The sequence below is a fragment of the Spermophilus citellus genome (genome assembly GCF_964194105.1).
Source record: "Spermophilus citellus genome assembly, chromosome: 11".
Taxonomy (NCBI): Eukaryota; Metazoa; Chordata; class Mammalia; order Rodentia; family Sciuridae; genus Spermophilus; species Spermophilus citellus.
In genome coordinates this window covers 83,703,982-83,848,160 of record NC_138192.1, presented here as the reverse complement: position 1 = coordinate 83,848,160, position 144,179 = coordinate 83,703,982, and the positions used below count along the sequence as shown (strand labels likewise).

Below are 144,179 nucleotides of genomic sequence, written 5' to 3'. Positions count from 1 at the left end.
CACGATAGAGGCTATGATAAGAGATATAAGAACAAGTGAATAGGCAAATATAAGAATAACTGGCTCACAGGAGCAGAGACATTTTAGATATCTGAATTTGATACTTTTTCTGGTGTGGAAAGCACAGTATAATTTACTTAGGAAATACTCCTAGACACACAAAATCTTTTCAGAACTACATAAAGCATTAGAAATCATTCACTGTCACTGCTCCCTTTAAATGATAAAGCTGAAGTGGATTAACTGACTTACCCCATGTCCCACGGCCAACTGAACAATTAGCTTTCATTGTTAAAAAGTAAAGGAGAGAGCGTTATTGTATGTATTCACTAATAGTCCATGACCCTAATACCTGTATTTAAATGGCAGAGCTAAAGCTGATTATCAATCCAGTTACAAAGGGAAGAAGCTATGTAAATTATGGTCTTCATCTTATTCGATGGTTGCATCACTCTTACATGGCATATGGACCTGGTTTTGACATCAAGTTTCTAACTCTCATTCCTTTATAATAATAATTATTTTTTAAGACGTTAACATTGCTTGGATACTATATACATATGCAAATGCACAGAAAACATTAGCATCAAAATTTCTCCTGAACTTTGTAAGAAGTATCATCATAATATAAAAAATCTACAGGACTAGAACATAGCTTAAAGTTTATTTAATTAATAATACAAGAGTGACAAAAACACTGAACATCTATAAAGCATGTTATCACTATTTCCATAACCCAATTTGATCTTCAAATAGAATAACATAATGTAGAAAAGATTTTCTAATTCTTTTGGAGGTAAGAAACAAATGCAGAGAGGACTTGCCTAAAGTCACACAGCTAACAAACATCAAAGAGAAATAAAACCCAGGCTTCTCATCCCAATCTTTATGCATTTTTACTAAAACATCTACCTCTCCATAAACATGTATAACAGAGTTTCTGGGTACTTCACATAGTGCCAAGATCCAGGGAAGCTATGAAGGAAGAAAGAAGTCCTTTGCCTATTACAAGTTCATAGTAAAAATTTATCACTCATGCACATGTGTGTGCATACACCCACAGATCAGTTTATTTGAAGAATGAAAGAAATAATCTCCCCCAGCAGTCAGGTCTTTCTGCACATTATCTCATTTACAAACATCTCTCTCTTAAAGATGTCCCATTAGAACATTCTGAGGCTTCTATCTGGCTAACTTGTCTTCTTGCTTTCTAAGAATACACCAAAGAAGAATACATCAAAGAAGCACATGGGAGTAGTTTTAACAGGTTAATCTGCATCCACCATTAAAAACCTAAATACAGTATATTTAAAGGACCATGTACAAACAGAGGCAATATGAGACAGAGAAGTGCCCCAGGCATCAAAACAACCGGAAATTTGTCCTACTCTGCTAAAGAAACCCACTACTGAGAGATAGATTATCCTATCCATCTGGATGGATTATCCCATATAGCCAATGTTGCTATTATGTGAATCCAGCTCAGTATAACATTCCTAAATACAGAGAAGTTTGCCTTGGGATCACCAACTCCTTGTTCAGGGACTTGTATATAAAGCTCTAACACAGCCCATTAAATCAGGTGGTTCAGAGGCATTTCACAATTCTGACTTCAAGAACAAGCATAGATAATTAAAAAGGCTGACAGACCCCATTATTTTTACACTCAAGTGCATCACATTGAATTAACAGACAAAGGCCACATGATGTGTGACATTTTTTTCCACTGATAATCATTTATGTGGTGCCACTTTTGCTACCATATTCTTCTTGTCCATGGGCTAGACTCCAATAGACAGTCACTAAGCAGTCATTCAATCAGCTCTCAGTATTTTATTTGTTTTTCTCTAACTGGGAAAGCTATTTTGAGACATTCTCACTGATGGTAATCTGATGTGGTGGGAAAGAAGCTTAAATGTAAATAAGATATTAGTAGAAAGAGAGAAAAAATATATAACTGATACTACTTGAGTCTAGAGTTGTCCAATGTATTGAGAAAAAAATATATGACCTTGAATTTTTTTTTTGTGGCCACACAGGTTAGACACTGCTGTTTAATGACAAAAACCCATCACACATATCTCAAGATAAGAGTCTAGGATACACACACATGATTACACATGATTCCCCATAAGGGTGGACATTTGCAGTGTTCAAACTTCACAGACACTGAAGGAGCTAGAAAGTTCCATTTAGTGGTTGGTCACTAAAAGTCCATTGTCCTTGACTGACAGCCCTTTGGAGGAACTAAAGCCTTAGAAGAGAAGGCTGCCCTCACTGTGGACCCTCCCATCCATACCTGAGCCAGAGAAGGATACACCAAATGCATTTGGGGCAAGTGGCAAGGAACTGTTTGCAGGGAACAAAGAAGCATAATCTGGTCCTATCTAAGTAAACTCTCTCCACAAACAGCCTGCCTTGCCCCCAGGCCCTGTCTCTTATGAAGGGACTAGCCCCCTCCCCCAGGCTTGGCCATTCCTGAAACCCTCCTGGCAGCCATTCTAAAACAGAGAAGGCTAAACCTTCCTCCAGATCAGCTGGGCCAGCCTTTCTGAGATGGGTCTGTGAAGTCCATATCTCAGCCCTGGACTGGACATTGGTTAGGTTCAGGAATCCTGAACAGTTTCCTTTGCCTATTCTCACCCAAGAAGGGGGATGGAGTGAGGTTACTGCCATTGTTGAGCTGAAAGTTTTTTTTTTTTTTTTTAAGCAATCCTGAAATGGGCTACTTCATCCAGGAATCTACAAAGCTAAGAAAACACATACACACACATGAACATACATGCACACATGTGTGTGTGCGCGCGCGCGCACCTACACACACGCACACACACACAGACCCTCAGAGCTCAAGGATCCACAAGCCCAGCAGGTTGTAGGAGCCAGGACCTGAAGCCCGTCCGCATCTGGAAAGGATACTGGGTTTCCAGGGACAGCCATGGCAGCTCTTGCCCATAGAAGTGAGGAGGTGTAAGCTGCTAGTCCCCGGCGGCTGTGCTGCTTCCCAGAAGACCTACAGGGCCATGGAGGCACAGGGAAATTGGGCCAGGGTGTAGGATACAGAGGGGATAGGTGCCAGCACCTTCCCAGGTAGACTACAGTGGGCACCATGTGGTCCAGGAAGAAGATGAGGAAGTACATCCAGGCAATAAAAGGATCAGGCCCCAGGAAAGTGTAGATGAGGCCAAGAAAGACATAGATGGTTTCCATGTAATTCTGGTAGGCTCTGAGACAATGCTCCATGTCAGCGTCATTCCAACAATACTGAGGCCCATGTCTCAGGGCATCTTCAGGGCTGGCAAAAGCCTTCTTCTGCAGTCTCACTGGCCTGTGATAACTACCACCTTGTCCATCTTGATGACCAGCAGTGTGATGCAGAGAAGGAAGGCTGGGAGCAACTGTCCATTCACTGTTGCCAGGCTAGGGGAGGCATCATGGCCAGCTGGCGGGAGCTCCAACTTGGCACAGCATGACTGTAGGTATGAACATCCCCAATATAACCTTGATTTTAAGGTCAGAAAAATAATTTTTGATTTTACCTTCATATTTTCATAAATGGTATTTTCGACCCTAATGAATATGGTCATAAAACACAACTATCCTTCGAGAAATAAAGGAAAATATTCCTACCTGATCTCTCCCTACTTTCTAATTATTTGATTTGATGTTTTATAAATTCTCAATTTCATATATGGAAAAAAAATTACACTTACAATTTCTACTATCAGTAATGTTATAATTGTATATACATTGTGGTTTTCATTACTGAAATAATGATTGAAAAGTGACAGCTTAGATTAAGTAATTCATAAGCATGAGATCTGACTGCAGAACAATGAAACCTATTAGGGACAAGCATACTAGAACCTGCATATTCAAATATTTGCTGCCAACACAGAATTCTTTTAGAAGGAGTCAAAAAGCAAATGCTATTGGCATTTGGAATTTAAAGAGAGAATTTCAATTTATAAATGAGTAAAAATTGTCCTTATTTCATCCTTAAATGGTCTTTCCTTCCTTCAATATATTCTTCTTTCCATCTTTTTTTGACACAAAACAGTATGTCCAGAAATTGACCATTTGATTAATTTACCATACATGACTCCAGATAAATCTGGAAATCTACCTTTAAATGTTGAAAATTTGCCATCAGTGAAAAGTCACCTACCTCGGATACAAAAACACATCAAAAAAATTGTGCACCATGATCAAGTAGGATTCATCCCTGGGATGCAAGGATGGTTCAATATATGGAAATCAATAAATGTTATTCACCACATCAATAGACTTAAAGATAAGAACCATATGATCATCTCGATAGACGCAGAAAAAGCATTCGACAAAGTACAGCATCCCTTTATGTTCAAAACATTAGAAAAACTAGGGATAACAGGAACTTACCTCAACATTGTAAAAGCTATCTATGCTAAGCCTCAGGCTAGCATCATTCTGAATGGAGAAAAATTGAAGGCATTCCCTCTAAAATCTGGAACAAGACACGGATTCCCTCTATCACCACTTCTATTCAATATAGTTCTCGAAACACTGGCCAGAGCAATTAGACGAAAGAAATTAAAGGCATAAAAATAGGAAAAGAAGAACTTAAATTATCACTATTTGCAAAGGACATGATTCTATACCTAGCAGACCCAAAAGGGTCTACAAAGAAGCTATTAGAGCTAATAAATGAATTCAGCAAAGTGGCAGGATATAAAATCAACACGCATAAATCAAAGGCATTTCTGTATATCAGCAACAAAACTTCTGAAACGGAAATGAGGAAAAACACCCCATTCAAAATATACTCAAAAAAAAAAATACTTGGGAGTCAACCTAACAAAAGAGGTGAAAGATTTATACAATGAAAACTACAGAACCCTAAAGAGAGAAATAGAAGAAGATCTTAGAAGATGGAAAAATATACCCTGTTCATGGACAGGCAGAACTAACACCATCAAAATGGCGATATTACCAAAAGTTCTCTATAGGTTTAATGCAATGCCAATCAAAATCCCAATGGCATTTCTTGTAGAAATAGACAAAGCAATCATGAAATCCATATGGCAAAACAAAAGACCCAGAATAGCAAAAGCAACTCTAAGCAGGAAGTGTGAATCAGGCAGTATAGTGATACCAGACCTCAAACTATACTACAGAGCAATAGTAACAAAACCAGCATGGTACTGGTACCAAAACAGGCGGATGGACCAATGGTACAGAATAGAGGACACAGAGACTAATCCACAAAGTTACAACTACCATATATTTGATAAGGGGCTAAAAGCATGCAATGGAGGAAGGATAGTATCTTCAACAAATGGTGTTGGTAAAACTGGAAATCCATATGCAACAAAATGAAACTGAATCCCCTTCTCTCGCCATGCACAAAAGTTAACTCAAAATGGATCAAGGAACTTGATATCAAATCAGAGACTCTGCGTCTGATAGAAGAAAAAGTTGGCTCTGATCTACATATTGTGGGGTCGGGCTCCAAATTCCTTAATAGGACACCCATAGCACAACAGTTAATAACAAGAATCAACAAATGGGACTTACTTAAACTAAAAAGTTTTTTTCTCAGCAAGAGAAACAATAAGAGAGGTAAATAGGGAGCCTACATCCTGGGAACAAATTTTTACTCCTCACACTTCAGATAGAGCCCTAATATCCAGAGTATACAAAGAACTCAAAAAATTGAACAATAAGATAACAAATAACCCAATCAACAAATGGGCCAAGGACCTGAACAGACACTTCTCAGAGGAGGACATACAATCAATCAACAAGTACATGAAAAAATGCTCACCATCTCTAGTAGTCAGAGAAATGCAAATCAAAACCACCCTAAGATACCATCTCACTCCAGTAAGATTGGCAGCCATTATGAAATCAAACAACAACAAGTGCTGGCAAGGATGTGGAGAAAAGGGTACTCTTGTACATTGCTGGTGGGACTGCAAATTGGTGTGGCCAATTTGGAAAGCAGTATGGAGATTCCTGGGAAAGCTGGGAATGGAACCACCATTTGACCCAGCTATTGCCCTTCTCGGACTATTCCCTGAAGACCTTAAAAGAGCATACTACAGGGATACTGCCACATCGATGTTCATAGCAGCACAATTCACAATAGCTAGACTGTGGAACCAACCCAGATGCCCTTCAATAGATGAATGGATAATAAAAATGTGGCATTTATACACCATGGAGTATTACTCTGCACTAAAAAATGACAAAATCATGGAATTTGCAGGGAAATGGATGGCATTATAGCAGATAATGCTAAGTGAAGCTAGCCAATCCCTAAAAAACAAATGCCAAATGTCTTCTTTGATATAATGAGAGCAACTAAGAACAGAGCAGGGAGGAAGAGCAGGAGGAAAAGATTAACATTAAACAGAGACATGAGTTGGGAGGGAAAGGGAGAGAAAAGGGAAATTGCATGGAAATGGAAGGAGACCCTCATTGTTATACAAAATTACATATAAGAGGTTGTGAGGGGAAAGGGAAAAAACAAGGAGAGAAATGAATTATAGTAGATGGGGTAGAGAGAGAAGATGGGAGGGGAGGGGAGGGGGGATAGTAGAGGATAGGAAAGGTAGCAGAATACAACAGTGACTAATATGGCATTATGTAAAAATGTGGATGTGTAACCGATGTGATTGTGCAATCTGTATTTGGGGTAAAAATGGGAGTTCATAACCCACTTGAATCTAATGTATGAAATATGATGTCAAGAGCTTTGTAATGTTTTGAACAACCAATAAAAAAAAGGAAAAGAAAATTAACTATCAAAAAAAAAAGTCACCTACCACATGACTCACCTGTAATGCAACACCTTTTCCTACAGAACTCAAAATAGAGAAGGGTATTATCCTTTAAACACTGTACATTAACTAATGTCTAATACAAGTATTAATTCATTTCATGAGAGGACATTTCTGTGGCAACATAGAAAAGGTATATCCCAAATATGGTCTGTCTACATTACAACAAAAAAATTTAGTTTTGAAAATACCATCCAACTTTTTAGATTAATTAGCCCTCTATGTCTGTTACAAAGCTTTCACCTACAGATCCTATTTCCAGCTTGAAAACTGTTCTCACAAACCCCTAGAGCCCCACTTACTTATCCAGCTACCTTATACCTAATGACAAAGAAAATTAAATCCTAGATTTATCAAATACCTTATGTCAAAACACTCTATTCAGAAAAAAGAATAACATCCCACTATTATGTTGATATATTTGAAATAGCAAATTGAAATTTTCTGATGGTGTTGTGGGATCTTTGTGAGATGGACTTTTTCCAAGACACTGCTCTAGGCTCTATGTCTTACTGATTAACTCTGTCATTTAGTGCAGGCTGCAGGCTTCTCCCTGTCAGCTCAGGTTTGTGTGCAGATAAGTCATGTGCTTAAAGTGCACTGAAAACCACCCTAACAGATGTCCATAAAACTTAAGATATGGATGTCATTTTTAAAGCATCTCAGAGATGAAATCGTTTGCTGAGGCAGTCTTGAGGGCCTAGTAAGCAAACAAAAATGTCTTACGACTGTCACAGGCTGCCTGGGATACACAGAATTGACTTCCAAATTCTTTCAAACCTGCGAGTGGAGATATCCCTACGTAAAGAATTGACTTCACAAGAGGACAGAAACCACTTGACCTAGTCATTCAAAAAGGGACACCTAAGAAGGCCACCAGTTGACCAACATTACCCTTATGGACTTAAGACACAATGGTGTCTTTAGCGAAAACTGCAGAGGATGATAGGAAAGGAGCTGGGATATGAAGGTGCCTCAGGTGAGCCTCACATCCTCAAAGTCTTATGGGGACCTTCCGTGACAATAGACACCACTCTGTCGGTATGGATGTGAGCATCCTTTTCTCCCCAAATAACATTCTCTATTAATTTGAAGCAAGATTACTGGTGCAGATTACCTGATAACTCCTGTCTTATCATATCTAAGGTCTAATAAATTTGATGTGTTAGGAAAATTTGGTGAATCACATTATACCCCAATTGGCACTTATTAACTTGTTGACATTCACTATCATTTTAGAATTCAAATATTATGTCCTGAAATGTTATAGTTACTTGGAGACTATGTTTTATCTCCACATGCCTGGTGTAAGAAACTCTGGTCTCCAATTGCTATACCACCAATGGCATCCCATCCTGTCACAGCTTTTAGTCTAGTATCTAGACCCTTCTCTTTCTTCCCAGCTTTGAATTTGTATTAACATATTTAATCAACTACTAGTCCTCCCTGTGGAGCATCAACCATATTTCCAAATGTTTTCTCATCCTGTTTTTGAGGAATCATTTCCAACTGGCTTCCAAAACTTCATATCCTGAATCAGATTTCAGATTACATCCAATTCCCTCTTTAACCTGCCTAAATTGCCTTTCTTCTCTCTTACGAAAACTTAATGAGGCCAGGCACAGTGGTGCATGCCTGTAATCCCAGCAGCTTTGTAGGCTGAGGCAGGAAGATTGCAAGTTCAAAGCCAGCAAAAGCAATTCTAAGCAGGAAGTGTGAAGCAGGCGGGATAGCAATACCAGATTTCAAACTATATTACAGAGCAATAGTGACAAAACCAGCATGGTACTGGTACCAAAACAGGCGGGTGGACCAATGGTACAGAATAGAGGACACAGTAACCAATACACAAAACTACAACTATCTTATATTTGATAAAGGGGCTAAAAGCATGCAATGGAGGAAGGATAGCATCTTCAACAAATGGTGTTGGGAAAACTGGAAATCCATATGCAAAAAAATGAAACTGAATCCCCTTCTCTCACCATGCACAAAAGTTAACTCAAAATGGATCAAGGAACTTGATATCAAATCGAGACTCTGCATCTGATAGAAGAAAACAGTTGGCTCTGATCTACATATTGTGGGGTCGGGCTCCAAATTCCTTAATAGGACACCCATAGCACAACAGTTAATAACAAGAATCAACAAATGGGACTTACTTAAACTAAAAAGTTTTTTTCTCAGCAAGAGAAACAATAAGAGAGGTAAATAGGGAGCCTACATCCTGGGAACAAATTTTTACTCCTCACACTTCAGATAGAGCCCTAATATCCAGAGTATACAAAGAACTCAAAAAATTGAACAATAAGATAACAAATAACCCAATCAACAAATGGGCCAAGGACCTGAACAGACACTTCTCAGAGGAGGATATACAATCAATCAACAAGTATATGAAAAAATGCTCTCCATCTCTAGCAGTCAGAGAAATGCAAATCAAAACCACCCTAAGATACCATCTCACTCCAGTAAGATTGGCAGCCACTATGAAGTCAAACAACAACAAGTGCTGGTGAGGATGTGGAGAAAAGGGTACACTTGTACATTGCTGGTGGGACTGCAAATTGGTGCGGCCAATTTGGAAAACAGTTTGGAGATTCCTGGGAAAGCTGGGAATGGAACCACCATTTGACCCTGCTATTGCCCTTCTCGGACTATTCCCTGAAGACCTTAAAAGAGCATGCTACAGGGATACTGCCACATCAATGTTCATAGCAGCACAATTCACAATAGCTAGACTGTGGAACCAACCTAGATGCCCTTCAATAGATGAATGGATAAAAAAAATGTGGCATTTATACACCATGGAATATTACTCTGCACTAAAAAATGACAAAATCATGGAATTTGCAGGGAAATGGATGGCACTAGAGCAGATTATGCTTAGTGAAGCTAGCCAATCCCTAAAAAACAAATACCAAATGTCTTCTTTGATATAATGAGAGCAACTATGAACAGAGTAGGGAGAAAGAGCAGGAAGAAAAGATTAACTTTAAACAGAGACATGAGATGGGAGGGAAAGAGAGAGAAAAGGGAAATTGCATGGAAATGAAGGGAGACCCTCATTACTATACAAAATTACATATAAGAGGTTGTGAGGGGAATGGGAAAATAAACAAGGAGAGAAATGAATTACAGTAGATGGGGTAGAGAGAGAAGATGTGAGGGAAGGGGAGGGGGGATAGTAGGGGATAGGAAAGGTAGCAGAATACAACAGTTACTAATAGGGTATTATGTAAAATTGTGGATGTGTAACCGACATGATTCTGCAATCTGCATTTGGGGTAAAATTGGGAGTTCATAACCCACTTCAATCCAATGTATGAAATATGATATGTCAAGAGCTTTGTAATGTTGTGAACAACCAATAAAAAAAAAATTTAAAAAAAAAGCCAGCCTCAGCAACAGTGAGATGCGAAGCAACTCAGTGAGACCCTGTCTCTAAATAAAAATACAAAATAGAGCTAGGGGTGTGACTTAGTGGTCAAGTGTCCTGAGTTCAATCCCTAGTACCAGAAAAAAAAAAAAACATCAAAACTTAATGATCCCTATTTATTTCTTCCATAAAGCATTCCATGGTTCTTCTAGCCCAATATTTTTCAAACTTACTTTGCATCACTCTGGTATGTTGTTGAAATGCAGTTTCTGATTCAGGAGATCTGGATGGGACCTGAAATCAACATGATACTCACGTTATTGGTCCTTAGATGCACTTTGAGTAACAAGATTCTAGCCTACCATAGTTTCTACTTCCTCTAAATCATCTAGAACAGGCACTATGCATGATTTATTCATGTTTATATCTTCAGTGATCCACAGAGTGCTTGACATATCAAAACACTCAACAAATGTTTGCTGGATAAATGATTAAATTAATAAATGTGTCACATTCACCCTGGCACTTAGAAAATTCTATTTAAAATAGAATATTTTTATATACACTTTTTTCTTTAACTGAAATCTAGTTGAGGGCAGGTATCAAATTCTATATTTGTCTCTTTAAAGAGTTATATGTGTCCACTGTGTCCTCAGAAAACAGGCACTTGGTATAAATTCTGATTGAACAGTTACCTAAAAGGGTTGATTGAATAAGTCACTGGAAGAGGAAGGGTATCATGTTTAGCTTACACATCAGGTATTAGAAGATAAGAGTCATTAACAAGCTGGCATACTTGTAGATAGAAAGCCTCAAGTCCTGCAAAGGCACACAGAGGGCAGAAATATTAAAATCAGTAACCAGGAAAATAGGCCTTTTGTAGACACAGGCGCACTCTAATGAGAAAAGTGCTTCAGTTCGTTGAAATGCCAAGCCAGTGGTTGATATGCTTGGGAATAAAACCAAGCATTATTACAGGGGTAGGCAGATGGCACATTTTTTTTTCTTAATTCAAAGCTTCACTTTTGTAAATAACAATGGAAATTGAACAACTGGCACATACCAAGTTTTGCAGACTCTATTAAGAGTTTTCAAAAATGAATTTCCTCAAGAATTTCTGCCTTTAGAGTATTTAAATATATACTGATTTGCAGTATTATTTACTCAATATTTCACACCTGCATTATCTTCTCAACCAGACTATAGCCAGAGATAGGGACTTTGTCTATATGAGATGGTGGGCACATGGCGATGTTTTTTAAATAAACATAATATTTAGAAGAACCTGGATGACCCACAATTACAGACATGGATCTGCTATCAAGTAGAAAAGGATGGCCAGTAAAAAGGTGAGGTGTATAATGAGTGGATTCCCAGGCTAAAGAGGGAAACTCCACATATAGTGGATATGTATTTGTATTTCATTCTCTCTTTCTCTTTCTCTTGCTATCTCTTTATTTCTCATAACCATAACAGATAAACTAGCCTTGAATTCTGCCAATGACTGGATCTTTGAAAATATCACGTCATGTAAATAGATGAAAACCATGGTGCCCCTGAAGCTTTCAGAATCACTTCATCAAACATTGACTTTGCTATCAGATTACAAGTAAGCCAGATGCAAATAACTTATCAGTAGGGGAAATAAGCTATTATCTTCTGACTACATTGTATTTGTCAGAGAAGTAACGTATTGATTCTCAGAAAGACAGGCATATATATATATATATATATATATATACACACACACACACACACACACACACACACACACACACACATACATAACACATATATGGGTTCATACCTGTGTGGTTCAAAGTGAACCTATGATACATCTGGTTCGTGTTTTAATCTATTAGCTATTATATATTTACTTAGACAATTATACTTTGATTCTGTTCAAAAGAATGATTTTTGCAAGAACATAGGAGCTTCTTATGCACAAAGTATTTAAAATAGAACAAAATTAGCAATCTGTAACTGAAAATTATACATAACATTTAGCTTCATTTAAAATTAGAGCACTAGAAGCAGCAGATTTCCATGGCATTTTCATTATGCAGAGAGGTAAACAACAAATAAATAAGCCATACATGAATATGAAATTAACAGCGCGATAATTGCTTTACTCCGACAGTGTGTGTAATATTAAATCCTCAAATAAACACTCACTTAACCTCATTCTCACATATGCCTATTGCTTTTATCAAAAGCAATGTACCTGGAACACTCAAGCTAAGACAACTTCCAAAAGGAGGCACAAAGTCTAAGGAAATCACTGCCATTTCCTGGAAATTCAGAGTGACTTCTTTACAAGTTTTAGTATTAGCAGTATGTCTTGAGAGCCAGGGGACACGAGAGGAAATCTGGAAACCAAGAAAACATGCATTTCACATGGGATCGTTTTGCACATTACATCATATTTAACTCATTCTCGAAGAGCCTCCTCATCTAGCTCCTCAGCACAGCCATTCCAGGGGACTGCTACCTTCCTGCACAATCTCTGCTGACTTGTTTACCACGTTTATGCAGGAAACAAATTCCTGATGCATTGTTCCTTTTCTGCAGAAGGCAGATATTCTTTTTGTATTTTTCTTATGGCTCCAAACAATGGCTACCTTCTGTTTTAGGCTCTGGGGCCCAAGTCTGCCCTGAATTTAACCCCAAGTAATGGTTTCTCTATCTTACTCACAGTCTGAAACTGACTCATTTATGGAGAGGCTGCCAGTATGACTGGAGTTTTCCAGTAGGTAAGGGTTCAAAGGTCAGTAATAATGTCATCTCTATCTTTAGGAGTACACCAGTGGTAGAATTCAGTTATTTGGAGATAACCTGTCAAAACTGTATCATCATTTCCTGCTATATTCTCAACAGTAAGGTTTAGAAGGGATGTACAGTTTGTGTATGGGAGAAAACATCTTTCCTTGGAGGAGACATCAACCACTTCATCAGAAGTCAGTGACCACAGAATGGAATCATTCAATTAAAAATTTTTAAAATAGAAATAAAATAATTATGAGGTCCAAAGGAAGGAAAACTTCATCATCCCAAGTAAGCACCTTTAAAATTATCAAGTCTTATTGTCTTTCTGATGAAATTGCTATGTCTTTTTTGATCTCAACTTAAATTTGACTCAATGGGTAAATTTAAGCCTGAGGCTTTTATGCCATTATCAGAGGCTCTGTCAGTGAGTGCTTTAACCTAATTACATTTGATGCAGCAAATCAACAAAACCACTGCTGGTTATGACCTCTGCCAAGAGCACTAGTGAGCTAGACAAATGGAGCTTAAGATGTTATTAGTTGTTCTGTTGCAAAGTTCCAGATACAGCCCGACAGGAGGCTGCTGCCTGACTTGGGCGTGCACCCTCCAGATGGCATTCTGCATTGGCTTGTGGCAAAGCTCACAGGGATACTGGCACATTTTCTCCGTCAAAATGAAAGTTTTCCAATTACAAGGAGATAATGTGAGGAGATGCAAACTTAATCTCTTGAACAAAAGGTTGCAAGCTGTGTAATAGCCATTGCAGGGAGAGATTTCACTATAGTTCAATTGATTTAAACGTTGCAGATCACAAAATGGGCTATCTTTCCTAATAAAACCAAGAAATCAGTTGCAGTTGATTCTATTTTCTCGGACAGTTGTTGCAATGGGATGCTTCTTTTAACTTGGTTTTCTTCCACTGAACTGAAGTTAGTGATTATTTTTTCCTAATGTGTGAACAGATACAAAGAAGCTATTTTCCTTTTAGTTAAAATAGAAAATGCCTTAAATAAAGACTTTGGGTGTAGTATTTGGATGTCAGAGCACAGAGTTTCATTAGGACATGTGAAATGGTAAGAAAGCCCTTTTACCATCAAAACTTGTAACACAATGTCACTAAAATGCTAGTACTCTTCATTTTCTAACTCAGGCAATCCTAGTACAAATGAGGTGGACAGCTATCAATAGCTATGGAAATGAGGTGACTTGCCTCAACACTTCTCCCAAAATAACTGACTCATCAGAGCAAGACAGCAGGTATTTCATTGTAAGATTACTTCTCAGGAAGCTATGCATTTGCCACTTGACATGAACATGTGACAAATCAGGAAAGCCACTGTATATCCATTTCCAAAAATCCAACAGGGACACTGAGTAAGATGAGAATGTGTGTGTGCCAGCTCTGAGCAGAATGTTTTACAGAGTAACTATAACCATAGCCCTTACTAAAATGCACAAAATAGCATTTTAGCAGAGTTTAAATGCGGAAATGATCTACAGTTCTAATATAAGCAAAGATCTTTCAATATTAGTGCTAAGTGCCTTTTGTGATTTAAGGAAAATTAACTGATCCAAAATTTCTAGGCACAGATTCAGAATTTTAAGAGATACAATGTATAGTTCCAACAGTTAATTACGGTAATTCACATACAGAAAAAAAATAATTCTACATCAAATTCCAAAACATTTTTAAAAATGTATTAAAGCCATTTAGATGAAGATCAATGTTGCAGATTTGTGCAAAACACTTAATTGCAGTTGATGGAGTAAAAACCAGAGATAACAGATGCCTTTTGTCGTTTCTATAGGAAATAGCTAGGAAACTGTCCTTTCTTTACTGAAAATTCAGTCAGCTAAGTAAAGCAGGATTATAAATTCTAAGTAGTCACAACTGCAACATTGTAAGATCTGTAAATCCGTCAGAAATATAAGCAAGCCCTTCAAATCACTCAGAAAACATAACAGATTCCTACTGAAGACTTACCATTTTCAAGCAATGAACATTTTTAAAAAGTCTCAACATCAACATAAAGTGGTCTATAACAGCTGCTGTAAAGCTCAACATCAATTTTATGTTGGCTCAACTACTAAACAGCAATCACAATGACATCCCTTAGGAGGCATTTAAGGGCCCAAGCGAATAGCAATTTAAAAACTGAGCAGGAAATCAAAACTAATTCCTCCTCTGTTTACGAAAACACTTCTCCCTGTGTTCTTGTACCACCACCTAGTGGTTATATAGCTCTCAATCTGACCATCAGTAGAAACCAGATAGAGAAGAGGGAAGGAAGAGAGGGAGGAAGAGGGAAGAACAGAAGGAAGAGAGAGAGAGAGAGAGAGGGACGGAGGGACGGAGGGAGGGGGAGGGAGGAGAAAGTAAAACAAAACAAAAACACAAACAATTTCCAGGTCTTAAGACCTATGCAATAAAACTCAATACTATGTTATTGATTTTGAAACTAAAAGTTATTTAAAGTGATTTTGCTTTGTGCATTTACAAGGACACGGAGATTCTATAGTTGATACAAAAATACCTGTTTTAAAATTTGTGGTTGAATTTCTAGGGATTTATTCTACTCCGTAGAACCTATATATATATATTGCTAGTGTGTGAACTGATATGAGTACAAGATTCTACCATTATTTGAAATAGCTTCAATGTTATCAGTTGAGTTGCTTTCGTAAGTTAGGGGACATCCATAAAATAAAGAATGAAGTCTATCTTCATGTCTTGTTATGGAACATTGCCTAAAATATTTAGTTAATATTTAGCTGGTGTAGGGGCGGGTAAAGAACAATGTGTTTTGTTCTTTATCACTTGTATTAAAATATCTTTCTTTTATATGCGTACAGTATTTCTCTGGAAGAGAAAAGACGCTGGAAACATTGCCTCCACTGAGGAGAACAGGATGATTGGAAGCCAGGTGGGAAGGGCATTTTGTAGTTTAAGTGAATGTATTACCTCCTCAAAGCCAAATAAATTAAATCTAAAAGTAGCACCTGACTCAATAAACCATTACCGGTGGCTTTTTCAAATCCACAAAACCTCCCCTGATGTTTTCCATTTGAAGAAAAACTTGTCATATTTAATGTGAATGTGAATTTATTGTAAATGTGACAGACATTGAAGCTTTGCTTTTTTGCTATGAAGAGACATATAATAGTCCAAAGAGAGAGAAAAAAATGGTTTGTAAAAGGCATGAAGGTAAAGTGAAGAAATTCTAAAACCACTTACACTATCACATGCTCAGCAGAACTGGGTGGGGAAAGACCCTTGTCAGGAAAGACATAGTGTCTTATGCCCTCCATGCTCTGGGCTGAACTGCTCAGAACTGCAAAGAAAGGACACTGGAAACAGCACTAGTTGCTAAGATAATCAAGTACCTTAAAGTGGAAAAGTTGAGACTATTAGAAAATGAAAAGAAGTAGGAAGGTGGAAAGGGTGGCTTCAATGGAAGAGGAATGAGATCAAGACCATCTGGATCCAGATTCAACCTTCACATGGGACCCTCAGCCACCGTTTCCCAAAGGCTACTGCACCCATTGCCACAGAAACACGGATCAGACTGGCAGCACAATAAGGACCACTGCAGATTTTTGTGTTAAAATGTTTGTTTTCACTTAGTAACATAAACCATTATTTTTGTACTCCTAATTTTAGCCCATCTTTATTTATTATTAATCTGGGAGCCTCACAAAATGAGTGTCTATGGAAAGTCCTAGAGAAGTCCCTGAGCCTTCAGGCAAGGCTGGAGAGTAAGTGTGCTAAGGAGAAGTCTCAACAGTTTGGGTTCCGAGGATCTGGGAAAATCAGTGTAATGGGACTGGAGAGGGCTCATGGGAACACCAAAGGGAGAAAGCCCCCGCGTGGGAGGCACGTCAGGCACTTCTCAGCTCCGTAATAAAAGAGAATGCATGGGAAGGCCTTGGTTTTATCCCATTACCTTGTACAAACTTTCTGCCACTGATGTGGATATTCTTCTTTTGCTGATATTCACACTCATACTATTCCCTATATTTTAAAGGTCAGTATAAACCACATGCTTTCTCAGATGCTAAATTCTACTAAAATATTCTCAGGTTAAGTAAATATGTAAAATATTTCCTTACAAACTACAAAAAGAAAGTTGTTGGGAACTTGGCATGAAATCAATAGCATATCCTATAAAAGTTAAAAGATATCCTTAATTAACATGTGCTATGAACTTAATATTGAAAAATAAATTGTGCAAGGCAGGTTTTCACCGTGTTGCCAAGGCTGGCCTTAAACTCCAGGGCTCAAGTGATCCTCCTGACTCAGCCTCTCAAGTACTAGTTGGGACTACAAGTGTGTAACATCATACCCAGCTCAATATTTGAAATATTAAAAAACATTATTGAACACTTTTGAATATACAATAATCAAAAGTGAGTGGGTTTTCCTTGGGCAGAGACGTGGGGAAGAACACATGACCAAGAAGCAATGAAACAAAGTGAGATAGACCCATGGTGAAAAGGGGCTAGTGTCAGCTTTTACATAAAACAGCACAAAATCTCTCTAGTATAAGTATTGACACTTGAAAACATTATAACAAACATTTCTGCATTAAACTTACATTCTATTTTCAATAATATTTTAAAGATTCTTTTCAATTGGCCTTTTGTATTTTGAGATAATTGCATATTAACATGCAGTTATTAAGAAATGATAGAGAGAGGCTAGAATTGTGGCTCAGTGGTAGAGCACTTGCCTGGCATGTATGAGGCCCTGGATTAAAATCTCAGCATCTCATATAAATAAATAAAATAAAGGTCCATTGACAACTAAAAATACAAAAAAAAAATTTTTAACGTAAATGATACAGAGAGATGCTGTGTATCCTTTACCCAGTTTCTCTTAAAAATAACAACTTATAAAAAAATAGTAGAATTTTTAAAAACTTAAAAATTATACTGTAATATCACAACCAGGACATTGACCTACAGACAGGATACAGAAGGTTTTCATCATCATAAGTGTCACTCAAGTTGATAGCCACATCTAATACTCTCTCTCTTCCCTCCTGTTACCTAACCACTAATCTGCTCTCTATTACTATAATTTTATCATTTCAGGAGTTTTATATAAATGTCATCATTAGTGTGTAACCTTTGGGATTGGCTTTTAACTCAACATAAGCATAATTCTCTGGAGAGTCTTTCTCAAGCTACTGTCTGTACCAATGATTCATTCCTTTTTACTAAGAAGTAATAATACTTTGCCATCATATGAAGCATATGTATGTATCACACTTTGTTTCCCTACTTTCTTGTTGCAGGATCTCTAGGTAGCTTCAATTTTGGAGTTATTACTAGTAAAACAGCTATAAGTATTTAGGACAGGTATTTGTAACTCTTCATTTTTCAGGAATAAATTCACAAGGGTTCAATTGATAAATTTATAGAACAGTTGCATGATGTTTTGCTTTTTCCAGAATGCAATATAGTTGAGATCATATAGTTTGGAGCCTTTTCATATTGGCATCTTCCACTTAGCAATATGCATATAAGTTTCCTCCATGTCTTCTCATGGTTAACAGCTCATTTATTTTTTAGGACTGGATAATATTCCATTGTCTGGATATACCACAGTTTATTCATCCTTTCACCTACTGAATGACATTTTTGTTGCTTCCAAGATTTGATGAATATGAATAAAGTTGTATAAACATCCACATGTGGGTTTTTGTGTAGACATTAAATTTTAAGCTCATTTGAGTAAATATCAAGAAGTGCAATTGCTAGAACATAGGGTAAGAGTATGTTTAGTCTTTCAAGAATCTGCCAAACTGTTTTCCATAGAGACTATACCATTTACTATTTTTCCACAGGCAATGTGTTAATAATTCAGTTTCTCTGAATCCATCATTTGGTACCGTTACTATTTTTTAAATATTAGCTGTTCTAACTAATATACAGTAATATCTTTGGTCTTAATTTGCATTTTCTAAATGGCTAGAGTCTTGAATATCCTTTAATGTGCTGATTTGTTATCAGTATATCCTCTTCAGTGAAATGCCTCCTCATATCTTTTTTCCATTTTCTTATTTTTAATACTGATTTTGAGGGTTCTTCACATAGTCTACATATAAGTTCTTTGTCAGATCTTTGCAGATACTTTATCCAAATCTGTAACTTTTTAACAGCTTGTGTTCTTATTCTAGCTTATTAATATAGCTGACTACATTTAATGATTCCAATATTGGAGCTGCCTTGCATACCTGGAATGAAGCCCATTTGATAATGATGAATTTCTTTTCCATACTGCTGACTTCTAATTGTTAATATTTTGTTCAGTATTTTGGGGTCAACATTCAAGAGGGATATTTGTCTGCACTTTTTTATATCCTATCACTGGTTATTACTAGCTTTATATAAATAAATGAAGTACTATCTCATCTCTTTTCTAGAAGAGATTATGAAGAATTGGTGTTAACTCTTTTTTTTTTTTTTTTTACATTTTTGGTAGAGTTTTCTTGTGAAACTACCTGTATCTAAAGATTTCTCTTTTGGAAGGATTTTAATTATGAATTAATTTTCTTAATAGTCTGTAGAGTCTGTAGTGATATCTCTTGCTTCATTCCTGGTATGAATATGTGTATCTTCTGTTTTTCTGCTTTGTCAGTATTGCTAAACATTTGTAAATGATACTGAATGTTTTAGGAAAGCAGCTCTTTTTTTAAAAAAATTTCTCTATCATTGTCTGTTTTCAATGTTATTAGTTTCTGCTTTTAATTTTATTATTTCCTCCTTTCTCCTTGCTTAGGGTTAATTTTACTTTGATTTTTCTAGTTTTTTAGGTGAAAGTTTAGATTATTGACTTGAGATTTTTCTTTCTTCTAGTATATTCTAATATAAATGTTTGTACTATAAACTTTCCTTTTTGCCTCACTTTAGCAGTATACTCAATTTTCTGTTATATTTCATGTTTAAGTCCATTAAAGTTTTCTCCTAAGATTTCCTCTTTGACTCCATGATTCATTTAGAACTTTGTGTTTACTTTCCACATATTTGGAAATGTTCTTGTTATCTCTGATATTGGTTTCTAGTTTGATAGTATTGTGACCATAGAATATGGACTATATGATTTCAATTTTTAAAAATTTAAAAATTTTTAAAAGTTTGCTGTATAGTTTGAGTTTGCAGAGGATATAGTTTACTTTGGTATATAATTCATATGTCCTGTGGACACTTGAAACAACATGTACTTTGATGCTATTGGGTGGGGTGTTCTACAACATTTGATTACATCCCATTTGTATACACTGTTAACTTCCCCCATATTTTTGATAATCTTCTATCCAGTTATATCAGTTAGTAAGAGGGAGTTTAGTCCCCAACTCTGTGGATTTATTTATTTCTCCCTTTAGCTTTATCAACTTTTGCTTCACATACTTTGCATATATCTCTTTTGGTGTATGCATATTTACAGTTTTTACTCTTTTTTTAATGGAACTGACACTTTTATTCATTAAACAGTATCCCTTTCTGTCTCTGGTTATTTTCTTCACTCCAGGTTGATTTATCCAATATTTTTATAATCACATCTACTTTTTTGTGCTGTTGAGATTAGCCCAATATGGATTCTTCCATTCTTTTTCTCTCATCTTGCCTATATCATTGCATTTTAAGTGAGTTTCCTTTAGGCAGTAAATAGTTGAATCATATTTTTAGTGTGCTCTATCAATGTTTATCTTTTACTTGGTGTGTTTGGAACCAATATTTAGTGTAATCATTGAATATATTAATCCATAAGTATGCCATTTGATTTTTGATTTCTTTTCATTTCTTTATTTTCCTTTTCTTGCCTGCCTGAGGATTACTTGAACATTTTTTAGAATTACATTTTGATTCATCTGTAGTATTTCTGAGGGTATCTCTCTGCATGTGTTTGTAGTGGTTGCTTTAAGAATTACATGCTATTTATACACAGGACTAATCAGTCCTGTGTTGAACTTTTGCCAGTTCAAGCCTTATCTCCTTTAGATCTCTGTATCTGCCTCTATATAAAATGTAATTATCTTAAACATTTCCTCTACATGCATTTAAGACTACATCAGTCAATATTCTGTGTATCAAATGTCAAACATAATTTAGGATATTTGGGAAGTAAATCCTATTACTTATATTTTTGCCTATGGGCAATTCCAGAACTGAAACTACACTACCCGTTGCTGCTAAAGCCAGGAGTAGGTCATGGGCATGGGCTTCTAGATCTCCCACCACACCCTGCAAAACTTTCCATCATTTCCCATCTTATAGTTGTCACAGGAATGACAGCTAAGAAATGGTGAGACATCTATGAAAAATGTATTAAACAATTATTATTCCTGCAAAATAGCAGGAATATTCATGCCTTCCCCTCTCCTTATATTCTGTTCTCAAATTTTGGCAAGTAAGATTTTATTCTCAGGCTGAAAACTGAAGAATCTTCTGGTTACTAAACTAAACCTGAAAAAAAATTCCTCTATGATCCTATACACACAGAACCTCCAATCAGCCTTTTAGGGACTGACTCTGAAACCAAGGGCCTTCTGGCACTGAAAGAAAGCTTCTGATGGGAAAGAAAGAAACCAAGGAAAACACATAGAAAAATTAAAATGTTAGAAAAATCTGGGACAACACACTAAAGTGAAGAGAAAGTAAAAGAGAAGACGCTGCATTCAGGAAGGAAGAGTACGATACCCTAAAAAGGGAACATTCAAAGAATAAGAAAGAGTTCTTGAAAATTAAAAACAAGACAAATAAAAGTCTTAATAACAAGTTGGGAGGTCAGGTTGCAGATGTTTCTTAGAAAGCAAACAAACAAAAACAGATACAGCATAAAAACAGGAGAAGAAAAAAGAAAAGGAGAAAACCAAATCAGAAGTTCCAACATCCATTAGTAAGAGTTCCAAAAAGCTATAGTATATGCTGAGGGCCATTGCCAAGTAGGAATGACGCATCGAAATTTCCTTGCCAGCGTACCCCATGTTAAATGGACTTGCCTTAGAATTTCGCTGTTGACATTGCATGTAAGGTGACCTTGCTCAAGGACCAGGGCGGATCCGGGGTTTAGATCTGATCAGGTTTGAGGAAGTATCCCGCTCCTTGAGTTTAGAGCGTTCTCGGTTTAAGACAATAGAGGTTTCAGGGAAGTTGAAGGTTGAAGATTATTGCTGCTGGGATTAGGGTGTTCCTGCTGCCTGAGCTCCCGTTGTGTTCTTGTGAGATTCAGAAAGTATTGGAAAAGAAAGCCTCGTGGAGTAGTTGAATTGGGCAGTGGCAGAACGGGATTGCCCCAGAACGTGTGTGGAGGCGGGTGTGAGTTCGGGAATAAAGAATTGCTGTTTGAATCTACAAAGCTGTGTGGTGGCTCGTGATTCTGTGCCCAGCCAAGACATTGGCAAGTATATAAAAAAAAGAGAAGAAATTATTAAATAATAGAGCATGATTCAGGACAGGGCCCTGGAGGAGAAAGAAACTGACAGATTACCTATGTGCTCAGCTCTATAATAGGAGTTTTAGAGATCTAGCAAACAGTTTGGAAACAAGTTAAAAATGAGAACATAGAAAACAAGTTCACAAACAAAATTAGGCAACTTTTGGAGGGGAAAGTTGTATAAGAAAGAAAACGTAAATATGCTACAGTATACGATTTACTGTGGAAGACTTTTGTGCTGTCATAATAATATAGCACTGAATATATTTTTTAACCCAAATGTGACATGATTTGAGGGGAATGGAGTGAGGGAAAGTGGAAGATGGTATAGGCTGGGGTATAAACTTCCATCCTCTAGAGCTGAATCTCTTTATCAACAGATAATGCCACAAATTATAAAAACAAGAAATAGCAGTATAAATTTGTTATTAGAAATATAGAATTAAAAAATCAGAAAATAATATATAAAGAGCCAAAATAATTGAGATACCTAAAGGAAAAGGAGTCAGAGTATGGGAGAGGTGAACAGAGGCCAGTCTCATGAACTCAGGAGTACTATTTTAATTTAAATGCTGTTGTTATTTTACTTAAAAACTAATTTGAAAATACAAGTAACAGTGATAACAATGTATAGTGAGGGCATGTGAGCAATACAGAGAAATACGAAAACAATTAAGATTTAACCATAGTCTAGGGTGACATATTCCTATCTACAAAGATTCTAGTGTGTAACTTCCAGACATTTTTCTTTGAACCCAAAACAGACATAAAAGAAAAAGCAGTAGCTCAGCACTAAGTAGCTGTGATTGGTTAATTTTAAGGTCAAATTGGCTAGGCCAAGGTAGCCCATTTGGTTAAATACTATGTTAGATATTTCTGTGAAGCTATTTTTGGGATGCCATTAACATTTTAATCAGCAGACTGTGAATAAAGCAGAGTGCCCTATACAGTTTTTCCATTGCTGTGACAAAATGATGAAAAAATTAACTTAAAGAAGGAAAGATTTGCTTTGGCTCATGGTTTCAATTCATAATTACCTGGCATCATCACTGTGGGCCTGGGTGAGGCAAAATATCATGGACCACATGGTAGAGCAAAACTCCTCACATTATGATGATCAAGAAGCTGAAAGGGAGGGGAGAGGGTAAGGGAAAGGTCCACAATCAACACATATCCTTCAAAGACACACCTCCACTGACCCTCTTCCAAGTAGGCTTCACTTTCTAAAGTTTCTACCACCTCCCAATAACGTGACCACCTGGGAACCAAGTGAGGCATGAGGCTTTGGAGGACATTCCAGATCCAATTATAAAGCCCAACATATATGCATGAGCCTCATTCAATCACTTGAAGGCCTTAAGAGTAGATAAACCGAGGTGCTCCCAAGAGAAACAGAATTCTTTCTCTAAACTATCTTCAAATTCCAAGGGTAACTCTTCTTTGAGTCTGCAGCCAGTCAGCTTATGCTGCAGATTTTGGACCTGCCTATTCCCATAATCATGTATGTCAATTCTGTAAAAGCTGTCTCTCTCTTCATTTGGTATGATTCTTTCTGGAATAGTGTTTAAGTAGTAGTGTTTAAAGACACACAAAAATTGGACTTGACTGAGAGAAATGAGTTTGAACTAAGTAATATGGAATATTCTCTAAATGGGAAGATTAACTGGTTAGGTGGTTTCTATGACTGAAGCGCACAGAGAAAGGCATAACAAGCCTCATTAATATGAGACATATTAGTAGAGAGATTTAAATTTTACTACTTTAAGAGATGAAATTCTGCTGGTAATTCTCACTTTAATATAGCTGCAATTCTTTTAGTCAAGCCAAAGACTAAGGAAAATTTTTGAAAAAGTAGTAACAAGTAGAAAGGCATAAGACTGACTCACTTTCAAATCCCTGAAGGTAGAGTTGGTTTCAATTCCCCACTGTCTTGAATTTGCTGTATTGTACTGGACAGGTTATTTCATTTTCTAATCTTGTGTTCCCACATCTATCAAAATAGGGATAATTATACCTCTCATATGGCTATGAAGATAATTAAATAAGAGGATGTATGTGAATATAAAATCCACATTATGTTGGACAAGAAGTCGTTAAAGAATAATGAATATTAGTTGCTTCTAGGGAGCAGTTTAAAGGACATCAGTTCTTAAAATGACTCTTCCTGACAAAGAGAGTTTAATCTCTCTCTTTCTTTCTCTCTCTCTCAATCACAGGGGAGGGAGAGGGTAGAAAGGAGAGAAGATGGGGAAGAAAGAGCACTAATCACCCAAAAACCAAATAACAAACAAGGAGAAAGAGAATGTAGGTGGAATATTCTCAATGGGGAGGCACAGAACTCCAGCTACAAGAACAAGAAAGGAGAAACTAAAACATTGTTGTCTGTCCTTGTATAGGTGACCCAGGTTTAAATATTAGGATTTTAATGCACCAGAATTTTTCTTAGGTATAGAACTGTCTTTTTGTTCAGGAAAATACCTTGATTGGTCATTTTTTTCCCAACGTGATGCATACTACAGGTATTAGCAGGAAATAAAACTATCATTGGAGGCTCTGCAGAAGGGAGAGTCTTCTCATTTGCTTGTTTTTTCCTCTTTGGATAAAAGGAGAGGAAATGAGTAAAGGTCAGAGAAAAGGAGGAAAGGAGAAGCCAGCAAGATAAGAAAAACACCTATGGGGAGGTAAGATGAAGAATAAGTGAGCCTTCAGGTAGGAGAGTAGACAAAGAACATGAAACCTAGTGTGCTGAGCTTTGTAAGCTGAAGAAGCTAATGGATGCTAAAGGTTCTCATCTGTTCATTGGCATGTTTATCCTCAGGAACACACATTTTGAAGTTCCTAGCATGCAAGGTGTTGTCTGAATCCTCTAAGTCCCAAGGAACCCACGGGGTTTCCAATGAATTACTCTTCCAAACTTATTTCTTGTCAACACACATATTTTCCTACAACTATTTTTAAGCACCTCATCAACCAAATGCACTCTTCCATTATCATCAGAAGTATTTCTACTATCTTGCCCTATCTTCTGTTCCTTAATTAAATCCTATATAAGGTTCAGTTCAATGGCCTCTTCTTTCAGGAAGTCTTCTTAATTACTGCAGCCCAGAGCTACTTTCCTATCCAACCCCCAAATTTTAATGGCTTTAGGATATAGTATGTCCTTAATTTGATAACACTTTCAGATGCATGAGTTTTATCTATAAAAAACACTCTTTAAACTACTTCAGGGAAGTGGCTGGCATATTTAGTAAAAGTTACTGAAAACATCAGAGTGTCACAACTTAATGTTATAGAGACAAATGACAAGGAGGCTGCCTGAGTTTTTCAACTTTTTGGCTCTATGTTTTAAACAGCTATGTTTCATAATGTGCAATTTGGTTATCACATCTTTGAAAATTTATACTAATGTTGGGGCACAATGGCTAGTAAGTATTTATTATTAATTAATTTTCATCATAAGCTACAAAATATTTAATTTTGGAAGACCAGGACTCAAGCTGACCAGTAAGTAAAGCACATCTGTTGTGCTTACTTTTCAAAAGCTTTATAAATTCTTTAAAGAATTCCCTATTAGCACTGTGTCCTGGGCACAACACATTTTTGACAGAAGTCTCCAATCAACAATGGAATAAAATTATTTTGTTGGTCTCTATAAATGTAAAAACAACAGAATTTTGGACCCACCAAGTCATGTCCAGAAACATTTTGCTCTGCTTTTTCTTGGCCAGTTCTTGTTTCATATAATATGTGTAAGAAATCAAGTTGATTTGGGAAAAATATGCTCCCTATAGAACATATTTTGGCTCCCTGTTTCACTGAAGAGGATTGTGCTGGGGCAACACTGCCCAGCACTCCCAGCATTACTTGGGAGAAAAATATTTCTAACTCCATAAAGAGAAAAATAAAAATAAACCACTCAAGATTGTCACTACATAATAATAATAATAACAATAATAATAATTCTTCCATAAAAATTGAGCCTCAGCATTTTGTGACACATGAAGTACCCTTCTCAACTTCTAACCAGCAAAAGCATCCTTTTAGCGGGCTGTCCCTTTAATACAGGTGTTAAATGCAACACTAATGCTTAGCAAATAAAAATGATGACTTTCTTCTTTCTGTGCCCCATCTCAAAATACACAGAAGAAAACGAACAACAAATGGTTGTAGAGAAACTATTTCTAGGGACCTGTTTTTGCCTATTATCCTGGGAGAAATCCCTCTGCTGTTGAATAGCACCTTATTTTAACAATGGGCTGTCTATATCTTGACTAGTCATTTTAAATGCTATTGTGTATGAAAATCACATTGTATGTTTCTCAAAATGCAGATATTTGGACTGCTATGCAATAATTTGTGTCATAGATTTGAAGCAATGCTCAAGCACCTATGTATTAACATGATGAGTTTCTGGATCTTGTACTATGTAGGTTCTATGTTCTTTATAATAGGAAATGGGAATAATGCTGAAGTGAATCTCCTCCAGTACTGTTTAGGACTTGTGCCAATTTGGGCATTAAGGAAGTTAATCATGTCTGAAGCTGCATATTGAACTAGGTTACAAAAAAGAAAAGTTCTAATACAAAAATTACAAGGAAGATTCAGTATAGGAAAGTCTGATACTCAGTTTCAAGGTCTGTGGTCAAATTAATAATTATAAAAATAGCATCTGAGCGTGGTGGTGCACATCTGTAATCCCAGTAGCTTAAGAGTCTGAGGCAGGAGGATCCCAAGTTCAAAGCCAGCCTCAGCAACTAAACGAGACCCTAAGCAACTTAGACCCTATCTCAAAATAAAAAATAAAAAGGTCTGGGGATGTGGCTGAATGGTTAGGCACTCTTGGGTTCAATCCCTGGTACTAAAAAAAAAAAAAAAAAAAAAAAGGAAAAAAGAAAGAAAGAAAGAAAAAACCAGCAAAACACTTCAGGGGTGTTTTTGTGTATTTTCAGGGAATTGTGTACCCGAATTGTGTACTCGTTCCTCTTTAAATATTCAATGTTTGATGCAAATGAGAAAATACAACTCAGTTGGTTGTTGCAGACAGAGTCCTGGCCATGATTATTGATTTAGATATAATATATGTACATTCAGTAGATTTACTTTTACCCAGTTGGAGAAGAGCACTAGCAGCATAAGCAGAGGCCTTATTAAGAGTGTGGCTTGGGGCTAGGGATGTGGCTCAAGCGGTAGCGCGCTCGCCTCGCATGCGTGTGGCCCGGGTTCGAACCTCAGCACCACATACAAACAAAGATGTTGTGTCCGCCGAGAACTAAAAAAAAAAATAAATATTAAAAATTCTCTTAAAAAAAAAAAAGAGTGTGGCTTATATACATTTTCACTACGATGTTGTAATAAAAGGAGTTGCAGTTAGATATTCCTATACGCGAATCCTGTTCCATGGCTTTATTTGATAACGTCAGGAAAATTAGTCACAATAAAAAATCTCCTATATTAGGATTTTTAAAAAGGAATCAAAGAAACCACATCCAGGGCTGGCTGGCACAGTAATAGTTCAGTTCTCTTTCCTGCTCTCCCTCCCTTTCCAGTAATCCTTCCTTTCTTGAGTGCTGTACAAGTCACCTGAACTAGAAGATTAAGGGTCATTTTTAAAAATCCCACCCTCCTCTCCTCTTTACTGCTTATCTAAATAGTCATGGGATCTGTCTGCTCTGCTCCTAAAACTGTCTTGACTGCCATCCACCATGTCAGGTCTCTACTTAATCCACCCTTCCATTAGAATGTCACTCCCCCTCTATTTCCCCACAGACCAGACAGAAATATCTCCTGCTTTCACAATATCACAAAGCCTCTGATTACTCAAAGCGTCACAGGCTTCTCCAGGGTTATAAGGCAGCTGAGTGACACACAGTGCTAGGCAAGACTGTGACCCTGTGCTTCTTGGTTACTCCCTGTGGCTGTGTTCCTTTCTCCCAGGACCACTGAGGGAAGGAGTATAATCAATACCCAGCCCTGCCCTCTCAGATGCCCACTAAAGCCATCTGTACAAAAGAAAAAAAACTAGAAAGCCCACTGCCAGCTCATCCCTCAGGAAAGATAAATAATCAACCTTTCACAGATATTATAGACCAGATAAAGTAAATTCATTGTTTTAGTCTGTTTAAGGGAATCAAGATGTAAATGATTTGAAATGTAACTTAATAAGAAATGAGGATGCCTAGAAAAACAGAACCAAAGACAATTTCATAGAAAAAAAAATTCTCTAAAACAGAAAATAATTCAAGTATTTATTTAAGGATGAGTTAACATTTCAAATGATTTACCTTAAAGAGTAGCCACTCTACTTTCTTACGTTGGTTAATCCAAATAATTTCTGAAAGCTCAACAAGGACTATGTACTATGAAACTAGTAACATTCATTAAATGAATGACTTTCAGAAATCAGTATGCATGTTGTGATGGACCTATATATTAAAGAGCACAATTAGACAAACTATAAAGTGATGATCAAAAATCAAGGAAAAAATTGCCACCTTCTTCTTGATGCTGCCAATTCCAAGAACTAAGAGTTGAAGCTTTGATGTTGACTATTGAGAGTGCAGTTATAAAGTTCACAGTGGCAAACACAGAACTAGTGGCAAAGGAAAAGCAAAGTGCTGAGGCCCAGAAACAGGATCCCTGCATATGGTCCAAACCCTGTCCTCAGAAGTATTAAACACAGTTAGGACTTATGAGTGATTAACAGATTTATTCGGACATGTACCAAATACAAGGTAGTTTCATGAGGTTATTAAAAAACATGCTCTGGGATTTACACAGAGCCATGGTTCTAAATAACAAGGTTTTTCATGATGCACATTTCCTGACTGCTTGACTCTTTCATCTTCCATAGCGTTTTGCTTATATTGATCTATAGTTAGAAATGCTTATGCCAAATAAAGAAATAAGCCAGTGGTGATGAGCTGAGAGAGTTTCAGTTAATCATGAGATTTCAGCAAGAAAAAGAACTAGTCAGATTGTTAAAGAGGGTTCCTTTTCTGAAAATAGAGGCTTTAAGTAGCTGTTTAAAATTATGTTTTTATAACCATTATCCCATTTGATTTTTAAAACCACCACATAAGTATTATTTTTATATGCATTCTACAGATGAAATATTTAATCCTCAGAAAAGTTAAGCCATGAACCTAAGCTTAAACAATCAGACGTGAATGGAGAGCTCATGCTGTTAACAACCACCCTATATGCCAAAACTTACAATTGCAGCTTCACTTAAGCAAAAGTTGTCTACTTCTCACAAACTGGAACAAATAAAATCTTAAAAGGTAGAAGATAACTATCAGATCATTCTTCTCTCTATTTAAATAAAACTAAAGAATGAATCCAGTTAAGTGGATTACACTGAAAAAATATATCATACGAATTAGATAAAAAACACAATGGGGAAGAACAGTGTTCTTAAGATCTAAAATAAAGTTGTACTTTTTAAAACCAATAAGACTGAAACTGTTCAGATGGTTCAATATGAATATAAGACCTGGCTAACATTATCTTTTTACTTTAAATTTACAAACTGTTAGTTTTATATCTACAACCCCCCCCCCCCCCGCAAATAGTAACACTAAATGTAGAAATGAATTTGATGACAAATATTTGTTATATATACCCTCAATGTCACATTTTCAGATATGAATTAATCCTTATGTAGTCAAAAATTCCCCTTCCTGCTCCCACAGGAAATGCTATTGGGGAGTGACAGACACCAAGTTAACCAGCAGAGGATACAAACATGGTGAGGTAGCACCAGGGGAGACAGAATCCTGAGGCTGGGCTGGGAACAGGAAGAAACAGCTGGAGGACACTTTCAGAAGCAGCAGGAACAGTGGGTCTAGATGACCCCTTTGTGATGGGCTCTGTGGGGTTCAAGTTTACTAGAAGGAATGAAACTGAAAATCTCGAACTCCTGGCACAGAAACAAAAGCAACCTTGTGTCTGAGGAACCTACTTGGGATCCAGGATAAGAGGCACTCTAGCTGGCCACCCTAGCTGGGGTGGGGGTTACAAACTTGCAGGGAAGAAAGCAGAAAGTGTGGTTCCTGTGAAGATCTATCTAATGGTGCATGGGTGGGGCTCTGGGTGTGTGGCAATCTCTTCACCTGCTTCTGAAGTTGAGTTCTCAAGGCTACTGATGGGAAGTCAGACATTGTAAAGTGAGGAAGATGGTAACTGGGAGATTTCTAAGCAATCATCCTTCCTTTATTTAAATAAGGGGGAGAAATTTTGAGGAACTTTGGCACAAAATAACTTTTAATGCACTTTCTGACTGGATCCCAAAGCTGACAGCCTAGGAAAATACTACCTATTACATGAGTGTAGAAAATCCTTAATAGCAAATAACTAATAAACATTTATTGAGGTACTACGAAGTTATACCATACATGGGGCTCTAGGGACGTAATAAAAAGTAAAAAGCCTTGGTTCTTGCACTTATGTGCTTCAGAAATCCAGGCAGGGAAAAAAATGCAATCAAATAGTCACACAAATGAGGAAATAGTAAGATACAGACCCAGGTGACTTCTACTAGGGAGTCTGATTATAGAAAAGAACTTGGCCAAAGTGGGTTGGGGGGAGGGCATGGAGGAGATTTCCCATTTAGAATTCTTTCACATGGTGACAGTCTGACTCGTAACTGAACTATCAAAATTGAAAGTAGTAACTAAAGAGGTTTCTATAGGAGAAAAGAGAGATGCTTTAGATAGATCTGTTGAGAATAGTACTGCTTAAGTAGACCAGCCACTCACAAGCAACATTTGGTGAATCTTACTGTAGTTTTTGTGTAGCACATATTCTTATACTGTTATGAACCTGTGGTTGCTGAGTTATTGCCATTTCTAATACCCAGCTGTGGCATGGGGGTACTTTATTAGTTGTTTCTCACGTCTCCAATGAGGGAAGCTAATTTTCTTAAATGCATACCTACTGAGAGAAATTTTACAAATCACAGAATACTACAGCTCAAATGGGATGGCTATATATTATAATGAAAGGCATAAAATTGCTTTTTAAAATGAACAAATATGTAATCTCCACACTTAATGTGTTAAAATATATCTGCAAACAAAATATTCTACATAATTAATCTTCAAGACAAATTTAATTTTGTTAATCCATAAACCAAAGTGATTATCATACTACTACCTGAAGGTCAAGAAAATGTAACCATATTTTTTTTCCTCCAAGTAACAGTAATAACAACAATACATTCAAAGACATTAAGGAAGAGAAAGAACTGATTACTATAGAAACGAAACCTGGAGATAAAATTCTAAGTTTAGTATTTTAAGCTATTATAAAAATAAGACTGAAAATTTCTTTTCATGCTAACTTATTTGACAATAAAATATTTACATATTTAGCCCCATCTTTATCATTTAACTTAACAAAAATGAAATAAGCATTGCTCTGAAGAGATAAGAACTTTTAAGACATTTCTCCTAGTTGCTTTTAGATGCTTTTTCAATACACTTCCAGGTTATCAAAATATTTCTAAGTTTTTAAAAGAGTCTTTTAAGAAAAGCCTGCAACATTTGAAACAGTATCACTATCATCTTTCACTGAATGCCCTTATGCAAGTTGTGGATTTTAAACAATTTAACCCACCACAGTCGGAAACTGATTTAAATAATTTTGAAGCCCAGAGCCTATTGAAGATCTTTTCTTTCTCCTCCTGGTAGGAGAGCCACCAGTACATCTTGATTTCCTTCATGTGGCTAAGCTTACAAAGACAAGAAAGACAACATCATGACAGCTTGAATGAGTTGTCCTATTATTTCTAGCAAAATAAAAATGCTGGCTCACTTCTCAAACAGTAGCTGGGGTATTTGAGATTTCTATTTACTCTCCTTCAAAATCACCACTTACTCAACAATTTGCTTCTAACAGGGTATAGGTATTTTTTATGAGCTAAATTACAGTCACTGATAAAACTCAGTGTTATTGATTCTTGTAATCAACATTAAAAAGATTTTCTGGAGATGACTGTATTTTAAGCCAAAGAATGAATCTCTAATGGTAAAATTCTAAGGGGAGTGAGAATCTAGAAAACAAAGGTTTTGTTGGGCTGTAGTATTGAATACTTTACAAATCATATATGAATTAGGCTGGTTTGGTCTTGGTTTTTCCATCTGAATTCTTTCCCTTAGTTTTAACAAGAATTGAACAAAGAATTCAAAGCCACTAACCTACCATTTAGATTTGCTTCAATGATGTAACTCCAGACTAGTGTGAGCTCAGTATTTTAGGGGTTTTAGCCAAGTAACATTTTAGTAGCTCTGGGTATCTAAGGGTTAACTTTTGAGTCTTTGCCTGGTGGTGGTTGGTTGATTTGGAGGATTATATATGCACCAGTCAGTCCTATATCTACTTTAGAGCACCCTGAAAACTCCTGGAATTATAGAACTCTTATTAATCTCCTCCATCCACCCCTCATGAGTCTGGAAGTCCATATTCTCAAATATGATCACATGATGGAGACAGTGGCAGGGAACACACATGATTTAAAAAAAATATCTATACAATTTTTAACCCACATGCCTGACTTCCCCAGCTGGTAATCACTAATCAGGTGAACAAGTTTTATTGCTTATTAAATTTGCACACATAAAATCCAACAGTGGCTATATTGTCATTATTTGAATGAAAAATATCATAAAAGTACAAGTTTTGTTTTATACACAGAAAACTTTGATTTTATAACTCAATTCAATTCATGCATAATTTGCCATACACATTTCAAATTAAAACATAGATCTAATCATCCAAAAGTCAAGTTACTATAATTTTGATAATCCCTTTAACTTTGCTGGTAATTCAAACTTAACACCATTTAAAATAACATAAAATGAGGACAGTTACATTTTAAACACTTCAACATTAACTTCACACCAACAATGTACCAAATGCTATATAGCAAATAGCCTTCTTGGATTAAGATAATAATTTATTTCATTTAAAACTTAAAGTTTGAAAATCTGATTCTGACCCTGTGCTTCTGCTAGATTAGCCTTGATCTTTATGATTTAACTGAAACACTGGTAAACAAAACAACCATTAAATTCATCTTCTTGAGTTACAGTTGTTTTCAACATACTGAATAAAAATAATCCCTTCTAAAACTGAGATTTGTGGCAAATTTTCACAATGGGGACAGTAAAAAAGAAAATATTGTTTCTTTTACAATATTGCTGTATCAAGGAGAAAATAAATTTACCCATAATTCCATACCTTAATTTCTTGTCTGTATTTTTTAAAAAATTTTATCAACATACACTTTTTACATTGTTATAACATTTGCATACAATTTAGGGCAAAATCACTACTTAAATCCTAATATACAGAATTATATATAAACTTCTGAGACTATAGTGCAAAATCTGCAACATGTGATATATACCATAATCCCCATATATCTAAGAATTTCAAACTTCCATACCAAATCACAATTTCCTTTCCTTCTCCCCTTGACTAAATAAACAAAGATGGGGCTCATGTGAATCTGATTTCACCACCTACAAAGCAATACACACAGAAAATTGTAATTGTCTTGGTCGTTTAGCAGTCTCTGTGCAATCATTGTAAAATTAAAGTCCCCACCCCCTTTGGTATAAATATCCCCATATCAACAACCAATTATCTCAAAGGTTCTTAATTATATCTACTCTTATTGAACTTGTTTTGTAGGAAAGGTAGGTAGTTCAAATGACAGACTTCTCCAAAAGGGAAAATGCACCTAAATATACTACAGCTACCAAAGGATGAGGGTAGAATATCTTGTACTTATAGAAATATAAATCTTCATGCTACTACAGTAAGCTTGGGCCAGTCACTGTGTCTCTGCAATTCTGATTACTGTAATATGAATATCATATTTATATTCTCTCTTTGGGGGATATTATAACAAAAAAACTAGATTATATGTAATAATTTTGAAATCTTCAGATAAATAGTACTATATTTTTAAAAAATATTCATTTCTAATATCCTTTAGGACAAATAGCACTTATTACTAACCAGCACCACTGGTTAGAAATTGATAATAAATTTACCTTTCCAACAGGTTTGAAGAACAGTTCTGGAGAGCATACTGAACTGGTTTCATTTAGTAACACACTGACATCTAGTGGAGATTTATAGTGTGCTATGGATTACCTTACACCCCAAACCAACCACAGTTCTGATGCGGGCAGAAAAAAAAATAAAAGCACCTTTTGGTCTTTATGCAAAGCATAAAGAACAAGATACAAAACAAACAAACAAACAACAACAACAAACAAACAAACAAAAAAGAAGAAGCTTAAGTTTTTCTTGTTTAACTAGAAACACTGGACAATTCACCAGACATAATCAAAATGGGGTGGTAGAGGTGGGAAAGGTGAAGCATTACTTAGTGTTATGATTCAAGTGGTCCCCCAAACTCAGAATTTTAAGGAACCAATATATAACTATGTGCTTACCTGTTCTTGTACTTGAATGCAAGCAAAGGTAGGGGGTAGGGAGAAGGAAAGGAGGAATACTGAGAAGGGGCAGTGGGAAGTAAGTCTTACAGAGTTCCCACTACATCCCTTGAATTCATTTCTATATCTCTTTGAGGTTAGAATTTTGTCAATTCCAGAAGAAAAGTTCCTTTAAGCAATGACTGTATAAGCTTTTTGGCATGTCACTAAGCATTTATCTAAACCTACTTATTTAATACACAGCATTTCCTCTGGAATAAGTATGTTCCTCTGTAAATAGTATGTTTCCACTGCCCTTTACCCTGAGCTTCCAAAATGTCTAGCACCATCAGTGAAAACATGACTTCTTTCTATCCCACCCAAAGGTTACAAGAAATAAATAACTAACTGGCCCCAGGAAGAAGGCAACTTAACACTTATATACCAAATATTTATTAAGACTGTTACAATCATGATATCTGCTACAGTTCAAATTAAACCATGCTCCCTCCTCCCCCTGTAGTGAACCTGACAAGAACTCAAGAGTGAGATGATCTATTTGATCTACATACCAGCCTAGCCTACTTCCTTATTTTCTACTGAGCTTCTTTACACCACTGTGTAATAGCTTCATCATTCCATTGAACAGGAAAGGGTGAGGAGAAGAAGTTCTGGAGTTGAAATAAAGAATTTTTTTTTTTTAATATGTACATACAGCCGTGTGCGTTAGTCTCTGGTTCTGGCAGACCCTTTTCTACCACCTCTCTTCTGAGGGGGCAAAAAAAAAAAAAAAAAAGGAAGAAAGAAAAAAAAAGAGAAGTGAAAACACCTTACTGTTGGTCTCCAAGAAACATGGAACAAAAAGAAATCCTCAAAGATTAGGAATGTGCGATTTTTCTCATGAAGAATGTATGAGTTTGTTCCCAGCACATCCACAATGCTTCTAATTTTTAACTCCTTCACTCTTTCATTGATGTCTGGGAATCAGAAGAATCACCTAGAAATGATTGGGCCAGACCAATTCCCAAGCTCAAAGTCCTAGAGGAATCTTAAAAGACAGCCACATTGCTTAGTTACAAACAAAACATGCTTAACACAGCCTTAAATAAATATGTATACATTGTTGGTGCTGTTAAGCTTTAAAAGAGAAATATACTTTGTTCTTCTTGGGAATTAATAGTAAACTTCAATCTTCAGAGCCCAGAGACAAAAACGGACAAACAAAACAACAACAAAAAGATGGGACACAACCTATTAGCAAAAGCAAAAACAATGTTCTAACAGTGAAGTTTCACGCTGCACTCACTCAAATGTATTATTATCCATATTTATTGTATTTTACTGCTTAAAAAGCCTTTCCAAATATTTTATGCTGCCTGCTTTGCCACTAAATAATTCCCTCACTAAATTTCACTGTTCACTGCTTTTAGTTCAATGATATAACTGAGAAAATTCAAGCCTAGAAGTATAAAAATAATTCCTAGTTGCAAAAAAAGCAAATGAGATTTGAAAGCTTACTCTATTGTACGATGCTGATTAAATTAAATAATTTGACACTAGAGTTTAGCATACTGAAGATCAAAAAGCCACAATTGAAATACCAGTTACATATAGTTTATTTATAAGTAAATCAATGATCCCTAAATATTCTAAAAATACAAATGAAATTTAAAACTTATCCCCTGTTTAACAGGAAGTATCAAAAAAAAAAAAAAGACAAGGCAACCCTTGGTAATTAGTTTTCACACATATATATCTTATTGAAGATGTTATAAAATAAAAGTTAGGGATTCATGGGAAGGCCCTCAATTTTGGCACTAAGGCTACTATCCCTACTGTGAAAAATAAGCAAATTTTTTACAGAGCAGTCGTCAGTCATTTTGGAGAGTGTGTGTGCGTGTAACGTGTTGTACTAAATCAGCCTTCTAGTTTCATTCTCCCAGGATGTGCAGCTATGTTTTAGACAGGAACTGAATTTTCCAGGCATGTTCATAACTGCGGATGCTAAAGAAGAGGTGCCTCTTAAAATATCAACCATGATACACTATATAAAATGAATCCAGAGATGTGGTCAGAGTGCTTGTGTACAATGTTTAATCTCAAAAAGAGAATTTACAATAACACCACAGAATCAATACCAAAATTTCTACAACCAGAATCCACTGCTTCCTATGCTCTTGGCTTCCCTGGAATGTTAAGAAAATAGAAACAAGATCAACTTACAGAATCTGGGTAAACTTTATTGATCTCTTTATCCTTTCAACATTACGAGAGCAAGCAAGACAATATTTTTAATGCAGGTTCAAAGGAGTAAATCTTTTTCCATACAGTATAATCTTCTCCCACGAATCAACCCTCCTCCTCCATCACTTTAACAACCACAACTCAAGAGTACAGAATAAGAAGAACTTTGGCTGTTTCTCTTCAGGAGTTCTCACTGGAGTGTCTTGTCTTCTTGTGGCTTTTGGCATCCTATATTTAATACTCAGTGTTCCCAAAATGATAACCAGAATTATAAAAGCCTACTTGGAAAATAAATGAAGAGAAAAAAATACATTTCTAGTTAATCACTGAGGGTTCTAACAAGCTCTCAGTAAAAATGAATACAAAACAATTTCTAATTTTAGTTAATAAAATATTTAAGAGATGCTAAAGGACTTTAGAGATGCTGTTCTCTAGATACCATTTGAGATACTAGTCTTGTAATCTTTGTCAGCTTTAAATAAGGAAATGCTATTCAAGCAAAGTGCCTGAGAAGAGGTATTAACCAAGGGAATGAAATGACCATTGTGTGATTTACAATCCTCCGTTCCTTTAAATTCACTTCAGTTTGAAAGAACTCCCTTTTGAGCTTAGCTAACAATCAACTTTAAATTCAGATTGTTTTATGCCCATGTTTAAACATGGCCGAATACTTATCAGTCTTAATGGAAACATCACTACAATGAAAATAATTTAGCTTAACATTAACTATACCAAAGCACCTTCATAAAATGGTACTACAGGCATAGACATGTATGTTTTGAAACATACATGTCTATGCCTATACATACATGTCTATGCCTGTAGTACCATTTTATGAAGGTGCTTTGGTATAGTTAAAGTTAAGCTAAAAAACATCTCCAAATACTCAAATCCAGGGGAAAAAAATCAAAGTATAAAGTTGCCCACTCATCACTGAATTATTCTGGACTGAACAGAAGGCTCAATTTCAGCATTGCCAAATGCTCTTAGGCATAGAAGCAATGCACCATCTGTCTTGAAGCACAAGAGCCTTGGTTCACATTTAAAATACTGGTGTGCCTAGCAAAGTATCTTAAGCAATCCATTTTCTGATACTTGACTACATGGCCAGCAATAAGGTTACAAGAACCAATATTTTGAACTATTGGTAGTAAAATAAATTATAAAAATGCTGGTGCATCAGAGACTTGTAGTCCTATGAGCACAAAGCCTTAAAGAAGTCAGTGGTTTAAGGAGTGTTTGTGAGTCACTATTGCTATTTTTCTGAGGAAATATTTTTAAGTGATAGATGCAACTGCTGCCATTGGCAGAGTGACTCTAGTATGTCACTACAAAACAAGTGTATCTGAAATTGCGATTTTCATAGATGTTGCTTCGTCATGCAGCACACTACAGTGATGTAGTGAAAGAAAGCCAGGTTTTTAAGAAATCAGGACTTGAATTTGGTAAAGAATGGGCAACCACTGACGTCTGTGAGCAGACTGTCCTGACAGAGCTTACTCTGGGGAGATGAATGTGATAGTAGTGTGAAGAATGGGTTTTAAACAGTTCCTGAAGATAAGGGATGTCCAAGCACCTGGATAAAATTGCAGGAGTGGAAGAAAACAAAATAAAGACCCTGATGCCCTTTACAAATAAGGCAAAATTAAAGCAACTACCACCTGTCACTGTGTGAAATATTCTGAAGAATACTGTAATGATCAATTTAACTTAGGAAAGAAGAGCCATATTCTGTAAGTTGAGGGAAAAATGTTTAGAGTCTACTTGGGCTTACATGTGCAATAATCACAGAAAAATACTGTCTCAAATTTCTTTCCTTCAGTGCCATCTCCAATCAAGCTTGGATCTCATCACTCCCCCAAAAAGTGTGCTTATACAAGTCCCCAACTATCACTCCTAAACTGCTAAGTAACATGGTTATTCAGGCCCTCATCTTATTTACCAGTAGCACTAGATGCAGATTATTCCTACTTCCTTGAAACTTTTCACTTCCATCCCAGGTCCTCACACTCCTGGCTTTTCTTTTACTTTTTCACTGTTTTTTCCTGGGGTTCTTTGCGGATTTCCTCCTCTCCCCAGTATGGCAGTGCTAAGACCTCTTTCTTTTCTAGAGGCATTCATTCCCCTGATGAGCCTATATACTCTCAAAGCTATACATCTGTTTACTTGAGTCCCAAATTTACAGAACTTATTCCTGAATCAGATTTGTATGTTCATTGTCCTGACACCTCCATTTCCAGGTCTAATAGGCATAAAAAACCAAACCTATCTTCTCCCAATCCTATTGCACTCCCAAGTTTCTCAGCTTATGAAAACTATACCCTTCAATTTGCTCAAGTCCTACATGCTTCATTCCTTTTCATGCCCACCCCCCACCCCCACCCCAAAGTCAAACTATCACCAAATCTTGTTAGCTCTATCTTTAACTGCAACTTTATCATTTCGTATTATCTATATCACTGCCACCCAGATTGAAATCATCATTCTCTCTTCCCAGGATTACTGCATTAGTCCCGTGATTGCCTTATTCCTAATTCCCTACCTTAATACCAACCCAAGTCTCTTCCCTAACAGTAATCTAATTTCAAGTACACCTAAGTCATATCCTGTCACTTTTTGGCTAAAAACACCTTCTGGTGGTTTCCCATCTTATTTTGAATACCAGCCATATGCCTTACAATGTAAGACCCTACATGATGGCATCTACAGCCATCCTGCCCTAGCCTTCTACTCCTGTCCTTGTTGCTTACCTTTTTCTTTTTGGAATGTGTTAAGCTTGTTCTTCCTATGGAATGCAGCCTTTTCACTTGCTATTCCCTCTGCCTGGAATACTCTTCCCCTATTTGGTATATCCTTTACCCTTAATTAGTTCTTGACTACCCTTTTTTATAAGTGAATAGCAACCTCCCCTTTCTCTCACCCAGCACATATTCCATGTTTCTATTTCCCATCCCTGCATTAGTTTTCTCAATACCATCTAACACACACATACATAAAATTTAACAACTTTTTTTGGGTAGTCTGTCTGTACTTGAAAGTAAACTCTTCAAGAGCAGGGATTTTTGTGAGCTCTATTCATTGCTAATCCTGTAAAATAATATTTGCCAGAGTATACAACTAGTAACTTGTTTAATGAAATGAACTGATCCCTTTTTCCTAGGACTCATGACAAATTAAGGAGATTATACACATAAAAAATACTTTTAAAAAATGTGTCATTTGTCATTTTTAAAAACTGAGAGAAGAAAAAGTGCCTCACATACATATATGTAAAATGACCTTCATATTCCAATGGACTTGAGTTTGCTTAGCTGGTTTTAACATGAGTGAGAAAAGAGACTAGTTAGAATTATACTTTTGGTACCAGAGAGCTCTTACCCAGTCACCTTTCAACTATATCTACTGGCACAAGGAAGACATTAGGTAACACAAAAGTGACCCTTTAATTTTTTTGTCTTATTCCATTTCCCTTTCATTTCAGAAGCTAGTAGTGGAGTGGGGGACTCGGATGATAGTTTAATAAATGACTTTCAACACTTAAGGACAGCCCTCTCCATCTATCATATAATATGCTAGTTTTCTCTTCCCCTAAAGAATTTCTTAGAATTTCCTCAATTTTCATTTTTCCTGTTGCCCTAAAAGCGTACCATAAGCAGATAGGGTCATGTGCTGCTTAACAATCGGGATACATTCTAAGAAAAGTGTTGCTCATCAATTTCATTGTGATGAAAACATCAGAGTGTACTTGCACAAAGAGGGCCACACTAGGCAATGTAATCTGATGGGAACATAGTGATCTATGTGGTCCACTGATCAAAATGTCATTATGCAGTGTGTGAACATACATATATTTTCTTTTTACCAACAAATGGGAATAGGAGACATGGATCAATTAAGAGGATACTAATAATAATGGGAAATTATGTCAACTTTGTAGAACAGGAGCATTCTGGTGTATTTACAGACTTTTAAATAAATTATAAGATTCATTTTCCATTTTAAATAAGCAGATATTAAGTAGGTTATATGAATAAACTATTGCTAATTTTCCATATTTCAGTTTAGCAGGAATATAAGCAACACTGACCACATACAGAGCACTCAATCAGGATGATGGGCAATTAAAAAGGCATGTCTGATAAGCTTCACATAGTGTCTGGATAGCCTTAAAAAGGCTTATTCCCATGATTTAATAAACATTTAGCAAATACACAACATATTAGACACAGGGGTAGGTACTGAAATACAGAAATGAAAAGTATAGGTATTACCTTACCAAAGCTCATTATCCAGAAATAGTGAAAAGGTGCTAAAATGAATATAATAGTATGTTAAATGCAAGCTAGAGACATTGGGTACTAAAAGTAATTTGAAAGACAGAGTAATTATTTCAAAAGCGTCAACTAGTGTTAAGCATGTTTAGTATTATAATGATTGGGTAAACTTACCAAACATTATACTAATATTTTCATTGCTAAATCAGCAAGGGCATATGTTCAATTTATTATTCAACATCCATTTGTAATGGATACACATTAGCAAAGATGTGTTCTCTTCTGCTAGGAAGAGGGAAAAATCTATCAGGACAGAAAAATGATGAACTAAAAGAATGTGAAAATGTACTCATATTTGTACAAACCATACTGCTTGAAAAAAATCTTTCAATTTGCACTTAAAATTTGTAGAATAAACTCACAATAAAGATCAGTTACGGGATTATGCAGAATAAATGCAGTAGAACCCCCTTCTATTCTCCTACTACTTCCCTGAGAAAGAGGAAGGGAGGGAGGGAGGGAGGGAGGGAAAGAGATGGAAGGAGGAGGGAAGGAAGGAAGACAATTGATTCTTGGCTTTAGAGCAAACATTATCAAGGAGGGCAATTGGCTTGTTGCTGGTACTGGGAAATATGCACATACTTGCTTGATTTCTTTTTAATATTTCTGATGTTTATGTAGGTGGCATCTTAGAAAAGACGGACAAACTAAAATGTAAATGAGAGCAGAACAAGAGGAAAGAAGGTATCATTTTGGAAGCAACCTTGAGATAAATCTTAGGGATCTGTGGCAAAAACACAGCTTTTAGAGACCTGTTACGTAGATTTGCATAATGGCTTTAGCTTTACCAGATTCAATAAGATAACCTATAGAATTAGAAAATCTAAAGTGAATTTAAATTTATCTAAATACAAATTACTGACTAGAATAACTAGACTTGTCAATCCCTTTTATTATGTCATAGTTGTTTCTTTCAGAATAAATCTGAACTAGCACGCTGTCCCGTTTCTGCTTCCTAATCATAAGTAATTATTTATGTGTATTTACATCAGCGACAAAAACTAATAAAGAATGCTTTAAACTGTCTTTGGGCCTGAATATGGGTCACCAACTACTTAAAAACTTTCTCCTTCAAAGCTTGGTGTCTGTCAACGCCCCCACCCTGCCTCTTTCCCCAATATGTTGGACATATCATTTTAAATCTTCCAGTCTCCTGAACTACTGGATACACACACAGTTGGCAGCACAAAAGGTGGCAAACCAAAGAAGAGAATGCTAGAATTCCAGAATAAATACAGAAGAGAGAAACAGAAAACAGCAAAGTGAGGGTGGTATCCATTTGCCTTAGTTAGATATGAATAGACAGACCTTAGAGCATCATCCCTCAATTCTCATTTTAACAAGGTTGATGCTGTCTGACAATGATCAAGGCTTTAACATGATTCATTACTGTTGACAATACAGTTATATAAACCACTCTCAGCAATTCATTTTATGACTATCAGTCAACTGTGTAGAAACAGTCCATTACACACTGGATGGATACACATTTAAATCATCGAAGAACCTTATAAGAAAAAGCTGATAAAGTAGTTATTAGGGAAAAAAAATCTACGTTTCATTTCAAAAAATGTGTATCTACTAAAATGTAATTATAAAAGCTTATTTACTTGCTTAGGTATAAAAAAAGGAATTTGTATATTTACTTAAAATAAGAAAAATTAACTAAAATATAATCCAATAATGGAGTTACTATACAATCACTCAAGTCTTTTAAAAAAACGTTTAATGGTTTGAGAAAAATAACAGATGTCTCAGGTCATGTTATAAGTTTGCCCAAAGAACAAAATATAAATGGTGACTAAAACTGTGTAAATGTACTGCACTAACGAGACTATAACAGGTTAGGATCTGAAATCATGGGGCTGAAATTGATTTAAAATTTTACCACATATTCTTGTACTGTTTTAAGAATATACTTATTAGTATTCTTATAAGATAGTGGGTTGATTCCAATTTCTTTAAATAAGCATCAGAAAACAACACCTCAGAGTTCTTGTTAGAAAAGGTAGTACATAGACAGGTGAAACTGTAATATGTACTGAATTTTACCTTTTTTAGTTAACACTACCTTGTTCTTAAAAAGCCAATATCTAGATAACTAAAACACCTTGTGGCGTTGAAAAATGCTTGATATATTTACCAATAAGTTTCCTGATGTGATTACACGTGATATGTGGTTAATTTGCCTCGTTTTCAAATTCAAAAAAAAAAAGGAGGCGAAATTAGTAATATTATATCTATGACAAATGTCTAAGGGAAAATATTAACAATCCTACCTCATGTTCACAGGAAACAAGTTTGTTAAGCTTCCATCTGAGATTAAAATAACGATATAGTAAAATGTAAACTGTACTTCACTTTGTAAACTTCAGTTATAATTAATTAATCTATGAATGTCCACTTTTGCAGGAAAGTGATAACTTGTGTATGTGTATTCAACAGTAAGCTATAATGTTATAAAAGACTCTTAGCCTAGTGGTAGAACATGGGAACTGCATCTCTTAATTGGATTGGCTACATAATGTTAAGCAAGTTATTTAACCTGTCTGTATATCAGTTCCAACTCTGTTGAATGAGGACCATCAGTGTCTACTCTCCTAAAGCTCTTTAAGAGTATTAAACAAGATATAGCACATCAGCCTCTACAGCCTATAATTTGCATGCAGTAGTACATTACTGCCAAACTACTCCAAGGGCACGTGGTCACAGTGTGAACACTCCAAGTTCAACAGGATGCCTGGTGTCACTGTCTTTCTCAAGCACTTATAAAATTATATTTGGTCTTGTAAATTACAAATTTTGATTTTAATGGGCAAGAAAAAGTCTGGGTTTTGTTTGAAATATCACAATTTACATATAGAGCAAATCTCATGAAGAAAATAATTCCTATGATAACCTATGTAATTACGAAGGAGATCTACAGTTTTTTTAGAAATAGAGAATGAGAAAAAAATCGAAACTTTGAGGTGACCTATGATAGGAAACCAAATGAAGTTTATTATTTCTTGAAAATATATCCTTTTGATTATCTTCTCTCAAACTTAGAAGAATATACTCTCATTTTATAGGTAGGCTGACTCATAACACCTAGATACTATTAGCACCCATATAAAAATGTTGACAGTTCCCTGAAAAGAGAAAGCAGAACAAGCAGAAGAAAAATTTATAAGATTAGAATTACTGAGTTTGAGAGATAATAGAAAACAGGGAAATTAATTCAACTCTTATATTTCATATATGAATAAATGAAAACTCAAAGAAAGAAGTATCCTATTCAAGGCAACAAAGGGAGTTTGTGGGAGAGATGCAAATATTTTAAGTAACCAATTCCCTCAACTTTGTCCCAGGCCAACAAAGCAAAATAGGTTGGTGGTATTCATTAGATATATAGTAAGACCAGAAAATCCAATCATGGCGTCTATCTCCAAATATCCTATTATTTGGCATAATGAAAGATTTTCTAGCATCAAGAAAATATTTACTACTGTAGGACACAGAATGAACAATTTTGGTAATACGGAAAAACTACTTTCTAAAACTCCCCCAGTCTGATAAAAAATATTTTTGTTTACATAAAAGGTCTCCACTCTCACCGCACTGACATGGACTCTATTAGATGTATTAGATTTTGCTTAAAATAGTCAAAGCTCAGAGGTTTTCACAGACATAAGCCTCAAAATAGTACCATTTTGTTTGTTGTTTCTTTGTAATAGGATAATTTGGGGGTATGGGTACTTAACTGAAAAACAGATACATAAGTTTCATTTTACTCTAAGACTTCTATGACAAATACTCAAGTAGGAGTCCACTATTCATAGTGATGAAAATGCAACTATAATCATGTTTTGCTTTATTATCTTATAGCAATGTATTTTTTAAGCTAATGATTCAACTCTAAAATTTTATTTTAAGATGGTACTCTATTACCATATTAAGGACTAAAGAAGATACTTGCTCCATATACCACAACCTTGATTACATGACCAAAGATAATTATACCATCATGGGGAATGGGAGGAGCACATTAATCTGTTTACATACTCCAATAAGAAAAGCTTGATAATTATTATAATTAATAATTATGGCTAGAAATAAATTAAGTTAAAACTGAGAAATAATACTATGTCTGCACAGTAACACAGTTCTTTTCTACCTTCAGGGCAGACAAGGGTTTTGTGTTCAACTCTGCTTCTGGCTATATTGGTTGGCCAAGTGTCACAGTAAGAAGGGTAAATGAATCATAAAAATTCAAGACCAGGATTAAAAGGAAAAGACACCACACAATAGCTATCAGATCAAAGTTATTATTTGACAATATTGCCCAATGCTGGAAAGAAATCACCAATTTAGAAGCAAAATGTTCTAAATAAGATATTTCCAGACACCTAAGTTGAGTCATGGTTTTATTTTCTTTAGCTCAAATACCATATTATCAACATAAAACTTCATGGTTTAAAATTCAGTTTTGTATATTTAATTTCATTTTATTTTCTCATTAAGATTTAAAGGAAAAATCCTATACTTCAAGATTTTAAATGCTTTCAATTGAATAATTCATTCATTTGCACTAGTCCTTAGTAGCCCATCTTCATATTCACATCTTTATTTCATCAACAATCATCTCAGACACACCTTCTGACAAGACTGACTTCAAACATTACGACAGGAAACTATGCCTTCAGGAGCATGTTTATTGTGTTTGAGATGATACATCAGTGCTCTCTGAGCTACAAAGGGTAAAAGGAAATCCTCTCATTACAAACTGACAAAGGTAAAAGGTAAAACATTTTCACAACAGCATGAACCACATACTCAGAAATAGATCTGGGTTTAATACAAATGACATAATTCCTAGTCATCTACGGCTACTTTTATAACTTCATACAGATAATGAATTAGGCTAAAATGCACTATAATATTTGGTAGACTTCAGGACCAGTATCCTTAGTACATCACAAAATACATTTTGATATCCCAAAGAAGCAAGACTTGCAAGTAGGCGTTTTAAACATAACTAATCTACAGCTACAAAGTTCTACTCTTGATAGCATTTACCTTTTTGGGGAGTCTCCCAGTCTCCAAAGGATAAAAGCAGAGAGTAGAATCAGTATAACATATACACAGAAGTCCGTATTGTAAAGGCTATAAAGATTTGCAGCACAGTGAGAAGATGCCTTCTGCTCCTTCACACTGCATACAAATTATGTGAATTATGTTGCGTATCTCTTGGTCCACTGTCTGGCTATCCTGTCATGTTCTGCTCTGTTGGTCAAATACTGAGTGGCTATGCTTCCAACCAGAGGATCCGCTAGAAAAGTAGAAAAAACATTAAGATATTATGTGGGGTCTTAATGGTACAAGTCTAACATTATTTTAAAGTAAAACATTTCAGCAGTATCTTTACATATCTTTATATATAATAGATTGATTTTTGAAAGAAAAATGCTTAAAGTAATATGTCCATCTGAATATATTAATATTCAAATTAAGTATTCACTAAAAAATGAATGTTGAGTTAATGGATAGGATTTCTATAAAAGACATGCCTTTAGTATGCAAAAATTATTTTGTAGTCTTCACATTTTATTGAACAATACAAATGCAGTAGGTGGTGTATTTCTGGTTTATTATAGATATTAAAAAATCACTTACATGGAACCCTGATCTAAGAATACAATGCTATTCAGAATGAAATTTTCCTTCATTCTATACAATATGACTCTAATCACTATGTATGTCTCCATTTAAAAACATATTTGCCATTTTATTTTAAATAGAATTTTGAAATAGTTGTATCTACGATGTAAACTTTTAACTGATGGTTTGAATTACTTTTTAAAGTATACATAATATTTGAAGTGATCCAAATGATAGTAAAGAAAGTTTTAAAAACTGCCTTCCTGACTCCAACTACTCCAACTTCTCTCTCTCTGGCAAACAATTGTTACTCACTTAAAATATTTCTTTGCAGAGCTTTTATATGTATTCAACAAGCATCTTATCTATTGTTAGTTTACATAGAGGCGCTTGATTATTTTTAATAGCTGCATTCTTTATTAATGGACACTCAGCTTATTTCTGTCTTTTGATTTAATAATGATATAAAAACTTCCATCTATTTATCCATCATATATATCTAACTGTTGAGCTTAAGGTAACAATAATAGCTGTTAGTGAATTATAAAATATTTAGAAAGAGTTAGCAATTTCTTTAAACATAACTAAATAGTAAGATAACATGTGAAAATCCAGATCTGTTTACCTTGGTAAACAAGTCAGTCACCCAGTTAGATATTTCTGAAAAAGTTACAAATTACATACTAATGATGCCAGAGTTTAAATAATCAAAATCTAGTACAGCTCTCATATCAGCTATCATTTTAATGTCCATTACTACTATATTTACTATAACTAACTTTAATCCAAAAAGGGAGAGAGAAGCCCTTCATTACTGAGTAGTTAAAACTCATAGAAGCAGGCAGCAGAGGAAAGAATGCACCAGAGTCAAAGACACTGCTTCCTTCCTGGCAGAAATGCACTCTATAGCTACATGTTTTAGAAAGAAGAGATTCTAAGAATGATAGTGAAAAATATAATTGTAGAGTGGCATTCATAATTTCCTCACAAAATGTTTTATACTCATTTTTCTACACACAGCATCTATTTCTTTATGAACACTTAAGCTAACCAAGAAAATGCACTAGTTTTTGTTTATGCTTATAAAGATTGCTTACCAGGGTTGCAGTCTGTCAAAAGCGAACAAATAGACAGCAAAACCTTTGAAATAGTCAAAGCAGGACTCCAGTTGTCTTTAAGGATGTCCAGACAGATGACTCCCTGACTGTTGATGTTGCAGTGATAGATTCTCGTGCGGAAAGTAACCTAAATAGAGTAACATTAAAAACAAAGACAATGAATGCACCATTATCAACTAATATTCCATGCTTCATTGTCAACTAAAATTCTCACCAGTAACACACCATGAATGATACTAAACAGCAAATAATTTAACTATAGGTAATCTTGGATTAAAACAATAACAAAGTTAAATAGTTTTGATTCATTTGAATATCTTTGTTTTCACCTGATATAAAAACAACTACATTGATTTTAAAAGAAAGTAACTGATCAATTAAATCTAAATGAATGATATGGGAATTCTATAAATGTATGCACATATAGAAAGTAAGGGAGAACATGTTTGGGTGCCAAACTGTGAGAATCTGAAGAAGACTTTTCCTTAGCATAAAAGTTACATTAATTTCTTAGTAGAAAGAATCACTATCCCACACATCAGAAAATAATGGAGAAGAACTGAGGGGAAGGTTGATAAAACCATCTATATTACTGGACTTTCTATTTTTCAGCCTTTGATTTTCACAATGGTTTATAGTCTATAGGGCAAGGGGGAGGGAGGGAAAAAAAAGGGAGAGAATTGAACAACAGCAGGGGAGGTAGAGAGGGAAGATGGGAGGGGAGGGGAGGGGAGGGGAGGGGAGGGGAGGGGAGGGGAGGGGAGGGGGGATAGTAGGGGATAGGAAAGGTAGCAGAATACAACAGTCACTAATATGGCATTATGTAAAAATGTGAATATGTAACAGATGTGATTCTGCAATCTGTATTTGGGGTGAAAATGGGAGTTCAAAACACAATTTGAGTCAAATGTATGAAAGATGATATATCATGAGCTATGTAATGCTTTAAATAATCAATAAAAAAAAAGATAAAAAAAAGCACAGTTTTTAGCTAATGGATAAAAGAAACTAATACTTCCCAACATGTATGAGAAAAGAATATAAACCACAGAACAAATTACTGGCAAGTTTCAAAACAACCCAAAAGATAATTAGGTGGTTAGTTCATAATCTGTAGTTGTAGAAAGAAAAAGTTTTCTCATAGAACTAGGAGTACTGTGAGCTTCAAAATAGAATCTGGGAAGAAAAATTGTTGAAAAAATGAGGAAAAGGGTTGTTGTGGCTCAGCAGTAGAGCACTTGCATAGCACAGACGTGAGATGTGCTAGGTTTGATCCTCAGCACCACATAAAAATAACTGAATAAAATAAAGGTATTGTGTCCAACTTAAAAAATATTTTTAAAAAAATGAGGGGAGAAAAAGAGACAAGATACAAACACAATCTCAAAAGACCAACTGTCTAGTGGAAGAAGAGTAGGAAGGAGACCAGCTCCTATAGAACTGCTCTAACACAATACATAGAAGTTATATATGCATCTAGATATCTAAATTGTAGCTAGTCAAATTAAGATGAGCTAAAAGTGTAAAACACAAAGCATATTTCAAAGACTTGGTACCAACAACAGAATGTAAAAGATCTTATTAATATTCTTATATTGGTTACATGCTACAATGTCAATATTTTTTTATTCACCAGGTTAAATAAAATTATTATTAAAATTTACTGTTTATTTCTTTTTATTTTTTCAATATGGCTACAAAAAATGAAAATTACACATACAGCTCTGCATAATATTTTTATTAGTGTTGTTCTAAGATATGGGAATTATATTCATTCAGGTCATTAACAGCTGACTACTAAATAGATATGAAGTAGTTTTACAAATACAATTAATATTTTAATTCCTTTCTGTTATTAATAATGAATTAACAGTAATATTAATGAAAAAAATTAAATTTTTATTATTTTCCATGAAGTTCAACACCTTATGTAAACTTCAAAAAGAACAAGTATAGTAGAAAAATAATTGTTCCTAACACTAAGATAATACTACTACCCTTATTTGTTTCACTTTCCAAACTACAGACCTCAAGAATGCTTAATACTATATATCACAGCAAAATATATATATATATATATATATATATATATTAAAAAATTAGAAAATTAAAATATTGCAATTTCAACAAATATTATTAGCATACTAAATTTTATAAATAACCATTAGCCAAAACAATTATGACAAATTATGTATAAAACTACATTTTGAAATTCTTATGGACAATTTTTATTTTCCATTAAAAGATGCTAAAAAATGTAAACATATTCAATTAATTTTGTCTACATAATAAAAGTTGTATAAAACACACCTTGCTAATAACTTTCCCCACTAATTTTGCTAACGTTTTAAACCAATTTCCAATATGAAAAATTAGACACGTGGAAGTATCAACTATTTATAAATATAGTCATGAAGTTTGCCAAGTTGAATCACTGAATGCAAATTGAGCATCTAGTAGATATACTGATATTAAATAGGTCAACTAATTTGTATAGTTTGTGGTATTATCAACATGAGGGTTTTCACTTTTTATTTGACTGATTCAGCAAGATGGACTCTACAGACTTGGGTGCATTAAAAAAGACAATTTCAATATTGGTAGATTCTGATAGGATCACACATAGTACAGCACTCAAAACACAGTCTTAACTGGGAGTTAAAGGGCCTTAGTATCTGCAATTTGGGGTAAACACCACTAGGTGGAACTATTATTACATTATAAAATAATGCTTATTTTAAACAAACATTTTTACACATAGAAGTATTAATTCACTACATAAATGACAAAGAGTATAGGAAACATAAGGAATTATGTTGAAAAGAAAAACATTTCATCACAGACTTGATAACTTTCTCCTGGCATGTTGGACATCTCTGTAACAAGGGCAAAATTATGTTCAGGTTTAATTCTGGTGATTTTTATCCTTTGGCTTGATCATTCTAAATGAGCAATCAGGAAGAACCCATTCAAGTAACTGTTATATGTCTTAAGCTTTGCGAAATAATTGACAGTCATTACCAGGTTAGAACCCAGTCCTTCTCTGTTATTCATCCAATTTATATTTGAAATTAACTAATAGCCAACAAAAAGGAGGAACTTATCCTGCCAGATAAGTTCAGATTCCATTACTAGTCATACCCACAGAGGGCCCAAAATGAGTTTATTAAATATGATCAGTTTTCCTTTCCTTTGTTAGGCTTTCTAGTTTTTGCTTACCTATACAGACAAAATTCACATTATTACATCATTACTTCTGAAAACTGTTAAACAGGCTTTTTATCTTTTCTTTTCTTTTTTTCTACAATCCCAGGAATTAAACCCAGGGATGCTGTACCACTAAGCTACATTCCCACCTCTTTTTATTTTATTTTGAGACAAGGACTTGCTAAGCTGCCCAGATGGCCTAAAACTTGGGATCCTCCTGCCTCAAGACTCCTGCTACACTGTGATTACAGTAATGTATCGCTGCCCCACTTTATCCTAACATTTCTTAAGGAAGGGTCACATGTTATTTTTTCTTGCTCATATCATAAATTTTAAATTTATGACTTTATTTTTGTACAAGGTATAGATCTATTAGTATTAATAAAACTGCATAACCAACTGAAAAAAAGTATAGCTTTATTTATAATTAACAAATCCTCTGTTGAATAAGAAGTTACTTGTGAAAGAAGTCAATTACTTTGAGTTTTAAAATCCTTGGTTCTGTGAGTTTCCGTATCAATTCTTAAATAATAAAATTATTATATTAATATGCATTTGAATTCTATGATAACCAGTTTTGGAGAAAGATAAATATTAAAGAATGTATTTCTAGGTTCTTACCTTTGGTGGCTTAAATGGATAATCTGATGAAAACGTGATATCCAGAAAAAACACACCACCTTCATATACAGAACCTGGTGGACCAAGTATGGTTGATCTCCACTCATAAATGTTATCTCCTTTAGGCCCAGCACTACGTAAAAGAAATTAAAATTTATCAATATGTTCATCTGTAAACAATGTGTATTAACACCTTAAAACCAACAAAGTTTAAGTTAAATTAGCAATCGAGAAAAATGAGGGATATCATTTGTTTCTAAGCTATTTCAAAATAGCCCTTTTCATATAAATCTTCAGTGTTCATTTTCTAAAAACACTCTCCTACAAACCTCAACACAATACTTTAATCTACAATTTGCATTATGAAGTTGTCAACTATTTCAATAATCCTTTAAAATCTTTTATTTTTTCCCCTCCAGACACAAAAACCAGTCTTAGTGCCAATTATATCCTGTCTTCAATCTCCTCCAACATGGGTTCTCTTGGCCTTTCACTTTTGTAATGAACATTTTTTTGCAGAATATATTCTTATAAAAACAAACAAAACTCATCACTTTGAGCTTGTCTGGTATTTCTTCATGATTAGAAGCAAGTAATGCTTTCCTGGTGAGAACAGCACAAAAGTGTTGTGTCCTTCTCAGTGTATCACATCCAGAGGCACATGATATCCACCTGTTCCTCATGGGTAATGTTTCATCATGAAGACAAGGTGCTGTCCAATTTACCTACTATTTAATTTACTACTTTACCCCACAATCAGTAAGTAATCTTTGGTCAAATAGTTGAAGATCATGCAAATACCCTCCCCCTTATCAAAATTTCTTCCCTATGATTCACACCCACTTGTGGACTCTTTGAACTTTACTAAAATGATGGCACAATCATGATTTTTCAATTTTAGTACTTTCTCCACACTTAATGATGCATTACTGGTGTGGTCTCATGGATTTCTATTTTCTTCCAATATTTTATTATTATTCACTACTGCTTTTTATTATTTTTTTTTATGCTCATATTTGGCCAGTGGGAACCCTTCACTGACTCCATCTAACATGCCACCATTAGCTTTTAAAACACTTTTCTCCTTTCTGGCTCAACAAAACATTCCAGGCTCCCAGCACTAGAATCAGCTATTTTTTCAGGAAGACTTGGTTCTTTTTAGGTGAAAGTTGTTAGGAAAGTTCTAGGTGCTACTAAGTTATAGTTATATTTTGATACAATGTGCTCACCACTGTAATTTCATTTAGAAAATACAAAGAGAGTTCAAACAAAATCTAAACTCAGAATTACTTGTGGAAAGGCAGCTCTAATACTCCTTAAATTCTCTTCAAGTCTTATAGACCTCTGTTTTTCTCTAATCACTACATAACAAATTATCTTGGCTTCCTGAACATATGTATATATAAAGCTTTTCTTATTTTGAAGTACTTATCATTTTAGAAATCCAAGTTCTACATAAAACAAGCACAAGCTACATTGATAAATCAACCATATTAATTAACAACAGAACATTAGTTAAAATGATTGAATTACATATTAATTCTGTAAAACATACTTTTATAAATTGTGAAACTTCAGGTAAGCCATATCATCAATTATCGAATGTATGCTCTGAGAAATGATTCATACCAAAAAATACACAAAGCTTGACACTATAATAAAAGTTACAGGTTGTTTCAATAATCTATATTTAAGGCAGATATATATGAACAATAAATCCTGACTATTGTGGCCTAAATATTTATTTGAAAATAACATTTTTATATGTTTTAAATATACACAGCAACTACAACTAACCATAATAATGGCTCACTATTCTGTCGTTTGAGAATCATGTGAATACTCACTATAACAAAAAACATAAAACTGAGAACCAATTTTATGAAAGAAAGAAGTTTAACTTCATCAACAGCATTTCTTTTCCATATTAACTTTCCACTGGGTGATTCAAGGTAATCATAATAAAATTAAATTATAGCATCAGAGCTTTTACCATCACCAGCTGCTCTAGTAAAATGTTTCTGAATGACACCTTTTACATACTAGGAATAGTATTAACAATGTCAGCAACAGTTTACCCCATCTTTACTATAAGTCAGGTATTGTTTAAAAGCACCATAGCACATAATTTATTTAATTCTTTTACCAACCTTTGAAATGGGAAAAAAGCACAGAATTTGAAATGGGAAACAAGGCATAGAGTTAAATAACTTTCCATATAGCTCAGAGTTATAAAATGACACAGAATTTAAACAAACTATATGCACTAGTCTATATTTTCCTCTAAGGTTTTAATATATTTCCCAGAAGTACCTACCCAAAGGGAGCTGTTACCAAAAAAAAAAAAAAAACAAAAAAAAAAAAAAAAAAAAAAAAAAAAAACCCAAACAAACAAACAAACAAAAAAACAGACTGTCTCAGAGATATTTTTCTGTATTATCCTTCAGATGGCTGGACTTGACTGAAAAGCATGCAGTTGAGCACAAAATCCTACCTTTAGACTTGAATCTAACACAGAGAGTATAGGATCCATGTTAAATCCCCTCTGCTAGCTGGTGGAAGAGCTGGGATCCTCACACCAAACTCAGTTCTTCAACTTGTTTTCTTCCCACTTAAGGGATACGCCACAGGACAAGGGGTACATTAAAATTACAGCAAGATAGTCAATGTGACTTTTCCTGTTGTTCTGGAGTAAAATGAGTAGGATATAGCTATGCTACTACAAAGTAGTATCCAAAGATGCCTAGCCTAAGGGGAATGAGCCTTGTGTTGGCTACCTTGTCTGGAGTAAGGCGCCTCTTCATTCTCGAAAAGGCACTCTCTGCTACTCAAGGCCTGGGGAGGGTGGAGATGAGTAGGAAGCAATATGGGATAAGAGCAGCTGCAGGTCTGACTTCATTCTAATCCAAACAAAGCATTTTATAGGCTGACAGCTGACTTGCTACTGAGATCTCAAGAGAAGTAGAAAATGAGTGATAAAAATGCTGAACAGTTTCAAGACAAGCACTATTCATACCTTTTTACTACTTCCCATCTCTCTCTCTTCCCAAGTCTCTCTCTTCCTCAAGAGCAGCATTCCTTTTGTCTCTGACCAACCACTTTTCCCTCTCTATGGAATAAATGTCCACAAGAGTCCAACAATGCCTTTCTCTAACATTTAATAACTATTCAAAAAAGCCCCTCTATTTTACTACCCCTTCCAGCTTCAATCTCAATTATCGTCCTTTATAGCAAAACTCCCTGCAAGTATTATCTACTTGCTGTCTCCAACTTCTTTCCTCCTGTTTTTACTTGAAACCAATCCAAACAAGCTTTCCCTCCCTGTTCCTCCATCACAAAAGAGCTCTAATCCAAGGTCATTAATCTCATCACTCCAAAGATCATTTCTGAATCCAAATCTTACTTGGTCCAGCAACATTTGATAAAATCAATCATTTCTTGCTTGAAAATTTCTGTTTAGTTGTTAGAATAACATAAATTAGTTTTCTACCTAACCTTCCTGGACTCTTCTCATCCTGTACTGCCATTCATTATTTCCCCAATGTCTAGATATTGCTAGTTCTTCAAGGCTCAATCCTTAGACCCTTCTATTTTCTATCTACATGTACTCTTTTGGTAATCCCACACAATTTTATTCCCTTTAAACATGCTAGTATCCTCTTAACTCCCAAATCTGTATGTACCAACTAGATTTTTATTCTGAATCTCCAATTATGCATCTAAATACTAAGTCTCTATTTTGAAATTGAATATTTAAATCTAGTAATTTTTTTTTTTTTTTTTAGTTCTCGGCCGACACAACATCTTTGTTGGTATGTGGTGCTGAGGATCGAACCCGGGCCGCACGCATGCCAGGCGAGCGCGCTACCGCTTGAGCCACATCTCCAGCCCCTAAATCTAGTAATTTTTAAAAGCACCTCACACTTACCACATCTCAAATGAAATTCCTAACATTCCAACTATAATCTTTCCTATTTCATCTAATGGCATGTTCACTTGTAAAACAAAGGAAACACTGTTTCAGCTAGTTATAATTTACCATTGCAGCCACCATCTTTTTAATCTCTTCCTTGTTCAACTGGCTGAAGCAATGCTGTTTTCTCCAATACACACTTCCACCTCATGATCTCCATATCACCAGTGTCTCCCTGCCTGGAAGGCTCTTCCCCAAGGTACCCACATGGTTTAATCCCTCATCATCTTCAGGTTTCAACTCAAAAGTCACAGTTTCAGGAGTCCTTGCCTGGTCATTCTGTCCAAAATGTCACACATACCTTCACACACACTTGTCCCCCTTTCCCCCAGAAGCATTTACCATTCTCTAACATATTTCTATCTTTCTTACTGTCTTTCTCAGTAGGTCACAAGCCCCAGGAGGATATAAGACATAAATGGGGCGCTTTATCTTAAGCAGCCTGAACTTTTTATGCCCTGAAAGTGATACATTATTTCTTGGTAACAAGAAGTGAAAAGGGTGGTAGGATCTGCCTAATGAGACAGGAAAGGAAGATGTCACAGAGTCTACTAGCAGTGGTAACCAAAATAAATACATAAACTATTATATAGACAAAACTTTCTTAGTTTCATAAGAAAGGGTCAATTTGTTTAGTAATTTACTTCACTGGCATTGAAAAAGTAAATTCCATCCTAGTTTTGGATCAAACTGTGAAAAAGATGACGAAATAACAACATAGTTTACTGAAACCTCACTATAAGCTAAGAAAGAGCTGGGGATATAGCTCAGTTGATAGAGTGCTTGCCTTGCATTTTTGTTTTGAGACAGCTAAAGTTTTCCAAGCTCGTCTTGAAGGCCCTGGGTTCAATCCCCAGCAAAACACACACACAGGCGCGCGCGCGCGCGCACACACACACACACACACACACACACAATAAGAACGGTCAATTACTAAACTGCATAACTCATTTTTTTTTGTCTAAATATGATTCAGCCAATGAGAAATATCTTCATTCTACTATTTTTCCTTGCAAACCATAATTTCCCCTTTCAAACATGATTTTTACATAAATTATTATATCAAAACAAAATTTAAAAGTAGGTAGAAAGTATAGACAATGACAAACTGACACCTGGGACTATTCTGTTACCAGTGACTCTTACTGTTAACAAGTGATATTTCAAATATTACCAACATTAGGTCCAATACCTTACAAAATTCAGTTTTCCACTATTTGAATGCTAATTTGGCAATTATTTTTCCAAAAGGAGTCATAAACACTATTATTCTACAGCATAGCAGTGATTTCCTGCAAGAACTTTGAAATACTTAAAAATGTGTTCATTTTTACAAATATACTTTTTCCCCTAACACAATGCTTTTTACGAGTCCAAGTTTTTAATCCTGTACTAAGCCAAATACAGAGGCATATCCTAAATACCATATGGTTGAATTTTTATCCCTAAGGCAAAGAGTCTAAGATGAGTTGAACCAAATGCAAAGAGAACTAAGATGATATGTTGATGTAACTTTAATAGGCTTTATCAATCTAGATTAAATTTTAGGAAACTAAGTCTTCTGAAAATAAAAATAAAAGTAGTAAATAGCTATTAAATACATTTATACATAAGAACTCGATAAATATTTTCAAGGTGACAATTCTTCCAACTTCATCTATTGATTCAATGCAATTCCAAAAACAACAACAACAAAAAACCCCAGCAAGTTATTTTGTGGATATCAAACAAACTGATTGTAATGTTTATTTGGACAAGAAAGCCTCAGAATAGCTAACTCAGGAAGAAGAGAATAAAAGAGAAATGATAGTACTCAACTTAATATAAAGCTACAAAAGTCAGTCTGGTACTGGTGAAAAGAAATACCAAGATAACAGAATAGAAAGTATGAAAATAGACACACATAAGTAAAATTTACTTGCTTTTTTTTTGTTTGTTTGTCTTTGTCATGATGGGGACAGAACCTAGGACCTTGCACATGCTAGGCAAATACTTTGCTTCTGAGCTTTTTTGAGACAGCTTAAGTTTTCCAGGCTAGTCTTGAATTTGCAATCCTTCTACCTCAGCCTCACAAATAGCTGGGATTACAGGCATCATCACCATATCTGGTTACAATTAACTAATCTTTGACCAGGAGCAAAGACAATACAATAGGGGAAAGACAGCTTTTCCAATAAATGGTGCAGTAATGATTAAACATTTTCCTACAAAGAAATTAATCTAAACACTGAACTTACACCCTTCACAAAAATTGACTCAATATGGGTCACAAATCTAAGTGAGAATGCAAAACTATAAAACTCCTAGAAAATAACATAAGCGAAAAATCTAGATGATCTTGGGCATGGTAATGACCCAAAGCACACACTCTATGGAAAAATTACTGGACTTCATTGAAACAAAAAAACTATTGATCTGCCAAGATAAATGTCAAAAGAATAAGACAAAGCATAGACTAAGAGAAGCTACATGCAGAAGAGAACATGTATACAAAAATAATTTGATAAAGAACTGTTATCCAAAATATACAATGAACTCTTACAACTCAACAAGAAAATGAATAACTCAATTAAAAAATAAACAAAGACTTGTACACCTCACCAAGAAGATATACAAATGCCACATAAGCACATGAAAAGATTTTCAATGTAGCATCATTAATACAGAATTACAAATTAAAACAACAATAACATACTAATGCATATCCATTAGAATGGCCAAAATCCAAAACCCTGACAACACTGAATGCTATGAGGATATAGAGGAAGAGGAACCCTCATCCACTGCTGGTAGGAATGCAAAATGTCTAAATTCATTTTTATGCATGTGAATATGCATTTTGTAAGACAGTTTGGCAGTTTCTTACAAAGTTAAACCTATCTTACCAGATGATCCAGCAATTGTTGGTATTTATCTATGAACTGGATTTTTTTAAGCCCAATTTTTTTTAAAAAAATTATTCTTTTTAGTTATACATGACAGTACAGTATATTTTGACATAGTTAGACACACATGGAGTACATCTTATTCTAATTAGGATCCATGTCTTGTGGTTGTACGTGATATGTAGATTCACTATGGTGTATAAATACATGTACATAGGAAAGTTATGTCAGATTCATTTCACTGTCTTTCCTATCTCGGTCCCCCTTCTTCCCTTCATCCATTTTGTCTAATCCACTAAACTAAACTATTCTTCCCCTTCCCACCCCTTGTTGTGTTTTAGCATCCACACATCACAGAAAACATTTGGTCTCTGATTTTAGAGGGATATGTTTATTTCTCTAAGCAAATAGTCCACAGATCCATCCGGTTACTGGCAAAAGTCATTCTTTTCTATGGCAGAGTAACATTTCATTGTGAATATATACCACATTTCCTTTATCCATTCATCTGTTGAAGGTTCCAGAGCTTGGATATTGTAAATTGAGCTGCTATAAATACTGATGTGGCCGTGTCCCTGTAGTATGCTGATTTAAAGTCTTTTGGGAATATGCCCAGGAATGGGATAATTGAGTCAAATGGTCAATGAATACATGGAAAAATGTTCAACAGATCTAACAATTAGAGAAATGCAAATTAAAACTACACTGAATGGCAGTTATCAAGAATACAAGCAATAATAAAGGTTGGCAAGGATGTGGGGAAAAGGGTATACTCATATACTGCAGGTGGGACTGCAAACTGGTGCAACCACCCTGGAAAGCAGTATGAAGATTCCTTAGAAAACTTGGAATGGAACCATTATTCATATTTCTTCTTCTGTGAAGTGTCTATTCAGTTCCTTTGTCCATTTGTTGATTGGGTGAAATGGTTTTTGGGTGTTATTCTTTATATATCCTGGAGACTTATGCTCGATCTGAGTTACAGGTGGCAAAGATTTTCTCCCATTCTGCAGGCTCTGTTCATGTTCTTTACTGTTTTCTTTGCTGTGAAGCTTTTTAGTTTAATACTGTTCCATTATTTATTTAACTTCTTGTGCTTTAGGAGTCTTGTTGAGGAAGGTGGTTCCTAAGCCAACATGATGGAATGTTGGGCCTACATTTTCTTCTTGTAGGTGTAGGTTTTCTGGTCTAATGCCTAGATCTTTGACCCTCTTTGAGTTTTGTGCAGGGTGAGAGACGGGGTTTAAATTTCATTCTCCTACATATGGACTTCATATGTGTTCTCCTACATATGAACTACATATGTTTTCCCAGCCCCATTTGTTGAAGAGGCTATCTTTTCTCCAATATGTCTATGGCACCTTTGTCTAGATGAGGTAACTGTATTTATGTGGGTCATTTCTGTATCTTTTGTTCCATTGGTCTTCATGTCTTTTGGTACCAATACCATGTTGGTTTTCTTACTATAACTGCACAATAAAATTTAAGGTCTGATATTGTGATGCCTCCTGCTTTCCTTTTCTCACTAAGGATTGCTTTGGCTATTTTTTTCAAATGAACTTCATGCCTGCTTTTTTTTTTTAATTTCTGTGAAAAACATCATTTAAATTTTAATAGGAATTGCATTAAATGTATATAGTGCTTTTGGTAGCATAGCCATTTTGATAGTATTAATTCTGCCTATCCAAGAACATGGGGGATCTTTCCATGATCTTTCTATGTCCACAAAGACCCATACATGGATGCTTTATTCATAAAATGGAAAAACTTAAAGAACTGAGATGTCTGTTACAGTTTGGATATGAGGTAACCCCCCAAAGCTCTTGTTAATGCAGGAATATTCAGAGGTAAAATGATTAGATTGAGAGCTATAACTCAATACTTCCATCCTACTTTGGACGGATTAGGCAGTAACTATACGTAGGTGAAAAGTGGCTATAGGAAGAGAAGCACAGAGCATGCCCTATAAAGGTATGCCCTGGAAGGCCCCTGCAGTCCTGCACCCCTTTTCTCTTTCTCCCCCCCTCTCTTCTTCCTTGCCTCCATGAGTGGAGCAGCTTCTCTCTGTCACACACTTCTCCAGTGATATTCTGCCCAGAGATATGGAGTCAGCTACCTATCAACTGAGATCTCTGAAACCAGGAACCCTAAATAAACTTTTCTCTAAGTTGCACTTGTCAGGTGTTTTGGTCAGTTTTGAAAAAGCTAACTACAACAATGTTCTTCAGTAGATGAACAGATATAGAAACTGTGGTACAACCGGATGATGAGATATTACTCAGTGTTAAAATAAAAGGGATATCAAGCCATGAAAAAAACTGGAGGGACTTTAAATGCAATATCACTAAATGAAAGAACATACTGTACAAGAACATAACACCCAGATGAGACAAAGCTATGGAAATGGTAAAAAGATTAGTGGTTGCCAGAAATTAGGGGGGAGGACGGGATAAACAGGACCAGGACAGAGCACTGTTATGGCAGTGAACCTATTCTGTATGATGCAACAGTGGTAGATTTATATATCACTGTACATTTGTCAAAATCCAAAAATTGTACAACACCAAGAGTGAATCCTAATGTAAAATAGGGAATTTTGGTGATAAGAATATGTGTCTAAGTAGGTACATGGATTATAACAAATCTACCACTGTGATGTGGGATCATAGCAGGAGAGGTTGTACATGTGTGGGACCAGAAAAGGGTATTAGAAATTCTATATTTTGCTGTGAACTTAAAGTTGCTTAAAATAAGTAAATAAATCTTATTCTTAAGAATATTTAGAACAAGCAAATATACATATATTAAAACAAGAAGCAGCAAATGTTTCCCTTAAGTGTGAGTTTATAAAAAAGTAGTTTCTAATTCACCAAGGGGTGTGTTCCCAATATTTGTCTTAAAACCAGGTATTTTGGACTTGGGATACATTCTTATCACAATAATATAAATAGTTTCATCCTGGCCCAAAAAAGTTTATTTAAACTATTTCCCCATAACATTGAGTTAATGCATACAACACTTCAAATTTCAGAAAAAAGAATACTAAAAAAGCGTTGTTTATTTATCATGGTATCAGACTGAACATTTAAAAAATACATAATCTTACTTTTTGTCCTTCTTTTGTCCTTCTTTTCCCCTTGCTTATAAAGCTGTGCTTGAAAGAATAGGCCAAAAAAAAAAAAAAAAAAAAAAAAAAAAAAGCCCGCAAACTAAATGAATTTGAGGCCATACAGGTCCAGCTGAGGGTAATGTTGATTTTTAGCAATTAAAAAAATGCTGAAATTTTTCTGCAAGAATTCCAAAAAGGGGCTGGGGATGTGGCTCAAGCGGTAGCGCGCTCAACTGGCATGCGTGCGGCCCGGGTTCGATCCTCAGCACCACATACAGCACTACATACAAAGATGTTGTGTCCGCCGAGAACTAAAAAATAAATATTAAAAATTCTCTCTCTCTCTCTCTCTCTCTCTCTCTCTCTCCTCGCTCTCTCTTAAAAAAAAAAAAAAAAAAAAGAATTCCAAAAAGGATGAGTGAAAAAGATAAACTGTAGGATTAAGGATGAATGGATACCAACAGTGGATATTCCCTTCAGCAGCAATGATAAAGACTAGGACTTAATGACTACAAGCAGAGATCTGGGAGGTAAACAAGGGAATTTTTGCAGTCGTCAGGAGACACATAAAAAGGACCAGTCAGTGTTAATGCTAGCATTCAAATAATATGTGAGAATCAAATGTTCTCAGTTACCTTAATAATTATTTTGCAATTTGAGCATTACATTCATTTTCTTGTAAGATGTGGTTGTGTCAGCTATCTTTATCACAGCTCAAGAAAGAAGACAATTCACTATCAATCAGTCACAATTAAGTAAAGTAACATAATTTTTACAATGAGCCAAACTATATGGAGATGACTGATTAAAAAATATATCTATCTATAGATTATATGCAAAATATTTTATTTGGAAACTGTATGTTAACTTGGAAACAGATAAATGAACTTTTAGATTATCAATACTTTGAAAGAGTAGCAGAGAAAACAACAGCATTTTATAAAGCTAACTCATCTCTTCACTGTAAATACACATTCAAAAGGAAATTCCTACATATAAAATGTTATTAACTCCATTAGACTGGACAACCACTGTGATAAGTTTTCAGAGTTGTACACATCATCTGCTGTAAAAGACACTTCAGAATTGGTTCATGACATTTAAAAATGAATAATAGTGGAAATCAAAATCAATCACTGTTAATATCACTAAAATAAGCAATACTTCTAACAATGATATACCTGTTCCTATAATAAATCTATCACTTTAGAATGCATATTATGGAAAGATGGGATGAGAGACTGAAGAAGAAAGAAAAACCCATAAATTAAAATCAATCTTAGATTGGAATGAGTTAGGCAACTGAAAAATTTCATTATAAACCTTTTCAGGCCAGTAGCGTACATTTCGGGGTAAGGTTTAGTAAATACATTCTCCTAAGCTCTAAGATTATATTAAAAACATAAAGATATTCAACCTAGCATAATTCATGGTAGTGCAAAACTACAATAATGTCCATTAATGAGAAATAAATGTGTTTTTTAGCAATTAAAAAAATGCTGAAATTTTTCTGCAAGAATTCCAAAAAGGATGAGTGAAAAAGATAAACTGTAGGATTAAGGATATTATATGCAAAATATTTTATTGGAAACTGTATGCTTATCAGTTTTATCAGATAAATATACAGTTTATCAGATACCATTTATTGGATACCATTTATCAAGTTTTTAAAATGTAAACAGATAATGCATATTCTTTACCACTACATCCATACATAAGCAGTAAAAATATGTAAACTTAAACAGAAATTATGTACAAAAAACACAGGACTGTCTCTACCTGTGGGGAAGAAGGAAAAAGACTGGGAAGGAAACATAAAGAAGCTTCAACTACATAGTTTAATTTCCTTTAAAAATGTATTTGAGCCTTCAAATATGTTAGGATTATCAGATTATTAGTCACATATTTATTTCTGTACTTCCATTAAAACAAAAAAGCTTCAAAGTGCACCAGAGCTCTTTTTTATTATAAACGTAAGTACATTAAGAAGAAACATTTTATCAAGTGCTAGGGCCATGCCTATTTATGTGCAGAATTTGCAGTTGAAAAAATGAAGAGCCAGGAAGGTTAACTGACTTTCCCATGGATATATGTAGCTAAAATTCTCTTTTAAAATGTCTTCAAACTGGGTGCAGTGGTGCACAACTGTAATCCCAGTAACTCAGGAGACTGAGGCAGGAGGATCTTTAAGTATGAGGCCAACCTGGGCAATTTAGCAAGACCCTGTCTTGGAAAAAAAAAAAAAAATTAAGGGGGTTAGAGTGTAGCTCAGTAGTGGAGCACCCTTGGGTTCAATACCCAGTACTACAATCAATCAATCAATGTCTTCATCATAAATTTTAAAACAATAAATCCAAATATTCTAATTATTCAGCTCCAGTCCCCACAAAAGTTAACAGAGTCAGAAATAAAAGTATCTGATGATCAACATTTAAAAATAACATATTAAATCCTTCATATAATTCAGATTATTAACCTTTCTGTTCCATCTCTGTTTTAAATGTCTACTATAGTAATCCCTCCCCTATTTTAGGGGTTATGACCCTGAAAGAACCCTGTTGAACAAAGCGGGTGTTAACAAGATGAATTCTAGTGTTTTTTATATTTACCAATTAGAATATGGAGAAGGAAGGAGAAGTAATAAAATTGACAATAAATTCCATTTTTAAAAAAATAAGGGAAAAAATCCATAAGGCATCACCTTTAAAACAAATATAAGTCATCTGCATTAAAAATCTATAGTGGTATGTAACTCTCCTCTGAAATATCATTAATAATTTTCACTGAACTATGATCAGCATACTGTACTGGTAAAAAAGCAAATTGTTTTCTTAACATTTTTGTTAATCAGATTCTAACTCCTTTAAAAGAAAGTTTTAAAACCATCCCTTATCAGATTAACAACTTTTACATAAATGTCTGCAAAATACTTCTGTAACCTACTAGCCCTTTTGTAAATTACAGTGATAATCTGTGAAAGTATGATTTTTGAGACCTAGTCTTCTTTTCATATATTGAGAGAGTAGCAAATAAAAAGATTTCCTCTTTCTGTCCATCCCTGATGAAGTTACCTCATGGTTTACAAAGATAGAAACAATATTTGTTTTCATGGTCTTTTAATTTAGACTGAATTAAAATTGGATTATACTGAACATACCCCTAAAAAGGCAGTGTGTGTATTAAAGAATTAAAGAACATTTCTAGCAGTTAGAAACAGATATATATAAAAAGATCGATGAACTCAAAAAGTAATATCTAAATGGCTAAAGATATCTAATGCAAGGCTTTCTTGATTCAGTAATTACTAAATAGTCTTCTTTAAAACCATTACTATAAAGTTTGTGCCCTGTCTATATTAAGTTCTATTATAACATTCGTGATTCAAATGCAATCAGGTTTATTGTGTATAATCATGGGAAAGACTTTACAAGTGAATTAAGAATGTAGTCCAGACAATATTTATTGTGAAGTACACTTGTATAAATACAGGTGAAAACATTGCTAAAACTACAGACACGAGATGAAATATTTTTTTTTTAAACAACCAAACTCAGTTCAACATTATTTTGAATATCTAGCAGGAACCAGTCATAGTGAATTAAATACACACTGTGAGCCTCGGGAAATTAAATAAATATCAATAAATACAACATCTTCAGCTAATTTCAGCTAATACCCTGATCACAATCTTACACTTAAGTCCCTCATTTTTTATATTCACATTTACTGTGGAATGTAATATTAGACTTCACTAAAATACACTCAGAAAGCTGCACTGTCCAGCAGATCCCTAATTTTTTTTCTTTTTCTTTTTTTTTTTTTTTGAGAGAGAGAGAATTTTTTAATATTTATTTTTTAGTTTTCAGTAGACACAACATCTTTATTTTATTTTTATGTGATGCTGAGGATCGAACCCAGCGCCCCACGCATGCCAGGCAAGCGCACTACCACTTGAGCCACATCCCCAGTCCCCCTAATTTCTACTAATGGAAGCATCAAAAATACCTTTCTTCTCCTAGTGTACTCAACTTTCCTCAGCTGACTACCTATGGAGTTCTACCTTTACGGGACACAAGAAGAGAGAAACAGGAAATTTAGTTACCAATGAGCTGTTCACTTAACAACAGTATCAACAGTGGTTGGGATTCTAAAACATCTCTAGCATATAGAACAATTTAATTACATTAAGTATATTGAGTACTACATAGACATGTTCAGTGAGTAAGGCTGGAAACCTAAGCAGTCTTTATAACATTTTTCTAAGGGAAACCCCTCTATTTCTATATTTCTCTCCTAAATTTCTAACAATTATTTTACATGTGAACAGTTATGATTTGTGAAGTGTCTTGGAAAAAGTCCCTTTTCTCTAGGTTGAAAGTAAATTAGAAGTTCTTCATTCATACAGACAACTGATGGCAGGGAGATAGCAAGGGAAATAATAAAGGGAAATAACTAATAACTAAAAAAGGTATACCTAATCATCTGCTGGTAGTTCCCAATTATTTGATATTTCTATTCCTCTCCCCCAGAATGATCTCTCTTATAAACCTGTGAATTCTGATGAATACTACTACCAATCAAGAAATGGTATTACTTATTATTCCATACTGGGCCTAGTGAACATGAATTCACCTTGCATTAAAAGGGGTATCTGAACTTCTGCAATTTGCAGTACTTGTTAGATTCAAAGGAAAAAAACAAATTTATTCATCAAAGATTTGTCGAATGTATTTTGTGATGGGCACCTGCTCTACAAATGATGCAATGGTCATTGCCTTTGAGAAGATTATAGCCTATTTGAGGATACAGATGTTAATTAAATAAATTTACATAAAAATACATAAAATAGAAAAATGAGACAAATGTCACAAAGGAAAGATATACCTTATCCAGGAAATGTGACCTAGTTAGGGAGATCAGGGAAGATTCAGAGGAAGCAATACTTGATAATATATTTGAAACACCCAGTGGGAGTTAATTAGCAAACTGAGAGGAAAAAAAAAACTGTGAAAGACTGAACATATGCAAACGCCCTTAGGCAGTAGGGAGCAAGGTGAATATCAGTGCCTAGAAATAAGGACAATGTGACAGAAGCAAAGAGAATATTAGGAAGTAATGCACAGGGAGATGGAAGTTATAAGGAAAGTAGTGACAAATGTCCCTATGGGACCTTGTCAGGATTGTATAAAAATATTTGTCTTTAATATAAAAACAACAAGGTTACTAGTTATAACACCATATGGGAAGTCCTATGTAATCATGTTATAATGAAATACCTGAGATAATAAACTTATAAAGAGAAAAGGTTTATTTTGGGAGTTTTGAAGTTTCCAGTACAAGAAAGGGAAGGCCAATTGCTTTAGGTCTCAGGTAGAGGTGTCAGATGACAATGTCAGGGAGCATGTGGCAGGTTAAACTGCTCAAACCATGAGTCACGGAGAAAAAGCCAGAAAAAGAAAAGAGACTAGAATCCCCACAAATCCCTTGTGAGGGCATGCATCCAATGACCTAAGAACCTTCCATAAGGCCCCACCTCGCAATGCATCCACCCTGGGGCCAAGATTTCAACACATGGACCTTTGGATTACATTTACACAAATCATAGGAGAAAGTTATCAAAAGGTTTTAAAGCAGAGGGAGTGCTCAGGCTATTATTAACATTTTGGAAACCTTCCTCAGGTTGCTATGCAGAATTTGTTCTACATGCTAGCAATTATTGCAATAATCAAAGTGAGAGATGATGATAGGCTGTACTATAATGATAAGAAAAATGGAATATGGAGTTGAAAGATATTTAGAAGATTAAAAAAAAAATCAACCAAACTTACATGTTTGGAATATGGAAGGTCAGAGAGAAAAGGGTATCAAGAAGAGCTTGGGTGGGGGGGGCTGGTGTTGTGTCTCAACAGTAGAGTGCTCACCTAGCACATGTGAGGCCCTGGGTTCGATCCTCAGCACCACATAAAAATAAAGATATTGTGTCCAACTACAACTAAAAAAATAAATAAATGTGTGTGTGTGTGTATGTGTGTGTTTTAAAGAATAGCTTATGGGCTGGGATATAGCTCAGTTGGTAGAGTGTTTGCCTTACATATACAAGGCCCTGGATTCAATCCCTAGCACCACTGCACACGCGCACACACACACACACACACACACAAAATAGCTTGTAGTTCTGTGGACTAAACAACTTCAATGATATATCATTCACTAACATATGGATGTGGAAGAAGACAGTTTTGAACGTGGTGGGATTCAGAAGTCTTTGAGATATCCAAGAAATCAAAATGTCAGAGAAAACATACACACTTACATAAATAGGTATTATGTATCTGTGGGACCTGGGCTGTAAATATAAACTTATGAGACCTTGGTACATGGGTGGTAATTGACCTACTATATATGAGATGAATCAGGCTAGGGAAATAATGCAAAGTGAAAAGAGGAGATGATGTCTGGAACAAGAAAACTTTACGTAAGACAAATATATATGGCAGACCTGTGACTGATATATAATAGAAGGACCCCCCCCAAAAAAAAAGGAAAAAGAAAAAAGAAATTAGAGTAATTTGAGTAAAGTAGGGGAGCTATGGGAAGAAGAGCTGGGTTTGATAAGGGTGTAACAGACTAAGGAAGACTTCAACAGTGATGCCATGACAGGAAAAAAAAAAAGTTTTTTGGAATAACTTTCAAGACACAGAATAAATAGGATGAAAAATAAGGATCATATAGATCAGTAGATACAAGTGTTCCTGTTATTGTAAGTATAAACTATAAAAGCTATCTGTATGTGTAAGCTGGCAATATGAACTTTTTTGGGGGGGGGAAATATAAAAGGAAATGCTAATAGGGGTTATCTCAAGAGTCTGGCATTCTCCAGTGGAAACAAAGTCTTTCCAATGTCAACTCTTTCTACTCTGAATTGTTTTCTATGTTAAAAAAAAAAAAAAAAGAGAGAGAAAATATTTTTCAATTTTTTTTAAAAAATGAGGGGGAAAAAAACACTCAAGAGTGTTATGGTGGAATTGCAGGAGAAAATCTGAAAACTATTAAACAGAGTGAATTTCTATTATATGCTATTATAGCCTAAATCCTAAAACTGGAACTCCAACAATTGAGTCCCTCTAAAAATAACACATATTAATAAAAGAGTTTTTTAAAAGATATCTTACCTAGAATTATTTACACCATCTTAGGTAACTTCCTTCTCATTCTTTACACAGAAAGGTTTAAATAGGCTTATACAAAATTTAAATCATTTTGCCAATATCCTGTAACTCTATTTGACAGGATCTCAAATAGATCTACCTTTAATGTTAAGACAAACTCTAGTAAAATACAATTGATAAACATGTTAACTTCAAAGTTCAGTTTGTTACAAAGTCTAAACAAAACATTAATTCTAAAAGCACCTGTTTGTACATTAGTCTTTTCTTTATGTTGTTTTAGAGCTTGATACATGAGGAGCAGATATGGACATGTAACACATACCAGAACTATTTCTATTGCAGTGCTATATTTCTGTTCCAAATTTAATAATGCCTAAACAGAACTCATTCAATGCAAAAGATATTCAAAATTCAATAAATCTATTTTCCTGCTTAATCATCTATTTTATGAAAGATCTTTTTTCCTTTGTGGGTAATAAAATTATAAAACTTCATAATACAGATAGTGTACACAGATAATACCTAAGGTATTCCATTAAATATAGTGTTAATGATTCATTCTTGTGATAGCTACTGAGTACCTAACATGTACTGGGCATTGCTGGATACTGAAAACACAGTGATAAACAGAACAGACATAGTCTCTGCCCTCACAAAGATTATACAAATACTAATAACACAAAATTATTGATATAAAGTAATACTAGATAAATGCAAAGCCACTTACATAAATAGGATACCTCCAAGAGAATAATGAAGGAAAAATACTCCTTTAACAATGGTTCCTATGTATTTTTTTTCTCCAATGTATCCAAGGCAAGGCTATACTCACATCAATTAACATTGATTCACTCAAATAAGAAGAAGAGAATAAGGGAAGGAACACTGTGGGGGCAATCCCCAAGTGATTCTAATAAGCAACTTCCTTTATTACTATTAAGAAAGTGAATGGTGTTACTACATTTGAAACCATGGACCCCAATTGACTCCCAAGTAGAATCACGTATGTGGTTTTTTTTTTTTTTGTTGTTGTTGTTGTTGTTTTGGGTTTTTTTTTTGGGGGGGGGTGGGTACTGGGGATGGAGGGATGGAACTCAGCGACACGGGACCACTGAGCCTATCCCCAGCCCTATTTTGCATTTTATTTAGAGACAGGGTCTGAGTTGCTTAGTGCCTTGCTGAGGCTGGCTTTGAACTCAAGATTGTCCCGCCTCAGCCTCTAGAGCCACTGAGATAACAGGCATGTGCCACTAAGCCCGGCTCACATATGGATTTTTAAGAATTACTGATCCCTGGTCCACCCCTGCCCCAAGTTTCTTAATATTAAGTCTGAGGTGTGTCTGAGCTTTCATAGAAGTTTAAAAGCTCATCAGATGATAAATGTACAGCCATGATTCAAAACTTACTTAGGGAAAGAGGAGAGCTAACAGGGAAAGAATGGGAAATAAAAGAATGAAAACAAAGTATTTCTACTCCTCAGATACAACATAATTACCTAGTCTCTGAAACTGTTACTCCTCCTGGGCAGATAGATATAACAAGTTATAATGTTTTGCCAAAAACTCATTATCATCTTTGGATTGTAGTGAATTTATTAAGGTAATGCTACTCTGTTGGTCTTAGCCAGGGGCATGCCAGCCTCCTTGGAAAACTTCCCTATTACCACCTCAGAAAGCTCCAATGATTACTAGCCTAAAATATTTTTAAATTAATTGATCAGATAAAAAAAAAAGCTTGACAACATTTTTACTCATAGTTCACAAATAATTTTGCTTATATATTTGTCACTGAAAAGTAGAATAGCACGACAGTTTAAGGTCCTTGCTCTTCCTGCCTTCTTGTCTTTTCTTTCCCTCTCTGCTTATATAGCAGAAGCATAAACAACAGATGTAACAATTAGAGACAGGCAAAATCTTAAATTTAGAATCTTACTGAAACATCTGCCTTTAAATTCTAACGTTAAGAAAATTCTATGTAATGGGAAGATATAATAAATTATATTTAATTCTAAAATATTAACCAGTACACAGCACTAGACATTATGAGTGTTGTTCTACAAAATACTTTTCAAAGTAAAACTTAACAGTTTGAGACCTGTAACTCTGAAAGTCCTGTTTAAAAAAACAAACAAAGAAACAAACAAACAAAAAAAAAAAACAGAAAACAGTGGACACTGAAGAATTTTAGCATAGTGGTTCAGATAAAGAACACTGAAGGATTTCATAATATGCTGTCATATACAAACAAAACGCAGAAAGTTTGCTGAGATCAGAAATACCTTAATCTATGTAACATAAAACACTTCTATTGGCATAATTGTGGAATTATGTCAGAAATTTTTAAATTATAAAAGTTGTTTACAACTTAAGCTAAATTGCGTATTCCTCAGGATGAAGTCTTATAAAACGCACAATGTCCTATTAATGTAAATCCATATCCTCTATTAACTCCAGTATTCTCTAGCACCACTACAGGTCTCTCCCAACCACCTTCATTTTTATTTCTTATGTCCTCGCTTTGTCTTTAAGGTCAGTTTTTAGCACCTTACCTCTTGCTATATATGATGTCATAAACATTATCACATACATTATATATAGATATCACTTTGAGATTTCATCCTGTTTCATATAAAGTACATAATGTCAGTTTCTAAGTCTTTAGTTGTACATTGTATATTTTGCCTTAGTCTGATTCAAGTGCTTGCTTGACATTATACTTGTCCATCCAACTGTGACCCAAACTCAACAAAATCAAAATAATTATTTAAATAAAACCTGGTCCTATCAAAGACCAACAATTGTAGTACTTAAGGACGACAAAAGTGTAGAGGTACAGGAATCTCAAATACTACTGGTGAAAACAATGCAACTTCTTAAAGATTCCTAATCACATAAATCAAGAACTATTTGATAAATTAATCCTATTTCCAAGAAGCAGTCCTAAAAGAATAAACAGGTGAATAAAGAGTTTTGTACAAGGGGGTTCAAAGCAAAACAGCAAAAGTAAAATTCAAAAAAATTTAAAACTTCAACAAAATGGTAACTGTTAAATAATTTTTGGTTTATGAATCAACATTGACATAGCTACTAAAAACCAAGATTTGAAGACTAATGATATGAGGAAATACTCATAACAGAGTAAGGGGGAAAAAGAACTCACACAACTGTAAATACTAGTTATTTAATTGTGTAAATATGTAACCTATTTTAAAGATGGGGAGAAATATTAACAGTGGTTATCTTTACAGTGATATAGTTGATTTTTATTTTTCATTTAATTTTGCTTTTATGTCTTGTCAAACATTCTACAATTATTACATATCCATCAAGATTTTTTTTAAATGGTTCTTTGATTTGTTTCATTTATATAGCCATAAAAATGAGTTTTAAGTCCTTCTCCATACCACCCAATCATTTTGCAAGTTCTTTAGAATAATCTTTCTTATGACACAGAAGCAATAACTGTATTGGAAAAGCTTGGACATCACACAAGACCTAAAACCTGGTTACATTTACTAGATTTACGACAGGTAAATTACATAACCGTCCCCCTTTCTGTGTATGCTGGCACCTAGCTTTATGGATGTACTGAAAATGGCAACTTCACTTCCATTTCCCAAATACTCAGGTATTTGACCTGGGACTGAATTATGAATGTTCAGAATTGAAAGGAAATTTAAAAATTATTCAGCACCAATTCTCTTGTTTTATAAACATGGAAACTGAGACTGGGACTTTCTCAAAGTCACAGAGATGGTATGTGGCAAAACCTGAATTCTACTTGTTTCTTGACGCCAAGTTCAAAACTGTATTAACAGAATCCTTGGAAAATACCTTGATTCTTGGTAACTGCATTTCTTTCTACCTCCCTGATCATTGCTGTCCTCTTTCAATATTCTTGATCTGAATTTAAGTAATAAATAGAAGGCCCTCCCCAATGCCAAACATGACTTTTTTTAAAGTTACTTAGTACATTCTGATGTTTAGCTTTTTGGTAGGCCAGAATAATAACTTTAAGTTTCTCAACAGCCTTCAGTTAACAAGAAAAGACTGAGTGATATTATTCAGGATGTATTCTGCTCCCTAAAATATGCAAACAGATTCAATTTCAGGTATTAGAAAGCTTAGAATATGACTGAAAATTTGGGGTTAGACCAAGGAGACATGACAATTAAATACAATATGGTATCCTATAAAAAAGACATTAGTTTAAAAAAAACTTAAAATTCGAATAAACCCAAGAATTTAGTAGTAATTTGCCAACACTGATTTCCTGGTTTTGATAAATGTAACTAAAAGTTTCACAAATATTTCCTTACTTATACTTGCTTTCTGTCATCTAAAGGATGGGTGCCACTATGATGTTTACAGTCAATAAATCTGAGAAACTAAGGTTTGCCCAGATGACCCTCCACTTTGTGTTGGTGGGGATAAGGTCTTCTGGCTAAATTCAAATGCTCTTCAAAACCACATGACCTTTCATCAACCTGGTTGTCATTCAAGTCACCAAGTGAAAGCATTGACCATTAATGTAATTCTTTTTTTCTTATTATGCAATAAACATATTTGTAGAATTTATTTAATTAAATTCAAATCCTGAGTATATTCTTTACTTACAGATAACTAATTCGTCTTTTTCCCAACCAATCTTTTTTTTTAATTTCTTACAAACATTACATCAATGTAATTCTTGACGAAACTTTATGCAATTTGTGGTATTAAAAATCCTGTATCACATAGCACTCAAAAGGAAAAAAAGAAAAAGCAACTAACATCTACTCTAACAATTAGTATAAAGCTACACTGACAACCTATATAAAAAAATTATAGCCAAAGCTTTTATTAATGTTCAATGCCTCTATTAAGAAGATATAAGGTGCTATTTTACACTTCATATCTACTTTAAAAAGAAAAAAAAGCCAGTCATTCTTTGAAGCAGTACTTTTCACTACATGTCTTTAGAGAAATGTGCTGAAGCATCAGAAGAAACTTCTAAGAGCCTACTTAAGAAAATTCAAGTCCTTTGCTCTTCTAAGGTAAAGAATTATTTCATTTACTACACAAACTCTTTTGACCAACAATACACGAGTAATGGAGTAATGTTTTAAAAATCCCAAGACCTGTTTCTTAAGTGACATTTTAAACTATGATTATTTTAAATATCATAGCTATTAAAGTGACTTTGTCATCAAACTGAACAGTTTTTCCAATATTTTTAATCTATGATCTGTCTGAAAGCTCTGGTGATTACCCACTCTCATCCTTTGTATTTACATTAAAAAGAAATAACATTTTATTCTAACCCAAAAGTTTAGACATTCTATTATTTTTATATATTCCAAAGCAACTAGCATATTGCTTACCACAAAACAAGGTATTCAATAAATGTTTGCTAAATAAATGTCAAGCCTATTGAAAATATATTATGACAAAAAATTGATTCTTGTATAAAAAGTAATTCCTATCCACTAATGTTTACTGTATGCACATAAGCTGGGCATTGTAACTGTGGTATGAATAAAAAGAATAAGATGTAAGCTGATTAAATTTACAGATATGGAAAAAAAAGGCTAGATGCATTATAGTGTAACATATACAGAAGTAGAGATTTCAATGTCCCATGAAAGAATGAAGAACTATGTATGCATCATTGATGCTCCACTGAATACACCAGAAAACTCTATGAATGTAACGCAGTCCTCAATTTTCCCAATAACAAGATTTCAAAAAAAGAAAAAAGCACTCTCCCACACATTAAATGTCAGGGAAACAACATGAACTACATGGATGAGTCTAAAACCATTATGTTAAATAAAGAAACACTCACAAGTCTACACAATACATGCTTCAACTGATAGGACATCCTGGAAAAGGCAAACCACAGTGCCAGAAAGCAGATCAGTGGTAGGGGTATGGGGAAAGGATATCAACCTGATCACAAAAAATATTTATTAGTTTAGCGGCAGATTATTTAATATCACCCAGTAAAATAATAAATCAATTTGTAACTAATGATTTTTCCACATTCCTGTTTCACCAAAATTACATTTCATTCTTTTAAATCAGTCTTTCATTATTACTTAGTGAGATACAGCATCTTTCTTTTTGCAACTGACATTGTTATCAGAACTTTTATCAGTCCAAATTATAATTTGCACAACCTTTAAACAAATGTTTCATTTGACCTAAAAGTTTATCTTATATTTTGAATGTAACCATTTACTGAACTCGTTTAAATCAGCTTCATTGTGGTTAATTTATAATACAATTTGGCACTATGAAGTAAACAATTTGATAAGTTTTGACAAATGCATACAGTTCTGTAACATCACCACAATCACGATACAGAACATTTCTATGACCTTAACAAAGTTTCCTCCTGTTCCAATATAGTCAATCTCCCTCTCTCTACCCCTTACTCTTGGCAAGCAATCATCTACTTTCTAACACTATAAGTCTACCTTTTCTGGAATGTCCGATTTATAAAAATATACAGTGTGTAGACTTTTATGACTACAGCTCCATCTGAAATAATTATATATTACAGTTTACTTCTGGAATCTCTCTCAAAGGCTCCTTCCTGTGTTGAAGGTTTGCCCCCAGCTGTGGCACTACCCGGAGGTAGTAAAAGCTTTTTAAGAGGTGAAGCTTAGAGGAAGTTGGTCACTGGAGGTATGTCCTTAAGCATGTATCTTGTCTTTTGCCCCTTCCTCCCTCTGCTTCCTGGGGTCCATGAGGTGAACTGCTCTGCTTGACCACCAGCTCTCCACCATGATGTTCTGCCTAACCAAAGGCCCAAAGAGAATGGGGCCAAGTCAATGCGGAATGAAACCTCTAAAAAGGTGAGACAAAATAAATCTTTCTTCCTTTAAGGAGTTTTTCTGGGGTATTTTGTCACAGTGACAAAAAGCTAACATATCCTATTTCCAAATCAGATCACATTCTGAGGTACTAGGATTTAGGACCCAAACATACCATTTTGGGGGACATAGTTCAAACCATAACACTAAGTCACATGGTGTTTGTTTACAAAAAAACTGCCAAAATGGTACATAAAGTGGCTATACCATTTTTGCCTTTTTAATACATATATATGACAGTTTCAACTGAACCCAGGGGTACTTTACCACTCTTTCCCAACACTGAGTATGGTTTGGGGTTTTTTTGTGTGTGTGTGTTTATTTCTATTTTGAATTTTAACCATTATAGTCAATGTGTAGTTGTATCTCACTGTGGTTCTAAACTGCATCTTCTAAATGAATAATGATGTTATGATTCCTTCACTGATGCCACGTCTATTCAAACTTTTTGCCCCACCTTTTTAAAAATTTATTTATTCTAATTTATATATATATGACAGCAGAATGCATTTCAATTCATGGTACACACATAGAGCACAATTTTTCATGTCTCTGGTTGTACACAAAGTAGAGTCACACCATTCGTGTCTTCATACATGTACTTGGGGTAATGATGTCCATCTCATTCTACTGTCTTTCCTACCTCTTTGGCCCCTCCTTTCCCCTTTGCCCTATCTAAAGTTCCTCCATTTTTCCCCAAGCCCCCGTCCCCATTCCCATTACAGATCAGCATCCTCATATCAGAGAAAGCATTCAGCATTTGGTTTTTGGGGATTGCCTTACTTCACTTAGCATAATATTCTCCAACTCAATCCATTCACTTTCAAATGCCATGATTTTATTCTCTTTTAATGCTGAGTAATATTCTATTGTGTGTGTATATGTATATATGTATGTGTGTGTGTGTGTGTGTGTGTGTATCAATCGCAGTTTCTTTATTCATTCATCTACTGAAGGGCATCTAGGATGGTTCCACTCTTTAGCTATTGTGAATTGTTCTGCTATAAACTGTTTATAGCAGAACAATTCACAATAGTATGTTGTTTTTAAGTCCTTTAGGTATAAACCAAGGAGTAGGAAAGATAGCTGGGTCAAATGGTGGTTCCATTCCAATTTTTCCAAGGAATCTCCATAATGCTTTCCATATTGGTTGCACTGATTTCCTGTTCCCCCATTTGAACTGATTTTTCTCACAATTAAGATGTAAAAGTTAATATATGTTCTGGATATAAATTATTTCATCAGATACAGGTTTTACAAACATTTTCTCCCTTTCTGTGGTTTACCTTTTCATTTTATCAACAGTTTATTTTGATGAAGTCCAATTTACTAATTACTTTCTTTTACTTTATGCTTAAAATATTTTTGCTTAATTCAAGGATATAAAAACTTGCTTTTGCTTAAGTTTTACAGCTTTAGCTCCTACATTTAGATCTATAACAAATTGTGAATATGACATAACAATTAAGGTCCAGTATTTTTCATATGAATACTCACTTATTCTAGAACCATTTGTTGAAATCTTCTCCCTTCTGAATTAGCCTGGTACTTTCCTGAATACCAACTAACCATTTGTGTGTGGATCTTTCTCTGGGCTCTCTGTTCTGTTTCCCCTGATCGTTATATTCATCCACAGACCAATAACACACCATGATGATTACTATTGTTCGAGATAGTCCATCTCAGAATCAGGTAGTAAGTCCTCCAAATTCACCTCTCCCAAATTAGAACATTTAAGATGTCTCCTGCTGTGATCCAATTCCTCCATCTTCTTTCAATCAGAAATTTGGTATTTCAAAGATAATATTCAAGAAAATCAGTACTTTTATTGTTTGAAGAATGTACTGGGTGGACATCGGCTACCACATTGAAGGATTACTTTAATATATAGAGTCCAACATCACATAAAGTATATCTAGCTTTTAGCTACTGAAGGATAAAAACTATTAAGAGATTATGTATTCATTAGATAACCTTCTTCCCATCCCCATGGTAAAAATCCTAGGAACATATATAATAAAACCATGGATTATACTAATAAAATATTAACATATTACTACAATATATTTTAACATATTTAGCTAATATGAGTAATACACTATTACTAGTAAGAGTAATATTATTAGCACTTATAATTATTTAAAAAGTAACTCATTGTTTGGAAAATTCCCCCCCCCCCCACAGTACTGGAGACTGAACCCAGGGGTATTTTACCACTGAGCTACATACATCCCCAGACCTTTTTATTTTTTAATATTTTGAGAGATAGTCTTGCTTTAATTGCCAAGGCTGGCATTGAATTTGCAGTCCTCTTGCCTGTCTCTGGAATAGGGAAGATAGTTTCTTTAATCAACAAAATGATGATTATTTCCATGAAAACAAAAAACGCTGTGCTTAAGTTCAAAAAGGAAAATTAAACAGTTGGAAGAAACACTATAACCCTCAAAAGAATACTTGGGGAAAAGGAATATATATGTAGCCTGGCATTATACAAGTTGGAGGACAACAGGTACCTCAGAAATCTTTTACTTGTGAGTTTCACTCTTCACCATTGAAAATATTGCTGGCGCTTGAACACAGTATACAAATACTGAAACAAAATTATTTAGCTTATAATGTATGTGAATCAAAAATTTTAAATACCATGAAACAACTACATAGTTTGAATGACTTATGATTTGTATTATCATATATAAGGAACCTTTCCAAAGGGGATTTTGTCATTTATTTAGATAGATTTACTCAAAATAGCAGTTCTCTTAGTTTTTCCCCTCTCTAACCTTTTTTAACTTACATTACAAACCAATTCTTCCTCAGAAGATGTTACTATTACACCTTTTAAATATGTAAAATATGTAAACTTAAAAGATTTTCCCATGAAAATTATAAAAACTGTGTTATGGTTTGGATATAAGGTGTTCCCCCAAAAGCTTCTGTGTTAATGCAAGAAAGTTCAGTGGTGAAATGACTGGATTTCTGAGAGCTATAACCTAATCAGTCTATCCTAGTTTGAATGAACTAACAGGGTGGGGTAACTGTAAGTGGGTGGGGGTGTACCTGGGAAGGGTTCATCTTCCTTGTGGCCTCTTCTCCTGGCCACCATGCACAATTGAGCAGTGCTCCTCTACCATATCCTTTTACCATGATACTCTGCCTTGCCTTGAGCTCAGAGTAATGAAGATGATCCTCCATGAAGGAAACAGAGCACCAGGCTGCTTTGTTGGGTATTTTGGTTACAGTGATGAAAAGCTGACTAACACAAATTGTCAAATTTTAATTTTTTTCTATTACTCAGACCGTTTCATTGGTAAAAGTCACATTTTGTCCTCTCAATACTTTTTGAAACTTTAATATAAACAGTAATGAAACAAGTAAACATACATACTGAACTTAGAATTGGGCATAAAATAGTATTTATTGTAACATTCTCATTTCAGGAAATTTTAGATAGTGTATAACCCCAAAATCTTATCAAGCACTTGCCCATAAATTTCAGTGGTTCTGAATCAGCTGGAGTAAGGAGGATACATTTAAAATTTATATTCTGTTCATCTCTATTTTCTCTTCATGTCAAAATTATGGTGAGTAAAAAAAAAATCTCCTTTCTGCTTTTGAAGACACTAAATTTTTCTTAGAAAAAAAATTATCAGTTAATTGAGCATAAAGGCACATTCCTGTAATCCTAGCAACTCAAAAGACTGGGCAGGAGGATTGTCAAATTCAAGGCCAACCTCTGTAATTTAGTGAGACCCTGTGTTATGGTTTGGAAGTGACATGTCCCCCAAGAAGTTTCAAAAAGGTATTGAGAGGAAAAAATGTAACTTTCACCAACGAAAGGTTCAGAGAAGAAACCTGGGTTATGAAAGCCTTAACCCCAATCAGTGAATTAATCACCTAATGGGATTAACTGGGTCCTAACTGAAGGCAGGTAGGGTATGGCTAGGGGTGGGAGGGCATTAGGGACATGGCTTTGGGGTATATAGTTTTATCTGGCAAATAGAGTGTGTGTGTGTGTGTGTGTGTGTGTGTGTGTCTGTCTGTCTGTCTGTCTGTCGGTCTGTCTCTCTCTCTCTCTCCTGTCTGATCATCATGTGAGTCTCTTCTTTCCTTTACACTCTTCGGCCATGATGTTCTGCCTCACCTTGAGCCTCAAGGAATACAATACAACCTGTTGTCTATGGATTGAGACCTCTGAAACCATGAACCCTCAAATAAACTTTTCCTCCTCTACAACTGTGCTGGTTGGGTCTTTTAGTCAGCAAAAAAAGCTGACTAAAACACCCTGTTTCAAGATAAAAAATCTGGGTAAGAAAGGATAAGAGATGTAGCTCCTCATTGGTAATTCATCCTTGGCTTCATCCCCTGTACCACGAGAAAAAAATACACACACACACACACACACACACACACACACACACACACATTAAAAGAATATAAAGAGTTGATAATAAAGAAATGGAAAATGAGAAAGACCTAAGTTTCAAAAAAATAAATACAATATCACTAAATGACTCATACTGTTTCTTTTAAACTTCATTATCTTATCTACATTATCTACTAGATTTTCTTCAACAGGACTTAGAGATGAATGAATAGCTTACTCAAATGATTTTCTATAGTCTATGTATATAAAAGGACAGCATACATTTTTATCAGTTAGTAGAAGCCAACTTGTCAAAGAAATAAACTTCACAAGAATTAATGTTAAATGTGTTATTTCATACTGTTGCTACCAGATGAATAAAATGTATTCTCTTTTTTCTTTTCTTTTGAAATAATGATATTTGCTAATCAACAAAAAGTGCACTTTGTCAGATGTTAGACTTTTTCCAAGTAAAGCTGGATATAGAACCTGCTCAAAGAGGCATTTCTAGAAGCAGCTTCTTCAGGAAACTAAATCTTCAGAAGAATGATCATCAGCAGTTTTTGGTTTCCAGATTTTGCTAATACAGTACCTTCCTGAAGCTGCTTCCCATTTCAGAAAATAATTCTTGGAGGATAAGAACAGGTTACATCCCATTTCCACAATGGCATTTGTGAGATCTTGCAAACTTCTGAGTTAGACAGAAACAATGGCATTTTAAAAGTTACTAACTTGGACACATTTAAATCAGTAAAGTAGCTGATTAAGTTAAACTGTTACAAAGTGCTTGGTGTTACATTAGAGGGAGTTAAGTGTACATTTTCCAAAACTGGAGCTAGAGGAAGAATGAAAATATAAAAGCAGCATACACCAAAACTAATAAAGCAAAAAACTTCATCCATCAAAATGGGGAGAAAAGGGAACAGGAAAAAAGAAAAAAGGAAAAAGAATGTACTAAATAGATAGTAAAAATGAGTCCCTATTTTACTATCTTCAGACTATAAAGCTGAATAAAAACATATATATTAATAATAGTATTTTAAAAAGACAAAAGTTACAAAGGTACTTGTTTCAATTTTTGAAAAATGATGTGAGTCATGCTTCATGTAACAGTTTCAAGACATATTACTACAGCAGAAATTAGGCAAGTGCCCACACATATTTTTAATCATCTGTTTTACTTTTAAACAAATAAAGCTGGAAAAATTTAAGATATAAAATATCTGAACTACATAATTATTAAAATTAATGTGACAAAAACAGAGAAAACCTGTACAGAACAATTAAAAGACAGTTTTCTCAAGCACACTGGAAATATTTAAAAACCTAACAATAAACTATTTAAAAAAGCAAGTCTGATCTAATTTTTTGAAAATCAGTATCAACAGAATTTAACTTAGTTTGTACCTTTGGCTAATTTATATTTTTCTAGAAGTTGGACATATAAGCATGATTTTTGAATGTGTGTAAATCTAATTTTTGATTAATCTATAATTAATAAAAAATAAAATGAATTGGTTGATTTCTTCCTCTCCACCTCACCCTAAACACAAAAACATAATTTACAGAAGAGATTCATCAGATTTCAAGTTGAAGATTATCTGAACTCAAACTTTTCTCTGAAGTAAAAGATTTCTTCTCTGAACCAAAAGATTTCTTCTCTGAGACCAATATAAAATATAACCTTAATATTTTTAAAAAGCTATGAAAAAGTTAAAGGCCAATCTCACAGATATAAAGTCTTATTGATAACAAAACACATCCAAGAGTTTATATTAAAAAGAATATATCATGACCAAGTTGAATATGCAAAATTAGCTTAACATTATAAAAATAATACAAATGCAAATCATTATATTAGCAGATCAAAACAACATGACTATTTTTCTATTTGACTATTTAACAAAGTATTTGTTAAACTTTAACACACTTAATGAAGATTTTACATATGACCACCAACAACAAAAACAACCAAAACACCTTGGAAAACTAGAAAAAGAAAGGGATTTATTTAATTGTAAACAGTCATCTTTCTAACATCTACACAAAATATCATATTAAAGATGGAAAGGTTCTACCACACCATTTAATATTCAGAACAAGACAGGAAGTCCACTTATGACATGGTTTTGCTGGACATGGACAGTAGAATCCAATATGAAACAAAAATAAAAGAAACTTTTTGTTGTTTTTGACATTCTTCTGAAGACTGTTAGAGATTATCATCTCTAAATTGTATGTTAAAAAATGTCTAAGCAAATTATTAGAATTACTAACAGTATTTAGGCCATGTTTTAGATCCAGGACATCAATTAAAAATTAATCTCCATAGAGCAGAAATAAACAATTGTTACATGATATGATTTACAACAGCATCAAAAAATACTAAATACCTAGAGATAAACCTAACAAAAGATGTATAATACTTACATAGAGAAAGTTATTTTTAAAAAAGGATGAAAGGCTATGTTCATAGACAAGGATAATAACCATTTTAAACAATTTTACAAATTTCAATTAAAACCACAAGAAGAGTTTCCAAGTTACTTGATTGATTCTCAATTTATATGAATCAGTTAAGCAGCTACTGATGAAATACACAGATTACTTCCTCTACCAGATATCAAGACTCATTAGAATTATCGTAATTAAAACCACCTCATATACTCTGTACAGGGATAAGCAACTTAAAATACCAGAAGGGTCTACCATAGCCAAAATCATAGAAGTGGCATTCTCCAACCACTGGAAGGTAAACTCAATGAACAGTAATAAAATAGTTATCTATTTGGAGAAAAAAGGCAGCCAGACCTTACAGAATCAATTCCAAATAGATTTAAAATAAATATGAAGGGCAAACCTTTAGAAACAAAATATAAACATCACCTTCAAGACCTCGGAGTATGGGAAAGATGTACTAACCATAACATGAAAAGTGCTAATGAATAAATTTAGCTATATGAAAATTCAATTCTCTTCACCAAGATGTCATTAAAAAATCATTAAAAAAAGAGAAACTATTTACAATACATATAATACCTGTGTCCATAATATACAAGAGAACACTTAAGAATAAGAAAAAGCCAACAAAACAGTGAGGGTATGGCGGGGATACACAAAGCTAAGACAGAAATCTCACAGATGATAACAAGATACACATAAAAAAATGTTCAACCTTATTATTAGTCAGGAAATATAAATAAGGAGGATTCAAAATGTTCCACAAGAGCATTCTTCTGTTTTATGGGAAGTGAACTGAAGTTTAGTTGTTGCCTGGGGTTTATTCATTATTTTCTTAAATTAAAATTTTTTAAAAATCTCAGATTACAAGAAAATGACACAACAATCTATAGAACATGAAATTTATATTCTAGTTTTTAAAAAATCCTGTTTCTATAAGAATACCTAAAGTATAAGCCCCCATCATAATTTTCAAATTGTGACTAAATCTTCTGAAAAGTTACCATGTGTGTTCTCAAAATTTCCTGCTTTTTAAATTAAAACTAAATATTAACCTAATACATCTGAGCCTATACCAAAAGCTTCGTCAGTTCCATCATTTTATTAACTACTCTGTTGATCCTAAAGTTTACATGAAGTCAAATTGCTTCTTAGTGTTATTCAAAATTTAGCAGATTTTTGAAACAAAATTAGAAAATGTTTTACACATTTTAAGTAAAACACAGTTACATGTTTATATACACATTTCCATAAATCAATTTCCTGCTCTTTAGAAAATTATTTACATATAAATTTGAACCATCTTAGGTAGTTTTAAAAACAACAAAAAAAAATCATTAACGTTAGAATTGTTCTTATGTAGGCCTAAGTATAAACTCAAATTTTTCTTTGTCTTTAAAGTCTATTAAATTGTCACTAAATGTTTCTTCACTGCTAATATATGAAGATGTGATCTGGGAGATTATTAATAGCCAGTAACAATTCAAATCCAGTGTTAACATAATAGCCACATATTTCCCTGTTCTGAAAAAAACTTCAGTAACAGCATGGTGCTCACTTAAAAACAGAAGTGATATGTGAAATTTAGCAACTATGATTAAAGGTACCTCAAACAACTTTTCTAAAAAATAATATCCTTAAATGACTTATCCCAGGCAATTATAGCTGCTTTCACAATAATCTCAGAGGGCAAATACAAAGCTAACTTTGCCTTACAAGGCAAAGTTACATCACCAATCAGGGAAATAATGTGTTCAATGACAACATCAATATTATAACACAGTGAAAACTATTTTTAATTACAAATAAAATATTGGTAATAAAATGAAAGCATTTTTTAAAAGCAAGCCCATTTCACTACCTTACGTATTATTAACAGAGTTTTTGGTGGACTTAAGGGATTGCCTAGGTTAATGAACACATTTAGAAATTCAAATACACTGGTCAGGGAGAGTGTAGAAGTTATTTGATATTTTTAATTTTCTGAGAATACAGGTTGAATACCCGTTTTATAGGATGGTTTGGAAATAACTGTTTTGGATTTGAGATTTTGGAATATCTGCATACATAGATATAATGAAATATATCGGGGATTAGACCCAGGTATGAAAACAAAATTCATTTATAGTTTATATATACCTTATACACATATCCTGAATGTAACTTATGCAATATTCTAATTTACCTATGTTTTGACTGTAACCCATGATGTTAGGTATAAAATTTTCCTCTTATGGCATCATACAAACACTCAAAGATTTGGAAACATTTTGGATATTTAGATTAGAAATGCTCAACCTGTATTTTGAACTTTGGTCCCAGAATTTACCCACTTATGACTAACAACAGACATATGGCTATCCTACCAAATAAGATCATGAAAATTATTTTGCTATTGTTCTACTTTTATTAATAGAACTGATACGATATGAATATAATAATGCAAAGAAAAGCCTACTTTTGAAATTACTACATTTTAATCACTGCAATTCAAGCAATATTACCTAAGCAAAAAAAAAAATGAACAACCTTATTTCATTTCTAGGACTCTGAAGAACTCTAGAGATCACATGCAAGGGACTGGAATGATGCATCCACATGTTCAAGAATGCCAAGGGCTACCAGCAAACACCACAAGGTAGAAGAAGCAAGGAAGAAAATCTCTACATGTTTTAGAGGAAGCGTGCCCTGCAACACCTTACAATGGAGAACTTTTTTTGCCTATAGACTTGTAAAACAAAAATTAATGTTCAAAGTCATCCAGTTTGTGGTACTGTTATGGCAGCACTAAGAAATGAATAAATATGTCAGCTTTCCCACATAAACTAACAGTATACAAACTATAAAAGAAGAAAGAAAAGAAATCACTGGGACATTGTGCCCTTCAATGAAAACACATCTTTGATACAATTACAGATGAAGTTCACAACTCCTGACATTTCCATAGTTTCTATAATTTCTTCAAAATGAAAAATAAAATTAATTCTGTGCTTTCCAAGTAACAACCTGAAACAACAATAAGTTAAAAATGCCACTGACATTTTTAAAGTTTGAAAGTTTATATTATGGGGGAAAGAGATTAATGCAAAGTTAATACAACTCTGAATGACATTTATGGGCAGCAAATTTTGAGCAACAGCTGAGTATATTCCAATGATATAATGTCTGCCAACTGAGAACTTCATGGACTCACATTCTCATAAATTTTAGAGCTGGAAAGGAAGTTAAAAGTTTTATTATTTCCAACTTGCTTATTTTTACAATGAAATATCTGAGACTGAGAACATAGATCTCTCCTTACTCCCAGCCCAGATAATTGCTTATCAGAAAATAATTTTCTCTTATACAAAAAGCATGAGCCTTTCTAGACCCTCCAGACACTAAAGAAAACAAGTACATGGTAACTACTATACTCTATGGCCATTAACCCAGATGTTACCAACTGTATCAAACCACAATGCATATACAGAGATATGAAAAATTGTGGTATATATGTGTAATAGGAATTGTAATACAAAAAAGTACATGTATATAAAGGCATGAATTGGCGTGAACATACTCTATATATACAAAGATATGAAAAACTGTAGTAAGAATTGTAATGCATTCCACTGTCATGTATTTAAAAAATAAAATCAATAAAACTAAAAAAAAACCTAAAAAAAACATAATGAAGAAGCCTGAACTCACCCGTACAACTAAAATGACTTTTCTGCTTTAAGTTCTTCAAAATTAGCTCATTAAAAGATCAAGTAAAAGAACAAGCATTAAACAATTAAATTAAATAAGAAATTAAACAATATCCAGGTGTCGGCAAACAAGGGTACATAGCTTTACCTCTAACTCCTGAGTCCTTTGGCACAAAAGCTAATCAGGAATGGACCATCTGCTCTGAAATGCATTTCTGAGCATATATCGATATACATAAACAACACTCCTACAGATATACTGCATAGTGTATACACTATGTCTTCCTACGTCAACTATGTGTATAGATGAAAACATTAGTCACGTGTAAACAAAGGTGCATGTATGTTTATTATATGTTCACATACACATCACCAGAATAGATTATCCCAAATGGGACAGACTCTCCAAATATAATGATCTGTAGATATTATTGGCATAAATTGTTGTGGTAGTACAATTTTTTTTTTTACTTTGAACATTTTAGAAGAAATGGCCAACAAAGTAGCAAGAGCAAACAAATGAACACTCAACAGTCATAAATAAAGGTACAATTAATTGTGTAGGTCTCACAATGTAAAAGTAAGTATAAACTAAAACATCAAAATTAACTAGCTGATCTTCTGAGTAGAAAAAATAAAGTGGGAAGTAAAGGCAATGTGAAAAGGAAGGAAAAGTAAACCAAGCTCAGAAGACAGAGCAGGAAAATGATGGCTGTTCATGAAGATAGGATTCCTTTAACTAGAAAACCTAGAGAAGCAGTATTCCAAATGAATTACACTCATTAAAAAAGCAGCCTGAGCTGCAAAGGCATAACCCTGTAATCTGAGGGTTATGCCTTTGCAGCTCAGGCTGCTTTTTTAATGAGTGTAATCTGAGGCAGAAGAATCACAAGTTCAAAGCTAGCTTCAGCAATTTAGCAAGGCCCTAGCAACTTAGGGAGGCCCTAAGCAACTTGGTGAGACCCTGTCCCAAAATAAAAATGGGCTGGGGATGTGGCTCTGTGGTGGTTAAGTGCCCCCTGGGTTCAACCCTCCCACCCCGTACACACAAATCAGCCTGAAGTTTCTGTCCAGTATTTATCAAAGTGCCTTGTTTTAGTTGGGACCTAAAAGATAAGGCAAGCCAGAAGAGTACTCTAGACATAATTATTTTTTAAAAGAACTTTCACACTGTTCATGTACGACACAAGAATAAATAAACAACATATAACACTTCCACACGAAATAGATCAAGGGAGACTCCCAGAACTGAAAGGTAAAAAGAAAGCCAAGTATAGAAAGTGCCACATTTCCTGAAAGGATGATATGTATACTACTGCATGTACATGATATGATTTTAGACTATATATATATACATGTATATATATGTATATATATGTGTATATATATATACATATATATATACACACACACACACACATACATATATACACACATACACACACACACACACACACAAACTTTTCATCCCTTGGAGAAAACTGCCAAGAATTACTGTATTTGTAGTCCAGTCTTAGAAGAAAAACTGTAGGCTTAATACACTACAGAGTCATGCTTGATTTCCCATCCCACACCCCCAATTCATCATCTACTGGTCCACCCTCACATGTACCACACCTAAGTTTTCCTTTAAACCCCATCGCCCCCAGTGTGTGTGTGTGTGGGGGGGGGGTGACTTTCTTTTCTTTTCAGGTTTTCATACCAGTTTTTATTTAGTTTTGCTTTTAATTGTCAAACACTTTCCTTCTTAAATACGAGTACAAGAATACAGATTTCAAGAAAAAGATCAAGAAAATAACAGTAGTAGTGATACCTTGACAGGGCAACAGTTGCTGAAATGGCATAAAAATGAACAAACTATGGAAAAAACAACTGATACTATTCAAAAAAAAAAAAAGCGTCATTTTGGGGTCATGAGGCTTCAGATGGAATTTTGTGACCTTCAATTCAGGTAATCTGGTTTAATTACATAAACTATGGCAGTTCATAAGGTGATTACAATTTAAGTGTCAAAAATTAAGAAAATAACACATTTACATAGTTAGTGTTCAAAAAAGGTGAGTTTGATCATAGCTCTAACTCCAATTCCACCATTTTATTGATGAAGACAAAACATTACAAAGGAAATAAATGTTTTATGTGTCTTATCCTCGCTCTCAAAGCTAAATCAATGGCAGATTTAAGCTTAAAACTCCATCTCCCAATAGAGTCCACTACCATTTATTTCAAAATCTGCCTTATAAATGTCACAGGTTGAATGTGGTTATTTACGTTTCTAAAATTCCTATAACTTTATAAAGCTAAGATAAATTTTAATCTTCATTAGTAATTACTCTGCTCTTATTCTCATAGCTCTAACACCATAGTATATTACAAAAACAACACTGGCTGATGAGAAGAGGACAATTTCTAGTTTAGGTTCTTACATACAGCATTACTTGGGCTAGTGATTGAACCTGTGTGAAACTCATCTTTAGTATCTGAGAACAGAACCATGTGATCCTTTAAGCAATTATACTCTATTCCAGATGTCTGTAAATTCCTTTAAGTACATCTTATTTTTCTGTTATCATTCAGCTTTAATGAGATCTGTAGCATCTCTTTTTAATATGTCTATTATTAAAACTAAACCAATATTAGTTTTCCTCAATTTTTATCTGTTGATATAATTCAAAGTAAAAAAAAATTGTCTTACCTATATCATATAATGAAAATTTTCCCCAGAATTCTGAAACTGTCTTTTAATACTGGCACTAGTTTACTTAGACACTGAATTGTTTCCTTGAGATTATAATCTATCATTTATTTTACAACACGGTCTCTTTTTAAAGCACAATCCTTCATTTTTGTTCATCTTTACAGCGAAAATTCATCACATACTATCATCTATCCCTGCTTTGTCAAAATGAATCCTGTTGTGACAAATGTTCTAGTTTTATTAAAATGAAAAAATTCAAGTCACTAACTCAGTTCACAAAGAACACAATCTACATAATCACTTTTTAATTTAAAAAATTAATTAAAAATTGATTTCTTATTTTGAGATGGGTTTCCCTAAGTTGCCAAGGATGGCCTAGAACTTGTGATCCTCTTGTCTCAGTCTCCAGAACTGCAGGGATTATAGGCATGCACCACCATATCCAGCAAATATGTGCATTTTAAAATGGCCTCATTCGTTACATGTAGAAGTAGATTAATATATTGGGCTATAAATGTCGTTGTGACTTTTAAATAAACATGCTTTTCCGTGTCCTGAGTTTGTACCCAGGGTTCTGCCCTTATTAATATTTCCTGATCTTTAAATAAATATTTAAATATTCTGAGTCCTTTACAGTATGAAAGGCAAAAATTTTTAGTTAAAACGATGACTTTTTAAGCTGGGGTCTCATTTAGTTGCCAGTGTTAGGTGGGCAGGCTTCCCTCCTCCCCCCCCCCTTTCCACATCGCGCGTCTGTGGGCAGGAAATTTCCACCTGGCGGAAATGGCCAATCAGAAGCTGAGATGGCAACAGACCCCCCAACCACCACAGATCTACGGGTGAGGCAATCGCCCTATCAACTCACATCAGCCCTGACCAACCAGGGGCAGACATGAGCCCCCTAAACTCGGCTGGACCAACTGTTGTGGGGAGCTGCAATTTAGATGGCCTAGGCCTTCCCACCTCCAGTTTCCCTTATTAGCATTGTTCTTGCGTTTCCCGCCCACAACTTCCCCTGCATCCCAATCCTTTCCAGACCTCGCCCAGAGAACCCCCCAATCAACCTTCTTTTGGTGCCTCATTCTTGTTCTGTGATTCTTGATCTTGTGCGCCGTTTCTGCTTTACACCCAGGTTGGCCTTAAACCCCTTGGCTCAAGTCATTCTCCTACCTCAGTCTCCCCAGTGGCTGAGGCCACACCCATGTGTCACCATGCCCCAACAATTCTTTACTTCAAATCTGTTTGCAGCTATTGGCTTCAATCTCTCTCTTCCCCTCTCCTTAACCAAACATCTTGATTAAGTTCTTTACCAAGCATCTCTACTCTTTCCTTCCCACTCACTCCACCTTGTCTTTACTTCCACTTCTCTTATTAAAGAACAGCTCTGTTTGAAGAGTAAATGTAGGAAATCAGAAGACGGCAGATAAGAGTAAAGCTGCATTCCAAGTCACACAGTGGCTGGGTACCAAAGCAGTGGGTGAACAGCTTCTCAAGAGAGGTAGTGAAAGAGTGATTTCACCAAAATCTTTCAAAGTGACTTAGGGACTCAGAAATTTGGGTACAATAAAGTCAGAAATTGTGTTACGATAAAGAGAGAATATATTGGGGCTGACCCATTTGCCCACCAGTGCTGAAAAACAAGTGGTAGTGGCATAGATTCATCAAACAAGAAAGGAGAACACCAAGTTAGTAAAGAAAAATCTTAGATCAACAAAGCTGCCTAAATGTAACTGATCTAGAGGCTGCACTACACACTGGTGCTTGAAAAGCCTGCTTTGTATCTCAACTAGCACAGAGAGCTGAGGAAAGACCCATCTTGGGGCTATCCGCTGTAGCAGCTCTGGGAGACAGGAGATTAGAGGGAACTCTGTCACAGTATCCTGGCAGGCAACGATGGGTGCCCTAGGATGTGCCTGGCAGAAATGTGAGTGAAACAGGTGCGGAGAAGACTGTACCCAAGGAGATTCAAGATGGACTGGCTGCTCATGTAACCAGCTGAAGTCAACCAGGAGCCTGAGCAAGCAAGGAGAATTCACTCAAGGACAAAGCCCAAGAAATCTGCTGTGGCCAGCAATGAGTGGAGGATCAGATTCCGGCCCCACTACTGGAATTCTTGGGAGGATTTGAGACCCAGACCCACAACTGAGATCAGCTACTATCAAGCCCTAGGGACAGGTCAATCTAATCTCTCCAAAGCTTAGCCACTCAATGAAAGCCCTCAGGCCTGATTAAACCTAAGTTCAACCTGCAAGAACTCCCCCCACAGATCTTGCATAAACTTCACCCTTGAAGTGCAAGTAAAAGATTTGAATGAACAAGACACCCATTCAAAGTACTTCCTAACCCATCCTTACCTCACATTGGTGAAAAGGGAAGCTGAGTCTTATAACAAACAGCTTCAATCTTAGGCCATCCAACTGGCAGCTCAGAAAGTAACACAAAAACAGAAAGGGGTTAATAAACCCTACCCCTAGCTCTATAGAATTGAAAAGAAAGATTGTTTGGACCACCACAGTAGTGATGGTAGTAATGGTTCCTTCATTAAGAATTTTTTTTTCTTTTCCTGCATGCACATCTGTGTGAATTCTTGCTGTGCTAATTGGTTCAATAACATATACAAACACTTGTTTCTTTTTCTCTCATTTTTAACACTTTTTAAATGTAGCTAATTTTTCCTTGCCTATCTTTAGTTTTCCATTTTTGACTGCTACATTGTTGGTTTTTATTATTTTGTTTATTTATTTTCTCTTTCTTCTCTTCTACTCAGAAATTCTACTGTTCTAGTTCCCAAATCTTTGATGCTTCTATTTTTCCCCTCCTAGCACCTGCTACATCTCTTCTGCATTCTCTCTTCTCACTTTTTAAAACTGTAAACACTTTTCTATCTTCCTAACATATTTTCTTTTCCCCTAATAACTGTATTTGTACCATTTTCCAGAACTAAATGGCTTACATATAACTCCTGTTCCCACCATTAATGTTGATGCAATCATTACTGCTGTGGATAATATAGTTGGCACCCTCTGTTTGCTTTGAAGCCAAATCTAATTCATGGTTATTGTTTTTACTGTTGATAATTGCTGAACTGTTTCTGTTTTTTGGTGGTAATTAATGTTAAAGATGTCATAGTAGGAACTGGGTATTTAACTTTAATGCTGTGTACTGCTTGCAACTGTTGTTACAATTGTTTATTTCATCCTATTCTGTGATATGCTGGGAACCTACAAGGACACTGAAAATTCAGGTCAGAGACTATGCTGCTGAACCAAACTCAACAGCAAGAAAGCACACCTTGCTCTTCATATAAATTAGTGACACTCCACCTTCAGCCATACTTGAATACAAAGAATAGAAGAGTCAAAAATCAAAATTAAGGATTAGACTATGTAATCCCCACCCTATCCATGTTAGAGTGATCATAAATACATAAACAGTACAGTAAACACCTACTGTCAAATTAGTGATCTAATTCACAATTTTTTAATTGTTGGTAATGTCCTTAAATGCTGGCCCCACCATTCCTATAGAGGTGACAAATATTATCACAGACATCAAAGAAGACACCAGACATTTAACATATTGTACACATTTGTTGCTGACATTAGTGCCAGTTCTGGCTCACCCTCCAAGAGGGGTCAGAAAGAGACTGGGACACTTCAAGATCACGGAGATTGTGCAATCATGAAACACTTACATCTCAACCAAACAACAGTGAATCTTAATTCACACACAATCTTCTACACCTGGGCCCTAAAATTACTCTAACTCAAAGAAGTAAGGCAACAAAAGCCCCAAAAGAACAATAAGGACCCAAGGAGGAACAATCTAAGAGAAGCCCTGGGTCTCACCCGCTAGCATCTACTCTTACATCAAAAACAGAGGGAAATTCCAGAAAAAATAAGATAATTACACACAAAGGACATACATAAAAAAGAGGTAGGGAAGTCCTCCTCAATTGATGCACAAGTCCAAGACCTCTGAAAACATAAGGAAACAGGCAAATAAGTTTCCCTCCAAAATCCACAATCCTCCAACAACAGATCCCACCAATAGTGAGAGGGAGGAAATCCCAAAGTTTATAAAAACTGAGTATTAAAATGTTCAATGAACTAAAACAATATCTAAGAAAGGAATTAAGATGGACGACCACTTTAAAAGAAATAGAAATAGTGAAAACAAATGATGCAGAACTCCTAGAAATAAAAGACAAAATCAATTAAATTAAAAATTCACTTGAAGGCCTCACTAACAGATTAGAATGCATAGAAAATAGAACCTCAGCCCTTGAAGATAAAACTTCAGGCCTGAAGACAAGGTGTATGATCTTCAGAACACAGAATGCAATAAAGGGAAAATAATTACACAACATGACCAGAATATACAAGAATCCGGGACAAAGTTAAAAGACCAAACTGAGAATCACTGGGATAGAAGAGAACATGGAGATACAAACAAAAGGCATAAAGAACATTTTCAATGAGATAGCTACAGAAACTTTTCCCACATCAAAATAGAATAGACATCCACATAAAGGAGGCTTACAGGACCCCAAACAGACCTATTCAAATGAGAAGGTCACCAAGACATATCAAAATCAAAAATGCCTAGAATAGAAAATAAGAACATATTATCACTCCCAAATTTTTTAGTTTAGAACCTAAAATTAAGGAGGACCTGTAATGAGATATTCTAAGAACTAAAAGAAAACAACTGACAGCCAAGGTTACTAAACGCAGAAAAGCTCAGTTTCAAATTCAGGGGGAAATAAAAACTTTCCAGGACAAAAATAAACTAAAAAGAATTCATGAGCACCAAGTCAGTACTAAAACGCAGGAAACCACAAACACATATCCATACTAACACTAAACGTTAGTACTCAACTCCCCAGTTAAAAAGACTAGAGGAATGAATAAAAAAAAAAAAAAAAAAAAAAAAAAAAAAAAAAAAAAGCCAACTATACACTGTGTACCAGAGGTTCATTTTATAGGGAAAGATATCCACAGGCTGAAGGTAAAGGGATGGAAAAAAATTATTCCATGAAAATAAGCAGAAGTAGCTATTCTCACATCTGCCAAACCAGTTTTCAAGCAAAATTTAATCAGAAGAGACAAAGAAGGCCACTACATCCTGGCAAAGGGAACAATCAAACAAGAAGATATAACAATAATAAACATTTATGCCCCAGATGTCAATGCACCTAACTACATGAAAAACAAAAACCAACCAACCAAACAAACAAACAAAAAAAAATCTAGGACATTAAATTCCACAAAGACCCCAACACAATACTGGGTTATTTTGATATACCCTTATCACCAATAGATAGGTTATCAAAACATAAAATCAATAAAGATATCTCAATATAAATAACACTGTAAATGAAATGATCTTAACGAGTATCTACAGAATATTTCACCCCAAAACAGCTAAATTTACTTTCTTCTCACCTGTGCATGGAACATTTTCAAAAATAGATCATACTCTAGGCCACAAAGCAAATCTCAGCAAATACAAAAAACAAAGAAAAATTATATAATCACATATGTGTCACCAGATCATAATGGAATGAAACTACAAGAATCATCAGCAAGAAAAATCAGAGAAACCACATAAACACATGCACACTGAATACTACTCTCCTAAATGAAGAATGGATCAAAGAAGAAATGAGAATAGAAATCAAATTCTTAGAAATGAATGAGAACAGAGATAAAAAAAAATATCAAAATGTCTGGGACAGTGTGAAAGTAATTCTAAGAGAAAACTGATAGCATTGAATGCCTACATTAAAAAAAAAAAAAAATCACAGAGATCCCCAAAACAAGCTTTTGCTCCACCTTCTTTTTCAAGTCCTTAGAAAAAGAAGACCAAACTCCAAAACCAGTAAAAGACAGGAAATAATTATGATCAGAGCCAAAGTCAAAGAAATTGAAAAAAAAAAAAAAGAAAACAATACACAGAATCAATGCAACAAAGAGTTAATTCTTTTGAAAAGATAAATAAGATTGTCAAATGCTTAGCGAAACTAACCAAAAAAAAAAAAAAAAACAGTGAAGAGCCAAATAAACAAGATCAGAGATGGAAAAAAAAAAGAGAGACAGAGAGAGAAAGAGAGAGAGAGAGATAGCCACAGACCCTTCGGAAATCCAGAGGATCATCAGAATCTATTTTGAAAATGTATATACTCCAGGGCTGGGGTTGTAGCTCAGTGGTAGGATTGCCTAGCATGTGTGAGGCACTGGGTTCAATTCTCAGCACCACAAATATATAAATAAAATAAAGGTCTATTAACAACTAAAAAAGTATTAAAATATAGGAAGGAAGGAAGGAAGGAAGGAAGGAAGGAAGGAAGGAAGGAAGGAAGGAAGGGGGAGGGAGGGAGGGAGGAAGGAAGGAAGGAAGGAAGAAAATGTATACTCAAATGAACTGGAAAATCTGGAAGACAGGGACAAATTTCTAGACACATATGACCTGTCCAAACTGATTCAGGAAGATATAGAAAACCTTATGAGAACAAAATAAAGTAGTAAAATTAAAACAGCAATTAAAAATACCACACACACACACACACACACACACACACACAAAAAAAAAAGCCCAGGACCAGGAGGATTCTCAGCTGAGTTCTACCACACCACCAGTCTTTCTCAAATTATTCGATGACACTGAAAGCAGTATAGCCCCATACCAAAACTAGACAAAGATGCATCAAGGAAACAAAACCACAAATCAATATACCTGGTGAACTTATATGTAAAATTCCTTAATAAAATACTAGTAAACTCCGTTCTCATTACTCCTATTCAATGTAGTCTTTGAAACATTAGCCAGAGCAATCATGTAAGAAAAGGAAACAAAAGGAATACAAAGGATTAATGTGACCAAGGAGTTAAATGAGCTCTACAATGAATAGTATAGAACACTAAAGAAACAAACTGAAGAAGAGACAAGAAAGATATCCCATGTACTTGGAGAGACAAAATTCATATTGTCAAAATGGCTATACCAATGACATGCTTCACAGAATTAGGAAAAAACAATTCTTAAATTTATCTGGAAGAATAAGAGACCAAGAAGCCAAAGCAACATTAAGCAAGGAAAGCAAAAGCAGGAGGCATCACAATATGTAATCTAAAGCGATACTACAGAGCTGTAGTAACAAAAGCAGGTTATTGGCATCAAAATAGATAGGAAGATCAATGGAAAAGAAGACACAGTGACAAAGTCATATACCTACAGTTATCTGGTATTTGACAAAGGTGCCAAAATATATTTTGGAGAAAAGATAGCCATTTTAACAAATGGTGCCAGGAACACTGGATAGTTATACGTAAAAATTGAAACTAGACCCTTATCTTTCACCCTGCCCAACTCAAATTGAAATGAATCATAGAATTAAGAATTAGAGTAGAAACTTTACAACTACTAGAAGAAATCATATGGTCCAAATGCCACCATAAAGGTACTGGCACCAACTTCCTTAACAAGACCTCCAAAGTACAAGAAATAAAACCAAACAAGCGGGATGCCATCAAACTAAACAGCTTCTGCACAGCAAAGGAAATGATTAAAAGCATGAAGAGAGAGCCTAAAAGAATGAGAGAAATGATTTTGGAGGAAATGCTTTTTAGTTTTTCTCCGTTTAGTATGACATTAGCTTTGGGTTTGCCAATTGGTTTGCCAGCTAATTCCTCCAGTAGAGGGAGGAATATATATGGAACTAGAATATATAAGGAACTCAAAAAACTTAACACCAAAAAACAAGTAAGCCAATCAATAAATGGGCAAATGAACCAAACGAACTTCTCAAAAGAAGAAACACAAATGGCCAACAAATATATGAAAAAATGTTTGACATCTCTAGTCATCAAAATGCAAATCAAAACTACACTAAGCTTTCATCTCATTCCAGTCAGAATGGCAATAATCAAAAATACAAACAATAAATACTGGTGAAGTTGAGGGGAGAAAGGAACACTTGTACAATGTCGGTGGGACTGCAGACTAGTATACCCACTCTCGAAAGCAGCATGGAGATTCACTCTAAAACTAGGAATAGAACCACCATGCGACCCAGCTACCCACTCCTTGGTATTTCCCCAAAATATATAAAATTATTCTACAGCAATATAGCCACCTCAACGTTTATATTAGCACAATTCACAATACCTAAATTATGGAATCAAACCAGATAGCTGTCAATAGATGAAGAGATTACGAAATTGTGGTGTGTATACGCAACGTGGTCCACTGAGCCATAAAAAAAGAGTGAAATTATGGCATTTGCTAGTAAATAGATGGAAATGGAGAATAACATATTAAGTGAAATAAGTTGAACTGAAAAACTCAAAGATCCCATGTTTTCTTTCATATGCAGAAGCTAGAGTAAAATAAAGGAAAAGGAGAGGGAAGGACAGGATAAAATAAAGGAAAGATCAATAATGTGGAAGAAGGAGATCAAGAGACAGACTGGACGGATGAGTAATAAATTCTTAAACGATCATGTTTTGTGCATATGTAAATGTATGGCAGGAAAATCCACCTCTATAAAAAGTTAGAAAGAACCAATCAAATATAAATTAATAGATGAGGGCTGGGGATGTGGCTCAAGCGGTAGCGCGCCCGTCTGGCATGCAGCGCAGCCCGGGTTCGATCCTCAGCACCACATACAAAGATGTTGTGTCCGCCAATAACTAAAAAAATAAATATTAAAAAAAATTAATTAATTAATTAATTAATGAGCAAAAGGAGGTCTAGTAGAGTAAAGGAAGAAGAATGGGAGAGAAAAGGGGGAAGTCATGAACTATAATTGATTTTCATGCATGTATGAGTTTGTCAGCTTTAACTAAACAACTAGGAATATAATTATAATGCTCTTCCAAAAAAAAAAAAAAAAGTTAATGTAAATTCATAAGGTCACAATAAATGTTCTAAAGAATGAGGGGAAAAAAAAACTTTGGTGAAGTCACCTCAAAGAGGCCCAACACGGTAAATATTTAGTCCTCTGCTTGACCTTGATATACCCTTAAAATAATAGGTTTCTATAACATATAACTTCCTTGTTTTATTCCAAACTTAGGTCAGCCATTCTCAGTCTTGTTGCCAGTGTGGAAAATTCTAGCCAAACAATTAAAAGTTTACACTCCTCAAAGCTTTTTTTCCTTTTTATTCATCTTCTCAGTTTACATTCACCAAATTGAGCTTTATTCGTACTTACTGCCATCTTTACATTGAAATTATGAATTATTTCTGATGCAGACAACTCCTCTGAGCTAGACTAGCAACCTTCCATTTCCACTGTATGCCCCCTCAAGTAATTCAAACTCATATACTGTACAAAAATGAATGTTAATCTCCCACCCAGCCTACCACAATTCTAAACATTAGAAACAAAAACTTCCATTTCAATATCCCCTAGGATTTCCTATTCTAGAGTATGATACCACATTCACTTCATTACCCATATCAAAATCCTAAGAGTCATCCCCCATACTTGCATCTTTTTCACCACCCATATCTTTTAATCAATAGACTCTGTCCATCTTTCAGTATATCTTTTGTATTTATCCCTATCTTTCCATCCTCACTTCCACCACCATCATGTTCCCAGAGTACTAAATGCATGTTAACTGATCTCTCAGCATCCCCTTCGGTTCTACCTTCTACAGAGACTGAATTTTTCCAAAAACGAACATATCAATAACTCTAGTCCAAAGGCTCTTTCAGAACCTTGCCAATCCCCATTAAGAGGCCTGATCTAGTTTTTCCTCCATTTGAATTTGTGTAGGACTTTGGACTCATTTGACAAACAAAATGCAGCAGCATAATGCTGTATGACTTCCAAAGCTAGGATAGAAAAGGCAAAATGCGGCTTCCACCTCTCCCTCTCTCCTCACCAGATGCTTGCTCTTGAAATCAGACATCAAGTTTACGGAAGATCAGGCCACACAGAGCAAACTCCCTCCCTCCTAACCTCCCTCAGATCACTTATTGTGGGGGAAGTTAAATTTTAGTCTAATGTATGATGTCAATGAATGATCTTTAGTACCTCAATTAGAAACCCAGATTATAGTTACAAATATATGTTATTATGTATAATAATTATATAATAAATAATAAATACAACATTAATATTATGTTAATATGTAATAATACATCAAAAGATACAGTAACTGTGCATATCTATAACTATTGGCATGGACAGAATACAATGCACTCATTTAAAGTTTACATGGTGAGAATCTAAGACCCCCTGCCAACAACTGTGTGTGAGCAATCTTGAAGACAATCTAATTAAGTCTTCAGATAACTACAACTTGCTGAAACCTTGAGTAATTTCATGAAAAACCTCAAACAGAACTACCCAGGTAATCCTCTCCCAAATTTCTGACTCACAGAAAATAGAGAATAATAAAGTTTTCTAGTTTAAGCTTCTAAACAAGAGTAATCTATTAAGTAGCAACAGATAATTAACACAATTCCTATGGTCCCCTATCATAACAACCAATACTATTCTGTTGTTGCACTTAACATATTTGCAATTTTTAAAAATTAGTGTATATGTCTTCCTGATTCCTTTCAAGGAAGGACAAAAGCATCACTTGTTTACGGTTTTGTGTGTGTGTGTGTTTTTATACCACTCTATAAGCACTCTACCACTGAGTTACAGCCCTAGCCCTGTCTAAAACATGCAGAGGGATGAATGAGAAAAATCAACAATTGTCAGTATCTTTAAATTCATAATTATAAATGTGTTAGATAATAAAATTTAGTCTAATGTATAATGCCATCAAATGGTTTAATACCTGAACTCAAAACCTAGATTTTATTTATTTATTTATTTATTTATTTAGGAATGTATGTATGTATTTGTAGTTAGCAGTACAAGGAACTGAACCCAGGGATACTCTATGCACTAAACAATATTCCCAGCTCTACTTTGAGATAGTGTCTCTGTAGATGCCAAGCTAACCAACCTTTTGATCCTCCTGCTTCTGTCACTGAAAATTTCTGGGATTACAGGCCTGCACCACCATATTCAGCCCAAACAGAGAGAGAGAAAAACAAACACATACTAGAATATGTGTGTCCATTTCTCAAACTATTGGCATACAGAGTACAGTGCCCTCATTTTACTAGTCAGACCTTCCAAACTGGCTTGAAACATAAAGAGATTACTTTGTGATTATTACATGTTAAACATTTTGTGACCTTATCCTTATTGACAAGGTGCGGTTGTCAGATTAAAAATCAATTACACTCACAAACTTGATTCCACAAGTACACTCACATATGTGCACGTGTACACCCACACATGTACATGTGTACACCCACCCATCCTGACTATGTCTGCCTTTTACTTAAAGAGATATAAGTACCCAGCAAAACTACCTGAGGAATATTGCAAATAAGACATTACTGATTCAAATGACGACTATAACTCACAAATACCTTGACTGTCAAATGAATACAAAAACTGTCTGAGTTATATATGAAAATTTACAATAGACACTATTGCTTTTAATAGGTTTATTAGACCTAATGTAATCAGTGTTGATAATCTACTTAGTGCTGTTGCAAGAAACATGAATACTATTTAAAAACAACATTCTTTGTGAAGGACCAAAATATGGAGCTAGTGATCTACCTTTGCTTTCCCTCCAACAAAATAAATTTTTCCCTTCCAACATAGTAACCAAGTATTCTCCATAGCTGAGCAAAGTAAAGATGCCTTTCCACATAAAATTTTAACACCAAAGTAATATGAAAATATGATATATTCTATGGAATCCATTTTGCCAATAACACTCACTCAGGGAATTTAAAATCAAATAAATAAAAATCATTGTTTATAATGTGAAACTACTGAAAAAGTTACAGTCAATCCTTTGCATTTGCTCCTTCTAAACTCCCTCTAGGACTCATGGTTCACTCATTTTAAAAAACAAAATAAAAACAGTAAGCAAATTTTTATAATACTACTTGCCCAGAGGAACTCAGTGATTATATTGTTATAGTTTACTGAAGGCTGGCATTTGGAAGAAAGCTGAAGAATGGAAAACCAAGCAACTAATAGAAATGACACTTCTAAATCATGGTTCCTATGAAGTCACTGGGTTATCATTCTGAAAGAAAATCTTGCTTATTTTTGACTAAGGTGTCCTAGAAAGAGCAGCGGGCATGGCTATTGTTTGAATATTTGTCCCCTCCAAAACTCAGGCTGAAATTTGAATGCCCTCATGACAGAGGTGGGACCTTTGAGAAGTGACTGGGCTATGAGGGCTCCACCTCATGAATGGATAGCCCTTATCATAGACATGGGTGATTTTAAAAGAATGAGTTCTACCCTTCTGCTTTATAGGTGCTATCTTTCTTTCTCTCCCTCCTCCTTCCATTCAATCTCCACTCCAAGAGATGACCCTGCAAGAAGGCACTTGCCAGGTGCCAGCACCTTGATACTGGACTTTCCAGTTTCTACAACTGTGAGCCAAAAAATTCTGTTCATTGTAAATTACACAATTTCAAGCATTCAATAAACATCAACAAAAGGAGTAATACAGAATTGGAGCCTACAAAAAAAAAAAAAAAACAGGTTTGTAAATCTGTAAAGATCATGTCAGTGGTATGATGTAAATAAAGTTGAAGCTAAAAAGTCATCAGTATGAAGTTTTAACTAAAGGCACTCATCAATAAAGAAATCAGTAGGTTCTGTTTTGCAAAGAGATACTCAAAGTACATATAAACAAATCCAAGGTAGATTTGAATGCTGCCAATAAGCACATCCACATAAGTGTAAAAAGGAAGAAAAGGAAGAGAATATAGTAAAAACAACCAGCAGGAAGTAAATTATTTAATATTCTATAGCATTAGACCTCTTTTTAATTAAAAAAAAAATCCCCCAAAACTGGTTTTAGCAGTCACAGTCTCAGTTACTTTGAAATCTCACTAGAAAACTCACTAGAAAACTGTTATGCAAATGTAAAAAAAGGAAAAGTGTAAGATGAAAATAAACCAGCTACTGATTTCCTTTTAACTTTAACTATAAAAACAAGTTCACATGCAACTTCTGAATCCATTTTTGTCAGCTACAAAACAATCACCAAAATCTTAAATTCTACTAGAAATATTACATTATAGCAAGGAAAATTTTCAGCCTGGTAGAAGTATTAAAATCCTGCAGCCAGGCATGGTGGTGCAGGCCTGTGATCCCAGCAGCTCAGGAGGCTCAGAGTATCATGAGTTCAAAGTAAGTCTTAGCAATTTAGCAAGACCCTGTCTCAAAATAAAATATCAAAAGGGTTGCGGAAGTGACTCAGTGGTTAAGGGCTCCTGGGTTCAATCTCTGGAACCAAAAAACAAAACAAAACACACACTCTGCATATTTTCTGCAGATCGTGTTCCTTACTGGAGAGCACACAAGCAGATTAGGGCAGATAGGCATAACCCAGAAATATAATAATATCCCTTGTACTTCTAAAGCTTAGAATACCAACCACTACAAGAGAAAGAACTGAATGGAACAGAAAGGAAAGGAACATGTCGAAAAATAATCTTCAATACAGGATGAAACAAATATGAAATAGTATCATAATCAGGCCACACATTCCCCAGCAATAGGAAGATCACTAGTTCAAGGCTATCCTCAGCAACAGAAAGACCCTCAAGCAATTTAGCAAGACCCTATCTCAAAATGAAAAGTAAAAATGACTGAGGAGGCAGCGCAGTGATGAAACACTCCTGGATTTGTTCACTCTCCCAATAATCCCCCCCCAAAAGAAACAGTATTATAGTAACATGTTATTAGCCTTATAATCAACTCTGACACTCATAAAATTTATTTCTCTGAATGAAAATCAGAACTGTATAAAGAAATGAGAGCTATACAGAAAAGCATAATTAATAATGAAAGAGAACCCAAAATATACATTGCTGTGTGTTAAAAGTTTGGTCATTAGTAGTCCAAGATGCTACTGGGAATTGATAGAACTTTTTAGGAGGAGGAAGGGGAAGGAAGTTATAGCATGGGTATACCATGCTATAACTTGATAGTGTACCACTGAAGGTATTATGGAGAATCCAGCCCCTTGCTTTCTGTCTTTCCTAGTCTCTACCAAATACTCCCCACCATGTTATTCTGCCATACTACAGGTCCAAAAACAATGGAGGCAAGCAACCATGGACTGAAACTTTAAAACTGTAGGCAAAAATAAGTCTTTCCAGTCAGGTGTAGTGGTGAACGCCTATAATCTAAGCAGCTAGGAGGCTGAGGCAGGAAGATAGCAAGTTCAAAGCCAGCCTCAGCAATTTAACGAGATTCTCGGTAACTCAGCTGGACATGGTGATGCACGCCTGTAATCCCAGCAGCTCAGGAGAGACTCTGCGTCTAACTAAAATATAAAAAAAGGGCTGGGGACATGGCTCAGGGGTTAAGAGCCCCTAGGTTCAGTCCCTGGCATCAAAAGAAAGTCTTTCTTCCTTATAGGCTGATTAATACCAGGTATTTTGTCACAGCAACAGAAAGCTAACACAACCAATATTGAAGATGTTAATACTATCAGACAGACATTTATCTTACTCTGTTTCTAGATGGTAAAACAAAACTTCAATCCAGAATGGGTAAAAAAATAGACGAAACTGGAACCTGATTACACTTGCCCCCATAATCTGCATAGAACAGTTTTAAATAAAAGCATAAACAGGCCTGGTAAGGTGGCACATGCCTGTAATACCAGCAGCTCTGGAGTCTGAGGCAGGAAGATTAAGAGTTCAAAGTCAGTCTCAGTGACAGCGAGGTGCTAAGCAACTCAGTGAGACCCTGTCTCTAAGTAAAACACAATATAGGGCTAAGGATGTGGTTCAGTGGTCAGGTGCCCTTGAGATCAATCCCAGGTTAAAAAAAAAAAAAAAGTATAAACAGTATTTACACTATGAAAACAAAAATATGCTTCAGAAGTCAGTTTATCAAGAAAAATGAGGATGTACATTTATGATTTTAAAAAGTAGCTCTTAGTCAGCAGATATAGGCCAGGAGAGAATGGAATTACATAGTTAATGTCCTGAAAGAAAAAATTGCCCAGAATACTATACCCAGAAAAGCCATTTTTTTTTTTTTTCAGAAATGAAGAAGAAACAAACATATTTTAAGACAAAAACTGAGGAAATTGACCATTACCAGGCTGGATCTACAAGACATGCTTAAAGGAGACTTACATTAGAAGCAAAGGGATGAAAACACAAAAGTACAAAATAGAAGAGCAAATACATAAAAGAGAAAAAGAAGAAAATCAACCCTATTCATTACAGAAAACCACCAAACCATAAAGACGAATAGGAAGAGAAGAATATATAAAACAGTCAGAAAAAAAAAAATCAACAGAATGACAGGATTATGCTTTTACTTATCGTTAACAATCCTGAATATAAAGAGATATAATTCCCTTACTAAAAGATACAGACTGGATTTAAAACCTAAACTGAACACTATGCTACCTTCAAAAACGTCATTTCAGTAAAGAGGCACATACTGAAAATGAATGGATAGAAAGAGATAATACCAAGCAAACAAGAGCTAAAGGTGTGCAGAAGTTGCTATAGTTAAATAAGAAAATAAAAGATCTGAAGTCAAAACTTTTAAAAGGAGGTTAAGAAGCTCACTATGCAATAATGATAAAGGAATCAATTCAACCAGAGGAAATAGTTATTAAGTAACACATATACATCCAATATTACAGCACTCAATTCTACAAAGTAGATATTATTTAGATATAAAAAGGAAGATATAGACTCTAATATAGTAATAGTTGGGGACTCCAATACCTTATGTTCACACATAATGTCTAAACAAAAAAGTCGGCAAAGAAACAATAGCACTAAACAACACTGTAGACAAAAGGAACCTAATAGACATTTATAGAACTGCAGAATACATTTTTCTTCTTCTCAGCACATGAAATATTGTCCATAATAGACTGTATGTTAAGCCAGAAAGTCCCAACAAATTTAAAAAATTTTTTGAAATTACAGCATGTATCTTCTTCTCTGTCTACCATGGAATAAAACTAGAAATCAACAAAATAAATTTTAAAAGTTATATAAATATATGGCAACTAAACAACATGCTATTGAACAAATATTCACTGTTAGAAACTAAAAGAGAAATAAAAAAATTTTCTTGGAACAAATGAAAATACAACATACCAAAACCTATAGAATACAGGGAACCCATATGAGTGAAGCTTATACCAATAATCGCCTACATCAAAAAATAAAAATTTCAAATAACCTGATGATGCAATTCAGAACCAGAAGAACAAGAGCAAACCTAACCCAAAATTAGTAGAGGGAAAAGAAAAAAACAAAGATCAGATTAGAAATAAGTAAAACAGAGACTTTAAAAAACACAAAAATCAAATAAATGAAGAGTTGTTTTTTTTTTTTAAGACACAAAACTGACAAATCTTCCACTAGATAAACCAAGAAGGGGGAGAGAGAGAGAGAGAGAGAGAGAGAGAGAGAGAGAGAGAGAGAGAGAGAGAGAGAGAGAGAAACAGATGGGGGCAGGGGAGACCAAATAAAATCAGAGATGAGAAAAGTATATTACAATGGATACCAAAGATACACAAAGGATCATTAGGGACTATTATGAAGAACTATAAGTCAAGAAATTGGAAAAGGAAGAAGTGAATAAATCTCTAGACATATATACTCTTCCAAAATCAATATGTGGACCCTGAAAATCTATATACACCAAACACCAAGTATTGAGATTGAGTTAGTTTTAAAAAGTCTCCCAACTAGTTCTTAAAGAAAAACTAGTGCCAATTCATCTCAAACTATTCTCCAGTATTGAAAGGGAGTTTCCAACCATTCCATGAGGCCAGAATTGCCCTAATACCAGAACCATAGAAGGGCAAAACAAAAAAAGGAAACTGCAGACCAATATCAATGATGAAGACAAAATACCAACAAACTGAGTTCAATAACATAAAAAGAATTATATACAATGTTATGTGAAATTTATCCTAGGGATGAGGATGATTCAATACATACAAATTCATAAGCATAACACATCACATCAACAGAATAAAGAACAAAAATCAGATGATCTTCAATATATTCTCAGAAATAGTATTCAATAAAATTCAACATCTCTGCATGAAAGGAAAGGAGAAAGTCAAATCATCTGTTTACAGATGATGATTTTATATATAGAAAAATTTTAAGGTTTTAACAACAACAAAACCACATAACCCTGTTAGAATTGATAAATGAATTTGGTAAGTTTGCAGGATACAAAACCAACATACAAACCTAAATAGTTTTTTTTTCTTTTTTAAATACACCAGTAATAAAATTGCTTAAAAAAAAAAAAAGTCATCAGGAAAGCAAGCTCTATCACAATAGTTTAAAAAATAAAAATAAAACCAAAAACCTAGGAATATATTTATTTATCCAAGGAAGTGATTAAGTTCTACAATGAAAATCACAAAACAATGATGTATGGAACTAAAGACACCACCACACACACAAAAAAAGACATTCTGTGTTCACAGATTAGAAGAATTAATGTCATTAAAATGACCATACTACCCAAATGCAACCTACAGATTTAATGCAATTCCTATCAAAATATTAATGAAAATTTTCACAGAAACAGACAAAACAATAGCAAAATTTGTATAAAACCTCAAATAATCCCAAAAGGCCAAAGCAATCCCCAGTAAAAAGAACCAGGCCAGAGGCATCACAATACCCATCACAATACCCAACTCAAGCACACTATACAGAATGACAGTATCCAAAACAGCATAGTACTAGCATAAAAACGGACACAAAGACCAATGGAGCAGAATAGACAGTACAGAAATAAATCCACATATTTACAGTCAACTGATTTTCAAAAGGCAACAAGTACACATATGAGGGAAAAGAAGTCTCTTCCATAAATGGTGCTGGGAAAAACTAGATAGTCATAAACAGAAGGAACTAGACCTCTGTATTTCACTACATACAAAAGTCAACTCAAAAAAGACTTGAATGTATGACATGAATCTATGAAAACTGTTAGAAGAAAACACAAGGACAAAGTTTTAAGACACTGGTATGGGCAAAGATTTTTTTTTGGAAACGATCCTAAAAGCAGAACCAACTAAATTAAAATTGACAAATGTCATCATATCAAATTAATAAGATGCTGTAAATCAAAGGACTCAATCAATGCAGTGAAGAAACATCCTATAAAATGAGACAAAATACTGCAAATTATTCATCCAACAAGGGGTTAATATCCAGAACAAATAATGAACTGAAACAACTCAACACCAAGACAAAAAGAAACTCTTTCAATTAAGTCAATTAAAAAATGAGTGAATGATCTGAATACACTTTTCTCTAAAAAAGCTGGCAAAAAAGGGTATGAGAAAATGCTTGACATTACTTATCATGAGGGAAATACAAATCAAAATCACAAAAATATACCATTTCACACAGTAAGAATGACTATTATTAATAGGACAAAAAACAATAAATCCTGGTGAAAATGCAGAAAAAGAAGAATTCTCATATGCCATTGATGGGAATATAATTAATATAGCCACATGGAAAACAGTATGAAGGTTCCATTAAAAAAAAAAAAAAAAAAAAGGACTACAAAGAGAACTACCATATGATCCGGCAATCCCACTAAAGAGTATATATCCAAAGAAACTGAAATTAGTATGTCCAGAGATACATGCACTAATATGTTTATTGTCCAAAATGTGGCATCAACTCAGGTGCCCACTGATCAATGAAAGGATAAGGAAAATGTGCTGTATATACACAATGGAATATTATTCAACCATAAAAAAGAATAAAATTCTGCCATTTGCAGTAACATGGATGGAACCAGAAGACACTATGTTAAATGAAACATGTTAGTCACAAAAAGATAAATATTACATTTTCTCACTTATATGTGGAAGCTAAAAAATTGAACTTAAGGAAGCACAGAATAGAAAAATGGTTAACAGAGCCTATGAATCGTGTAGGAGAGGGATAGTTGGAGAGGGGATGGTAAGAGGAATGCAACTAGACAGGAGAAATAACTTCCACTGTTCTATAACACAGAGGATAATTATGGCTGACAATTATTAATTGAAATTTTCAAAATAGCTAAGTAGAAGATTTTAAATGTTTCCACCACAAAGAAATAATATATATTTGATCTGATCTGATCATTATATACTGTACACATATACTGAAATTACTGTACCTCATAAATATGTGCAACTACTATTATCAAAAATAAAAATTTCAAGAAAAGCATTCATATAGTAAGTGCCAGTGTGCTTTTTATCACCTCTTTATAATTCTAGATACTAATAAACCTTAAATCCATACTCTTTACATTTCCTAAAGAAATTAATCTTAGCTTTGGAGTGCAGTAGTTAGAAGAAATGTTCACAACAATTTAGAAGATAAAGGAATTCTGAAAATAAACTTGTACTTGTTCACTGACTCCAAGTAGTTGTATACATTAAACAAAAGCAATAAGACAATTTAATAATTCAAAATTGGTTATATAAACAAATAGAGAAAAAGTCCTTAGTTTTCAGTTATTTGTTTTATGATATGCTCAATCTCTTTTTTTTTTTTTTTAAAGAGAGAGTGATAGAGGGAGAGAGAGAGACAGAGAGAATTTTTCAATATTTATTTTTTAGTTATCGGCGGACACAACATCGTTGTTTTGTATGTGGTGCTGAGGATCGAACCCGGGCTGCACGCATGCCAGACAAGCGCGTTACCGCTTGAGCCACATCCCCAGCCCTGCTCAATCTCTTAATATCAAAAATATTATATGCTTATGAAAAACACTACACTGGCATTACATTTACAATAACTGTGGAAGAAAATCAGGGGCTAGGCAGAAGAGTCTGAAGGAGTAGGACATAAGAAAAAAAAGTAGCTGGCTAAAAGAAATACATACAGCATCTATTGATGCTGTTTTAGAATAATTATCTTTAGCACTGTTACAAATATTTAATTATAACATCAAGATCCAACATCTTTCATTCAACTCGTTTTACATTACCATTTGAAAAGAAAACTTAAAGAAAAAGTTCTGAGACTGAATGACTTCTTCAATGACGGCAAGGGAGAATCATGATCACAATCTATCAAAGTATTTCAAACTGAGCATCCAATAACTGTTGAATAATGTTCACCTGTAGAAAGCCGACCTGACTTTAGCATGTCCAATGTTCTTGGATAGTCTTTGTTCCCAACCCAAAGCCAAGAGGGAATTCCTCCATCCTCGTCACCACTAGATATTCCACCATAAGCAGTCCCAATCCCTCATTCTGCTGTTACCTGGAGCTGCCCACTATGGCTTGAAGAAGAAACCTTCCTTTACAACGTAATCAGGGATTCACTACAGATCCAGCTAGACCTCATCTGGAATAAGAACACATATTTCCCAAAGGTCAACTTCTACACTACAAATGAAATGTCTATGATAATTTTAAGAACAACTAAAAAGACCAGTGCAGTGTAGCAGTTAAGAATATGAACTTTGGAGCCAGGCTGCCTGGTTTCAAACCTTGGTTCTAACTTTTATCAAGTTCATGATTCATGTGTTCATTTCTGTACCTCAGTAGTTTTTTTCAAAAGTGAGGATAAACATTCATATAGCTGCTCTGAGACTTAGAATAATGCCTGGTACATAATTGCTCAGTTAACATTAGCAAAATTATTTGCAAAGCTTTACACCACATGTAGAAGACACACACACACACACACACAAAAAAAAAAAAAAAAAAAACGTGCAAAGTAACTGCCTGGTAAGTATCCCTATCATATATGTCTAAACTGCAGAAACCCCATGTAACAACTGATAATCTTACCATAAGGGCCAAAGTTTAATTTGAATAAATCTCAATACCATTCAAGTCATATTTTCAAAAGCCAGACTGAAAAGATAATTCAGAATACAAAATGTTGTATTTTAGTTTTAGTGAATACTTGAAGAACAAGGATAAATTGACTACTTCACTGTTGTAAAAACTTTGGTGAAGGTTAAAGACTATATGATATGCTAGCCACTAGCCACATATGGCTATTTAAACTTACAATAATTAAAATTAAAGTATAAATACAGTTCCTTTTTCACACTAGCCATACCTGAAGTGCTCAGTTCCCACACATGTCAGGTGTCAAATACATACTGCAGAAAGTTCTTTTGGACAGCACTGGTTTAGACAGAATCCTGTAGCAGTATCTTCTCTGCTCTACTGACCTCTCTTCACTGACCTAACTCTTAGTGAGTGGTGGCAAAAGGAATATGCTGATACAGTGCTCCTCCAGCAGTAGTATTAAAAAAAAAGACTGAAGCTTACTTAGTTGAATTTTTGAATTGAATTTTGAATTTTTTACTTAGTTGAATTTTACTTAGTTCCAAACTTCCTCTTTTCCCCAGTCCTATCTACTCTATTAAACAACAAAAGTACTAACAAGTTTGATTAACAATGGAAAGCAAGAGCTAGGGTTGATTAAGTGTGTGAGAAATCAGTGGGTCATGCTTCTCCCCAAGCTGTCTGGATGAGGAAAAGGAGAAGGAAGCAAGCTATTCTAATTAGACTCAAAAACTCTGAAAATATGTAGGGTCACTTCTTTTCTTTTTCTCATCTTATGCAAAAGGGTGGTATGCATACAGGATCTGACGTACATAAATTGTGATTCCACAGTTATGAAATCACCACAAACTACTAGAAAAGAGAAATATAACTCTCTTGCTAAATCTGGGTTAAAGGAGTTGAAAAGAACTCTGAAGGACTAGGGGATAAAAGAGATTGAGAAAACCTGGCTCAAAACATTACTTACTTAGAGATGCCTCAAGCTAAATTAGACCATGGTTTCCTAACATTTCCAGTACAGTACTGTGCTAGAAAGAAGATTAGATTGTTAGATGCTACAAATTCTACCTGGCTTTTAAAGTAATTTTATTTTGAAATTTTTTTAAATTGGAAGAATTTTAGTAGTACTTTACCTCAGATTATTGTTTCAAAAATTGGCTCTGAAGTATCAAGAAGACCCCAGAAGGTTTCTAACTATTTCGTATTTGCAAAACACAAATGTCTAGGGATTGGGCTTATAAGAAAAGACTCAGAGAAGATTACCAAATAAAAACACAGGAAAATCTCTCTAAACAATTTCTTACAACTACACGTTAATCTATAATTCCATTAAAAAATTAAAGAAAAACACTGAATACCCAGTTAAACTTGAACTTCAGATAAGCAGAGAATATTCAGTATGCCCCTAATATTTAGTGTGTATAAATATGCCCCCATATATACTTAAGATATACTCACACAAATTACTCAAGGTTAACTAGAAATCCTATATTTTATCATATTACCACCCCACACCTAGAAGTATTAGCCTTTGTGGAATACCGGGAAGGCAACAAAATCTGAAATCACAAAACAATATGGACAGATTAAATGTACACTGGCTAGAGAGGTACACCTATAAAACAAGTGAGGGCATGACTACGAGAATCTAATGCCTTTGAATCTGATGCCAGAGAAAGAGAATCTTGTCAGAGTAATTTTTCCTACACTAGTGTTCAAATTCAGCTCTCTCTCTGTTCCAGCTATGGCAGCCTCCTTGTCCTCAGCCCAACCACTAATGTTTAGGTTGGTCCTCTCTTGGTTTAGTTGTAACTACATACATGAGCCCAAGTCTTAGCCTCAGGCCCTTCCAAAGCAGTTGAAAACTAGCTGAAGTTCAACCAATAAGTAAACTCATTATTGGTAAAGTCATCTGAAAAAAACTAATCAAACCTTTCACAAATATCTTTGCCATTACACACTCAAAAAACTAATTCATTAAAATACTTAAGACATACATATCCAAATTATTAAAACTATAAAAATATATCTGTTAAATGGAACAGAAAAATATAACCATAACAAACTCTTCAACAATTCTAAATATCAGGAAGCTATAAACCAGGTAATCAAACCAATGTCTCCAAGGTATGAAGCAGGTAATGTAAATCAGTTAAGTAAGTCATTCTAACAGGGAGCGATAAGGACTATAGTCAAACAGAATGCATGTTGATTTTGCTACTCAGCTACATTCACACTTAACTATGTTAAAGCGTTTCACATGTGCACCCCTTTTTATAGCCTATATGCTTACAGTGAAGTTAATGTCAACTCAATGTCAGGACAAACCAATGAGCTGAACCAAATGCCCATAATATTTTACTTTCACCGCCCTCACCCTCCTGTCATTGGTTCAGTGGATAAACTCAATGAGTGTTGATGAAATTAGACGTGATGAAAAAAATAGGGACAAAACTCACTCTGTTTAACACTACATCTCAAAATGAAGGATATAGTTGGGAGGTAATAGCAGTTTTAACCACAGAAGAAAGTATGTCTAAAAATGGAGTTAATTAAGAGGGAGGAGAGCTAGTAGATAAAAACAAGTGTACTCTGAAACTGACAACACTGATGAAAATACAAGCAAGAGGACCATAATTACAGATTCTATACAAATAATGAGATTCTAAGTGTAAAATAGTTATACAACAAATATGTCATTTTTGGAACAAACTACAATACAGTGGAACCACTTGGCAAAGTTCATCCATAGAAAAAAGAGTAGAGCCAATGTGTCTCAATCATAAATAATGGATACCTATGGCAGCTTCAGTGGTGGGGTGGATAAATACAATTGGTTAGTTTCAAAATATTCTATTTCTAGTAGAAGTAAAAAATGGTATTAGCCTTTGTTCATGAAAATAATTGGTGTGTGTATTGTAAATGCATAGGCTACTTAAAAAATTTGTTAATACAAACAAGAAAGATCTCATAAATTTGTTGGATTTTAAAGGAGACATCTGTTTAGCATTCTAAAATGATGAATGAGAACCCACTAAAGGAATAAGTGTAATGCTCCTGGACCTACTACTGTCCAAAATTTATATCAGACTTGACATAAAAAGCCATATTATTCTCAAACAGCAAGAACAATGATGTCAAAGCAAGCCATGTTATACAAAACCAATAACACATCATCAAAAAATACAATAAATAACCCTTTGTTATAAGTGTTTTGCTCTCTGCCACCAAAATTAATTGCTGAATAGTCATTAAACTCACTTTTTTTGTGTAATGTATAAAAAGATAATGAATTTTCCCAATTTCCCATTTATAATATAGCTTATATTTGCAAAAGAGACATATATTATCCCATTGCTCTATTTACAGGACAATCTGGATTTTCATTATTAATGATAATAACAGATATATAAACTCTAGATTATGAATTCCAGCCTATCTTAATGCACCTGTCCGTTTCATTGCAATATCTGCAGAGCTTAAAACTTGCAACTCAATGGGTTAACATAATTGTATTGTTTAAGTTACAGCTAATTATGTAAAGTTTTTGTATACAAATAAGAGATTTAAAATATTAACATATTATTGAGTTTTCCAAGTACTACACAGTACTACTGGCTTCAACTCTAACTTCAAAAGTGATTATTTTAAGTTCTTAAAAGATGTTTTAAGCCAATTAATTTCAAACTCTTGTATAATACAAAGGAAAGTGAAGAGAAAAGCAAAGTATTGTGCTAAATTAATTAACTTCACAGTTATTAAATTTTCCTTAACTCTCCATCCTAACCTCATAAACACAGTTCTCCACATACACATTTACATCTGATTCTATCACAACATTTCAGGCAATTTGATAAAGAGCCCAATCTTCCAATCAGACAGACCTGAGCAAGAATCCTACTTCCATCACTTATTAGTGGCTTTAGACTAAATATATAATTTCTCAAAGACTTATTTTTCTTTCTAAAATTATGATAATAATATCTTCCTGGGAGAACTGATAATATAAATTACCTATAAGAGTATCTAGCATGCTCAACAATAATGCACTTAAAATTTATATTCAAATGGATACCAACAGATAACAATTAACTTACTTGTCAAAATTAATCACACTTAAAAAAGCATATGGTTGGGCTGGGATTGTGGCTCAGCAGTAGAGCGCTCGCCTAGTGCGTGTGGGACCCGGGTTCGATTCTCAGCACAACATAAAAATAAAGGCATTGTGTTGTGTCCATCTACAAAAAAGATTCTCTCAAAAAAAAAAAAAAAAGCATATGGTAATTAAAATGTACAACACTTGAGGCCTTGAAAAACAGAGTCTCATTTGATTATATATTATGTACAAAACAGAAAAAAATTTACAAAAATTTTAATATTCAAATTTAGTGTTCAAAAACAGCAAAAATATTTATGACATTAGGATGCTAAATTAAATGCAATCAGAAATTAAATGCAAAACAGAAACTTTAACTCTAGCCAAGGATTGTTAATTTTCCTTATACAAACTGAGGTGTCCCAGTTCTTGAAATCTACACAATAAAAGAGGTAAGAGGAAATAATAAACCATGATAGGTGGAAGAACACAGGGCAGACATTCTAATAGAGTAGCCACTGTTTTACCTCTGACTATTTTAAGCCTTAAAAACTGGCTATTCTGAACTGAAACGTGTTGCTGATTATAAATATACACTAGATTTCAAAATATTTTGTACCAAAAAATAAAAATGTCACTAATTTTTATATTATTTGTTGAAAGCAGTCATTCTGAATATCTGACTTTAAAATATCAAAATTTATTTCACATTTATTTAATTTTTAACAGGAATTAAAATTGAAAGAAAACTGAAATTTACCTATGTGGCTTGCATTATATTTGCACTTTTCTAAATCATGGCATATAAATCTACAACCTTAGAGCATTTCCATCATTTGAAATCATTCCTAAATTAATCTTTAAAAAGAAGTTCTGTGTTGGGGCTGGGGATGTGGCTCAAGCGGTAGCGCGCTGGCCTGGCATGCGTGCAGCCCGGGTTCGATCCCCAGCACCACATACAAAGATATTGTGTCCGCCGATAACTAAAAAATAAATATTAAAAAATTCTCTCTCTCTCTCTCTCTCTCTCTCTCTCTCTCCCTCTCTCTCTCTCTCTCCCTCTCTCTTAAAAAAAAAAGTTCTGTGAATTGATAGATGCCTGCCTTTTTAAAACTCTGTATTTGTTAACCTTTTCATATATTTTCATACAACTTCTTAAAATGTCTTGCTAACAGCAGTAGGCAATATAAACATTTATAAATATAAGTAATACTTGAATATAGGTCAGAAGACCAACAAATGATATGCATTTGCATTAAAAAAAAAACCTCATTTTTAAGTAAAGGAGTGACTGGTAGACACCAAACACAAAGTCAACCTAATCCCTAAAACTTTCTTTACTAACCAGCAAATACATGCTAGATATGAAAGGTTACATGCATTTCCAGCTAATCCCAACAGAGCATCTATGATACTGTAATGTCTGACACTTGTAATATTTAAGACTTTGGATCCATGTGCAACAGCTAGAAAGGTACAGCTTAGTAAACTTCCATTATTAAAACATAAAGAGGCATATACTTTTTTTTTATAGTCACCAAATATTTAATAGGATAGCACTCTTATTAGAGGGGAAAAAAAATTTAAATCGCCTCAACCAGATTTGAAAATACTATATTAACAGATCTGAAAGGTGATCTGCATCCAGATTGTCATTCTTCCTCAATCACCCATTTTTCAGTTACCCAAGTCTCTCTAACCACCACAAGTCAAGTTATAAGATAACTTGTTACCTTCTAAATTAATTCTTCTTTTCAATACCTTGTAAAGATTTCCTATGGCCCTTCCTGACAGGATCCTTACTGTTTTAAGAGACCTCTTTAGTAGGTCACTTCAGATTTCTAATCTCCTTTATTTATTTTCCCCTCCACTTTTCTGCCTATTCCTCCCTTTGTGCGTTCTCCAAACTGTCTCTTCCATTGGATTTCTATTACTTGTCCTCCCACCCTACACATTCACATTGAGGGAGAGGGATGACTTCTCTGACTCAAAACAAACCATAATATTTATTTTCCCCAGCCACATGGATTCTTAAAATTCTACTTTCAAAATCAAAACTCTCAACTTCATGGAGGCTTTGCTGGCATTTCTCTCCTACCTTTCTTACATAAGTGATATATTTTACCTTGCTTCATTTTCTCACACTAATTTATGTTAAATGTAATAATTCATACTTAGAAAACTCTACAACTTGAAAGGAATCTGTGGCCTCCAAAGCCAAAACTTTTAAGTATTTTTCTAAAGAGTTGGTTCAAAGCTTTCAATAAGGTTTTTTAAGTAGTCCAAAGAGTAAAGTCCTTCCAAAGTTGTTTATAATTTTTGTAAGAGTTCCTGTGACTTTATTACCCTCATCCAATCAGTAAATCCTGATGTTTTTATTAAAGATGAGTTAAATTCTTTATGCATAATACATATTCTTTGTAATGTTCATGTAAACATTTTTTCTGTGTTTAAAATGTGGTTCTTTACAAAGCACAAAAGTTCTTACTTTACATACCAGAATTTCAATCATATCCTTCATAATGTGCTTTGGGATTCTGAAATACAGTTATTCTTCAGGGTTTAATCACAACTACCAAAATGCACAACTCCAGCAAGTACCATTCCCACTGCACTCTGCTCAACACAGCACAGAGCAAGGTGAATGGCACCCCCGAGTTGTACAACCAGTAACCATGCGTTACCAACCAGTAACGCATACTATGTCATATTTCCCTTTTTCTACATTGTCCAATAGCTTGACTTTTTATAATACAAAAGATTTTCATCCATCTGAGTTTACATTATAAAAGTTCTAATTAACAATGTCTTGGCTGGGGTTGTGGCTCAGTGGTAGAGCACTCACCTAGTACAGGTGAGGCCCTGGGTTCGATCCTGAGCACCACAAAAATATAAATAAAATAAAGGTCTTGTGTCCAACTACAACTAAAAAATAATTAAAAAAAAAAAAAACAATGTTTTAAATCACTACTCATGGGGCTGGGGATGTGGCTCAAGGGGTAGCGCGCTCGCCTGGCATGCGTGCGGCCCGGGTTCGATCCTCAGCACCACATACCAACAAAGATGTTGTGTCCGCCGAGAACTAAAAAATAAATATTAAAAATTCTCTCTCTCTCTCTCTCTCTCTCTCTCTCTCTCTCTCTCTCTCCTCTCTCACTCTCTCTTAAAAAAAAAATCACTACTCATTTATCTCAATTTTATTTAATAAATAATCTTAACCCTATCATTTAAAAATCTACTTTAATGGGTGTTTAACATGTATTCACTAGGTGCTAGAAACTAGACTAAATGCTGAAAATAAAAAATGCAAAAGACAGCTACTACACAGAAAGGTTTTAAGTCTTACCAGAGAAACAGTTATAGTATCATGTGATATTTTTTATTCTGTCCTACTGATTACTGCTATTTGTGGGCCAGAACCACTTTTTAAAATAAAGCTTTGTGTTATAATTGATTTTATCTATTTTTAAAACATTTTTTAGTTATACATGGACACAATAATGTTTATTTTGTTTATTTTTATGTGGTGCTGAGGATCTAACCCAGTGCCTTACATTTTCAAGGCAAGCACTCTGCCACAGAGCCACAACCCCAGCCCTGTAATTGGGTTTTAATACTTCATTTTTCATGTTCTTTCATAAACATTCCTATTTATTTTCCCATATCATAACTACTATTTAACATTATGTGTTGCATTTACCAGGTATGTACTATCTAATACACTTCAGAAAAGATGAAATAGGATTATTACCCACATTCCTGAGTATCAGAAAAGATATATTACTTGCTCAAGTTTTCAGTTATTCAATTGTGAAGCTGGACTTCAACTCAAATTTATCCAACTCCAAAGCCCTTTATCTGAGTCATTTGGATGTTCTGGATTTTAGAACAGTTTTATGTTCTAGAATTTTTTATTATGATTTTGGGGGGTGAGGGGCTACCTTCACCTGTCTTTATCTTTCCTTTTTCAAACTCTGCATTATAATCAGTCACTGTGTAACCATAATGGGGCATACCCACCTTTCCCCCCAAGAATTTAAAAGAACTATTCACATGTACTTTTAATACAAAGAACACTGGCTTTTGTTGTTGCTTCTGTTGTTGTTAAAGGGAAGCATAATTAGGAAAGAATTCCCTTCTATGTTTGAACTGTCAGTTAAAATATATCAAATGATGTCGAACATCTCTAGTTAATACTGGAATGCAAAATTAAAACCACAATGAGATGCAACTTCACACATAAGGATGACTATAATGAAAAACATGGAAAACAAAAAAGGCATGTTAAGGATGGAGACAAACTGGAACCCTCCTACACTGTTGGCAGTAAATTAAAATGATGTAGCCTTTGTGAAAAGAAGTTCAGTGTTCATAAAGTTAAACAGATTATTTGCTGTCTGACATGGCAGTACCACTGCTAGGAACAGTAATGCTGGTTACCCCAAAGGGGTACTCAAACAAATGTTCATAACACTACTATTCACAGTAACCCAAGTATAAAAATAGCCCAAATGACAACAAATGATGAATGGATAAATATCCATTTGATGGTTCTTTATGGTATTGTGATATTTGTTAAAATGCTCAACAATTTCTCTTCTTCAGCATATTGTTATCTCAGAATACTATAAACTGTCATTCTTAGCAGTGTTACAACAAAACTTCCCTTTGTAGAGAGGGATTATTTTCTTATAATAAATGAATTCTATTTGTTTTACCATTTCAGTAGTCTTGTTCAGTTTGATTAGATACTTGTAATTTTCCATTTTTTTAATGTTCTCAAATAAAACAGGAAATATCTAACACTTTGAAGTTTAAGACATCCTAAATCTATGAGGAAAACTATTTAACATATCAACTATAAAATGAAAAAAAAAGTGTTTTTTACAAATAATCTGATTCATGTTTTCAAATACATCATCTCCAGATTATTTGAAGGAACAGCTGTTAAGAGATTTGTGGTCAAAAACATGTTAGTGAGATTTAGGGGTAAATGGTGCTGAGTTCACTCATCTTCCTCTAAAGTTGCATTATACTAAGTTTCAATTTACTTCTATTTTCAGTTGTTCTCACTAAAATTTCATGGTCTCATTAAATCATTAAACACACATACAAGGATATACAACTTTAATGTTTAGCACAGGCTACACACACTACTACTACTACTGCCTCCACTACCACCAATAGCTTTCTGTGTTATGATCCAAGCAAGTACAGGAGGGTGCTCTGGTTAAGAAACAGCCACTAAAATCAGGAAAGAAACACAATCTTAACTGTTTTCTAGCTTCAGAGGATAAGCAGTAAGTTCATTTGCCCATGCACCTTCTTCACTCTCTCAATGTCAACCAAGACTATAAGTCTCAGAGTACTATTTTTAAAAGAATAAGAGAAGCACTTGTACTTAAATCTTTAGATATCCTTCTTAAGGTGCACATTCTCAGGCCATACTTGGCCTACTAAATCACAATCTCTGATTTGGATAATTGAGGATTGAAAAGATCTCTTGATTCAACAAGACCAATAAGAAAACCACCATTTTGGCATCAGAGAAAGGTGATCCAATAATTATCATACAAACTGAGGTATATTTGAAAGTAGAAATAAATACTTTTAATATTTACATGAAGATAACAGATATAAAAGCAGGGTTCTTGGTGCCAGCCTCAACTAAGTTTTGACTTAAAGTATTTTCATATTTAATGCAAGGACATTATACTAAGAACTGAAAATATAAAGAATATGAGATCTACCCAGTTCTAGCACCTTGTTCAGTTGGGTAAAAAGGAAAGATGACCAGAAGTCCTAAGGATCTGAATTAAATGCACAAGTCTCTCAAGAGATATATGAAGGAAAGTCTTTGCAACCAGATATAGGAAAAAATAAGCCTTAAAGGATCACTCTGGTTTGAAAGATAAAAGCTATTCTAAGCAATGAGAGAAGAGAAACAAAGATGCACAGCCCAGAAAACCTAAGTTATACCCAAAGGGTGGGAAGCTTTTAATAGAGCACAGTGCTTTTATACATAATGGAAGATAAAAAAAAAAGGGTTGTTAAGAGCAAAATGCAGAATATTTTGATAGATAACCACTGAGATTCTGAGGAAATTCTATAATCAAAAGGCAGCTGTGATGCAAGGTGATGAGTACCAAGCAATAAGAAGAGATAAAAGACACAAGGATGGAGGGAAAAAAAAAAAAAACAGATACCATATATATATAGTAGTGCCATATATAGGAGCAAACACTAAATACTAAAAAGTGAAGAGAAGAAAGAAGACATTTCTGGAACATCAAAAAAGAAGTTGAAGCTAAAGAGAAATAAGAAGGTGGGTTCCCAAAAGAAATTAAGATATGTCATATAAACGAAATATTGACAACAAAGATTGCCAAATGACCTTTCAGAATAAACAGATGAAGAAAAGCCAGATTATAAAAAGATGAGAGAAACAGAAGACAAAAAAGTGGAGAACTGATGAGATACATACAAGCAAACATCTAAATAGACTAAAAGTAAATGGAAAGCCAAATAGGGGATAACAAGGGGAGGAGATAGGACAAAAATTAAACAGGCTTTAAAAATTCCTCTTAGAACATAGAAGAGGTTAAGAATCAGAGATTAAAAATAAAAAAAAAAAAGAAAAACACAGTTGAGGTAATGAGCTAACAGAAAAATCCTATCAAGAACCCATGCTTTCCTATAAAAAATAAAATAAAATTCACTAATAATAAGAAGACCAAAGGAATACACAAAGTCACATTTTTTTTCTTGAGAATATATTCATACATACATGTTAAGCTCATGCACAAAGTTCAAACCTACTTTGAGATTTCAGAGTAAAGGGAGTTAGGCAAAAATGCTGGAGGGAAGGAAATGTACTTTTGCATTAATAGTAAAAATAAATAAATAAATAAGGAAAATTTGGCCATGATAGACTTCACATTAAAAATCTATTACAAGTTATCTTAGCTTTCTCAAAACAATGCTATACAAATTTAGTTTATCACAGCAATGTGAAATCTAGATCAGTAATTTTCAAATGTAATTTTCAAGTGTAAATTTCCCCATTCCAGATATTGAGAAATTGGTGGGGTGACAGGGATTGGTAGCCACAACACACAGAGGCAGCAGGGTCCAAGGATATTCAGTATCTCCCAAAGCAAAGTAAAATCTAGCCTAAGAAGCCTAAGGTACCCCACTACACTGAGCATACAAAGAAAGGTGCTTTCCTTATAGATAAGGAGAGGGTGAACTTTTTAATTCAATTCTTGTGATAATTTGATTCTGCTAAAGTTTGCCCTCTACTTTAACCCACTGCCTCAGTTTAATTCAAACCCTAGTTCCAGTGAAGATATTTTAGGTATTCTAATGCTAAGAACTTAATTATTTCCCTACAAAAGACAAAGACAAAGAAATGGTTAGAGTATGTCAAATGTTAACAATAGCTTCAATAAATATTTAGTTTTTAAAATAATACCTAGGGCAATAGTTAAGTTGAAAGCATTCATTTGCATTATTTTACCACTAAATGTATCCAGGCAATTTCTTTATATCTGATGGTTCCCAAAGCAAAGTAATTTAACTTAAAGTATATTCAAAACTAAGAAGTTATATAAGAGAAATAATGGCAATGAGCTCAAACACTACAACAGACTGAAATACAACAAATATGAGTTAATTCTGAAAAGGGATAAAAAAAATCAACAAATTGTTTTGAAAAAGAAAAAAGTGTTAAGAATTATACACTTATTCTGCCTTTTACTGTATAACTTATAGCCTTGAGTAACTGAACAGAAGATGAATGTAAGTTTCTCTTTAGAGATAAATCCAATGACTGCTAACATCAAAACATGGCCAAGTTCTAGATGTCTCCTGACAGAAAAGCACAGTACCACCTATGAAGAAGTTTTGTCAAAATAAGAAAGAAAAAGTAATAAATTCAGCCTGAATTTGATCAAGCCATTTGAGGTCTCAAATTTACAAGAAATACTGAGGACAAAAAAAGATATTATACTACAGGAATCCAAAAACCAAAATAAAAACTGTAGGAATCAGCCTAATTTCTTCAAAATTCAAGTTAAAAAAAAAAAAAAAGAAAAAGAAATTGAGAGGAAGCTTACAAATTAGATGATATTAAAGTAATAGGAACCTATCACAACATATCTACTTTATTTGGGTCCTGATTCAAATAAGTTTAGGAGGAGAAAAGACACTCATTAGACATCTGCAAATTTCAACAATGACCAACTACAGTAAAATTTTCAGGTATGTTAATGACAATGTAGTTAAGTTAAAAGCAGTTTTTTACCTTTTGAAAATGTACATTGAAATATCTACGTCTTTAAAAATACAGATGAAATAATGAGAACTGCTTCAATGTAATAGGAAGGATGAAATGCATAGGGATACAAATGAAATGAGATTAGTCAAAGATTGGTAACTCCCACAGGGTGAAGCTACATGGGAATTCCTCATACTAGTTTTTTTTTCTTCTTATATATTCCAATTTCTCCATAATAAAAAGATAACTGAAAAATTTAATAAATTTCAGCAGGAAGGAAAAGTGATCATTTTGTAACAAGTTTATTTTAGGGTTTAAAAAAGAACAAAATGAATATTCTTGGCAAAGTCCTCTAACTGAAAGAGGGATATTAAGCATTTGGAAAGATAAAACAAAATATCTTTAAAAAAATTTTGAAGATGCTGGTGATCAAACCCAGGGTCTCCAATGTGCTAGACAAGCACTCTATGCTGAGCCACAATCCCAGCCCAAAAACTAAAGGTATACCATCGAATTCCATATATATCATATGCCTTTAATTTTGTATTCAAAGTATTCAAATTCCAGAGTTTACCGCACCATGATTCCAGGTAAATTAAATTAAGCACAAGCATATATAATACAACAAATAACCCAATACCCTTAGAAACTAGTGTGAAGCAAGAATAAAATAATAAAGTCAATGCCTTTTGGTGCCTTCTGTATTTGTTGTTGCTATTGTTTAAATTGAGAAGACCACAGAAAGCAATAGGAAGCCATAAAAAATATGTAGCCACAATATTCTGAGATTCCTTCTCTTGGGGACTCTGAATAAATGGATTCTTGACTTACTAAAATTTGATGTAAAAAATGATCCATTTGTAAAGGACCTATAAGATTTTAAATGGAGAAACTACAAATAACCACCTTCAGAAAGGGAATGAATAGTGTTTATAAAAAGTGAGACACATGGACATAAAGGGAGGATCATCATGATGATTTATAAGTAAAAGAAAAGAAAAGAAAAAGGTAACAAAATTCATGTTTCCCTAGGTCTTTCATTCAGAGCAAAAGATGTGGAGCTATACTCCCAAAAGCAATTTCGGACTAGAGATGTCTTTATTTTTTCCCCAGGCAAGCTGGAAGTTAAACAGAATGACAAAGTATATTTGCTCTGGGACACTGAACAGCAAAGAAACTTTGAATGACATGACATTGGTCAGAATCCCTCCAGAAGAGGCACACTAAACCTCAGACGATAAATAAGCACTTCAATATCCCGATTCCTTTCAAAGTCTCAGTTGTTGCAAATAACCATAAAATTAAAACAGTTATTATCTATGCCAAGAACCAAAGAGAAGGGAATAAGATTTTAAAAACTTTAATAACACTAGAAATCTAACCCGAGTTAATGATATTACTCTTAAGGTTAATTACTACTTGCTATCAAATCCAAAAGAAGTGGCAAAAATAAGTTTATACTGTTTACATACACACCCTTATAAAACTGATAAAATATAAAAAGAGACAAAAGTCTCAAGGCCTTAGAATTTAATTTTAATACGGCATTTAAACACTATCCAAGGCACAGAATTGATTCATAAAACTCATGAGTTTTAACAATTTAAAATGAGCTATCTAAACATGACAGATGCACCCTGAGAACATTGGGTAACTTTTGGTAAGAAATCCAGCTCCTCTCACAAAGAGACTTGTTAGGGAAAAAAAAAAAAAATCCCAATATCTGGGTATAACCTGTTTATAAAATCACAAGATTAGCAAACACCAATATTTAGACTATAAAACTATATAAAACAAGATAAAGTTAAAAGGGACCAAATTTCTGCAAAAAGTCAGGTCAGTAGTAAAAGATTTAACACATGCACAAAGTTGCTGAGATTCCAACTTTTAAAATTCTCCTAAAATCCTGTGATTTTATGCTTTCCCTCATAAAGCACAGAAATTATTATCTGCAAAGTTTTTCCATCTTCAAAACTGACAGATATGGAAGGTTTCACAATTACCCAGAAAAAAAAAATGGAGGTTAATTTTCTTGTGGGCTTTTGTTGCCCAAAAGACAGCTATACATATATAACTTCAAGTCAGAAAACAAAGATTTACTTTTTCCACTATAATCATGTTCAATCCCTTTCCTCTGTCCTTATAAGGAAAGAGAACAAGATAGCTAACAACTTGGGGAATGCCCCGGAAAAAAAAAATGCTTCTGAATAGGGGAAAAAAGTAAGAAGGGATACCACCCCAAAACCAGATAAGTATGCTCTCTTCTTTCCTCAACTCACTACTGGGCCATGCCAGATGCAAAAGCCATGGAACAGTATTTTGGATGCTTCAAGATAAGCAAACAATGGGATATACTTAAACTAAGCATGTAACCACAGGCCTATAATTAATTCTGAATGCTTTTACCAGGTTTTTCAAATAGTACTGTATTAAAGCAAAAATGATTACTTTTATATCTAAAGTAAACCTAAATTTATGTTCTGCATCTCTCATATGTATGTACTATATAATGGCATTTTGCAAGGTTTTGAACAACTCTCAGATTCAGTTTTGAAATCTAAAAAAAACTAAAGATATTTACTTCATACATTTGTTTTCAAAATTAAACAAAATATCATATTAACAGGTTGGTGTACTGTGGAACCTAGTACAGCGCCAGACTAGTACTCTATTACCCCCTTCCCTTTTTTTTTTTTTTTTTGGTACCAGGGATTGAACCCAGGGGTGCCTGACCACCGAACCAATTTCTCAGCCTTTTTAAATTTTGAGACAGGGTCTCACTAAGTTGCTTTTAAGTCCTCGATGAATTGCTGAGATTGGCTTTGAACTTGTGATCCTCCTGCCTAAGCCTCCAGAGCCACTGGGATTACAGGTATACACCACCATGTCCCAACATTTCCTTTTACTCTTAAAGTGAGAGTAAAAGTCACCTATTCATGAAACTATATATCCTTTGTGGCACAGAAATTGATCTCTCACTGAATACCCATATTCTCCCACACATTTTCAGCCACCTTTTAGTTAATCTAGGCCGTGTGACTAATTCATGCCTTATTTCCAGACCAAAGCACTGAATTTGGCACATGACCCTCCAACTCTCTTGCCTGGAAACATGCTCCAAATGGCAGAGCTTAGAGAAATTAAGCAGCATGGATCTGAGTTACCTTGTGGTAAAGTTACCCAGAGGACTCCCTGGATGCACAGTAGATTTCATATGAATCAGAAATGAACCTTTACATGTTGAGCCACTAGCCCTTCTAGGGTTATTTATAATCATAACACTAGCAAAATTTAACATCTCCTTTTAGAGTCTAATTGTACTTAAATGCTATCTGACAAAATACATACATAAAAATGACATATTTTATGTTTAAGTGTTAAAGGATATCTTCCTTTCTGTTTAATTTTGTATATCTAGAATGAACAGAACAAAAAAGACAATTATTTCAAAAGCCAAGTAGAAAAGTAATCCAACATACACAGAACGTAAAGAAAAACTGATAGTTTCACCTTAACAGGAAAGAACTCTAAAACCCCAAGTCTAAAATTTGCTTTAATTGAGCATACAAGTTATAAAAAAAAAAAAAAAAAAGCAAAACAAAAAGCAAAGATCTAAAAATAACAACTGAGAAACTGAAATCAGCTATTAGGAAACAGGTGAAAAGGAAAGCAAAGCAAGACTCTAAAATATCCTTTCACCATGAGTCATAGTTGCAGTCAATGATGGCTGTACAGAAATGAGAAGGGGCCATAAATACTTATCCATACAATGTTGAAATCCCAAAAGCTCTGAAAATCAGGTTTTGGTTTTTGTTCTTATTAAGGCTAGCACAAAATAACTTGATAGCAACACCAGTACAAACTAACCTGAAACTGTCTATAGTTTCTATTTGTCACACTTTGTATGAATATTCATAAATTTTTGATGAAGAAATATTAATGTTTGATTATGAAGTGCTTCGGGAGAAGATCTTACATAAAATAAAACAATCACATTATAAGACCTTTCTAAAACCTGAAAATTTCTGCAACAGAACAATTCTGAAACACATCTGGTCCCCCAAGAGTTTGAAATAAAGATTGTGGACTTTTGAGTACAGAATGCAAGTAACCTCTGTATTGTCCTAGTGATGAAAATGAAAACCAAATGAAGAGCATGGCTTTCTAACTAGTGTATAATTCAGTGTAAGACTTGAATTTTGATTTTTCCAATGGTATTTCCCTTTGATGTTAGTTTATTATTCCTAGTAGAACATAATAGAAACAATCAGCCTACAGCTAGATCACCCAGAGGTATTATTAAACTGGTAGAAGACCCGAAAACAATTAAAATGTTGTTATAATAATTTATGGCCTTAAAAAGCCATAAATGTAGCAGGTATTCATGTTAGCCATTCTTGTGGTTCTACATAAAAAAATAACACATACCAGACAATAATGATATATGTAAAATATAACATAGGATATCAGCTCAAAGGAAGATATTGGTTAAAGTATTAAGCAGACAACATTAATAAAACAGGAAAAAAGTCAAAATCAAACTATTCAAAAATTCAGAGGGCAAAGTATAGGAACAAATTTCCAAAGCAGGGTTTTTCAACCTCAGCACTACTGACGTTTCTTTAGACAATTCTTTGTTGTGTACTAGGGTATGCAACAGAATCCCTGACTTTTACTATATGGACTAGATCCCTTTCCCCAAGTTTTGAAAAGCAAAATGTCTCCAGGTATTGTCAACTATCTCCTAGACTATGAATGTTGGGGAAGAGACAAAAACCATCCAGATACAAAAGAAAGATTAAAAGTTTAAAGACATTCATCGTTTAAATTCTAATGAAATGCCCGACCATGATTCTTGTGGAAAGAAAGAAATCATCCCTTTATATGCCTGCAGATCTATAAGTAGTTTTGTTATATCATATTTATAGAAAAGAGGAGAAAAGAAAAAGTTTTCCCATTTCAATCTGAATGCCCTTGTACTCTAAGCAAGACTTGTTGATTTTCCTTATAACTAAACATCATCTATTTGCTATTACAGCAACACATTCAAGGATAGAATAAGGTACCAATCATTTACTTGCAGAAAGGAAAATAACAATTTGCTACATGTAACTGTGAAATAGCCATTTAGCTTTTTAAAAAGAACCCAAGGTTTTCACCCACTTTCTCCTTACATTATCTGCACTGAACATAATAGACATCTAATAAAAATGTGACATTTGGGTGGGGGAGATATTATTTTCAATCACTCCCCCCTTTGGAAAATGTTTTTAGCCATTCAACGGTACTGAGTCCTACTGCTGCACTGGTAGATATGGGAGAAATAATTAGGATTCCTGTAATTATCAATTATTTCTTATAAGCAAATAGAAACGACAGCTAAATAATCTCTGAATGAACAATATTAAATATCACAATTATGAAAAAAGTAAAGAATATGAGTTATTTGATAATTTTTTCTGATTCAAACTCACTGTTTTGCCTGGAATTACACATTATGTTGAAGTAACTGGCAAACTATACCATTATGAGTTTAGATTTTACAAATACTGATATTACTGCATTCTCGATAAAATCACAAACTCTAACATTAACTAATACCACTATCTAAAAATTTTTATTATACTTTACTGGGTAGTCATAGTCACAGCATTCTTAAAAAAATTTTTTTGTAGTTGTAGATGGACAGAATGTATTTATTTTATTTGTTTTTTTACTTTTATGTGATGCTTAAGATCAAACCCAGTGCCTCATGCATGCTAGGCAAGCGCTCTATCACTGAGCTACAGCCCCAGCCCCATATCATTCTTTTTTAAGTATCAAGGGCTTACGCATATTTTTTGGAAGAGAAATAGTATTTGTTCATCTATGACCAACACTTTTAGGCCAATTTTCTGGTTTAACTCAAGTTTAAAAAAACCTGCTTTTACTCACATTAAAAACAAACTCCTTGATATGTACTCAATAATTAGATGATGAATTAAGATGAAATTATCCTACAGTAGGATGTTGATGCACTGGAGCAAAAACCAGCAAGAGTGAGGGCATGCTGCTAAACTGCCTCGCCTACTTTTATCATGCCGTGTCTACTTTAGGGATCCAATTTATGCGGTTAACAAAACTTTCAACATATTCATTTCATCCTCACAACAACTCTACAACAGGGAGATCATTTTAATCTTCATTTTACAACTGGGGAAACTGAAGGACAAAAATATTCCATAACTTATATAAAATGACATGCCAGAAGTGGCACAGTATGGCTCTGAACAGTCTTGCTTCAGAGGCAGGATTTTTCAAACTTTAATACACACACAATGCAGTTGGCAATCCTATTAAATTCAGATTCTGACTCAGTACTTCTGGTTAGAGGCAAGCAACATTCTGAGTTTTAACAATCACACCTGTGATGCAGATGCTGCTGGTCTGCAGATCACCCTTTAAGTAGCAAAGTTCTAATCTAAACTGGACAATGGTGAGACATGGCAACCTCAGAAACACGTACAGTTCATCCTCAGAAAATTAGTCTTATGTGCAAGTTAAGGGTTGCCAACTTCTGTTTTAGAACTTATGCTTCTTCTTTGTCTTTTTTTTTTTAATCAAGTTAACAAAATTAGCAAGTATTATAGTACCTGATTTCATATTTTGCTAGTCTACATATTATTCATATAAACTTGAAACTGTAATATCCACCCCCCAATAAGGCCTTTCCCTCATCCAAAAACGATTTACAAATGTCCCTGAATATCTTTTTTAAAATAGATTCAGTCCAAACCCATTAATATTTAGTAGTACATATTTGTACCCTCTCATACAGGAAAAGAAATTCAGGGTTAAGTTAGAAATCCAGCACCTTTCTAAACTTTTGCTATTTACACAAGTGCTGACTATAAGTGGACAAGGAAGGATACCCTTTGAGAAATAGAACATAAATGTCAACACATTACTAAACAATTCTTGTCTATAACTTTCTCTAAAATAAAGATAGGGAAATGTTCATAACAATTTTCCTTCACACTCACGGGTGAATTGATTTTTTTTATACCTTAATCTAAAATAAAGGATGTAAAGAGTACAAATTTAAACCAAAAACATATATTATATCCCTGTGTTTAAGACGCATTGGCCCACAGCCCTCTGATATTTAAAACATAAAATACCATCAAATCATTAGAAATGACATCTTTATCAACCTTTTTTTACTAAAAGAAATACTCGTATTGACATACAATCAAACATCTTTAAAGTCATACATTTAATCTGACAATGACATCTACCCGAAGACCACCCTGGATGTGTAACTAAAGAATACTTTATTGATTAAAACAAAGGAATGGATTTAAGAAAAATATCCCTAGTACAAATAATTTTGGTTTTCCTGTATTTCATTCAACATTTTCCTGAATGTACCCAGATATACTTTACATTTCTTCCCTGAGGAAGAATTAACACTGTCACATACTTTGACAAGTTTACACACACACACACACACACACACACACACACATACCCAAAACCATAAGGGAATCTGATTAAATAACTACATATGAAAGTAGAAAGTATTAAGTTTCAAAGGTCTCAGGTAATATTAACCCACAAATCTTAAATGTATTTATGATTGTGGAAACCTATTTTTAATTATAGCATAAATTAAAAAATCTAAATAATACAACTACCATAAAGCTAAAACTCTCATTTACACTGTTATGAATTAAAAGAATATAATACTACAATCTATTGCATTATCTGACACAAAAGGAAAAACACAGTATAAATTTAGGCTTTTCTATCAAAATTATAAGAACTAAACCTTCTACCCAAAAGAATCCAAAGACACACAAAAGCATCTAGATTATTTTACACATGAGGTATATGGGAAAAAGTCTCTCCCCAAAGTAGTAAGAAACAACTTCTAATTTCCTGAGAAATTTGTATTTTACATTTGTTTTTTCCTGAATCACTTCCAGATCCACAAAGAAACTCAGATATTAAAGAACTAGAGAACTTAATATATGTCATTTGCAATAGCCAACAGTCACCAAAGACCATGACAGAGGAAAATAGAGATAAGTATTCTATGTTATTGTGCACAAAAAAGCCCAGGTTTCACTGCTTCACTAGTTAAACCACTAAATGTTAAGCATTATTTCATGAACTTAAATGAAATCTGGTATATAAAGAGAAAAATATACAATAAGTGAAAGTTAACTTTCTATTGCACAGAAAGATTCTATTCCTTCTAAAATAATCCTGTGACCTTGTGAAAACAGTCCTGGGTTAAACTCGTAAAGCAGATTTCTTCAGCAAATGCACCAGTACATTATTGCTCTGAGGGCATTCAATATGTCTACTGTGCTCTCTAGATGTATGCTCATACACTGGTTTAAGCCATTTGCAGAAAATCAACAGAAACCTTTAAAAATGTTTGACCTTACATGCAATTTTAAGACATGTGAGTTTTAAATTGATAGATCTCTACATCTTTCATAATGGGAATTATCAGAATACACTCTGCAAGTTAAGTGATTCTTCCACAGAGCAAATTTAACTTGACCTCCTTAAATGGCTACAGATTTGTCACTCCATTTAGAAGGCTAGAAGGAAATACTGATTTACTTCTTCTCTAAAGCAATAGTGTTCAGCAAAAATATAATGCAAGTAACTTTGAATTTTCTAATAACTATGCTAAAATGGTGAAAAATACAATTTTAAAAGCATTTATTAAAAGTCAAATATTATCATTTCAATATGTAATAAATATTTCTAAAATATTTATTCTTTTACAACTTTTACTAAGTTTTCAAAATCCGGTATGCATTTCATATTTACAGCACACCCCATTTTCAACTAACCACAACAACCTGGTCAATAGTCAGACATGGCTAGTGGCTACATTATTGGACAGTATACCTCTTAAGTAATATTTTGAGATCTGACATACCACTCTGTTTATAATTAGTTCACACTCATGTCTCCTTTTTGAACTGAAATGGTTGTGACCACAAATATAAGCAAAACTGTTAATTCACTGGATAAATCAGGATCAGATCACCTTATCTGAGGATCTGGTTAACACACACAATAAGAAACAAATGGATTATGCCTTATTTTGTCTCCAGTAGACTTCGGAGATGGTTCTGATCAACAGGAGCAAATCACAATTTGTAGCAAAAACACAGCTTAGACACCAAAATATTTTTATATCAAACCACAACACTGCCTTAATTCTAGCATCCCTTCCCCTCTCATTCTTGAGCACATACTTCTATGCAAATTATTTATAATACTGTTTTCTAAATCTGATGAATTCTGTCAACCATACAGTCACCATTCAAACCATAAACAGAATACTATATAAGATGCAAATGAAAAAAATGAGAAAAATTATCAACCAGCAACTTTTAATACAACTTATGCCAATCAATCTTAAATTATTCTGAGTTCCACTGAAAGTAATTCTTCCCACAATTCCAATTCATTTACTGCTTATTAAGAATTTTCCCAAGTCATTAGGACATTTGCTTAAAACGTAAATAATTCCAACAATGTGTTTTCTAGAAAATAACAACTAAAACCATTAGCTTAGCACATAAAATTTGTCCTTAAGGCAAGTTACTGAATAAATCAAACAGAAACAACTATACTCCTGTTTACTGCATTTACATTTTGTAACATCACATTCAGCAATTTCTAAATTTGGAAGGTCAGTTCAGATTGCACACAAGCGATAACTTTAAGCTTGAAATTTTACAAGTTTCTACAAAATACTTGTGAATAAATACATCCCACAGAAATAAAACAGAGAAATCAGCACCATTCAAACTAATCTCAGCAAGAAGAACAAAATCAGTATATTCATAAGTCCAGAATGCATGATACATGCTAAAGAGTATTTTTCTCCCAATTTTATTTAATTCACCTAGGCAATTTTTGTTTAATGCACTTGCAAAGCTGTAAGGAAGCATAGCTAGCTAGCCTCTTCTGCTGCACATATATACAAGGACAATACATTCATCTTCTGATATCTTTCCACAATTTAGAAATCAAAACAACAAAATTTATTTCTTACCTGCAGTTAGGAGGAGGATCAAGGGTTATTTCAGCTAGCTCCTTCTGAATTCTGTTAGTGAAATGAGAACAGACAAAAAGGATTTGAGATAGTCTACAGAATAACCGGGGAATTACACTGCCCTCTACCACCATGCAGTTAAATGCAAGGCTGGCTTTGCCTTCAGTAATGCTAACATGGCTGCTTCCTCTTTGTTCTCAGAGGCATAACCCAAATCCCTTAACAGAAACTTTGCAGCTTTTTTTCTCACTTGCTACTGCAAATAGGTAAGTCATTTACACCTGATTTGAGAAAGTCCTCCACTACTACTCAGCAAAGGATATAAAATCTATTTTAAAACACTTTTTACCAAAGAAATTCTCTTTTCAAGCTTATATGCAAATGAGACAAAAAGGGAGGAGGGAAAGCACTAGAATATTTGACAATGACTTCAAGCCACTTTTACTGTGGTAAAAATTAGCAAGCTACTGCAAGAGCACATTAATAGTTTTGCCAATATTTTGTCTGTTTAAAAAAAGTTTAAAATTTACAAATATCTTTACCAATGAAAAACTTCCAAGGACTATTTTGGCAATCTTATTTAACCATTTGTTTTCTCTGATCTTAGGTACAGCACATAAATTTAATAATCTCAGAGGAAAGAGGATCAGATGTATAGCCGTGAGGTAAGGAGAAAAAGAGCATTTCTCTGATTTTCCTGAAATTTAAAATGTTTTCAAAACTTGTTTAATGTTACTCTCCACAACATTACAACAAACTGAGAAGAATTTTAAATTATTGCAAAGACTGCTGCTATTCAATATAATATTCTCAAGTTTATTAGTGTTTGATTAATGATAGAATGATGGTGAAAATCTATAGAAAAATAAGAACATATGTCACTATAAAATGCATAAGTTGATCAGTTTACATTTTTTTCTTTAGTTGAGATCAATGAAAATCAACAAAATATCAACACTACGTAATGCTAAAGATATATTTTATGTATGATTATAAGAGTTCTACTCAATACAACCACTATCACTGATGGAGTCCCATTGATGGAATCCTTTTTTTTTTCCATCATAGAAAATAAAAGTCAGCAGGAAACAAATAATCTTTCACTTACACCCAACAAAATGCTTTTCCTGCTGCTAAGTATTATTACTATGTCAAGAACATCCACAAGTTTTAAGAGTAAAGAGATGCAAAGACAATGAAAGTTTTCAATGGCAAAGTGACACCTAAGATTGTTAATGGCTACTTTTCAATTTTATTTGCTCTCCCAAGAACAAGGAGGGATAATTATAATTTAACTACAAAAAGTTAAACGTGTTATGCAGGATTTAAAGCCTTGTTTGTGAAACTAAGCAAATTTAAAATGCGCTTTCAAAAACAGCCAAGGCCTGACATTTAAAAATTTTTTAGTAAATATAAACTTTTTTGATCATTTCCTTTCATGTAGAGTGACACTACTGATCTCTAAAAGAGTCAATTTTACTCAAGAGTATAACTCACAAAAGGAAATATCCTCAATGTACCATCTAATTCAGTTTCCCCCAAATTTTCCTTGCCAACTCCTTAAACTGTCAGAATGAGAGTTCAATCACTATTCTGGGACTCTTCCTGAAGTTATCAAAGTACAGAATAAGTTTGCTTAGAAGTATAATTTTAGTGAGGACGTTTATATGCTCCCTAAAGGATGACACAATTCATTCAAGTACAAATTCAAGTACTGATCATGAAGTATTTCTGGAGTATTGCTCTTGACGTAAAAACACAAGCCTCCAACTGCTTGGAAGACAACCTGACTATGTTACCTTTTAGCACTAGTGGATAACTTAGCAGTGGTTTTGCTAGAGAGTTTGGTGTTCTTCTTCTGCTGGGTGGCAGAAGGTTTTCTTTCTTCTTGTTCTTCAGGCTCTGGAGCGGCCGGGTCTCGCTGGTCCGCATCTGAACTGCCACTGCTGGTGCTGGGGCTCTCATCATCGGACCTTTGCCTATCACTGGACATCTTGATGAAGTTATCGCTTGGAAAACTTTTAAAGAGAAAAGGGAAGAGGAGAGAAATGTTAATGTAAGAAATCAGTCAACAGCATTTTCTTGTCTTAATATTAACCTAAAATTGTATCTTAACAAAAAGGCTTCAAAAGTGTTCACACTTATCATATGGCAAGGTTACTGGGGAAAGGATGAATCTTACAACGCCAGCGTTCAGGGATTTACCGAACTCAAGTTAGAAAACCCACTCACATTTTTTTTCCATTCCTTGGACAATCTATCAATTGTCTACTTTCTCAGAAGGCATGAAACAGATTTGCCAGGGAACTTAGGCAACCAGCATTAATAACATATGACACACTGTAAATAACAGATCTTGCTGAAAAATGTTAAAAAGTCACTAATAACGTCTCAATATTTACAGACTGACATTGGTCAGAGCTACCAAATTCCCTTTCCCAGAGGAAAACATACCCTGTTAATCGCCCATATGCTTATTTAAGGTGGAGATTCCTCCTCTATGCACGTAAAACCTTTAAACACAACACTCGGAAATTTAAAAATCAACTAACAAGCTGCCCTAGCCGTTTCCACGGCCAGCAGCGAAGATTCATCCGGCCAAGACCGAGCTGCCACCCTGGGAAAAGCAGAATCCAAACTGCACCTTCTGCAAAGCTCCCCATGCCACCAAGGTTCCTCGCTCAATTTTTACATCACGGACCGACATTTTGTCCAAAATAACGAAAAAGGGGGGAAAAGCCCGAGGAAAAACAAACAAACAAACAAAGCCCCAAGAAGTGCAACAAATTTCCGCGCCCGCGTAGGCGAGCCGCGGCCGGCGGCGGCGGCCACGCAGCTCCGCGGCCCTTTGTGGGGAGGGCCGCGCGGGGGCCGCGGGCAGCGCTCGCCGCGCCGGCCGCCAAGTGATGCGAGCAGCCGGCCGGCCCCGCCGCGGCTCGCGGACACCGGCGGCGCGGGCGCCCGGCGCGAACAAAGCTGCCGCCCCCGCCCCCTCCCCCACCGCCGCCGCCGCCGCCCCGGCCGCCCCCCACGCGGCCCCCCGGCCCCGCCGCCTTACCTCGGCCGCCCGCCCGGCCCGCTCGCGCGCCGCTACGGTGTGGGGGAGGGAGAGAGAAAAAAACCCTTCCTTAAGGAAATGGAGGCAGCTGGGGGGGGGAAAGGGGGGGGAGGGAAAAAAAGAAGCCGAGGAGGCTCTGGCCGGGGAGTGTGGAACATTGAAAGTCGGAGGGGGTTGTGTAGTGCCGGGCTCCGGCCGGAGGGTGGCGCCGCCCAGCGCCTTCGGAAAAAAAGGGGGGGTGGGAGCTCGGCTGGGCGAGGGCGCGAGCTCCCGGCGAGGCAGAGGGGACGCGGGAGACCCCCGCGCGCTGTGGCCTCCCGCCGCCGCCGCCCGGCTCGGCTCCTCCCGGCCGCGCAGTCAGCAAGTTCCGAGGCGAGCGCGGGGGGAGGGGCGGGCGCGGCGGCGGCGCGCGTGCTCGCTGCTTGCCTGGCGGAGGGACGCGCGCCGCCGGCGCCCGGCGGGCGCGAGCTGCTCCCGCGCGCTCCCGCTCGCTCTCTCCGCGCCTCCTTTCACCCGGGGGGCGCACGCGTCCGCCCGCGCGCGGCCAGGACAAAGAGCGCGGCGGGGACCCGGCGGGCTGGCCCCTGCGCCCTTGGCCGCGGAGCCGGTGCAGAAGAAGGCGGGGGCGCGGGCGCCGTCTCGCGGGGCCGCTGTGCCGCGGGGTGGCTTCCGGCCTGGGCCCGCCTCCGGGGCGAGGCTGCCCATTGGACTACCCGCCCCAGAGGGCTGGCCGCATTCCCTCTGCCTGCGGTGGGGCGCCGTGCACCTCTGGGCCCGCACAGCTGGCAAGGGCCCTGGGCGTGTGGTTGGGAGTCCCTGGCTGTCCTGGGAGACTGAGGACTAATGGGTGTTGTTGACGAAGCCAGGCACGCAAGCTGAGGAAAGCTACCCTTGACCCTTCATGTGAGCTAGAGGAAGGGGCAGGATGGGTCGTGGGCTTGAAGGAAAGTAAAAAGGATTTTGAGACTTGGGGACTGGCCTCTGCTTATCTTTACCTCACAGACTGCAACTGTCACTGCAAAGGGGACTGCCCTTCGGATGCTTTGAAACTTAAAGAATCCAGAACAACACTTTTTAAAATGTCCCGCCCAAGATTTTAAGAAGTGGAGGAGGAGAGTTTGGGGGGCTATAACCTGACACGCGCAACATCAGGGTAGGCGTGACGCTGGGTCACTACGTCCACAGAGAAAAGCTTTAATGCGGATAGGGAAGGTTAGTTTCGTTCTATCATCCTTTTTGCAGACTCTTCAGGTGGGCTCCAAAGTTTTGGCCCCAAGCACAAAGTAGGTGGAAGTACAAAAACTTCCTGTTTGCCTCCCTGATCTCCAGCTACTGGGAACTTGTTCTAGTGATAGAGCCTCAAAGGAATTTGTGGATTCCTCTCCCACAAGTATCCAGGGGCAGGGGTGCTGGGAAAATGAGAAGTACACATAGAGGAATTGAGAATGGCAGTCATGATAGATGAACCAGAGTTAAGGGAAAGAAGAAAAGACTGAGTGAGCCGACATACTATTTTTCCTCCAAATAGAAAAGTTTTGGTAAAGGGTTGCTCACAACTCTAAATAATAAGTTATATTTCTGTAACTTTCCAGAGGGAAAGTCATTCAGTGAAAATTACTGAGGGTATAGGCTGCTAAGTGCTAGACACACCAGCTTCTTCATTCAGTTACTATGATCTAAAGCCAGATCTCTCCACTTCTGATTAGAACAGATTATTAAAGTTCACCAGGTTGATAAGAAGGAAGGATATTCCACTCCAGAATGAATAGGAAGAAAGCCTCTCCTGTCTCAAGAAAGAATATGGTCTGTGTGTGGCCAAACATTTTGATTTGGATGGATTAAAGAGTACTTTGTGGGACGACTTCAGTGTAAAAACTAAGTAGAGGATTCCCCCAACTTTACACTATGTGATACCACAGCAACAGCCAGCTAATCTAGAGTTTGGGCATTGCTTTGTTTGGCATGGGAAACTTGTTCTATATGGTAAAAGTGATGTTTTAGTCAGCTTTTTCTGTGCTGTGACTAAAAGATCTGACCAGAACAATTTTAGGGGAGGAAAAGTTTATTTGGGCGCTCTTGGTTTCAGAAGTCTCAGTCCACAGAGAGCAGGCTCCATGCCTCAGAACTGGAGATGAGGCTCAACATCATGGTGCAGTGTGTGGTAGAGGGAAATGGCTTACAAGGTGATCAGAAAGCAGAGAGAGAGCTCCACTGCCAGATGCAAAATATATATCCCATAGCTATGCTCCCAGTAAGACGGTTTCTCCAGCCACATGCCTCCAGTTACCACCCAATTAATCCCATCAGGGATTAATTCACTGATTAGGTTAAGGCTATAACCCAATCATTTCTCCTCCAAACCTCCTCACATTGTCTCACCAGTGAGTTTTTGGGGGCCACCACATCTAAACCATAACAGATGAGGAAATTTACTGTCACAGATTTAGCCTGAAGACCCAAAAGCCAATTGCTGGTAGAATTTGAGGGGGGGGGGCAGGAGACTGGGAAATAAAAATGTTTAGTTGTGTTTTAGTAGCATCTTTTATAGAAGAAACAGTATTGAAGAAAAGTAAGGTAACTGGATTCTAATCCTCATTCTGACAAATTTATGTGATCTCATAAAAGTTAGATGTTCTAACTTAATTTTTCTTATATGCAAAAGGAAAGCATATCAAAGGTTGCAAGTCTTCTCTTGCTCAAAAATTCCATGAATGATTCTCTAGTGAGTTTGGAGTTACAAACTCCACTTCAACAGACATTTAGAAACTACTGAATGTTTAGGAAGTTGGAGTGAAATATGGCCCATGCTCTTACCAAGTTCAATCTGTAGTGGGGCAACCAGAAAACAGACTGCAGAATGAGGTATACTGCTGCTGAGAGCCATTAGCCAAGTAGGTATGACAATTTCCTTGCCAGCGTACCCCATTTTGCTTAGAGGAAGGACTCGTGGAAATGGACCTGCCTTGGACATTTGCAGTGACATTGCATGTATGTTTGAGAAAGGTGACCCTGCTCAAGGACCAGGATGGATCCGGGTTTAGGGAGGATCCTACTGGATTAAGGCGGATCCAGGTTTAAAGGTGTATCCTGCTGGGAATAGGGAGTATCCCACTCCTGGGGTTTAGGGCGGTTCCAGGTTTAAGATGTACCCTGCTGGGAATAGGGCGAATCCTGCTGCCTCAGGCACGCCCGCTCCTTGAGTTCCCGTTGAGTTCTCCTGGGATTCAAAAAAAGTATTTTGGAATTCAGAGCCTAGTGGAAGCGTGAATTTTGCCCAGGACGTGGATTTCCCCAGAACGTGTGTGTGTGTGTGTGTGTGTGTGTGTGTGTAGAGTGCCGGTGTGAGTTCGGGAATAAAGAATTGCTGTTTGAATCTACAAGGCTGTGAGTGGCTCGTGATTTTGTGCCCAGCCAGACTGCGGCATACTGCATTAAAAGACTAAACAGAATGAGTGGAACATTATTAACTATCATTTAATAACTAGTAATAGAAATATTAATATAGCTTGGAGCTTTTGTCATAGGGTTATAGATCAAAAGAAGTTAACACTGGACTGGACCTGGAGGGATCAAGAGGCCCAGTGATAATGTAGATAATGTTTTTGGCAAAATATGTGGAACTTGTTCAATAAGTAATATTTTCCATATTGCTAAAGTTACCATAAAGAGAAAGAATAGACCCATAAGGTTAGGGAAAATAGTGTTATACCCCACAATATTAGTTGCTCAGCTCCTTGCATTCAGCCGACTACAGGGATTGTTCAAAAACTTCTTTCTAGTGCACAGCTCTCCTTTAAAGTAATATACTACCTTGATCAGAAGCAACTTGTAAGTTATAAATTGTGTCTAATGTGAAGTTCTTCCTCACAGGACACCTTGCTTTGTACTTATTTTATCTCTTATTTTTGCTGTTTATCCTGGAAATCAAGGATTATGTCCTACAGTCACTCCTAGGGCCATATAAATTTAACCTAATGCAAATTATTCCATAAAATATATAATAAAATATTGTCCCAGAAGGCTCCTCAAAATAGTACCACAAAGCAGACCCTAGATACCACAAGAAAATTGTTTCTTCTCTATTTATTTTTTCCCCTTATTGGTATGGGGTACTGTCTGCCTCTGATTTACAACCCTGAGAGGACCCTGGACCTAATTGCAACCAATAGTACAGTAAGTATCTCCTCTTTTTTTCCATCAAATATTGTGACCAAAACAGACCTTCCCTTAGTACAAGAATAGACAAGGTGGATCACAGAACATTTTACACCTATCTAGTTTGGGAGATACTTCTTTCAGAGCATTTCTGTGGAAATGCTCATAATTGGGGGGGTGGTGGTAGAGGGTGTGTATAAATATATACACATATATATACATATATAGTGGTGTGTGTGTGTAAATACATACATATATGAGTGTTTGTATATATATACACATACACATATGAATATATATTATCATATACATCATCATATATGATAAGCTGCTAAGGAATTTTCTCCATTGAGTGATTGTATAAGCTGGGATGAGGCTTACAGATCAAAACTCACCCACCATGGCCAGCAATATACTTTGCACATAATAGATGAACAATAAAAACATTATTTTATTAATTCTAGGGTTTTTGTTTGTTTCCTGCCATGCAATAACTTTACTCGGTGCCCCTTAATTTTACCCCTTACTTCTTTTTCTGGCTGTTGCTGATGCTCTCAAATTGCTTGTATCCTTCTATCCTCTGGCTCTAAAGTTTCTCTTTCTACCCCTAAAAACTGGGCTAGTTTAGTAGGAAAGCATTTCTTGTTCCAGCTTTAGTTTACAGAGCCAAATCTATACCCCGTAAGTCCAATGCACTGCTTAACATCTCAGTGATCCTGCATGTGTCCTGGGTGAAAAACCCACTGGATGTCAAATCAGAGGCTATATTTTGGGAGTGGAAAGATTCAAAAGCCTTTCTCTGACTTCAACTAACTCAGTGATAATTTCTGGGGTTGTGGCTCAGAGGTAGAGTGCTCTCTTAACCTGCATGAGGCACTGGGTTCGATCCTCGACACCACACAAAAATAAAATAAAGGTATTGTATCCATCTATAACTAAAAAATTAATATTTAAAAGAGCAGACTATAATAAAATGTTAATGAGGGCAGAATTTTGTCTATTTTCTTTTGCTGTGAAATTGGAACCTAATAAGGCTGAAGCACAAAGTGAGTATTCAACAAATCTTGCCCAATGAATATGCATTATATTTTTGCACCAACAAAGGAAAAGTATCTGAAAATACACAAAGCCAGGCACAGTGGCTCATGCCTATAATCCTAGTGATTCAGAAGGCTGAGGCAGGAGTCTCAAAAGAATATAATAAAAGGGGTTGGGGATGTGTCTCAGTGGTTAAGTACCTCTTGGTTCAATCCTTAATACAAACAAACAAACAAACAAAAACCAAAAAGCAAAAAAAAAAAAAAAAAAAAAAAAAAAAACCTCCAAAAGATTGAATATACATCAATTTTAAAGTGACTATGAATAACCTATTTTCTTCTATCTCAATATTTTTCTAGTTTTCTTTAATGAACAAGTACTACTTTTACAAAGAGCGGGGGTGGGGGAATAGGAATAAATGCAGAGTTATAGATTTAGTGAAAATAAATGCTGTTTTGTTCTAACAGGATTTTTAAAAATTAAGTTCTTTTATAAATTAAAAGAAAAGATGAAATTTCAAGCAAACTATTTTGAAGTTGTCAAAATGTTAAAGTTGATGCAAGAAAAAAAAATAGGGAAGACCATTCTTTAAATTCTGAAAAAAAAAAATGTTGAGGAGATTCCACATTAACTAAAATAATAAGCTCTGGAAAATAAGTAACCAAGAATTAGATAATTTAATATATGACAAGTAATATTTACTCTAAAACACAGAAAAAATAAAGTTATACAATCAGTGATATTGAGGTAACTAGTTACCAGTGTGGGAAAAAGATCACTTAGAATTATACCTTTTATCATATATCAACATAAATTACAGATGAGTTAAGTTTTTAAAACATCAGTTCATAGGAAAATTGGACTAATTTGAGGGCTTAATGTAAATAGAGAAGAGTTATGGTATGTTATGCTATAAAGCAATAGAAAAATTATCAAAGAAACAAACATGTATCTGATCAGGTACAAAAACTGAATCCTCAGTATACCTTCCTATACACATAAATGCACCAAGTTGAAACGATAGACTTGAGAAAAGGGTTTATACTATGAAAAATAATTAATGGGGCTGGGGATGTGGCTCAAGCGGTAGCGCGCTCGCCTGGCATGCGTGCGACCCGGGTTCGATCCTCAGCACCACATACCAACAAAGATGTTGTGTCCGCCCAGAACTAAGAAATAAATATTAAAAAATTCTCTCTCTCTCTCTCTCTCTCTCTCTCTCTCTCTCTCTCTCTCTCTCTCTCCTCTCTTTAAAAAAATAAAGTCTTTCTTATCCAGGAATATCCCCCCTTTTAAAAAAAAGAAAAATAATTAGTACATATCACATGTAGTTCTAAATAGGCTTATGGTAATATCAAAACGTCATAGATACTTAAAGGACATGTTAGAATTTGAGGTTATTAAACTGTATATAAAATACTCACCTTTGCCTTAAATTTTAATTAGTATATATTAAAATGAGGTAGAATATTTTTGCTCATAAAATTTACAAATTGAAAAATTTACAAATGCCAAATACCTGTGAGACTATTATGAGAAGGGCACTTTCCTATATTGCTGGTGGCACTGTAAATTGATATAACCTTTTTGGAAAGCAATTTGGCACCAGGTTTCAAATGTCATAAAAATGTTTATACCCTTTAACCTAGTAATTCTACTTCTGGGAATCTATCCTAAGGAAATAATCCAAAATATTTTAAAATGCCATATGCCTGACAATATTTATCTCAGTATAATTTATACTGTATAAAAATGTAAGCCTCTCAAACTGTCCAACATAAAGGCTGTGCTTTAGTAAATTATGATTCATTCACTTGATAGAATATGATACATGAATATAAAATGATGAGTACCATAACTATCATTTTTCATCAATTCCTCTTTGTTGGTAAATTCTTTTCTGTAAGATCAGTTAATGTCCTACTTGGTTAATGAGACTAACAAATGGTGTTATGCATCATTTTAAAATGATATTTTAACTTAATGTCACTTAAATTTTTCTGAGTTGCTTTAAGGACTCATTTGTAAAATTGGGTTAACGTACACTTCTGCTTCTGAAAGCAAAATTGTAAATACAATGATTTTCTGGAAAAAAAACATAAAAGAGATTTGGAATAAATATGCTAATAATCATTTACTTGTGACCTTGACTACCTCTTCTATACTGCTCAAATGGTTATCTCATTGGAAAATATTCGATAAGGAGCAATGTGGTTTTATTTGGGGCTGCAAATAAAGTAGTTAAATTTGACAAAATAAACAAATTTATATTTCAGTGAATTTTTTTTAACTAAGAACAACAACAACAAAAACAACCTAAATACTTTTAAAATGGTGATGTGTCTTTGTCAAGAGGATTACTTTTTTTCAGGTTCATTCTAGAGATGCATCATAATTTATAAAAGCTCTCAAAGGGTTGTCTAGTAAAATGCCAACTTGAATATGATCTTAATTTGCCTGAATTGTAATATCCAAAAATAACTCAGAGAAAGTGAACATCACAAGGTTGGTTAAAACAAAAGTGATAAATAATTCTCAGTAAGACTATACTCAGTGTGTGTGAGTTGCAGGTAAGGAAAAAAAATCCAACTTGGGCTCACCATCTAATGATTATTGAGTTCTGAAACTTGTAAGCCAAAAAAGAATATTGAAGCACTAGACTATTTTAACCAAGGAAACTGAGGATCTGAGACACTGAAAGACTGTCCTGAAGTTCTAACAGTAGCTCCAGCAGAACTTTGGACAGAATTTGGGAAGCCATTCCACCATACTGTCAACTCCACTGTGGTATGCAGTCCAGGCTCCCAAGTCATCAGTTTCTGGAAAGATTGTCAAATCTGAATGACGTCAGAAAGTTCTTGGAATTCTTTACAGTCTTTTCTCTCTCTTGTCCAAAGTGAAGACAGATCATTTCTGATATGGTGGTAAAATCTGGTAATACTTTTATAATTATTTATAATACCTTATTTATTTTTGATAATATTTATCACCATTTGTAAGTAAATACTTGAGTGATTATTTATTTAATATTTTTCTCCTTTAACTAGAATGAAGAAAGGGTCCATATCTTATTTTTGTACTCAGGACAGTACTTGGCATAAAATATTTAGTAAATAATTCCTGATGATGACCGAGTTACCTTCACATTGAAAGCTAACAGAAGGAAAGTTTTCAGAATAACAACAAGAAGAAAAAATAGTCTTTTCTCAGAGCCTAATATATTTATGGAACCAATTTTCATGAAAGGTACTAAAGGCTAAGCATACAGGAATGGACAGTATCTAGCGAAATTAAAGAACAATAGGTTTGTACACTTGAATAAATTAAGGGTGTTTGGTATATTAACCTAATCTCTGAAATAAATGTCAGGA

At 34.9% G+C, this 144,179-nt stretch overlaps 1 protein-coding gene across 4 annotated transcripts; it reads right to left on the bottom strand.

The window, feature by feature from the left end:
* Positions 1-46,110: 46,110 nt before the first annotated feature.
* UBE2E3 (ubiquitin conjugating enzyme E2 E3) lies at positions 46,111-136,335 on the bottom strand. Of its 4 annotated transcripts, XM_081261419.1 has the most exons (7): positions 136,042-136,335; positions 135,616-135,647; positions 134,357-134,575; positions 132,558-132,608; positions 52,019-52,151; positions 48,170-48,317; positions 46,111-46,743 (listed from the first exon to the last, which is right to left on the bottom strand). In XM_081261419.1, exons 1-7 carry the CDS (start codon positions 136,318-136,320, stop codon positions 46,646-46,648), a joined length of 960 nt encoding a protein of 319 aa, XP_081117545.1. In that variant the 5' UTR covers positions 136,321-136,335; the 3' UTR covers positions 46,111-46,645. The 4 variants fall into 4 exon arrangements, with proteins under 4 accessions (XP_081117545.1, XP_081117546.1, XP_081117547.1 ...); XM_081261420.1 differs by lacking the exon at positions 135,616-135,647 and having other exon boundaries at positions 136,042-136,180; XM_081261421.1 differs by lacking the exons at positions 135,616-135,647; positions 136,042-136,335 and adding an exon at positions 135,202-135,482.
* Positions 136,336-144,179: the final 7,844 nt, after the last annotated feature.

Coding starts and splice junctions, on each gene's coding strand:
- UBE2E3 (XM_081261419.1), bottom strand. CDS start 136,320: ATGGGCAGCCTCGCCCCGGAGGCGGGCCCAGGCCGGAAGCCACCCCGC. Junction 135,648..136,041: donor GGCGCGCGTCCCTCCGCCAG/GCAAGCAGCGAG, acceptor CCCACACCGTAG/CGGCGCGCGAGCGGGCCGGG. Junction 48,318..52,018: donor ATCCATTTAAGCCACCAAAG/GTAAGAACCTAG, acceptor TACTCTATTTAG/GTTACTTTCCGCACGAGAAT.